The sequence below is a fragment of the Symphalangus syndactylus genome, chromosome 18 (assembly GCF_028878055.3).
Source record: "Symphalangus syndactylus isolate Jambi chromosome 18, NHGRI_mSymSyn1-v2.1_pri, whole genome shotgun sequence".
Taxonomy (NCBI): domain Eukaryota; kingdom Metazoa; phylum Chordata; class Mammalia; order Primates; family Hylobatidae; genus Symphalangus; species Symphalangus syndactylus.
The window spans coordinates 3634234-3778412 of NC_072440.2; positions in this window are offsets into that span (position 1 = coordinate 3634234).

Genomic DNA, 144179 nt, shown 5'->3' on the forward strand with positions numbered 1-144179 from the left:
TTCTGTGTAGTTTATATTTGAACATATTCTTTTTTCCACTATTACCCACTTAGCGCTACGAATGTCCAGTTGCATTTTCTACAGACAGAGTGTTTCAAAACTGCTCAATCAAAAGTATGGTTTAACTCTGTTAGCTGAATGCTCAGATCAGAAAGAAGTTTCACAGAATGCTTCTGTGTAGTTTATATTTGAATATATTCCTTTTTCCACTACTACGCTCTTAGCGCTCCAAATGTCCAGTTGCATTTTCAACAGAAAGAGTGTTCAGATCTGCTCAATCAAAAGTATGGTTTAACTCTGTTAGCTGAATGCACAGATCAGAAAGAAGTTTCACCGAATGATTCTGTGTAGTTTATATTTGAAGACATTCCTTTTTCCATTATTACCCTCTTAGCGCTCCGAATCTCCACTTGCATTTTCTACAAAAAGAGTGTTTCATAACTGCTCAATCAAAAATAAGTTTTATCTCTGTTAACTGAATTTACATATCAGAAATAAGTTTCACAGAATGCATCTGTGTAGTTTTTATTTGAAGATATTCTTTTTCCCAATGTAGGCCTCTTAGCGCTTAGCATGTCCAATTGCAGTTTCTACAGAAAGAGTGTTTCAGAACGGCTCAATCAAAAGTAAGGTTCAACTCTGTTAGTTGAATGCACAGAACAGAAAGAATTTTCACAGAATGCTACTGTGTAGTTTATATTTGAATATATTCCTTTTTCCACTATTACGCTCTTAGCGCTCCGAATGTCCACTTGCATTTTCTACAGAAAGAGAGTTCAGAACTGCGCATTCAAAAGTATGGTTTAATTCTGTTAGCTTAATGAACTTATCAGAAATAAGTTTCACACAATTCTTCTGTGTAGTTTTTATTTGAAGATATTATTTTTCCCAATATAGGCCTCTTAGCGCTCAGAATGTCCAATTGCAGTTTCTACAGAAAGAGTGTTTCAGAAAGGCTCAATCAAAAGTAAGGTTCAACTCTGTTAGTTGAATGCACAGAACAGAAAGAAGTTTCATACAATGCTTCTGTGCAGTTTATATTTGAACATATTCTTTTTTCCACTATTACCCACTTAGCGCTACGAATGTCCAGTTGCATTTTCTACAGACAGAGTGTTTCAAAACTGCTCAATCAAAAGTATGGTTTAACTCTGTTAGCTGAATGCTCAGATCAGAAAGAAGTTTCACAGAATGCTTCTGTGTAGTTTATATTTGAATATATTCCTTTTTCCACTATTACTGTCTTAGCGCTCAAAATGTCCAGTTGCATTTTCTACAGAAAGAGTGTTCAGATCTGCTCAATCAAAAGTATGGTTTAACTCTGTTAGCTGAATGCACAGATCAGAAAGAAGTTTCACAGAATGATTCTGTGTAGTTTATATTTGGAGACATTCCTTTTTCCACTATTACCCTCTTAGCGCTCCGAATCTCCACTTGCATTTTCTACAGAAAGTGTGGTTCAGAACGGCTCAATCAAAACTAAGGTTCAACTCTTTTAGTTGAACAAACAGAACAGAAAGAAGTTTCACACAATTCTTCTGTGTAGTTTTTATTTGTAGACATTCTTTTTCCCAATATAGGCCTCTTAGCGCTCAGAATGTCCAATTGCAGTTTCTACAGAAAGAGTGTTTCAGAACATCTCAATCAAAAGTAAGGTTCAACTCTGTTAGTTGAATGCACAGAACAGAAAGAAGTTTCATACAATGCTTCTGTGTAGTTTATATTTGAACATATTCTTTTTCCTCTATTACCCACTTAGCGCTACGAATGTCCAGTTGCATTTTCTACAGACAGAGTGTTTCAAAACTGCTCAATCAAAAGTATGGTTTAACTCTGTTAGCTGAATGCTCAGATCAGAAAGAAGTTTCACAGAATGCTTCTGTGTAGTTTATATTTGAATATATTCCTTTTTCCACTACTACGCTCTTAGCGCTCCAAATGTCCAGTTGCATTTTCTACAGAAAGAGTGTTCAGATCTGCTCAATCAAAAGTATGGTTTAACTCAGTTAGCTGAATGCACAGATCAGAAAGAAGTTTCACCGAATGTTTCTGTGTAGTTTATATTTGAAGACATTCCTTTTTCCATTATTACCCTCTTAGCGCTCCGAATCTCCACTTGCATTTTCTACAAAAAGAGTGTTTCATAACTGCTCAATCAAAAATAAGTTTTATCTCTGTTAACTGAATTTACAGATCAGAAATAAGTTTCACAGAATGCATCTGTGTAGTTTTTATTTGAAGATATTCTTTTTCCCAATGTAGGCCTCTTAGCGCTTAGCATGTCCAATTGCAGTTTCTACAGAAAGAGTGTTTCAGAACGGCTCAATCAAAAGTAAGGTTCAACTCTGTTAGTTGAATGCACAGAACAGAAAGAATTTTCACAGAATGCTACTGTGTAGTTTATATTTGAATATATTACTTTTTCCACTATTACGCTCTTAGCGCTCCGAATGTCCACTTGCATTTTCTACAGAAAGAGAGTTCAGAACTGCGCATTCAAAAGTATGGTTTAACTCTGTTAGCTTAATGAACATATCAGAAATAAGTTTCACACAATGCTTCTGTGTAGTTTTTATTTGAAGATATTATTTTTCCCAATATAGGCCTCTTAGCGCTCAGAATGTCCAATTGCAGTTTCTACAGAAAGAGTGTTTCAGAAAGGCTCAATCAAAAGTAAGGTTCAACTCTGTTAGTTGAATGCACAGAACAGAAAGAAGTTTCATACAATGCTTCTGTGCAGTTTATATTTGAACATATTATTTTTTCCACTATTACCCACTTAGCGCTACGAATGTCCAGTTGCATTTTCTACAGACAGAGTGTTTCAAAACTGCTCAATCAAAAGTATGGTTTAACTCTGTTAGCTGAATGCTCAGATCAGAAAGAAGTTTCACAGAATGCTTCTGTGTAGTTTATATTTGAATATATTCCTTTTTCCACTATTACTGTCTTAGCGCTCCAAATGTCCAGTTGCATTTTCTACAGAAAGAGTGTTCAGATCTGCTCAATCAAAAGTATGGTTTAACTCTGTTAGCTGAATGCACAGATCAGAAAGAAGTTTCACAGAATGATTCTGTGTAGTTTATATTTGGAGACATTCCTTTTTCCACTATTACCCTCTTAGCGCTCCGAATCTCCACTTGCATTTTCTACAGAAAGTGTGTTTCAGAACGGCTCAATCAAAACTAAGGTTCAACTCTTTTAGTTGAACAAACAGAACAGAAAGAAGTTTCACACAATTCTTCTGTGTAGTTTTTATTTGTAGACATTCTTTTTCCCAATATAGGCCTCTTAGCGCTCAGAATGTCCAATTGCAGTTTCTACAGAAAGAGTGTTTCAGAACGGCTCAATCAAAAGTAAGGTTCAACTCTGTTAGTTGAATGCACAGAACAGAAAGAAGTTTCATACAATGCTTCTGTGTAGTTTATATTTGAACATATTCTTTTTTCCACTATTACCCACTTAGCGCTACGAATGTCCAGTTGCATTTTCTACAGACAGAGTGTTTCAAAACTGCTCAATCAAAAGTATGGTTTAACTCTGTTAGCTGAATGCTCAGATCAGAAAGAAGTTTCACAGAATGCTTCTGTGTAGTTTATATTTGAATATATTCCTTTTTCCACTACTACGCTCTTAGCGCTCCAAATGTCCAGTTGCATTTTCTACAGAAAGAGTGTTCAGATCTGCTCAATCAAAAGTATGGTTTAACTCTGTTAGCTGAATGCACAGATCAGAAAGAAGTTTCACCGAATGATTCTGTGCAGTTTATATTTGAAGACATTCCTTTTTCCACTATTACCCTCTTAGCGCTCCGAATCTCCACTTGCATTTTCTACAAAAAGAGTGTTTCATAACTGCTCAATCAAAAATATGTTTTATCTCTGTTAACTGAATTTACAGATCAGAAATAAGTTTCACAGAATGCATCTGTGTAGTTTTTATTTGAAGATATTCTTTTTCCCAATGTAGGCCTCTTAGCGCTTAGCATGTCCAATTGCAGTTTCTACAGAAAGAGTGTTTCAGAACGGCTCAATCAAAAGTAAGGTTCAACTCTGTTAGTTGAATGCACAGAACAGAAAGAATTTTCACAGAATGCTACTGTGTAGTTTATATTTGAATATATTCCTTTTTCCACTATTACCCTCTTAGCGATCCGAATCTCCATTGCATTTTCTACAGAAAGAGTGTTTCAGAACGGCTCAATCAAAACTAAGGTTCAACTCTTTTAGTTGAACAAACAGAACAGAAAGAAGTTTCACACAATTCTTCTGTGTAGTTTTTATTTGTAGACATTCTTTTTCCCAATATAGGCCTCTTAGCGCTCAGAATGTCCAATTGCAGTTTCTACAGAAAGAGTGTTTCAGAATGGCTCAATCAAAAGTAAGGTTCAACTCTGTTAGTTGAATGCACAGAACACTAAGAAGTTTCATACAATGCTTCTGTGTAGTTTATATTTGAACATATTCTTTTTTCCACTATTACCCACTTAGCGCTACGAATGTCCAGTTGCATTTACTACAGACAGAGTGTTTCAAAACTGCTCAATCAAAAGTATGGTTTAACTCTGTTAGCTGAATGCTCAGATCAGAAAGAAGTTTCACAGAATGCTTCTGTGTAGTTTATATTTGAATATATTCCTTTTTCCACTACTACGCTCTTAGCGCTCCAAATGTCCAGTTGCATTTTCTACAGAAAGAGTGTTCAGATCTGCTCAATCAAAAGTATGGTTTAACTCTGTTAGCTGAATGCACAGATCAGAAAGAAGTTTCACCGAATGTTTCTGTGTAGTTTATATTTGAAGACATTCCTTTTTCCATTATTACCCTCTTAGCGCTCCGAATCTCCACTTGCATTTTCTACAAAAAGAGTGTTTCATAACTGCTCAATCAAAAATAAGTTTTATCTCTGTTAACTGAATTTACAGATCAGAAATAAGTTTCACAGAATGCATCTGTGTAGTTTTTATTTGAAGATATTCTTTTTCCCAATGTAGGCCTCTTAGCGCTTAGCATGTCCAATTGCAGTTTCTACAGAAAGAGTGTTTCAGAACGGCTCAATCAAAAGTAAGGTTCAACTCTGTTAGTTGAATGCACAGAACAGAAAGAATTTTCACAGAATGCTACTGTGTAGTTTATATTTGAATATATTCCTTTTTCCACTATTACGCTCTTAGCGCTCCGAATGTCCACTTGCATTTTCTACAGAAAGAGAGTTCAGAACTGCGCATTCAAAAGTATGGTTTAACTCTGTTAGCTTAATGAACATATCAGAAATAAGTTTCACACAATGCTTCTGTGTAGTTTTTATTTGAAGATATTATTTTTCCCAATATAGGCCTCTTAGCGCTCAGAATGTCCAATTGCAGTTTCTACAGAAAGAGTGTTTCAGAAAGGCTCAATCAAAAGTAAGGTTCAACTCTGTTAGTTGAATGCACAGAACAGAAAGAAGTTTCATACAATGCTTCTGTGCAGTTTATATTTGAACATATTATTTTTTCCACTATTACCCACTTAGCGCTACGAATGTCCAGTTGCATTTTCTACAGACAGAGTGTTTCAAAACTGCTCAATCAAAAGTATGGTTTAACTCTGTTAGCTGAATGCTCAGATCAGAAAGAAGTTTCACAGAATGCTTCTGTGTAGTTTATATTTGAATATATTCCTTTTTCCACTATTACTGTCTTAGCGCTCCAAATGTCCAGTTGCATTTTCTACAGAAAGAGTGTTCAGATCTGCTCAATCAAAAGTATGGTTTAACTCTGTTAGCTGAATGCACAGATCAGAAAGAAGTTTCACAGAATGATTCTGTGTAGTTTATATTTGGAGACATTCCTTTTTCCACTATTACCCTCTTAGCGCTCCGAATCTCCACTTGCATTTTCTACAGAAAGTGTGTTTCAGAACGGCTCAATCAAAACTAAGGTTCAACTCTTTTAGTTGAACAAACAGAACAGAAAGAAGTTTCACACAATTCTTCTGTGTAGTTTTTATTTGTAGACATTCTTTTTCCCAATATAGGCCTCTTAGCGCTCAGAATGTCCAATTGCAGTTTCTACAGAAAGAGTGTTTCAGAACGGCTCAATCAAAAGTAAGGTTCAACTCTGTTAGTTGAATGCACAGAACAGAAAGAAGTTTCATACAATGCTTCTGTGTAGTTTATATTTGAACATATTCTTTTTTCCACTATTACCCACTTAGCGCTACGAATGTCCAGTTGCATTTTCTACAGACAGAGTGTTTCAAAACTGCTCAATCAAAAGTATGGTTTAACTCTGTTAGCTGAATGCTCAGATCAGAAAGAAGTTTCACAGAATGCTTCTGTGTAGTTTATATTTGAATATATTCCTTTTTCCACTACTACGCTCTTAGCGCTCCAAATGTCCAGTTGCATTTTCTACAGAAAGAGTGTTCAGATCTGCTCAATCAAAAGTATGGTTTAACTCTGTTAGCTGAATGCACAGATCAGAAAGAAGTTTCACCGAATGATTCTGTGCAGTTTATATTTGAAGACATTCCTTTTTCCACTATTACCCTCTTAGCGCTCCGAATCTCCACTTGCATTTTCTACAAAAAGAGTGTTTCATAACTGCTCAATCAAAAATATGTTTTATCTCTGTTAACTGAATTTACAGATCAGAAATAAGTTTCACAGAATGCATCTGTGTAGTTTTTATTTGAAGATATTCTTTTTCCCAATGTAGGCCTCTTAGCGCTTAGCATGTCCAATTGCAGTTTCTACAGAAAGAGTGTTTCAGAACGGCTCAATCAAAAGTAAGGTTCAGCTCTGTTAGTTGAATGCACAGAACAGAAAGAATTTTCACAGAATGCTACTGTGTAGTTTATATTTGAATATATTCCTTTTTCCACTATTACCCTCTTAGCGCTCCGAATCTCCATTGCATATTCTACAGAAAGAGTGTTTCAGAACGGCTCAATCAAAACTAAGGTTCAACTCTTTTAGTTGAACAAACAGAACAGAAAGAAGTTTCACACAATTCTTCTGTGTAGTTTTTATTTGTAGACATTCTTTTTCCCAATATAGGCCTCTTAGCGCTCAGAATGTCCAATTGCAGTTTCTACAGAAAGAGTGTTTCAGAACGGCTCAATCAAAAGTAAGGTTCAACTCTGTTAGTTGAATGCACAGAACACTAAGAAGTTTCATACAATGCTTCTGTGTAGTTTATATTTGAACATATTCTTTTTTCCACTATTACCCACTTAGCGCTACGAATGTCCAGTTGCATTTACTACAGACAGAGTGTTTCAAAACTGCTCAATCAAAAGTATGGTTTAACTCTGTTAGCTGAATGCTCAGATCAGAAAGAAGTTTCACAGAATGCTTCTGTGTAGTTTATATTTGAATATATTCCTTTTTCCACTACTACGCTCTTAGCGCTCCAAATGTCCAGTTGCATTTTCTACAGAAAGAGTGTTCAGATCTGCTCAATCAAAAGTATGGTTTAACTCTTTTAGCTGAATGCACAGATCAGAAAGAAGTTTCACCGAATGTTTCTGTGTAGTTTATATTTGAAGACATTCCTTTTTCCATTATTACCCTCTTAGCGCTCCGAATCTCCACTTGCATTTTCTACAAAAAGAGTGTTTCATAACTGCTCAATCAAAAATAAGTTTTATCTCTGTTAACTGAATTTACAGATCAGAAATATGTTTCACAGAATGCATCTGTGTAGTTTTTATTTGAAGATATTCTTTTTCCCAATGTAGGCCTCTTAGCGCTTAGCATGTCCAATTGCAGTTTCTACAGAAAGAGTGTTTCAGAATGGCTCAATCAAAAGTAAGGTTCAACTCTGTTAGCTGAATGCACAGAACAGAAAGAATTTTCACAGAATGCTACTGTGTAGTTTATATTTGAATATATTCCTTTTTCCACTATTACCCTCTTAGCGCTCCGAATGTCCACTTGCATTTTCTACAGAAAGAGTGTTCAGAACTGCGCAATCAAAAGTATGGTTTAACTCTGTTAGCTTAATGAACATATCAGAAATAAGTTTCACACAATGCTTCTGTGTAGTTTTTATTTGAAGATATTATTTTTCCCAATATAGGCCTCTTAGCGCTCAGAATGTCCAATTGCAGTTTCTACAGAAAGAGTGTTTCAGAAAGGCTCAATCAAAAGTAAGGTTCAACTCTGTTAGTTGAATGCACAGAACAGAAAGAAGTTTCATACAATGCTTCTGTGCAGTTTATATTTGAACATATTATTTTTTCCACTATTACCCACTTAGCGCTACGAATGTCCAGTTGCATTTTCTACAGACAGAGTGTTTCAAAACTGCTCAATCAAAAGTATGGTTTAACTCTGTTAGCTGAATGCTCAGATCAGAAAGAAGTTTCACAGAATGCTTCTGTGTAGTTTATATTTGAATATATTCCTTTTTCCACTATTACTGTCTTAGCGCTCCAAATGTCCAGTTGCATTTTCTACAGAAAGAGTGTTCAGATCTGCTCAATCAAAAGTATGGTTTAACTCTGTTAGCTGAATGCACAGATCAGAAAGAAGTTTCACAGAATGATTCTGTGTAGTTTATATTTGGAGACATTCCTTTTTCCACTATTACCCTCTTAGCGCTCCGAATCTCCACTTGCATTTTCTACAGAAAGTGTGTTTCAGAACGGCTCAATCAAAACTAAGGTTCAACTCTTTTAGTTGAACAAACAGAACAGAAAGAAGTTTCACACAATTCTTCTGTGTAGTTTTTATTTGTAGACATTCTTTTTCCCAATATAGGCCTCTTAGCGCTCAGAATGTCCAATTGCAGTTTCTACAGAAAGAGTGTTTCAGAACGGCTCAATCAAAAGTAAGGTTCAACTCTGTTAGTTGAATGCACAGAACAGAAAGAAGTTTCATACAATGCTTCTGTGTAGTTTATATTTGAACATATTCTTTTTTCCACTATTACCCACTTAGCGCTACGAATGTCCAGTTGCATTTTCTACAGACAGAGTGTTTCAAAACTGCTCAATCAAAAGTATGGTTTAACTCTGTTAGCTGAATGCTCAGATCAGAAAGAAGTTTCACAGAATGCTTCTGTGTAGTTTATATTTGAATATATTCCTTTTTCCACTACTACGCTCTTAGCGCTCCAAATGTCCAGTTGCATTTTCTACAGAAAGAGTGTTCAGATCTGCTCAATCAAAAGTATGGTTTAACTCTGTTAGCTGAATGCACAGATCAGAAAGAAGTTTCACCGAATGATTCTGTGCAGTTTATATTTGAAGACATTCCTTTTTCCACTATTACCCTCTTAGCGCTCCGAATCTCCACTTGCATTTTCTACAAAAAGAGTGTTTCATAACTGCTCAATCAAAAATATGTTTTATCTCTGTTAACTGAATTTACAGATCAGAAATAAGTTTCACAGAATGCATCTGTGTAGTTTTTATTTGAAGATATTCTTTTTCCCAATGTAGGCCTCTTAGCGCTTAGCATGTCCAATTGCAGTTTCTACAGAAAGAGTGTTTCAGAACGGCTCAATCAAAAGTAAGGTTCAACTCTGTTAGTTGAATGCACAGAACAGAAAGAATTTTCACAGAATGCTACTGTGTAGTTTATATTTGAATATATTCCTTTTTCCACTATTACCCTCTTAGCGATCCGAATCTCCATTGCATTTTCTACAGAAAGAGTGTTTCAGAACGGCTCAATCAAAACTAAGGTTCAACTCTTTTAGTTGAACAAACAGAACAGAAAGAAGTTTCACACAATTCTTCTGTGTAGTTTTTATTTGTAGACATTCTTTTTCCCAATATAGGCCTCTTAGCGCTCAGAATGTCCAATTGCAGTTTCTACAGAAAGAGTGTTTCAGAATGGCTCAATCAAAAGTAAGGTTCAACTCTGTTAGTTGAATGCACAGAACACTAAGAAGTTTCATACAATGCTTCTGTGTAGTTTATATTTGAACATATTCTTTTTTCCACTATTACCCACTTAGCGCTACGAATGTCCAGTTGCATTTACTACAGACAGAGTGTTTCAAAACTGCTCAATCAAAAGTATGGTTTAACTCTGTTAGCTGAATGCTCAGATCAGAAAGAAGTTTCACAGAATGCTTCTGTGTAGTTTATATTTGAATATATTCCTTTTTCCACTACTACGCTCTTAGCGCTCCAAATGTCCAGTTGCATTTTCTACAGAAAGAGTGTTCAGATCTGCTCAATCAAAAGTATGGTTTAACTCTGTTAGCTGAATGCACAGATCAGAAAGAAGTTTCACCGAATGTTTCTGTGTAGTTTATATTTGAAGACATTCCTTTTTCCATTATTACCCTCTTAGCGCTCCGAATCTCCACTTGCATTTTCTACAAAAAGAGTGTTTCATAACTGCTCAATCAAAAATAAGTTTTATCTCGGTTAACTGAATTTACAGATCAGAAATAAGTTTCACAGAATGCATCTGTGTAGTTTTTATTTGAAGATATTCTTTTTCCCAATGTAGGCCTCTTAGTGCTTAGCATGTCCAATTGCAGTTTCTACAGAAAGAGTGTTTCAGAACGGCTCAATCAAAAGTAAGGTTCAACTCTGTTAGTTGAATGCACAGAACAGAAAGAATTTTCACAGAATGCTACTGTGTAGTTTATATTTGAATATATTCCTTTTTCCACTATTACGCTCTTAGCGCTCCGAATGTCCACTTGCATTTTCTACAGAAAGAGAGTTCAGAACTGCGCATTCAAAAGTATGGTTTAACTCTGTTAGCTTAATGAACATATCAGAAATAAGTTTCACACAATGCTTCTGTGTAGTTTTTATTTGAGGATATTATTTTTCCCAATATAGGCCTCTTAGCGCTCAGAATGTCCAATTGCAGTTTCTACAGAAAGAGTGTTTCAGAAAGGCTCAATCAATAGTAAGGTTCAACTCTGTTAGTTGAATGCACAGAACAGAAAGAAGTTTCATACAATGCTTCTGTGCAGTTTATATTTGAACATATTATTTTTTCCACTATTACCCACTTAGCGCTACGAATGTCCAGTTGCATTTTCTACAGACAGAGTGTTTCAAAACTGCTCAATCAAAAGTATGGTTTAACTCTGTTAGCTGAATGCTCAGATCAGAAAGAAGTTTCACAGAATGCTTCTGTGTAGTTTATATTTGAATATATTCCTTTTTCCACTATTACTGTCTTAGCGCTCCAAATGTCCAGTTGCATTTTCTACAGAAAGAGTGTTCAGATCTGCTCAATCAAAAGTATGGTTTAACTCTGTTAGCTGAATGCACAGATCAGAAAGAAGTTTCACAGAATGATTCTGTGTAGTTTATATTTGGAGACATTCCTTTTTCCACTATTACCCTCTTAGCGCTCCGAATCTCCACTTGCATTTTCTACAGAAAGTGTGTTTCAGAACGGCTCAATCAAAACTAAGGTTCAACTCTTTTAGTTGAACAAACAGAACAGAAAGAAGTTTCACACAATTCTTCTGTGTAGTTTTTATTTGTAGACATTCTTTTTCCCAATATAGGCCTCTTAGCGCTCAGAATGTCCAATTGCAGTTTCTACAGAAAGAGTGTTTCAGAACGGCTCAATCAAAAGTAAGGTTCAACTCTGTTAGTTGAATGCACAGAACAGAAAGAAGTTTCATACAATGCTTCTGTGTAGTTTATATTTGAACATATTCTTTTTTCCACTATTACCCACTTAGCGCTACGAATGTCCAGTTGCATTTTCTACAGACAGAGTGTTTCAAAACTGCTCAATCAAAAGTATGGTTTAACTCTGTTAGCTGAATGCTCAGATCAGAAAGAAGTTTCACAGAATGCTTCTGTGTAGTTTATATTTGAATATATTCCTTTTTCCACTACTACGCTCTTAGCGCTCCAAATGTCCAGTTGCATTTTCTACAGAAAGAGTGTTCAGATCTGCTCAATCAAAAGTATGGTTTAACTCTGTTAGCTGAATGCACAGATCAGAAAGAAGTTTCACCGAATGATTCTGTGCAGTTTATATTTGAAGACATTCCTTTTTCCACTATTACCCTCTTAGCGCTCCGAATCTCCACTTGCATTTTCTACAAAAAGAGTGTTTCATAACTGCTCAATCAAAAATATGTTTTATCTCTGTTAACTGAATTTACAGATCAGAAATAAGTTTCACAGAATGCATCTGTGTAGTTTTTATTTGAAGATATTCTTTTTCCCAATGTAGGCCTCTTAGCGCTTAGCATGTCCAATTGCAGTTTCTACAGAAAGAGTGTTTCAGAACGGCTCAATCAAAAGTAAGGTTCAGCTCTGTTAGTTGAATGCACAGAACAGAAAGAATTTTCACAGAATGCTACTGTGTAGTTTATATTTGAATATATTCCTTTTTCCACTATTACCCTCTTAGCGCTCCGAATCTCCATTGCATATTCTACAGAAAGAGTGTTTCAGAACGGCTCAATCAAAACTAAGGTTCAACTCTTTTAGTTGAACAAACAGAACAGAAAGAAGTTTCACACAATTCTTCTGTGTAGTTTTTATTTGTAGACATTCTTTTTCCCAATATAGGCCTCTTAGCGCTCAGAATGTCCAATTGCAGTTTCTACAGAAAGAGTGTTTCAGAACGGCTCAATCAAAAGTAAGGTTCAACTCTGTTAGTTGAATGCACAGAACACTAAGAAGTTTCATACAATGCTTCTGTGTAGTTTATATTTGAACATATTCTTTTTTCCACTATAACCCACTTAGCGCTACGAATGTCCAGTTGCATTTACTACAGACAGAGTGTTTCAAAACTGCTCAATCAAAAGTATGGTTTAACTCTGTTAGCTGAATGCTCAGATCAGAAAGAAGTTTCACAGAATGCTTCTGTGTAGTTTATATTTGAATATATTCCTTTTTCCACTACTACGCTCTTAGCGCTCCAAATGTCCAGTTGCATTTTCTACAGAAAGAGTGTTCAGATCTGCTCAATCAAAAGTATGGTTTAACTCTTTTAGCTGAATGCACAGATCAGAAAGAAGTTTCACCGAATGTTTCTGTGTAGTTTATATTTGAAGACATTCCTTTTTCCATTATTACCCTCTTAGCGCTCCGAATCTCCACTTGCATTTTCTACAAAAAGAGTGTTTCATAACTGCTCAATCAAAAATAAGTTTTATCTCTGTTAACTGAATTTACAGATCAGAAATATGTTTCACAGAATGCATCTGTGTAGTTTTTATTTGAAGATATTCTTTTTCCCAATGTAGGCCTCTTAGCGCTTAGCATGTCCAATTGCAGTTTCTACAGAAAGAGTGTTTCAGAATGGCTCAATCAAAAGTAAGGTTCAACTCTGTTAGCTGAATGCACAGAACAGAAAGAATTTTCACAGAATGCTACTGTGTAGTTTATATTTGAATATATTCCTTTTTCCACTATTACCCTCTTAGCGCTCCGAATGTCCACTTGCATTTTCTACAGAAAGAGTGTTCAGAACTGCGCAATCAAAAGTATGGTTTAACTCTGTTAGCTTAATGAACATATCAGAAATAAGTTTCACACAATGCTTCTGTGTAGTTTTTATTTGAAGATATTATTTTTCCCAATAGAGGCCTCTTAGCACTCAGAATGTCCAATTGCAGTTTCTACAGAAAGAGTGTTTCAGAAAGGCTCAATCAAAAGTAAGGTTCAACTCTGTTAGTTGAATGCACAGAACAGAAAGAAGTTTCATACAATGCTTCTGTGTAGTTTATATTTGAACATATTCTTTTTTCCACTATTACCCACTTAGCGCTACGAATGTCCAGTTGCATTTACTACAGACAGAGTGTTTCAAAACTGCTCAATCAAAAGTATGGTTTAACTCTGTTAGCTGAATGCTCAGATCAGAAAGAAGTTTCACAGAATGCTTCTGTGTAGTTTATAGTTGAATATATTCCTTTTTCCACTACTACTCTCTTAGCGCTCCAAATGTCCAGTTGCATTTTCTACAGAAAGAGTGTTCAGATCTGCTCAATCAAAAGTATGGTTTAACTCTGTTAGCTGAATGCACAGATCAGAAAGAAGTTTCACAGAATGATTCTGTGTAGTTTATATTTGGAGACATTCCTTTTTCCACTATTACCCTCTTAGCGCTCCGAATCTCCACTTGCATTTTCTACAGAAAGAGTGTTTCAGAACGGCTCAATCAAAACTAAGGTTCAACTCTTTTAGTTGAACAAACAGAACAGAAAGAAGTTTCACACAATTCTTCTATGTAGTTTTTATTTGTAGACACTCTTTTTCCCAATATAGGCCTCTTAGCGCTCAGAATGTCCAATTTCAGTTTCTACAGAAAGAGTGTTTCAGAACGGCTCAATCAAAAGTAAGGTTCAACTCTGTTAGTTGAATGCACAGAACAGAAAGAAGTTTCATACAATGCTTCTGTGTAGTTTATATTTGAACATATTCTTTTTTCCACTATTACCCACTTAGCTCTACGAATGTCCAGTTGCATTTTCTACAGACAGAGTGTTTCAAAACTGCTCAATCAAAAGAATGGTTTAACTCTGTTAGCTGAATGCTCAGATCAGAAAGAAGTTTCACAGAATGCTTCTGTGTAGTTTATATTTGAATATATTCCTTTTTCCACTACTACGCTCTTAGCGCTCCAAATGTCCAGCTGCATTTTCTACAGAAAGAGTGTTCAGATCTGCTCAATCAAAAGTATGGTTTAACTCTGTTAGCTGAATGCACAGATCAGAAAGAAGTTTCACCGAATGATTCTGTGTAGTTTATAATTGAAGACATTCCTTTTTCCACTATTAACCTCTTGGCGCTCCGAATCTCCACTTGCATTTTCTACAAAAAGAGTGTTTCATAACTGATCAATCAAAAATATGTTTTATCTCTGTTAACTGAATTTACAGATCAGAAATAAGTTTCACAGAATGCATCCGTGTAGTTTTTATTTGAAGATATTCTTTTTCCCATTGTAGGCCTCTTAGCGCTTAGCATGTCCAATTGCAGTTTCTACAGAAAGAGTGTTTCAGAACGGCTCAATCAAAAGTAAGGTTCAACTCTGTTAGTTGAATGCACAGAAGAGAATGAATTTTCACAGAATGCTTCTGTGTAGTTTATATTTGAATATATTCCTTTTTCCACTATTACCCTCTTAGCGCTCCGAATGTCCACTTGCATTTTCTACAGAAAGAGTGTTCAGAACTGCGCAATCAAAAGTATGGTTTAACTCTGTTAGCTTAATGAACATATCAGAAATAAGTTTCACACAATGCTTCTGTGTAGTTTTTATTTGAAGATATTATTTTTCCCAATATAGGCCTCTTCGCGCTCAGAATGTCCAATTGCAGTTTCTACAGAAAGAGTGTTTCAGAAAGGCTCAATCAAATTAAGGTTCAACTCTGTTAGTTGAATGCACAGAACAGAAAGAAGTTTCATACAATGCTTCTGTGTAGTTTATATTTGAACATATACTTTTTTCCACTATAACCCACTTAGCGCTACGAATGTCCAGTTGCATTTTCTACAGACAGAGTGTTTCAAAACTGCTCAATCAAAAGTATGGTTTAACTCTATTAGCTGAATGCTCAGATCAGAAAGAAGTTTCACAGAATGCTTCTGTGTAGTTTATATTTGAATATATTCCTTTTTCCACTACTACTCTCTTAGCGCTCCAAATGTCCAGTTGCATTTTCTACAGAAAGAGTGTTCAGATCTGCTCAATCAAAAGTATGGTTTAACTCTGTTAGCTGAATGCACAGATCAGAAAGAAGTTTCACAGAATGATTATGTGTAGTTTATATTTGGAGACATTCCTTTTTCCACTATTACCCTCTTAGCGCTCCGAATCTCCACTTGCATTTTCTACAGAAAGACTGTTACAGAACGGCTCAATCAAAACTAAGGTTCAACTCTTTTAGTTGAACAAACAGAACAGAAAGAAGTTTCACACAATTCTTCTGTGTAGTTTTTATTTGTAGACATTCTTTTCCCAATATAGGCCTCTTAGCGCTCAGAATGTCCAATTGCAGTTTCTACAGAAAGTGTGTTTCAGAACGGCTCAATCAAAAGTAAGGTTCAACTCTGTTAGTTGAATGCACAGAACAGAAAGAAGTTTCATACAATGCTTCTGTGTAGTTTATATTTGAACATATTCTTTTTTCCACTATTACCCACTTAGCGCTACGAATGTCCAGTTGCATTTTCTACAGACAGAGTGTTTCAAAACTGCTCAATCAAAAGTATGGTTTAACTCTGTTAGCTGAATGCTCAGATCAGAAAGAAGTTTCACAGAATGCTTCTGTGTAGTTTATATTTGAATATATTCCTTTTTCCACTGCTACGCTCTTAGCGCTCCAAATGTCCAGTTGCATTTTCAACAGAAAGAGTGTTCAGATCTGCTCAATCAAAAGTATGGTTTAACTCTGTTAGCTGAATGCACAGATCAGAAAGAAGTTTCACCGAATGATTCTGTGTAGTTTATATATGAAGACATTCCTTTTTCCACTATTACCCTCTTAGCGCTCCGAATCTCCACTTGCATTTTCTACAAAAAGAGTGTTTCATAACTGCTCAATCAAAAATATGTTTTATCTCTGTTAACTGAATTTACAGATCAGAAATAAGTTTCACAGAATGCATCTGTGTAGTTTTTATTTGAAGATATTCTTTTTCCCAATGTCTGCCTCTTAGTGCTTAGCATGTCCAATTGCAGTTTCTACAGAAAGAGTGTTTCAGAACGGCTCAATCAAAAGTAAGGTTCAACTCTTTTAGTTGAATGCACAGAACAGAAAGAATTTTCACAGAATGCTACTGTGTAGTTTATATTTGAATATATTCCTTTTTCCACTATTACCCTCTTAGCGCTCCGAATGTCCACTTGCATTTTCTACAGAAAGAGTGTTCAGAACTGCGCAATAAAAAGTATGGTTTAACTCTGTTAGCTTAATGAACATATCAGAAATAAGTTTCACACAATGCTTCTGTGTAGTTTTTATTTGAAGATATTATTTTTCCCAATATAGGCCTCTTAGCGCTCAGAATGTCCAATTGCAGTTTCTACAGAAAGAGTGTTTCAGAAAGGCTCAGTCAAAAGTAAGGTTCAACTCTGTTAGTTGAATGCACAGAACAGAAATAAGTTTCATACAATGCTTCTGTGTAGTTTATATTTGAACATATTATTTTTTCCACTATTACCCACTTAGCGCTACGAATGTCCAGTTGCATTTTCTACAGACAGAGTGTTTCAAAACTGCTCTATCAAAAGTATGGTTTAACTCTGTTAGCTGAATGCTCAGATCAGAAAGAAGTTTCACAGAATGCTTCTGTGTACTTTATATTTGAATATATTCCTTTTTCCACTACTACGCTCTTAGCGCTCCAAATGTCCAGTTGCATTTTCAACAGAAAGAGTGTTCAGATCTGCTCAATCAAAAGTATGGTTTAACTCTGTTAGCTGAATGCACAGATCAGAAAGAAGTTTCACCGAATGATTCTGTGTAGTTTATATTTGAAGACATTCCTTTTTCCACTATTACCCTCTTAGCGCTCCGAATCTCCACTTGCATTTTCTACAAAAAGAGTGTTTCATAATTGCTCAATCAAAAATATGTTTTATCTCTGTTAACTGAATTTACAGATCAGAAATAACTTTCACAGAATGCATCTGTGTAGTTTTTATTTGAAGATATTCTTTTTCCCAATGTAGGCCTCTTAGCGCTTAGCATGTCCAATTGCAGTTTCTACAGAAAGAGTGTTTCAGAACGGCTCAATCAAAAGTAAGGTTCAACTCTGTTAGTTGAATGCACAGAACAGAAAGAATTTTCACAGAATGCTACTGTGTAGTTTATATTTGAATATATTCCTTTTTCCACTATTACCCTCTTAGCGCTCCGAATGTCCACTTGCATTTTCTACAGAAAGAGTGTTCAGATCTGCTCAATCAAAAGTATGTTTTAACTCTGTTAGCTGAATGCACAGATCAGAAAGAAGTTTCACCGAATGATTCTGTGTAGTTTATATTTGAAGACATTCCTTTTTCCACTATTACCCTCTTAGCGCTCCGAATCTCCACTTGCATTTTCTACAAAAAGAGTGTTTCATAACTGCTCAATCAAAAATATGTTTTATCTCTCTTAACTGAATTTACAGATCAGAAATAAGTTTCACAGAATGCATCTGTGTAGTTTTTATTTGAAGATATTCTTTTTCCTAATGTAGGCCTCTTAGCGCTTAGCATGTCCAATTGCAGTTTCTACAGAAAGAGTGTTTCAGAACGGCTCAATCAAAAGTAAGGTTCAACTCTGTTAGTTGAATGCACAAAGGAGAAAGAATTTTCACAGAATGCTACTGTGTAGTTTATATTTGAATATATTCCTTTTTCCACTATTACCCTCTTAGCGCTCCGAATGTCCACTTGCATTTTCTACAGAAAGAGTGTTCAGAACTGCGCAATCAAAAGTATGGTTGAACTCTGATAGCTTAATGAACATATCAGAAATAAGTTTCACACAATGCTTCTGTGTAGTTTTTATTTGAAGATATTATTTTTCCCAATAGAGGCCTCTTAGCGCTCAGAATGTCCAATTGCAGTTTCTACAGAAAGAGTGTTTCAGAAAGGCTCAATCAAAAGTAAGGTTCAACTCTGTTAGTTGAATGCACAGAACAGAAAGAAGTTTCATACAATGCTTCTGTGTAGTTGATATTTGAACATATTCTTTTTTCCACTATTACCCACTTAGCGCTACGAATGTCCAGTTGCATTTTCTACAGACAGAGTGTTTCAAAACTGCTCAATCAATAGTATGGTTTAATTCTGTTAGCTGAATGCTCAGATCAGAAAGAAGTTTCACAGAATGCTTCTGTGTAGTTTATATTTGAATATATTCCTTTTTCCACTACTACTCTCTTAGCGCTCCAAATATCCAGTTGCATTTTCTACAGAAAGAGTGTTCAGATCTGCTCAATCAAAAGTATGGTTTAACTCTGTTAGCTGAATGCACAGATCAGAAAGATGTTTCACAGAATGATTCTGTGTAGTTTATATTTGGAGACATTCCTTTTTCCACTATTACCCTCTTAGCGCTCCGAATCTCCACTTGCATTTTCTACAGAAAGAGTGTTTCAGAACGGCTAAATCAAAACTAAGGTTCAACTCTTTTAGTTGAACAAACAGAACAGAAAGAAGTTTCACACAATTCTTCTGTGTAGTTTTTATTTGTAGACTTTCTTTTTCCCAATATAGGCCTCTTAGCGCTCAGAATGTCCAATTGCAGTTTCTACAGAAAGAGTGTTTCAGAACGGCTCAATCAAAAGTAAGGTTCAACTCTGTTAGTTGAATGCACAGAACAGAAAGAAGTTTCATACAATGCTTCTGTGTAGTTTATATTTGAACATATTCTTTTTTCCACTATTACCCACTTAGCGCTACGAATGTCCAGTTGCATTTTCTACAGACAGAGTGTTTCAAAACTGCTCAATCAAAAGTATGGTTTAACACAGTTAGCTGAATGCTCAGATCAGAAAAAAGTTTCACAGAATGCTTCTGTGTAGTTTATATTTGAATATATTACTTTTTCCACTACTACTCTCTTAGCGCTCCAAATGTCCAGTTGCATTTTCTACAGAAAGAGTGTTCAGATCTGCTCTATCAAAAGTATGGTTTAACTCTGTTAGCTGAATGCACAGATCAGAAAGAAGTTTCACAGAATGATTCTGTGTAGTTTATATTTGGAGACATTCCTTTTTCCACTATTACCGTCTTAGTGCTCCGAAACTCCACTTGCATTTTCTACAGAAAGAGTGTTTCAGAACGGCTCAATCAAAACTAAGGTTCAACGCTTTTAGTTGAACAAACAGAACAGAAAGAAGTTTAACACAATTCTTCTGTGTAGTTTTTATTTGTAGACATTCTTTTTCCCAATATAGGCCTCTTAGCGCTCAGAATGTCCAATTGCAGTTTCTACAGAAAGAGTGTTTCAGAACGGCTCAATCAAAAGTAAGGTTCAACTCTGTTAGTTGAATGCACAGAACAGAAAGAAGTTTCATACAATGCTTCTGTGTAGTTTATATTTGAACATATTCTTTTTTCCACTATTACCCACATAGCGCTACGAATGTCCAGTAGCATTTTCTACATTCAGAGTGTTTCAAAACTGCTCAATCAAAAGTATGGTTTAACTCTGTTAGCTGTATGCTCAGATCAGAAAGAAGTTTCACAGAATGCTTCTGTGTAGTTTATATTTGAATATATTTCTTTTTCCACTACTACGCTCTTAGCGCTCCAAATGTCCAGTTGCATTTTCAACAGAAAGAGTGTTCAGATCTGCTCAATCAAAAGTATGGTTTAACTCTGTTAGCTGAATGCACAGATCAGAAAGAAGTTTCACCGAATGATTCTGTGTAGTTTATATTTGAAGACATTAATTTTTCCACTATTACCCTCTTAGCGCTCCGAATCTCCACTTGCATTTTCTACAAAAAGAGTGTTTCATAACTGCTCAATCAAAAATATGTTTTATCTCTGTTAACTGAATTTACAGATCAGAAATAAGTTTCACAGAATGCATCTGTGTAGTTTTTATTTGAAGATATTCTTTTTCCCAATGTAGGCCTCTTAGCGCTTAGCATGTCCAATTGCAGTTTCTACAGAAAGAGTGTTTCAGAACGGCTCAATCAAAAGTAAGGTTCAACTCTGTTAGTTGAATGCACAGAACAGAAAGAATTTTCACAGAATGCTACTGTGTAGTTTATATTTGAATATATTCCTTTTTCCACTATTACCCTCTTAGCGCTCCGAATGTCCACTTGCATTTTCTACAGAAAGAGTGTTCAGAACTGCGCAATCAAAAGTATGGTTTAACTCTGTTAGCTTAATGAACATATCAGAAATAAGTTTCACACAATGCTTCTGTGTAGTTTTTATTTGAAGATATTATTTTTCCCAATATAGGCCTCTTAGCGCTCAGAATGTCCAATTGAAGTTTCTACAGAAAGAGTGTTTCAGAAAGGCTCAATCAAAATTAAGGTTCACCTCTGTTAGTTGAATGCACAGAACAGAAAGAAGTTTCATACAATGCTTCTGTGTAGTTTATATTTGAAAATATTCTTTTTTCCACTATTACCCACTTAGCGCTACGAATGTCCAGTTGCATTTTCTACAGACAGAGTGTTTCAAAACTGCTCAATCATAAGTATGGTTTAACTCTGTTAGCTGAATGCTCAGATCAGAAAGAATTTTCACAGAATGCTTCTGTGTAGTTTATATTTGAATATATTCCTTTTTACACTACTACTCTCTTAGCGCTCCAAATGTCCAGTTGCATTTTCTACAGAAAGAGTGTTCAGATCTGCTCAATCAAAAGTATGGTTTAACTCTGTTAGCTGAATGCACAGATCAGAAAGAAGTTTCACAGAATGATTCTGTGTAGTTTATATTTGGAGACATTCCTTTTTCCACTATTACCCTCTTAGCGCTTCGAATCTCCACTTGCATTTTCTACAGAAAGAGTGTTTCAGAACGGCTCAATCAAAACTAAGGTTCAACTCTTTTAGTTGAACAAACAGAACAGAAAGTAGTTTCACACAATTCTTCTGTGTAGTTTTTATTTGTAGACATTCTTTTTCCCAATATAGGCCTCTTAGCGCTCAGAATGTCCAATTGCAGTTTCTACAGAAAGAGTGTTTCCGAACGGCTCAATCAAAAGTAAGGTTCAACTCTGTTAGTTGAATGCACAGAAGAGAAAGAAGTTTCATACAATGCTTCTGTGTAGTTTATATTTGAACATATTCTTTTTTCCACTATTACCCACTTAGCGCTACGAATGTCCAGTTGCATTTTCTACAGACAGAGTGTTTCAAAACTGCTCAATCAAAAGTATGGTTTAACTCAGTTAGCTGAATGCTCAGATCAGAAAGAATTTTCACAGAATGCTTCTGTGTAGTTTATATTTGAATATATTACTTTTTCCACTACTACTCTCTTAGCGCTCCAAATGTCCAGTTGCATTTTCTACAGAAAGAGTGTTCAGATCTGCTCTATCAAAAGTATGGTTTAACTCTGTTAGCTGAATGCACAGATCAGAAAGAAGTTTCACAGAATGATTCTGTGTAGTTTATATTTGGAGACATTTCTTTTTCCACTATTACCCACTTAGCGCTCCGAATCTCCACTTGCATTTTCTACAGAAAGAGTGTTTCAGAACGGCTCAATCAAAACTAAGGTTCAACTCTTTTAGTTGAACAAACAGAAAAGAAAGAAGTTTCACACAATTCTTCTGTGTAGCTTTTATTTGTAGACATTCTTTTTCCCAATATAGGCCTCTTAGCGCTCAGAATGTCCAATTGCAGTTTCTACAGAAAGAGTGTTTCAGAACGGCTCAATCAAAAGTAAGGTTCAACTCCGTTAGTAGAATGCACAGAACAGAAAGAAGTTTCATACAATGCTTCTGTGTAGTTCATATTTGAACATATTCTTTTTTCCACTATTACCCACTTAGCGCTACGAATATCCAGTTGCATTTTCTACAGACAGAGTGTTTCAAAACTGCTCAATCAAAAGCATGGTTTAACTCTGTTAGCTGAATGCTCAGATCAGAAAGAAGTTTCACAGAATGCTTCTGTGTAGTTTATATTTGAATATATTCCTTTTTCCACTACTACGCTCTTAGCGCTCGAAATGTCCAGTTGCATTTTCTACAGAAAGAGTGTTCAGATCTGCTCAATCAAAAGTATGGTTTAACTCTGTTAGCTGAATGCACAGATCAGAAAGAAGTTTCACCGAATGATTCTGTGTAGTTTATATTTGAAGACATTCCTTTTTCCACTGTTACTCTCTTAGCGCTCTGAATCTCCACTTGCATTTTCTACAAAAAGAGTGTTTCATAACTGCTCAATCAAAAATATGTTTTATATCTGTTAACTGAATTTACAGATCAGAAATATGTTTCACAGAATGCATCTGTGTAGTTTTTATTTGAAGATATTCTTTTTCCCAATGTAGGCCTCTTAGCGCTTAGCATGTCCAATTGCAGTTACTACAGAAAGAGTGTTTCAGAACGGCTCAATCAAAAGTAAGGTTCAACTCTGTTAGTTGAATGCACAGAACAGAAAGAATTTTCACAGAATGCTACTGTGTAGTTTATATTTGAATATATTCCTTTTTCCACTATTACCCTCTTAGCGCTCCGAATGTCCACTTGCATTTTCTACAGAAAGAGTGTTCAGAACTGCGCAATCAAAAGTATGGTTTAACTCTGTTAGTTTAATGAACATATCAGAAATAAGTTTCACACAATGCTTCTGTGTAGTTTTTATTTGAAGATATTATTTTTCCCAATAGAGGCCTCTTAGCGCTCAGAATGTCCAATTGCAGTTTCTACAGAAAGAGTGTTTCAGAAAGGCTCAATCAAAAGTAAGGTTCAACTCTGTTAGTTGAATGCACAGAAAAGAAAGAAGTTTCATACAATGCTTCTGTGTAGTTTATATTTGAACATATTCTTTTTTCCACTATTACCCACTTAGCGCTACGAATGTCCAGTTGCATTTTCTACAGACAGAGTATTTCAAAACTGCTCAATCAAAAGTATGGTTTAACTCTGTTAGCTGAATGCTCAGATCAGAAAGAAGTTTCACAGAATGCTTCTGTGTAGTTTATATTTGAATATATTCCTTTTTCCACTACTACTCTCTTAGCGCTCCAAATGTCCAGTTGCATTTTCTACAGAAAGAGTGTTCAGATCTGCTCAATCAAAAGTATGGTTTAACTCTGTTAGCTGAATGCACAGATCAGAAAGAAGTTTCACAGAATGATTCTGTGTAGTTTATATTTGGAGACATTCCTTTTTCCACTATTACCCTCTTAGCGCTCCGAATCTCCACTTGCATTTTATACAGAAAGAGTGTTTCAGAACGGCTCAATCAAAACTAAGGTTCAACTCTTTTAGTTGAACAAACAGAACAGAAAGAAGTTTCACACAATTCTTCTGTGTAGCTTTTATTTGTAGACATTCTTTTTCCCAATAGAGGCCTCTTAGCGCTCAGAATGTCCAATTGCAGTTTCTACAGAAAGAGTGTTTCAGAACGGCTCAATCAAAAGTAAGGTTCAACTCTGTTAGTAGAATGCACAGAACAGAAAGAAGTTTCATACAATGCTTCTGTGTAGTTCATATTTGAACATATTCTTTTTTCCACTATTACCCACTTAGCGCTACGAATGTCCAGTTGCATTTTCTACAGACAGAGTGTTTCAAAACTGCTCAATCAAAAGCATGGTTTAACTCTGTTAGCTGAATGCTCAGATCAGAAAGAAGTTTCACAGAATGCTTCTGTGTAGTTTATATTTGAATATATTCCTTTTTCCACTACTACGCTCTTAGAGCTCCAAATGTCCAGTTGCATTTTCTACAGAAAGAGTGTTCAGATCTGCTCAATCAAAAGTATGGTTTAACTCTGTTAGCTGAATGCACAGATCAGAAAGAAGTTTCACCGAATGATTCTGTGTAGTTTATATTTGAAGACATTCCTTTTTCCACTGTTACCCTCTTAGCGCTCCGAATCTCCACTTGCATTTTCTACAAAAAGAGTGTTTCATAACTGCTCAATCAAAAATATGTTTTATATCTGTTAACTGAATTTACAGATCAGAAATAAGTTTCACAGAATGCATCTGTGTAGTTTTTATTTGAAGATATTCTTTTTCCCAATGTAGGCCTCTTAGCGCTTAGCATGTCCAATTGCAGTTACTACAGAAAGAGTGTTTCAGAACGGCTCAATCAAAAGTAAGGTTCAACTCTGTTAGTTGAATGCACAGAACAGAAAGAATTTTCACAGAATGCTACTGTGTAGTTTATATTTGAATATATTCCTTTTTCCACTATTACCCTCTTAGCGCTCCGAATGTCCACTTGCATTTTCTACAGAAAGAGTGTTCAGAACTGCGCAATCAAAAGTATGGTTTAACTCTGTTAGCTTAATGAACATATCAGAAATAAGTTTCACACAATGCTTCTGTGTAGTTTTTATTTGAAGATATTATTTTTCCCAATAGAGGCCTCTTAGCGCTCAGAATGTCCAATTGCAGTTTCTACAGAAAGATTGTTTCAGAAAGGCTCAATCAAAAGTAAGGTTCAACTCTGTTAGTTGAATGCACAGAACAGAAAGAAGTTTCATACAATGCTTCTGTGTAGTTTATATTTGAACATATTCTTTTTTCCACTATTACCCACTTAGCGCTACGAATGTCCAGTTGCATTTTCTACAGACAGAGTGTTTCAAAACTGCTCAATCAAAAGTATGGTTTAACTCTGTTAGCTGAATGCTCACATCAGAAAGAAGTTTCACAGAATGCTTCAGTGTAGTTTATATTTGAATATATTCCTTTTTCCACTACTACTCTCTTAGCGCTCCAAATGTCCAGTTGCATTTTCTACAGAAAGAGTGTTCAGATCTTCTCAATCAAAAGCATGGTTTAACTCTGTTAGCTGAATGCACAGATCAGAAAGAAGTTTCACAGAATGATTCTGTGTAGTTTATATTTGGAGACATTCCTTTTTCCACTATTACCCTCTTAGCGCTCCGAATCTCCACTTGCATTTTCTACAAAAAGAGTGTTTCATAACTGCTCAATCAAAAATATGTTTTATCTCTGTTAACTGAATTTACAGATCAGAAATAAGTTTCACAGAATGCATCTGTGTAGTTTTTATTTGAAGATATTCTTTTTCCCAATGTAGGCCTCTTAGCGCTTAGCATGTCCAATTGCAGTTTCTACAGAAAGAGTGTTTCAGAACGGCTCAATCAAAAGTAAGGTTCAACTCTGTTAGTTGAATGCACAGAACAGAAAGAATTTTCACAGAATGCTACTGTGTAGTTTATATTTGAATATATTCCTTTTTCCACTATTACCCTCTTAGCGCTCCGAATGTCCACTTGCATTTTCTAGAGAAAGAGTGTTCAGAACTGCGCAATCAAAAGTATGGTTTAACTCTGTTAGCTTAATGAACATATCAGAAATAAGTTTCACACAATGCTTCTGTGTAGTTTTTATTTGAAGATATTATTTTTCCCAATAGAGGCCTCTTAGCGCTCAGAATGTCCAATTGCAGTTTCTACAGAAAGAGTGTTTCAGAAAGGCTCAATCAAAGGTAAGGTTCAACTCTGTTAGTTGAATGCACAGAACAGAAAGAAGTTTCATACAATGCTTCTGTGTAGTTTATATTTGAACATATTCTTTTTTCCACTATTACCCACTTAGCGCTACGAATGTCCAGTTGCGTTTTCTACAGACAGAGTGTTTCAAAACTGCTCAATCAAAAGTATGGTTTAACTCTGTTAGCTGAATGCTCAGATCAGAAAGAAGTTTCACAGAATGCTTCTGTGTAGTTTATATTTGAATATATTCCTTTTTCCACTACTACTCTCTTAGCGCTCCAAATGTCCAGTTGCATTTTCTACAGAAAGAGTGTTCAGATCTGCTCAATCAAAAGTATGGTTTAACTCTGTTAGCTGAATGCACAGATCAGAAAAAAGTTTCACAGAATGATTCTGTGTAGTTTATATTTGGAGACATTCCTTTTTCCACTATTACCCTCTTAGCGCTCCGAATCTCCACTTGCATTTTCTACAGAAAGAGTGTTTCAGAACGGCTCAATCAAAACTAAGGTTCAACTCTTTTAGTTGAACAAACAGAACAGAAAGAAGTTTCACACAATTCTTCTGTGTAGCTTTTATTTGTAGACATTCTTTTTCCCAATAGAGGCCTCTTAGCGCTCAGAATGTCCAATTGCAGTTTCTACAGAAAGAGTGTTTCAGAACGGCTCAATCAAAAGTAAGGTTCAACTCTGTTAGTAGAATGCACAGAACAGAAAGAAGTTTCATACAATGCTTCTGTGTAGTTCATATTTGAACATATTCTTTTTTCCACTATTACCCACTTAGCGCTACGAATGTCCAGTTGCATTTTCTACAGACAGAGTGTTTCAAAACTGCTCAATCAAAAGCATGGTTTAACTCTGTTAGCTGAATGCTCAGATCAGAAAGAAGTTTCACAGAATGCTTCTGTGTAGTTTATATTTGAATATATTCCTTTTTCCACTACTACGCTCTTAGCGCTCCAAATGTCCAGTTGCATTTTCTACAGAAAGAGTGTTCAGATCTGCTCAATCAAAAGTATGGTTTAACTCTGTTAGCTGAATGCACAGATCAGAAAGAAGTTTCACCGAATGATTCTGTGTAGTTTATATTTGAAGACATTCCTTTTTCTACTGTTACCCTCTTAGCGCTCCGAATCTCCACTTGCATTTTCTACAAAAAGAGTGCTTCATAACTGCTCAATCAAAAATATGTTTTATATCTGTTAACTGAATTTACAGATCAGAAATAAGTTTCACAGAATGCATCTGTGTAGTTTTTATTTGAAGATATTCTTTTTCCCAATGTAGGCCTCTTAGCGCTTATCATGTCCAATTGCAGTTACTACAGAAAGAGTGTTTCAGAACGGCTCAATCAAAAGTAAGGTTCAACTCTGTTAGTTGAATGCACACAACAGAAAGAATTTTCACAGAATGCTACTGTGTAGTTTATATTTGAATATATTCCTTTTTCCACTACTACCCTCTTAGCGCTCCGAATGTCCACTTGCATTTTCTAGAGAAAGAGTGTTCAGAACTGCGCAATCAAAAGTATGGTTTAACTCTGTTAGCTTAATGAACATATCAGAAATAATTTTCACACAATGCTTCTGTGTAGTTTTTATTTGAAGATATTATTTTTCCCAATAGAGGCCTCTTAGCGCTCAGAATGTCCAATTGCAGTTTCTACAGAAAGAGTGTTTCAGAAAGGCTCAATCAAAGTAAGGTTCAACTCTGTTAGTTGAATGCACAGAACAGAAAGAAGTTTCATAAAATGCTTCTGTGTAGTTTATATTTGAACATATTCTTTTTTCCACTATTACCCACTTAGCGCTACGAATGTCCAGTTGCATTTTGTACAGACAGAGTGTTTCAAAACTGCTCAATCAAAAGTATGGTTTAACTCTGTTAGCTGAATGCTCAGATCAGAAAGAAGTTTCACAGAATGCTTCTGTGTAGTTTATAGTTGAATATATTCCTTTTTCCACTACTACTCTCTTAGCGCTCCAAATGTCCAGTTGCATTTTCTACAGAAAGAGTGTTCAGATCTGCTCAATCAAAAGTATGGTTTAACTCTGTTAGCTGAACGCACAGATCAGAAAGAAGTTTCACAGAATGATTCTGTGTAGTTTATATTTGGAGACATTCCTTTTTCCACTATTACCCTCTTAGCGCTCCGAATCTCCACTTGCATTTTCTACAGAAAGAGTGTTTCAGAACGGCTCAATCAAAACTAAGGTTCAACTCTTTTAGTTGAACAAACAGAACAGAAAGAAGTTTCACACAATTCTTCTATGTAGTTTTTATTTGTAGACATTCTTTTTCCCAATATAGGCCTCTTAGCGCTCAGAATGTCCAATTTCAGTTTCTACAGAAAGAGTGTTTCAGAACGGCTCAATCCAAATTAAGGTTCAACTCTGTTAGTTGAATGCACAGAACAGAAAGAAGTTTCATACAATGCTTCTGTGTAGTTTATATTTGAACATATTCTTTTTTCCACTATTACCCACTTAGCGCTACGAATGTCCAGTTGCATTTTCTACAGACAGAGTGTTTCAAAACTGCTCAATCAAAAGTATGGTTTAACTCTGTTAGCTGAATGCTCAGATCAGAAAGAAGTTTCACAGAATGCTTCTGTGTAGTTTATATTTGAATATATTCCTTTTTCCACTACTACGCTCTTAGCGCTCCAAATGTCCAGTTGCATTTTCTACAGAAAGAGTGTTCAGATCTGCTCAATCAAAAGTATGGTTTAACTCTGTTAGCTGAATGCACAGATCAGAAAGAAGTTTCACCGAATGATTCTGTGTAGTTTATAATTGAAGACATTCCTTTTTCCACTATTACCCTCTTAGCGCTCCGAATCTCCACTTGCATTTTCTACAAAAAGAGTGTTTCATAACTGATCAATCAAAAATATGTTTTATCTCTGTTAACTGAATTTACAGATCAGAAATAAGTTTCACAGAATGCATCCGTGTAGTTTTTATTTGAAGATATTCTTTTTCCCAATGTAGGCCTCTTAGCGCTTAGCATGTCCAATTGCAGTTTCTACAGAAAGAGTGTTTCAGAACGGCTCAATCAAAAGTAAGGTTCAACTCTGTTAGTTGAATGCACAGAAGAGAATGAATTTTCACAGAATGCTTCTGTGTAGTTTATATTTGAATATATTCCTTTTTCCACTATTACCCTCTTAGCGCTCCGAATGTCCACTTGCATTTTCTACAGAAAGAGTGTTCAGAACTGCGCAATCAAAAGTATGGTTTAACTCTGTTAGCTTAATGAACATATCAGAAATAAGTTTCACACAATGCTTCTGTGTAGTTTTTATTTGAAGATATTATTTTTCCCAATATAGGCCTCTTCGCGCTCAGAATGTCCAATTGCAGTTTCTACAGAAAGAGTGTTTCAGAAAGGCTCAATCAAATTAAGGTTCAACTCTGTTAGTTGAATGCACAGAACAGAAAGAAGTTTCATACAATGCTTCTGTGTAGTTTATATTTCAACATATACTTTTTTCCACTATAACCCACTTAGCGCTACGAATGTCCAGTTGCATTTTCTACAGACAGAGTGTTTCAAAACTGCTCAATCAAAAGTATGGTTTAACTCTATTAGCTGAATGCTCAGATCAGAAAGAAGTTTCACAGAATGCTTCTGTGTAGTTTATATTTGAATATATTCCTTTTTATACTACTACTCTCTTAGCGCTCCAAATGTCCAGTTGCATTTTCTACAGAAAGAGTGTTCAGATCTGCTCAATCAAAAGTATGGTTTAACTCTGTTAGCTGAATGCACAGATCAGAAAGAAGTTTCACAGAATGATTATGTGTAATTTATATTTGGAGACATTCCTTTTTCCACTATTACCCTCTTAGCGCTCCGAATCTCCACTTGCATTTTCTACAGAAAGACTGTTACAGAACGGCTCAATCAAAACTAAGGTTCAACTCTTTTAGTTGAACAAACAGAACAGAAAGAAGTTTCACACAATTCTTCTGTGTAGTTTTTATTTGTAGACATTCTTTTTCCCAATATAGGCCTCTTAGCGCTCAGAATGTCCAATTGCAGTTTCTACAGAAAGTGTGTTTCAGAACGGCTCAATCAAAAGTAAGGTTCAACTCTGTTAGTTGAATGCACAGAACAGAAAGAAGTTTCATACAATGCTTCTGTGTAGTTTATATTTGAACATATTCTTTTTTCCACTATTACCCACTTAGCGCTACGAATGTCCAGTTGCATTTTCTACAGACAGAGTGTTTCAAAACTGCTCAATCAAAAGTATGGTTTAACTCTGTTAGCTGAATGCTCAGATCAGAAAGAAGTTTCACAGAATGCTTCTGTGTAGTTTATATTTGAATATATTCCTTTTTCCACTGCTACGCTCTTAGCGCTCCAAATGTCCAGTTGCATTTTCAACAGAAAGAGTGTTCAGATCTGCTCAATCAAAAGTATGGTTTAACTCTGTTAGCTGAATGCACAGATCAGAAAGAAGTTTCACCGAATGATTCTGTGTAGTTTATATATGAAGACATTCCTTTTTCCACTATTACCCTCTTAGCGCTCCGAATCTCCACTTGCATTTTCTACAAAAAGAGTGTTTCATAACTGCTCAATCAAAAATATGTTTTATCTCTGTTAACTGAATTTACAGATCAGAAATAAGTTTCACAGAATGCATCTGTGTAGTTTTTATTTGAAGATATTCTTTTTCCCAATGTCTGCCTCTTAGTGCTTAGCATGTCCAATTGCAGTTTCTACAGAAAGAGTGTTTCAGAACAGCTAAATCAAAAGTAAGGTTCAACTCTGTTAGTTGAATGCACAGAACAGAAAGAATTTTCACAGAATGCTACTGTGTAGTTTATATTTGAATATATTCCTTTTTCCACTATTACCCTCTTAGCGCTCCGAATGTCCACTTCCATTTTCTACAGAAGGAGTGTTCAGAACTGCGCAATCAAAAGTATGGTTTAACTCTGTTAGCTTAATGAACATATCAGAAATAAGTTTCACACAATGCTTCTGTGTAGTTTTTATTTGAAGATATTATTTTTCCCAATATAGGCATCTTCGCGCTCAGAATGTCCAATTGCAGTTTCTACAGAAAGAGTGTTTCAGAAAGGCTCAATCAAAAGGAAGGTTCAACTCTGTTAGTTGAATGCACAGAACAGAAAGAAGTTTCATACAATGCTTCTGTGTAGTTTATATTTGAACATATTCTTTTTTCCACTATTACCCACTTAGCGCTACGAATGTCCAGTTGCATTTTCTACAGACAGAGTGTTTCAAAACTGCTCAATCAAAAGTATGGTTTAACTCTGTTAGCTGAATGCTCAGATCAGAAAGAAGTTTCACAGAATGCTTCTGTGTAGTTTATATTTGAATATATTCCTTTTTCCACTACTACTCTCTTAGCGCTCCAAATGTCCAGTTGCATTTTCTACAGAAAGAGTGTTCAGATCTGCTCAATCAAAAGTATGGTTTAACTCTGTTAGCTGAATGCACAGATCAGAAAGAAGTTTCACAGAATGATTCTGTGTAGTTTATATTTGGAGACATTCCTTTTTCCACTATTACCCTCTTAGCGCTCCGAATCTCCACTTGCATTTTCTACAGAAAGAGTGTTTCAGAACGGCTCAATCAAAACTAAGGTTCAACTGTTTTAGTTGGACAAACAGAATAGAAAGAAGTTTCACACAATTCTTCTGTGTAGTTTTTATTTGTAGACATTCTTTTTCCCAATATAGGCCTCTTAGCGCTCAGAATGTCCAATTGCAGTTTCTACAGAAAGAGTGTTTCAGAACGGCTCAATCAAAAGTAAGGTTCAACTCTGTTAGTTGAATGCACAGAACAGAAAGAAGTTTCATACAATGCTTCTGTGTAGTTTATATTTGAACATATTCTTTTTTCCACTATTACCCACTTAGCGCTACGAATGTCCAGTTGCATTTTCTACAGACAGAGTGTTTCAAAACTGCTCAATCAAAAGTATGGTTTAACTCTGTTAGCTGAATGCTCAGATCAGAAAGAAGTTTAACAGAATGCTTCTGTGTAGTTTATATTTGAATATATTCCTTTTTCCACTACTACGCTCTTAGCGCTCCAAATGTCCAGTTGCATTTTCAACAGAAAGAGTGTTCAGATCTGCTCAATCAAAAGTATGGTTAACTCTGTTAGCTGAATGCACAGATCAGAAAGAAGTTTCACCGAATGATTCTGTGTAGTTTATATTTGAAGACATTCCTTTTTCCACTATTACCCACTTTGCGCTCCGAATCTCCACTTGCATTTTCTACAAAAAGAGTGTTTCATAACTGCTCAATCAAAAATATGTTTTATCTCTGTTAACTGAATTTACAGATCAGAAATAAGTTTCACAGAATGCATCTGTGTAGTTTTTATTTGAAAATATTCTTTTTCCCAATGTAGGCCTCTTAGCGCTTAGCATGTCCAATTGCAGTTTCTACAGAAAGAGTGTTTCAGAACGGCTCAATCAAAAGTAAGGTTCAACTCTTTTAGTTGAATGCACAGAACAGAAAGAATTTTCACAGAATGCTACTGTGTAGTTTATATTTGAATATATTCCTTTTTCCACTATTACCCTCTTAGCGCTCCGAATGTCCACTTGCATTTTCTACAGAAAGAGTGTTCAGAACTGCGCAATAAAAAGTATGGTTTAACTCTGTTAGCTTAATGAACATATCAGAAATAAGTTTCACACAATGCTTCTGTGTAGTTTTTATTTGAAGATATTATTTTTCCCAATATAGGCCTCTTAGCGCTCAGAATGTCCAATTGCAGTTTCTACAGAAAGAGTGTTTCAGAAAGGCTCAGTCAAAAGTAAGGTTCAACTCTGTTAGTTGAATGCACAGAACAGAAATAAGTTTCATACAATGCTTCTGTGTAGTTTATATTTGAACATATTCTTTTTTCCACTATTACCCACTTAGCGCTACGAATGTCCAGTTGCATTTTCTACAGACAGAGTGTTTCAAAACTGCTCTATCAAAAGTATGGTTTAACTCTGTTAGCTGAATGCTCAGATCAGAAAGAAGTTTCACAGAATGCTTCTGTGTAGTTTATATTTGAATATATTACTTTTTCCACTACTACGCTCTTAGCGCTCCAAATGTCCAGTTGCATTTTCAACAGAAAGAGTGTTCAGATCTGCTCAATCAAAAGTATGGTTTAACTCTGTTAGCTGAATGCACAGATCAGAAAGAAGTTTCACCGAATGATTCTGTGTAGTTTATATTTGAAGACATTCCTTTTTCCACTATTACCCTCTTAGCGCTCCGAATCTCCACTTGCATTTTCTACAAAAAGAGTGTTTCATAATTGCTCAATCAAAAATATGTTTTATCTCTGTTAACTGAATTTACAGATCAGAAATAAGTTTCACAGAATGCATCTGTGTAGTTTTTATTTGAAGATATTCTTTTTCCCAATGTAGGCCTCTTAGCGCTTAGCATGTCCAATTGCAGTTTCTACAGAAAGGGTGTTTCAGAACGGCTCAATCAAAAGTAAGGTTCAACTCTGTTAGTTGAATGCACAGAACAGAAAGAATTTTCACAGAATGCTACTGTGTAGTTTATATTTGAATATATTCCTTTTTCCACTATTACCCTCTTAGCGCTCCGAATGTCCACTTGCATTTTCTACAGAAAGAGTGTTCAGATCTGCTCAATCAAAAGTATGTTTTAACTCTGTTAGCTGAATGCACAGATCAGAAAGAAGTTTCACCGAATGATTCTGTGTAGTTTATATTTGAAGACATTCCTTTTTCCACTATTACCCTCTTAGCGCTCCGAATCTCCACTTGCATTTTCTACAAAAAGAGTGTTTCATAACTGCTCAATCAAAAATATGTTTTATCTCTCTTAACTGAATTTACAGATCAGAAATAAGTTTCACAGAATGCATCTGTGTAGTTTTTATTTGAAGATATTCTTTTTCCTAATGTAGGCCTCTTAGCGCTTAGCATGTCCAATTGCAGTTTCTACAGAAAGAGTGTTTCAGAACGGCTCAATCAAAAGTAAGGTTCAACTCTGTTAGTTGAATGCTCAAAGGAGAAAGAATTTTCACAGAATGCTACTGTGTAGTTTATATTTGAATATATTCCTTTTTCCACTATTACCCTCTTAGCGCTCCGAATGTCCACTTGCATTTTCTACAGAAAGAGTGTTCAGAACTGCGCAATCAAAAGTATGGTTGAACTCTGATAGCTTAATGAACATATCAGAAATAAGTTTCACACAATGCTTCTGTGTAGTTTTTATTTGAAGATATTATTTTTCCCAATAGAGGCCTCTTAGCGCTCAGAATGTCCAATTGCAGTTTCTACAGAAAGAGTGTTTCAGAAAGGCTCAATCAAAAGTAAGGTTCAACTCTGTTAGTTGAATGCACAGAACAGAAAGAAGTTTCATACAATGCTTCTGTGTAGTTTATATTTGAACATATTCTTTTTTCCACTATTACCCACTTAGCGCTAGGAATGTCCAGTTGCATTTTCTACAGACAGAGTGTTTCAAAACTGCTCAATCAATAGTATGGTTTAATTCTGTTAGCTGAATGCTCAGATCAGAAAGAAGTTTCACAGAATGCTTCTGTGTAGTTTATATTTGAATATATTCCTTTTTCCACTACTACTCTCTTAGCGCTCCAAATGTCCAGTTGCATTTTCTACAGAAAGAGTGTTCAGATCTGCTCAATCAAAAGTATGGTTTAACTCTGTTAGCTGAATGCACAGATCAGAAAGATGTTTCACAGAATGATTCTGTGTAGTTTATATTTGGAGACATTCCTTTTTCCACTATTACCCTCTTAGCGCTCCGAATCTCCACTTGCATTTTCTACAGAAAGAGTGTTTCAGAACGGCTAAATCAAAACTAAGGTTCAACTCTTTTAGTTGAACAAACAGAACAGAAAGAAGTTTCACACAATTCTTCTGTGTAGTTTTTATTTGTAGACTTTCTTTTTCCCAATATAGGCCTCTTAGCGCTCAGAATGTCCAATTGCAGTTTCTACAGAAAGAGTGTTTCAGAACGGCTCAATCAAAAGTAAGGTTCAACTCTGTTAGTTGAATGCACAGAACAGAAAGAAGTTTCATACAATGCTTCTGTGTAGTTTATATTTGAACATATTCTTTTTTCCACTATTACCCACTTAGCGCTACGAATGTCCAGTTGCATTTTCTACAGACAGAGTGTTTCAAAACTGCTCAATCAAAAGTATGGTTTAACACAGTTAGCTGAATGCTCAGATCAGAAAAAAGTTTCACAGAATGCTTCTGTGTAGTTTATATTTGAATATATTACTTTTTCCACTACTACTCTCTTAGCGCTCCAAATGTCCAGTTGCATTTTCTACAGAAAGAGTGTTCAGATCTGCTCTATCAAAAGTATGGTTTAACTCTGTTAGCTGAATGCACAGATCAGAAAGAAGTTTCACAGAATGATTCTGTGTAGTTTATATTTGGAGACATTCCTTTTTCCACTATTACCGTCTTAGTGCTCCGAAACTCCACTTGTATTTTCTACAGAAAGAGTGTTTCAGAACGGCTCAATCAAAACTAAGGTTCAACGCTTTTAGTTGAACAAACAGAACAGAAAGAAGTTTAACACAATTCTTCTGTGTAGTTTTTATTTGTAGACATTCTTTTTCCCAATATAGGCCTCTTAGCGCTCAGAATGTCCAATTGCAGTTTCTACAGAAAGAGTGTTTCAGAACGGCTCAATCAAAAGTAAGGTTCAACTCTGTTAGTTGAATGCACAGAACAGAAAGAAGTTTCATACAATGCTTCTGTGTAGTTTATATTTGAACATATTCTTTTTTCCACTATTACCCACATAGCGCTACGAATGTCCAGTTGCATTTTCTACATTCAGAGTGTTTCAAAACTGCTCAATCAAAAGTATGGTTTAACTCTGTTAGCTGTATGCTCAGATCAGAAAGAAGTTTCACAGAATGCTTCTGTGTAGTTTATATTTGAATATATTTCTTTTTCCACTACTACGCTCTTAGCGCTCCAAATGTCCAGTTGCATTTTCAACAGAAAGAGTGTTCAGATCTGCTCAATCAAAAGTATGGTTTAACTCTGTTAGCTGAATGCACAGATCAGAAAGAAGTTTCACCGAATGATTCTGTGTAGTTTATATTTGAAGACATTAATTTTTCCACTATTACCCTCTTAGCGCTCCGAATCTCCACTTGCATTTTCTACAAAAAGAGTGTTTCATAACTGCTCAATCAAAAATATGTTTTATCTCTGTTAACTGAATTTACAGATCAGAAATAAGTTTCACAGAATGCATCTGTGTAGTTTGTATTTGAAGATATTCTTTTTCCCAATGTAGGCCTCTTAGCGCTTAGCATGTCCAATTGCAGTTTCTACAGAAAGAGTGTTTCAGAACGGCTCAATCAAAAGTAAGGTTCAACTCTGTTAGTTGAATGCACAGAACAGAAAGAATTTTCACAGAATGCTACTGTGTAGTTTATATTTGAATATATTCCTTTTTCCACTATTACCCTCTTAGCGCTCCGAATGTCCACTTGCATTTTCTACAGAAAGAGTGTTCAGAACTGCGCAATCAAAAGTATGGTTTAACTCTGTTAGCTTAATGAACATATCAGAAATAAGTTTCACACAATGCTTCTGTGTAGTTTTTATTTGAAGATATTATTTTTCCCAATACAGGCCTCTTAGCGCTCAGAATGTCCAATTGCAGTTTCTACAGAAAGAGTGTTTCAGAAAGGCTCAATCAAAAGTAAGGTTCAACTCTGTTAGTTGAATGCACAGAACAGAAAGAAGTTTCATACAATGCTTCTGTGTAGTTTATATTTGAACATATTCTTTTTTCCACTATTACCCACTTAGCGCTACGAATGTCCAGTTGCATTTTCCACAGACAGAGTGTTTCAAAACTGCTCAATCAAAAGTATGGTTTAACTCTGTTAGCTGAATGCTCAGATCAGAAAGAAGTTTCACAGAATGCTTCTGTGTAGTTTATATTTGAATATATTCCTTTTTCCACTACTACTCTCTTAGCGCTCCAAATGTCCAGTTGCATTTTCTACAGAAAGAGTGTTCAGATCTGCTCAATCAAAAGTATGGTTTAACTCTGTTAGCTGAATGCACAGATCAGAAAGAAGTTTCACAGAATGATTCTGCGTAGTTTATATTTGGAGACATTCCTTTTTCCACTATTATCCTCTTAGCGCTCCGAATCTCCACTTGCATTTTCTACAGAAAGAGTGTTTCAGAACGGCTCAATCAAAACTAAGGTTCCACTCTTTTAGTTGAACAAACAGAACAGAAGGAAGTTTCACACAATTCTTCTGTGTAGTTTTTATTTGTAGACATTCTTTTTCCCAATATAGGCCTCTTAACGCTCAGAATGTCCAATTGCAGTTTCTAAAGAAAGAGTGTTTCAGAACGGCTCAATCAAAAGTAAGGTTCAACGCTGTTATTTGAATGCACAGAACAGAAAGAAGTTTCATACAATGCTTCTGTGTAGTTTATATTTGAACATATTCTTTTTTCCACTATTACCCACTTAGCGCTCCGAATGTCCACTTGCATTTTCTACAGACAGAGTGTTTCAAAACTGCTCAATCAAAAGTATGGTTTAACTCTCTTAGCTGTATGCTCAGATCAGAAAGAAGTTTCACAGAATGCTTCTGTGTAGTTTATATTTGAATATATTCCTTTTTCCACTACTACGCTCTTAGCGCTCCAAATGTCCAGTTGCATTTTCTACAGAAAGAGTGTTCAGATCTGCTCAATCAAAAGTATGGTTTAACTCTGTTAGCTGAATGCACAGATCAGAAAGAAGTTTCACCGAATGATTCTGTGTAGTTTATATTTGAAGACATTCCTTTTTCCACTGTTACCCTCTTAGCGCTCCGAATCTCCACTTGCATTTTCTACAAAAAGAGTGTTTCATAACTGCTCAATCAAAAATATGTTTTATATCTGTTAACTGAATTTACAGATCAGAAATAAGTTTCACAGAATGCATCTGTGTAGTTTTTATTTGAAGATATTCTTTTTCCCAATGTAGGCCTCTTAGCGCTTAGCATGTCCAATTGCAGTTACTACAGAAAGAGTGTTTCAGAACGGCTCAATCAAAAGTAAGGTTCAACTCTGTTAGTTGAATGCACAGAACAGAAAGAATTTTCACAGAATGCTACTGTGTAGTTTATATTTGAATATATTCCTTTTTCCACTATTACCCTCTTAGCGCTCCGAATGTCCACTTGCATTTTCTACAGAAAGAGTGTTCAGAACTGCGCAATCAAAAGTATGGTTTAACTCTGTTAGCTTAATGAACATATCAGAAATAAGTTTCACACAATGCTTCTGTGTAGTTTTTATTTGAAGATATTATTTTTCCCAATAGAGGCCTCTTAGCGCTCAGAATGTCCAATTGCAGTTTCTACAGAAAGATTGTTTCAGAAAGGCTCAATCAAAAGTAAGGTTCAACTCTGTTAGTTGAATGCACAGAACAGAAAGAAGTTTCATACAATGCTTCTGTGTAGTTTATATTTGAACATATTCTTTTTTCCACTATTACCCACTTAGCGCTACGAATGTCCAGTTGCATTTTCTACAGACAGAGTGTTTCAAAACTGCTCAATCAAAAGTATGGTTTAACTCTGTTAGCTGAATGCTCAGATCAGAAAGAAGTTTCACAGAATGCTTCTGTGTAGTTTATATTTGAATATATTCCTTTTTCCACTACTACTCTCTTAGCGCTCCAAATGTCCAGTTGCATTTTCTACAGAAAGAGTGTTCAGATCTTCTCAATCAAAAGTATGGTTTAACTCTGTTAGCTGAATGCACAGATCAGAAAGAAATTTCACAGAATGATTCTGTGTAGTTTATATTTGGAGACATTCCTTTTTCCACTATTACCCTCTTAGCGCTCCGAATCTCCACTTGCATTTTCTACAAAAAGAGTGTTTCATAACTGCTCAATCAAAAATATGTTTTATCTCTGTTAACTGAATTTACAGATCAGAAATAAGTTTCACAGAATGCATCTGTGTAGTTTTTATTTGAAGATATTTTTTTCCCAATGTAGGCCTCTTAGCGCTTAGCATGTCCAATTGCAGTTTCTACAGAAAGAGTGTTTCAGAACGGCTCAATCAAAAGTAAGGTTCAACTCTGTTAGTTGAATGCACAGAACAGAAAGAATTTTCACAGAATGCTACTGTGTAGTTTATATTTGAATATATTCCTTTTTCCACTATTACCCTCTTAGCGCTCCGAATGTCCACTTGCATTTTCTAGAGAAAGAGTGTTCAGAACTGCGCAATCAAAAGTATGGTTTAACTCTGTTAGCTTAATGAACATATCAGAAATAAGTTTCACACAATGCTTCTGTGTAGTTTTTATTTGAAGATATTATTTTTCCCAATAGAGGCCTCTTAGCGCTCAGAATGTCCAATTGCAGTTTCTACAGAAAGAGTGTTTCAGAAAGGCTCAATCAAAGGTAAGGTTCAACTCTGTTAGTTGAATGCACAGAACAGAAAGAAGTTTCATACAATGCTTCTGTGTAGTTTATATTTGAACATATTCTTTTTTCCACTATTACCCACTTAGCGCTACGAATGTCCAGTTGCGTTTTCTACAGACAGAGTGTTTCAAAACTGCTCAATCAAAAGTATGGTTTAACTCTGTTAGCTGAATGCTCAGATCAGAAAGAAGTTTCACAGAATGCTTCTGTGTAGTTTATATTTGAATATATTCCTTTTTCCACTACTACTCTCTTAGCGCTCCAAATGTCCAGTTGCATTTTCTACAGAAAGAGTGTTCAGATCTGCTCAATCAAAAGTATGGTTTAACTCTGTTAGCTGAATGCACAGATCAGAAAAAAGTTTCACAGAATGATTCTGTGTAGTTTATATTTGGAGACATTCCTTTTTCCACTATTACCCTCTTAGCGCTCCGAATCTCCACTTGCATTTTCTACAGAAAGAGTGTTTCAGAACGGCTCAATCAAAACTAAGGTTCAACTCTTTTAGTTGAACAAACAGAACAGAAAGAAGTTTCACACAATTCTTCTGTGTAGCTTTTATTTGTAGACATTCTTTTTCCCAATAGAGGCCTCTTAGCGCTCAGAATGTCCAATTGCAGTTTCTACAGAAAGAGTGTTTCAGAACGGCTCAATCAAAAGTAAGGTTCAACTCTGTTAGTAGAATGCACAGAACAGAAAGAAGTTTCATACAATGCTTCTGTGTAGTTCATATTTGAACATATTCTTTTTTCCACTATTACCCACTTAGCGCTACGAATGTCCAGTTGCATTTTCTACAGACAGAGTGTTTCAAAACTGCTCAATCAAAAGCATGGTTTAACTCTGTTAGCTGAATGCTCAGATCAGAAAGAAGTTTCACAGAATGCTTCTGTGTAGTTTATATTTGAATAGTTTCCTTTTTCCACTACTACGCTCTTAGCGCTCCAAATGTCCAGTTGCATTTTCTACAGAAAGAGTGTTCAGATCTGCTCAATCAAAAGTATGGTTTAACTCTGTTAGCTGAATGCACAGATCAGAAAGAAGTTTCACCGAATGATTCTGTGTAGTTTATATTTGAAGACATTCCTTTTTCCACTGTTACCCTCTTAGCGCTCCGAATCTCCACTTGCATTTTCTACAAAAAGTGTGTTTCATAACTGCTCAATCAAAAATATGTTTTATATTTGTTAACTGAATTTACAGATCAGAAATAAGTTTCACAGAATGCATCTGTGTAGTTTTTATTTGAAGATATTCTTTTTCCCAATGTAGGCCTCTTAGCGCTTAGCATGTCCAATTGCAGTTACTACAGAAAGAGTGTTTCAGAACGGCTCAATCAAAATTAAGGTTCAACTCTGTTAGTTGAATGCACAGAACAGAAAGAATTTTCACAGAATGCTACTGTGTAGTTTATATTTGAATATATTCCTTTTTCCACTATTACCCTCTTAGCGCTCCGAATGTCCACTTGCATTTTCTACAGAAAGAGTGTTCAGAACTGCGCAATCAAAAGTATGGTTTAACTCTGTTAGCTTAATGAACATATCAGAAATAAGTTTCACACAATGCTTCTGTGTAGTTTTTATTTGAAGATATTATTTTTCCCAATAGAGGCCTCTTAGCGCTCAGAATGTCCAATTGCAGTTTCTACAGAAAGAGTGTTTCAGAAAGGCTCAATCAAAAGTAAGGTTCAACTCTGTTAGTTGAATGCACAGAACAGAAAGAAGTTTCATACAATGCTTCTGTGTAGTTTATATTTGAACATATTCTTTTTTCCACTATTACCCACTTAGCGCTACGAATGTCCAGTTGCATTTTCTACAGACAGAGTGTTTCAAAACTGCTCAATCAAAAGTATGGTTTAACTCTGTTAGCTGAATGCTCAGATCAGAAAGAAGTTTCACAGAATGCTTCAGTGTAGTTTATATTTGAATATATTCCTTTTTTTACTACTAATCTCTTAGCGCTCCAAATGTCCAGTTGCATTTTCTACAGAAAGAGTGTTCAGATCTGCTTAATCAAAAGTATGGTTTAACTCTGTTAGCTGAATGCACAGATCAGAAAGAAGTTTCACAGAATGATTCTGTGTAGTTTATATTTGGAGACATTCCTTTTTCCACTATTACCCTCTTAGCGCTCCGAATCTCCACTTGCATTTTCTACAGAAAGAGTGTTTCAGAACGGCTCAATCAAAACTAAGGTTCAACTCTTTTAGTTGAACAAACAGAACAGAAAGAAGTTTCACACAATTCTTCTGTGTAGCTTTTATTTGTAGACATTCTTTTTCCCAATAGAGGCCTCTTAGCGCTCAGAATGTCCAATTGCAGTTTCTACAGAAAGAGTGTTTCAGAACGGCTCAATCAAAAGTAAGGTTCAACTCTGTTAGTAGAATGCACAGAACAGAAAGAAGTTTCATACAATGCTTCTGTGTAGTTCATATTTGAACATATTCTTTTTTCCACTATTACCCACTTAGCGCTACGAATTTCCAGTTGCATTTTCTACAGACAGAGTGTTTCAAAACTGCTCAATCAAAAGCATGGTTTAACTCTGTTAGCTGAATGCTCAGATCAGAAAGAAGTTTCACAGAATGCTTCTGTGTAGTTTATATTTGAATATATTCCTTTTTCCACTACTACGCTCTTAGCGCTCCAAATGTCCAGTTGCATTTTCTACAGAAAGAGTGTTCAGATCTGCTCAATCAAAAGTATGGTTTAACTCTGTTAGCTGAATGCACAGATCAGAAAGAAGTTTCACCGAATGATTCTGTGTAGTTTATATTTGAAGACATTCCTTTTTCTACTGATACCCTCTTAGCGCTCCGAATCTCCACTTGCATTTTCTACAAAAAGAGTGTTTCATAACTGCTCAATCAAAAATATGTTTTATATCTGTTAACTGAATTTACAGATCAGAAATAAGTTTCACAGAATGCATCTGTGTAGTTTTTATTTGAAGATATTCTTTTTCCCAATGTAGGCCTCTTAGCGCTTATCATGTCCAATTGCAGTTACTACAGAAAGAGTGTTTCAGAACGGCTCAATCAAAAGTAAGGTTCAACTCTGTTAGTTGAATGCACAGAACAGAAAGAATTTTCACAGAATGCTACTGTGTAGTTTATATTTGAATATATTCCTTTTTCCACTATTACCCTCTTAGCGCTCCGAATGTCCACTTGCATTTTCTACAGAAAGAGTGTTCAGAACTGCGCAATCAAAAGTATGGTTTAACTCTGTTAGCTTAATGAACATATCAGAAATAAGTTTCACACAATGCTTCTGTGTAGTTTTTATTTGAAGATATTATTTTTCCCAATAGAGGCCTCTTAGCGCTCAGAATGTCCAATTGCAGTTTCTACAGAAAGAGTGTTTCAGAAAGGCTCAATCAAAAGTAAGGTTCAACTCTGTTAGTTGAATGCACAGAACAGAAAGAAGTTTCATACAATGCCTCTGTGTAGTTTATATTTGAACATATTCTTTTTTCCACTATTACCCACTTAGCGCTACGAATGTCCAGTTGCATTTTCTACAGACAGAGTGTTTCAAAACTGCTCAATCAAAAGTATGGTTTAACTCTGTTAGCTGAATGCTCAGATCAGAAAGAAGTTTCACAGAATGCTTCTGTGTAGTTTATATTTGAATATATTCCTTTTTCCACTACTACTCTCTTAGCGCTCCAAATGTCCAGTTGCATTTTCTACAGAAAGAGTGTTCAGATCTGCTCAATCAAAAGTATGGTTTAACTCTGTTAGCTGAATGCACAGATCAGAAAGAAGTTTCACAGAATGATTCTGTGTAGTTTATATTTGGAGACATTCCTTTTTCCACTATTACCCTCTTAGCGCTCCGAATCTCCACTTGCATTTTCTACAAAAAGAGTGTTTCATAACTGCTCAATCAAAAATATGTTTTATCTCTGTTAACTGAATTTACAGATCAGAAATAAGTTTCACAGAATGCATCTGTGTAGTTTTTATTTGAAGATATTCTTTTTCCCAATGTAGGCCTCTTAGCGCTTAGCATGTCCAATTGCAGTTACTACAGAAAGAGTGTTTCAGAACGTCTCAATCAAAAGTAAGGTTCAACTCTGTTAGTTGAATGCACAGAACAGAAAGAATTTTCACAGAATGCTACTGTGTAGTTTATATTTGAATATATTCCTTTTTCCACTATTACCCTCTTAGCGCTCCGAATGTCCACTTGCATTTTCTACAGAAAGAGTGTTCAGAACTGCGCAATCAAAAGTATGGTTTAACTCTGTTAGCTTAATGAACATATCAGAAATAAGTTTCACACAATGCTTCTGTGTAGTTTTTATTTGAAGATATTATTTTTCCCAATAGAGGCCTCTTAGCGCTCAGAATGTCCAATTGCAGTTTCTACAGAAAGAGTGTTTCAGAAAGGCTCAATCAAAAGTAAGGTTCAACTCTGTTAGTTGAATGCACAGAACAGAAAGAAGTTTCATACAATGCTTCTGTGTAGTTTATATTTGAACATATTCTTTTTTCCACTATTACCCACTTAGCGCTACGAATGTCCAGTTGCATTTTCTACAGACAGAGTGTTTCAAAACTGCTCAATCAAAAGTATGGTTTAACTCTGTTAGCTGAATGCTCAGATCAGAAAGAAGTTTCACAGAATGCTTCTGTGTAGTTTATATTTGAATATATTCCTTTTTCCACTACTACTCTCTTAGCGCTCCAAATGTCCAGTTGCATTTTCTACAGAAAGAGTGTTCAGATCTGCTCAATCAAAAGTATGGTTTAACTCTGTTAGCTGAATGCACAGATCAGAAAGAAGTTTCACAGAATGATTCTGTGTAGTTTATATTTGGAGACATTCCTTTTTCCACTATTACCCTCTTAGCGCTCCGAATCTCCACTTGCATTTTCTACAAAAAGAGTGTTTCATAACTGCTCAATCAAAAATATGTTTTATCTCTGTTAACTGAATTTACAGATCAGAAATAAGTTTCACAGAATGCATCTGTGTAGTTTTTATTTGAAGATATTTTTTTCCCAATGTAGGCCTCTTAGCGCTTAGCATGTCCAATTGCAGTTTCTACAGAAAGAGTGTTTCAGAACGGCTCAATCAAAAGTAAGGTTCAACTCTGTTAGTTGAATGCACAGAACAGAAAGAATTTTCACAGAATGCTACTGTGTAGTTTATATTTGAATATATTCCTTTTTCCACTATTACCCTCTTAGCGCTCCGAATGTCCACTTGCATTTTCTACAGAAAGAGTGTTCAGAACTGCGCAATCCAAAGTATGGTTTAACTCTGTTAGCTTAATGAACATATCAGAAATAAGTTTCATACAATGCTTCTGTGTAGTTTTTATTTGAAGATATTATTTTTCCCAATAGAGTCCTCTTAGCGCTCAGAATGTCCAAATGCAGTTTCTACAGAAAGAGTGTTTCAGAAAGGCTCAATCAAAAGTAAGGTTCAACTCTGTTAGTTGAATGCACAGAACAGAAAGAAGTTTCATACAATGCTTCTGTGTAGTTCATATTTGAACATATTCTTTTTCCACTATTACCCAATTAGCGCTACGAATGTACAGTTGCATTTTCTACAGACAGAGTGTTTCAAAACTGCTCAATCAAAAGTATGGTTTAACTCTGTTAGCTGAATGCTCAGATCAGAAAGAAGTTTCACAGAATGCTTCTGTGTAGTTTATATTTGAATATATTCCTTTTTCCACTACTACTCTCTTAGCGCTCCAAATGTCCAGTTGCATTTTCTACAGAAAGAGTGTTCAGATCTGCTCAATCAAAAGTATGGTTTAACTCTGTTAGCTGAATGCACAGATCAGAAAGAAGTTTCACAGAATGATTCTGTGTAGTTTATATTTGGAGACATTCCTTTTTCCACTATTACCCTCTTAGCGCTCCGAATCTCCACTTGCATTTTCTACAAAAAGAGTGTTTCATAACTGCTCAATCAAAAATATGTTTTATCTCTGTTAACTGAATTTACAGATCAGAAATAAGTTTCACAGAATGCATCTGTGTAGTTTTTATTTGAAGATATTTTTTTCCCAATGTAGGCCTCTTAGCGCTTAGCATGTCCAATTGCAGTTTCTACAGAAAGAGTGTTTCAGAACGTCTCAATCAAAAGTAAGGTTCAACTCTGTTAGTTGAATGCACAGAACAGAAAGAATTTTCACAGAATGCTACTGTGTAGTTTATATTTGAATATATTCCTTTTTCCACTATTACCCTCTTAGCGCTCCGAATGTCCACTTGCATTTTCTACAGAAAGAGTGTTCAGAACTGCGCAATCCAAAGTATGGTTTAACTCTGTTAGCTTAATGAACATATCAGAAATAAGTTTCATACAATGCTTCTGTGTAGTTTTTATTTGAAGATATTATTTTTCCCAATAGAGTCCTCTTAGCGCTCAGAATGTCCAAATGCAGTTTCTACAGAAAGAGTGTTTCAGAAAGGCTCAATCAAAAGTAAGGTTCAACTCTGTTAGTTGAATGCACAGAACAGAAAGAAGTTTCATACAATGCTTCTGTGTAGTTCATATTTGAACATATTCTTTTTCCACTATTACCCAATTAGCGCTACGAATGTACAGTTGCATTTTCTACAGACAGAGTGTTTCAAAACTGCTAAATCAAAAGTATGGTTTAACTCTGTTAGCTGAATGCTCAGATCAGAAAGAAGTTTCACAGAATGCTTCTGTGTAGTTTATATTTGAATATATTCCTTTTTCCACTACTACTCTCTTAGCGCTCCAAATGTCCAGTTGCATTTTCTACAGAAAGAGTGTTCAGATCTGCTCAATCAAAAGTATGGTTTAACTCTGTTAGCTGAATGCACAGATCAGAAAGAAGTTTCACAGAATGATTCTGTGTAGTTTATATTTGGAGACATTCCTTTTTCCACTATTACCCTCTTAGCGCTCCGAATCTCCACTTGCATTTTCTACAAAAAGAGTGTTTCATAACTGCTCAATCAAAAATATGTTTTATCTCTGTTAACTGAATTTACAGATCAGAAATAAGTTTCACAGAATGCATCTGTGTAGTTTTTATTTGAAGATATTTTTTTCCCAATGTAGGCCTCTTAGCGCTTAGCATGTCCAATTGCAGTTTCTACAGAAAGAGTGTTTCAGAACGTCTCAATCAAAAGTAAGGTTCAACTCTGTTAGTTGAATGCACAGAACAGAAAGAATTTTCACAGAATGCTACTGTGTAGTTTATATTTGAATATATTCCTTTTTCCACTACTACCCTCTTAGCGCTCCGAATGTCCACTTGCATTTTCTAGAGAAAGAGTGTTCAGAACTGCGCAATCAAAAGTATGGTTTAACTCTGTTAGCTTAATGAACATATCAGAAATAATTTTCACACAATGCTTCTGTGTAGTTTTTATTTGAAGATATTATTTTTCCCAATAGAGGCCTCTTAGCGCTCAGAATGTCCAATTGCAGTTTCTACAGAAAGAGTGTTTCAGAAAGGCTCAATCAAAATTAAGGTTCAACTCTGTTAGTTGAATGCACAGAACAGAAAGAAGTTTCATACAATGCTTCTGTGTAGTTTATATTTGAACATATTCTTTTTTCCACTATTACCCACTTAGCGCTACGAATGTCCAGTTGCATTTTGTACAGACAGAGTGTTTCAAAACTGCTCAATCAAAAGTATGGTTTAACTCTGTTAGCTGAATGCTCAGATCAGAAAGAAGTTTCACAGAATGCTTCTGTGTAGTTTATATTTGAATATATTCCTTTTTCCACTACTACTCTCTTAGCGCTCCAAATGTCCAGTTGCATTTTCTACAGAAAGAGTGTTCAGATCTGCTCAATCAAAAGTATGGTTTAACTCTGTTAGCTGAATGCACAGATCAGAAAGAAGTTTCACAGAATGATTCTGTGTAGTTTATATTTGGAGACATTCCTTTTTCCACTATTACCCTCTTAGCGCTCCGAACCTCCACTTGCATTTTCTACAGAAAGAGTGTTTCAGAACGGCTCAATCAAAACTAAGGTTCAACTCTTTTAGTTGAACAAACAGAACAGAAAGAAGTTTCACACAATTCTTCTGTGTAGCTTTTATTTGTAGACATTCTTTTTCCCAATAGAGGCCTCTTAGCGCTCAGAATGTCCAATTGCAGTTTCTACAGAAAGAGTGTTTCAGAACGGCTCAATCAAAAGTAAGGTTCAACTCTGTTAGTAGAATGCACAGAACAGAAAGAAGTTTCATACAATGCTTCTGTGTAGTTCATATTTGAACATATTCTTTTTTCCACTATTACCCACTTAGCGCTACGAATGTCCAGTTGCATTTTCTACAGACAGAGTGTTTCAAAACTGCTCAATCAAAAGCATGGTTTAACTCTGTTAGCTGAATGCTCAGATCAGAAAGAAGTTTCACAGAATGCTTCTGTGTAGTTTATAGTTGAATATATTCCTTTTTCCACTACTACGCTCTTAGCGCTCCAAATGTCCAGTTGCATTTTCTACAGAAAGAGTATTCAGATCTGCTCAATCAAAAGTATGGTTTAACTCTGTTAGCTGAATGCACAGATCAGAAAGAAGTTTCACCGAATGATTCTGTGTAGTTTATATTTGAAGACATTCCTTTTTCCACTGTTACCCTCTTAGCGCTCCGAATCTCCACTTGCATTTTCTACAAAAAGAGTGTTTCATAACTGCTCAATCAAAAATATGTTTTATATCTGTTAACTGAATTTACAGATCAGAAATAAGTTTCACAGAATGCATCTGTGTAGTTTTTATTTGAAGATATTCTTTTTCCCAATGTAGGCCTCTTAGCGCTTAGCATGTCCAATTGCAGTTACTACAGAAAGAGTGTTTCAGAACGGCTCAATCAAAAGTAAGGTTCAACTCTGTTAGTTGAATGCACAGAACAGAAAGAATTTTCACAGAATGCTACTGTGTAGTTTATATTTGAATATATTCCTTTTTACACTATTACCCTCTTAGCGCTCCGAATGTCCACTTGCATTTTCTACAGAAAGAGTGTTCAGAACTGCGCAATCAAAAGTATGGTTTAACTCTGTTAGCTTAATGAACATATCAGAAATAAGTTTCACACAATGCTTCTGTGTAGTTTTTATTTGAAGATATTATTTTTCCCAATAGAGGCCTCTTAGCGCTCAGAATGTCCAATTGCAGTTTCTACAGAAAGAGTGTTTCAGAAAGGCTCAATCAAAAGTAAGGTTCAACTCTGTTAGTTGAATGCACAGAACAGAAAGAAGTTTCATACAATGCTTCTGTGTAGTTTATATTTGAACATATTCTTTTTTCCACTATTACCCACTTAGCGCTACGAATGTCCAGTTGCATTTTCTACAGACAGAGTGTTTCAAAACTGCTCAATCAAAAGTATGGTTTAACTCTGTTAGCTGAATGCTCAGATCAGAAAGAAGTTTCACAGAATGCTTCTGTGTAGTTTATATTTGAATATATTCCTTTTTCCACTACTACTCTCTTAGCGCTCCAAATGTCCAGTTGCATTTTCTACAGAAAGAGTGTTCAGATCTGCTCAATCAAAAGTATGGTTTAACTCTGTTAGCTGAATGCACAGATCAGAAAGAAGTTTCACAGAATGATTCTGTGTAGTTTATATTTGGAGACATTCCTTTTTCCACTATTACCCTCTTAGCGCTCCGAATCTCCACTTGCATTTTCTACAAAAAGAGTGTTTCATAACTGCTCAATCAAAAATATGTTTTATCTCTGTTAACTGAATTTACAGATCAGAAATAAGTTTCACAGAATGCATCTGTGTAGTTTTTATTTGAAGATATTTTTTTCCCAATGTAGGCCTCTTAGCGCTTAGCATGTCCAATTGCAGTTTCTACAGAAAGAGTGTTTCAGAACGGCTCAATCAAAAGTAAGGTTCAACTCTGTTAGTTGAATGCACAGAACAGAAAGAATTTTCACAGAATGCTACTGTGTAGTTTATATTTGTATATATTCCTTTTTCCACTATTACCCTCTTAGCGCTCCGAATGTCCACTTGCATTTTCTACAGAAAGAGTGTTCAGAACTGCGCAATCCAAAGTATGGTTTAACTCTGTTAGCTTAATGAACATATCAGAAATAAGTTTCATACAATGCTTCTGTGTAGTTTTTATTTGAAGATATTATTTTTCCCAATAGAGTCCTCTTAGCGCTCAGAATGTCCAAATGCAGTTTCTACAGAAAGAGTGTTTCAGAAAGGCTCAATCAAAAGTAAGGTTCAACTCTGTTAGTTGAATGCACAGAACAGAAAGAAGTTTCATACAATGCTTCTGTGTAGTTCATATTTGAACATATTCTTTTTCCACTATTACCCAATTAGCGCTACGAATGTACAGTTGCATTTTCTACAGACAGAGTGTTTCAAAACTGCTCAATCAAAAGTATGGTTTAACTCTGTTAGCTGAATGCTCAGATCAGAAAGAAGTTTCACAGAATGCTTCTGTGTAGTTTATATTTGAATATATTCCTTTTTCCACTACTACTCTCTTAGCGCTCCAAATGTCCAGTTGCATTTTCTACAGAAAGAGTGTTCAGATCTGCTCAATCAAAAGTATGGTTTAACTCTGTTAGCTGAATGCACAGATCAGAAAGAAGTTTCACAGAATGATTCTGTGTAGTTTATATTTGGAGACATTCCTTTTTCCACTATTACCCTCTTAGCGCTCCGAATCTCCACTTGCATTTTCTACAGAAAGAGTGTTTCAGAACGGCTCAATCAAAACTAAGGTTCAACTCTTTTAGTTGAACAAACAGAACAGAAAGAAGTTTCACACAATTCTTCTGTGTAGCTTTTATTTGTAGACATTCTTTTTCCCAATAGAGGCCTCTTAGCGCTCAGAATGTCCAATTGCAGTTTCTACAGAAAGAGTGTTTCAGAACGGCTCAATCAAAAGTAAGGTTCAACTCTGTTAGTAGAATGCACAGAACAGAAAGAAGTTTCATACAATGCTTCTGTGTAGTTCATATTTGAACATATTCTTTTTTCCACTATTACCCACTTAGCGCTACGAATGTCCAGTTGCATTTTCTACAGACAGAGTGTTTCAAAACTGCTCAATCAAAAGCATGGTTTAACTCTGTTAGCTGAATGCTCAGATGAGAAAGAAGTTTCACAGAATGCTTCTGTGTAGTTTATAGTTGAATATATTCCTTTTTCCACTACTACGCTCTTAGCGCTCCAAATGTCCAGTTGCATTTTCTACAGAAAGAGTGTTCAGATCTGCTCAATCAAAAGTATGGTTTAACTCTGTTAGCTGAATGCACAGATCAGAAAGAAGTTTCACCGAATGATTCTGTGTTGTTTATATTTGAAGACATTCCTTTTTCCACTGTTACCCTCTTAGCGCTCCGAATCTCCACTTGCATTTTCTACAAAAAGAGTGTTTCATAACTGCTGAATCAAAAATATGTTTTATATCTGTTAACTGAATTTACAGATCAGAAATAAGTTTCACAGAATGCATCTGTGTAGTTTTTATTTGAAGATATTCTTTTTCCCAATGTAGGCCTCTTAGCGCTTAGCATGTCCAATTGCAGTTACTACAGAAAGAGTGTTTCAGAACGGCTCAATCAAAAGTAAGGTTCAACTCTGTTAGTTGAATGCACAGAACAGAAAGAATTTTCACAGAATGCTACTGTGTAGTTTATATTTGAATATATTCCTTTTTCCACTATTACCCTCTTAGCGCTCCGAATGTCCACTTGCATTTTCTACAGAAAGAGTGTTCAGAACTGCGCAATCAAAAGTATGGTTTAACTGTGTTAGCTTAATGAACATATCAGAAATAAGTTTCACACAATGCTTCTGTGTAGTTTTTATTTGAAGATATTATTTTTCCCAATAGAGGCCTCTTAGCGCTCAGAATGTCCAATTGCAGTTTCTACAGAAAGAGTGTTTCAGAAAGGCTCAATCAAAAGTAAGGTTCAACTCTGTTAGTTGAATGCACAGAACAGAAAGAAGTTTCATACAATGCTTCTGTGTAGTTTATATTTGAACATATTCTTTTTTCCACTATTACCCACTTAGCGCTACGAATGTCCAGTTGCATTTTCTACAGACAGAGTGTTTCAAAACTGCTCAATCAAAAGTATGGTTTAACTCTGTTAGCTGAATGCTCAGATCAGAAAGAAGTTTCACAGAATGCTTCTGTGTAGTTTATATTTGAATATATTCCTTTTTCCACTACTACTCTCTTAGCGCTCCAATTGTCCAGTTGCATTTTCTACAGAAAGAGTGTTCAGATCTGCTCAATCAAAAGTATGGTTTAACTCTGTTAGCTGAATGCACAGATCAGAAAGAAGTTTCACAGAATGATTCTGTGTAGTTTATATTTGGAGACATTCCTTTTTCCACTATTACCCTCTTAGCGCTCCGAATCTCCACTTGCATTTTCTACAAAAAGAGTGTTTCATAACTGCTCAATCAAAAATATGTTTTATCTCTGTTAACTGAATTTACAGATCAGAAATAAGTTTCACAGAATGCATCTGTGTAGTTTTTATTTGAAGATATTTTTTTCCCAATGTAGGCCTCTTAGCGCTTAGCATGTCCAATTGCAGTTTCTACAGAAAGAGTGTTTCAGAACGGCTCAATCAAAAGTAAGGTTCAACTCTGTTAGTTGAATGCACAGAACAGGAAGAATTTTCACAGAATGCTACTGTGTAGTTTATATTTGAATATATTCCTTTTTCCACTATTACCCTCTTAGCGCTCCGAATGTCCACTTGCATTTTCTAGAGAAAGAGTGTTCAGAACTGCGCAATCAAAAGTATGGTTTAACTCTGTTAGCTTAATGAACATATCAGAAATAAGTTTCACACAATGCTTCTGTGTAGTTTTTATTTGAAGATATTATATTTCCCAATAGAGGCCTCTTAGCGCTCAGAATGTCCAATTGCAGTTTCTACAGAAAGAGTGATTCAAAAAGGCTCAATCAAAAGTAAGGTTCAACTCTGTTAGTTGAATGCACAGAACAGAAAGTAGTTTCATACAGTGCTTCTGTGTAGTTTATATTTGAAAATATTCTTTTTTCCACTATTACCCACTTAGCGCTACGAATGTCCCGTTGCATTTTCTACAGACAGAGTGTTTCAAAACTGCTCAATCAAAAGTATGGTTTAACTCTGTTAGCTGAATGCTCAGATCAGAAAGAAGTTTCACAGAATGCTTCTGTGTAGTTTATATTTGAATATATTCCTTTTTCCACTACTACTCTCTTAGCGCTCCAAATGTCCAGTTGCATTTTCTACAGAAAGAGTGTTCAGATCTGCTCAATCAAAAGTATGGTTTAACTCTGTTAGCTGAATGCACAGATCAGAAAGAAGTTTCACAGAATGATTCTGTGTAGTTTATATTTGGAGACATTCCATTTTCCACTATTACCCTCTTAGCGCTCCGAATCTCCACTTGCATTTTCTACAGAAAGAGTGTTTCAGAACGGCTCAATCAAAACTAAGGTTCAACTCTTTTAGTTGAACAAACAGAACAGAAAGAAGTTTCACACAATTCTTCTGTGTAGTTTTTATTTGTAGACATTATTTTTCCCAATATAGGCCTCTTAGCGCTCAGAATGTCCAATTGCAGTTTCTACAGAAAGAGTGTTTCAGAACGGCTCAATGAAAAGTAAGGTTCAACTCTATTAGTTGAATGCACAGAACAGAAAGAAGTTTCATACAATGCTTCTGTGTAGTTTATATTTGAACATATTCTTTTTTCCACTATTACCCACTTAGCGCTACGAATGTCCAGTTGCATTTTCTACAGACAGAGTGTTTCAAAACTGCTCAATCAAAAGTATGCTTTAACTCTGTTAGCTGTATACTCAGATCAGAAAGAAGTTTCACAGAATGCTTCTGTGTAGTTTATATTTGAATATATTCCTTTTTCCACTACTACGCTCTTAGCGCTCCAAATGTCCAGTTGCATTTTCTACAGAAAGAGTGTTCAGATCTGCTCAATCAAAAGTATGGTTTAACTCTGTTAGCTGAATGCACAGATCAGAAAGAAGTTTCACCGAATGATTCTGTGTAGTTTATATTTGAAGACATTCCTTTTTCCACTATTACCCTCTTAGCGCTCCGAATCTCCACTTGCATTTTCTACAAAAAGAGTGTTTCATAACTGCTCAATCAAAAATATGTTTTATCTCTGTTAACTGAATTTACAGATCAGAAATAAGTTTCACAGAATGCATCTGTGTAGTTTTTATTTGAAGATATTTTTTTCCCAATGTAGGCCTCTTAGCGCTTAGCATGTCCAATTGCAGTTTCTACAGAAAGAGTGTTTCAGAACGGCTCAATCAAAAGTAAGGTTCAACTCTGTTAGTTGAATGCACAGAACAGAAAGAATTTTCACAAAATGCTACTGTGTAGTTTATATTTGAATATATTCCTTTTTCCACTATTACCCTCTTAGCGCTCCGAATGTCCACTTGCATTTTCTACAGAAAGAGTGTTCAGAACTGCACAATCAAAAGTATGGTTTAACTCTGTTAGCTTAATGAACATATCAGAAATAAGTTTCACACAATGCTTCTGTGTAGTTTTTATTTGAAGTTATTATTTTTCCCAATAGATGCCTCTTAGCGCTCAGAATGTCCAATTGCAGTTTCTACAGAAAGAGTGTTTCAGAAAGGCTCAATCAAAAGTAAGGTTCAACTCTGTTAGTTGAATGCACAGAACAGAAAGAAGTTTCATACAATGCTTCTGTGTAGTTTATATTTGAACATATTCTTTTTTCCACTATTACCCACTTAGCGCTACGAATGTCCAGTTGCATTTTCTACAGACAGAGTGTTTCAAAACTGCTCAATCAAAAGTATGGTTTAACTCTGTTAGCTGAATGCTCAGATCAGAAAGAAGTTTCACAGAATGCTTCTGTGTAGTTTATATTTGAATATATTCCTTTTTCCACTACTACTCTCTTAGCGCTCCAAATGTCCAGTTGCATTTTCTACAGAAAGAGTGTTCAGATCTGCTCAATCAAAAGTATGGTTTAACTCTGTTAGCTGAATGCACAGATCAGAAAGAAGTTTCACAGAATGATTCTGTGTAGTTTATATTTGGAGACATTCCTTTTTCCACTATTACCCTCTTAGCGCTCCGAATCTCCACTTGCATTTTCTACAGAAAGAGTGTTTCAGAACGGCTCAATCAAAACTAAGGTTCAACTCTTTTAGTTGAACAAACAGAACAGAAAGAAGTTTCACACAATTCTTCTGTGTAGCTTTTATTTGTAGACATTCTTTTTCCCAATAGAGGCCTCTTAGCGCTCAGAATGTCCAATTGCAGTTTCTACAGAAAGAGTGTTTCAGAACGGCTCAATCAAAAGTAAGGTTCAACTCTGTTAGTAGAATGCACAGAACAGAAAGAAGTTTCATACAATGCTTCTGTGTAGTTCATATTTGAACATATTCTTTTTTCCACTATTACCCACTTAGCGCTACGAATGTCCAGTTGCATTTTCTACAGACAGAGTGTTTCAAAACTGCTCAATCAAAAGAATGGTTTAACTCTGTTAGCTGAATGCTCAGATCAGAAAGAAGTTTCACAGAATGCTTCTGTGTAGTTTATATTTGAATATATTCCTTTTTCCACTACTACGCTCTTAGCGCTCCAAATGTCCAGTTGCATTTTCTACAGAAAGAGTGTTCAGATCTGCTCAATCAAAAGTATGGTTTAACTCTGTTAGCTGAATGCACAGATCAGAAAGAAGTTTCACCGAATGATTCTGTGTAGTTTATATTTGAAGACATTCCTTTTTCCACTGTTACCCTCTTAGCGCTCCGAATCTCCACTTGCATTTTCTACAAAAAGTGTGTTTCATAACTGCTCAATCAAAAATATGTTTTATATTTGTTAACTGAATTTACAGATCAGAAATAAGTTTCACAGAATGCATCTGTGTAGTTTTTATTTGAAGATATTCTTTTTCCCAATGTAGGCCTCTTAGCGCTTAGCATGTCCAATTGCAGTTACTACAGAAAGAGTGTTTCAGAACGGCTCAATCAAAATTAAGGTTCAACTCTGTTAGTTGAATGCACAGAACAGAAAGAATTTTCACAGAATGCTACTGTGTAGTTTATATTTGAATATATTCCTTTTTCCACTATTACCCTCTTAGCGCTCCGAATGTCCACTTGCATTTTCTACAGAAAGAGTGTTCAGAACTGCGCAATCAAAAGTATGGTTTAACTCTGTTAGCTTAATGAACATATCAGAAATAAGTTTCACACAATGCTTCTGTGTAGTTTTTATTTGAAGATATTATTTTTCCCAATAGAGGCCTCTTAGCGCTCAGAATGTCCAATTGCAGTTTCTACAGAAAGAGTGTTTCAGAAAGGCTCAATCAAAAGTAAGGTTCAACTCTGTTAGTTGAATGCACAGAACAGAAAGAAGTTTCATACAATGCTTCTGTGTAGTTTATATTTGAACATATTCTTTTTTCCACTATTACCCACTTAGCGCTACGAATGTCCAGTTGCATTTTCTACAGACAGAGTGTTTCAAAACTGCTCAATCAAAAGTATGGTTTAACTCTGTTAGCTGAATGCTCAGATCAGAAAGAAGTTTCACAGAATGCTTCAGTGTAGTTTATATTTGAATATATTCCTTTTTTTACTACTAATCTCTTAGCGCTCCAAATGTCCAGTTGCATTTTCTACAGAAAGAGTGTTCAGATCTGCTTAATCAAAAGTATGGTTTAACTCTGTTAGCTGAATGCACAGATCAGAAAGAAGTTTCACAGAATGATTCTGTGTAGTTTATATTTGGAGACATTCCTTTTTCCACTATTACCCTCTTAGCGCTCCGAATCTCCACTTGCATTTTCTACAGAAAGAGTGTTTCAGAACGGCTCAATCAAAACTAAGGTTCAACTCTTTTAGTTGAACAAACAGAACAGAAAGAAGTTTCACACAATTCTTCTGTGTAGCTTTTATTTGTAGACATTCTTTTTCCCAATAGAGGCCTCTTAGCGCTCAGAATGTCCAATTGCAGTTTCTACAGAAAGAGTGTTTCAGAACGGCTCAATCAAAAGTAAGGTTCAACTCTGTTAGTAGAATGCACAGAACAGAAAGAAGTTTCATACAATGCTTCTGTGTAGTTCATATTTGAACATATTCTTTTTTCCACTATTACCCACTTAGCGCTACGAATGTCCAGTTGCATTTTCTACAGACAGAGTGTTTCAAAACTGCTCAATCAAAAGCATGGTTTAACTCTGTTAGCTGAATGCTCAGATCAGAAAGAAGTTTCACAGAATGCTTCTGTGTAGTTTATATTTGAATATATTCCTTTTTCCACTACTACGCTCTTAGCGCTCCAAATGTCCAGTTGCATTTTCTACAGAAAGAGTGTTCAGATCTGCTCAATCAAAAGTATGGTTTAACTCTGTTAGCTGAATGCACAGATCAGAAAGAAGTTTCACCGAATGATTCTGTGTAGTTTATATTTGAAGACATTCCTTTTTCTACTGATACCCTCTTAGCGCTCCGAATCTCCACTTGCATTTTCTACAAAAAGAGTGTTTCATAACTGCTCAATCAAAAATATGTTTTATATCTGTTAACTGAATTTACAGATCAGAAATAAGTTTCACAGAATGCATCTGTGTAGTTTTTATTTGAAGATATTCTTTTTCCCAATGTAGGCCTCTTAGCGCTTATCATGTCCAATTGCAGTTACTACAGAAAGAGTGTTTCAGAACGGCTCAATCAAAAGTAAGGTTCAACTCTGTTAGTTGAATGCACAGAACAGAAAGAATTTTCACAGAATGCTACTGTGTAGTTTATATTTGAATATATTCCTTTTTCCACTATTACCCTCTTAGCGCTCCGAATGTCCACTTGCATTTTCTACAGAAAGAGTGTTCAGAACTGCGCAATCAAAAGTATGGTTTAACTCTGTTAGCTTAATGAACATATCAGAAATAAGTTTCACACAATGCTTCTGTGTAGTTTTTATTTGAAGATATTATTTTTCCCAATAGAGGCCTCTTAGCGCTCAGAATGTCCAATTGCAGTTTCTACAGAAAGAGTGTTTCAGAAAGGCTCAATCAAAAGTAAGGTTCAACTCTGTTAGTTGAATGCACAGAACAGAAAGAAGTTTCATACAATGCCTCTGTGTAGTTTATATTTGAACATATTCTTTTTTCCACTATTACCCACTTAGCGCTACGAATGTCCAGTTGCATTTTCTACAGACAGAGTGTTTCAAAACTGCTCAATCAAAAGTATGGTTTAACTCTGTTAGCTGAATGCTCAGATCAGAAAGAAGTTTCACAGAATGCTTCTGTGTAGTTTATATTTGAATATATTCCTTTTTCCACTACTACTCTCTTAGCGCTCCAAATGTCCAGTTGCATTTTCTACAGAAAGAGTGTTCAGATCTGCTCAATCAAAAGTATGGTTTAACTCTGTTAGCTGAATGCACAGATCAGAAAGAAGTTTCACAGAATGATTCTGTGTAGTTTATATTTGGAGACATTCCTTTTTCCACTATTACCCTCTTAGCGCTCCGAATCTCCACTTGCATTTTCTACAAAAAGAGTGTTTCATAACTGCTCAATCAAAAATATGTTTTATCTCTGTTAACTGAATTTACAGATCAGAAATAAGTTTCACAGAATGCATCTGTGTAGTTTTTATTTGAAGATATTCTTTTTCCCAATGTAGGCCTCTTAGCGCTTAGCATGTCCAATTGCAGTTACTACAGAAAGAGTGTTTCAGAACGTCTCAATCAAAAGTAAGGTTCAACTCTGTTAGTTGAATGCACAGAACAGAAAGAATTTTCACAGAATGCTACTGTGTAGTTTATATTTGAATATATTCCTTTTTCCACTATTACCCTCTTAGCGCTCCGAATGTCCACTTGCATTTTCTACAGAAAGAGTGTTCAGAACTGCGCAATCAAAAGTATGGTTTAACTCTGTTAGCTTAATGAACATATCAGAAATAAGTTTCACACAATGCTTCTGTGTAGTTTTTATTTGAAGATATTATTTTTCCCAATAGAGGCCTCTTAGCGCTCAGAATGTCCAATTGCAGTTTCTACAGAAAGAGTGTTTCAGAAAGGCTCAATCAAAAGTAAGGTTCAACTCTGTTAGTTGAATGCACAGAACAGAAAGAAGTTTCATACAATGCTTCTGTGTAGTTTATATTTGAACATATTCTTTTTTCCACTATTACCCACTTAGCGCTACGAATGTCCAGTTGCATTTTCTACAGACAGAGTGTTTCAAAACTGCTCAATCAAAAGTATGGTTTAACTCTGTTAGCTGAATGCTCAGATCAGAAAGAAGTTTCACAGAATGCTTCTGTGTAGTTTATATTTGAATATATTCCTTTTTCCACTACTACTCTCTTAGCGCTCCAAATGTCCAGTTGCATTTTCTACAGAAAGAGTGTTCAGATCTGCTCAATCAAAAGTATGGTTTAACTCTGTTAGCTGAATGCACAGATCAGAAAGAAGTTTCACAGAATGATTCTGTGTAGTTTATATTTGGAGACATTCCTTTTTCCACTATTACCCTCTTAGCGCTCCGAATCTCCACTTGCATTTTCTACAAAAAGAGTGTTTCATAACTGCTCAATCAAAAATATGTTTTATCTCTGTTAACTGAATTTACAGATCAGAAATAAGTTTCACAGAATGCATCTGTGTAGTTTTTATTTGAAGATATTCTTTTTCCCAATGTAGGCCTCTTAGCGCTTAGCATGTCCAATTGCAGTTTCTACAGAAAGAGTGTTTCAGAACGGCTCAATCAAAAGTAAGGTTCAACTCTGTTAGTTGAATGCACAGAACAGAAAGAATTTTCACAGAATGCTACTGTGTAGTTTATATTTGAATATATTCCTTTTTCCACTATTACCCTCTTAGCGCTCCGAATGTCCACTTGCATTTTCTAGAGAAAGAGTGTTCAGAACTGCGCAATCAAAAGTATGGTTTAACTCTGTTAGCTTAATGAACATATCAGAAATAAGTTTCACAAAATGCTTCTGTGTAGTTTTTATTTGAAGATATTATTTTTCCCAATAGAGGCCTCTTAGCGCTCAGAATGTCCAATTGCAGTTTCTACAGAAAGAGTGTTTCAGAAAGGCTCAATCAAAGGTAAGGTTCAACTCTGTTAGTTGAATGCACAGAACAGAAAGAAGTTTCATACAATGCTTCTGTGTAGTTTATATTTGAACATATTCTTTTTTCCACTATTACCCACTTAGCGCTACGAATGTCCAGTTGCGTTTTCTACAGACAGAGTGTTTCAAAACTGCTCAATCAAAAGTATGGTTTAACTCTGTTAGCTGAATGCTCAGATCAGAAAGAAGTTTCACAGAATGCTTCTGTGTAGTTTATATTTGAATATATTCCTTTTTCCACTACTACTCTCTTAGCGCTCCAAATGTCCAGTTGCATTTTCTACAGAAAGAGTGTTCAGATCTGCTCAATCAAAAGTATGGTTTAACTCTGTTAGCTGAATGCACAGATCAGAAAAAAGTTTCACAGAATGATTCTGTGTAGTTTATATTTGGAGACATTCCTTTTTCCACTATTACCCTCTTAGCGCTCCGAATCTCCACTTGCATTTTCTACAGAAAGAGTGTTTCAGAACGGCTCAATCAAAACTAAGGTTCAACTCTTTTAGTTGAACAAACAGAACAGAAAGAAGTTTCACACAATTCTTCTGTGTAGCTTTTATTTGTAGACATTCTTTTTCCCAATAGAGGCCTCTTAGCGCTCAGAATGTCCAATTGCAGTTTCTACAGAAAGAGTGTTTCAGAACGGCTCAATCAAAAGTAAGGTTCAACTCTGTTAGTAGAATGCACAGAACAGAAAGAAGTTTCATACAATGCTTCTGTGTAGTTCATATTTGAACATATTCTTTTTTCCACTATTACCCACTTAGCGCTACGAATGTCCAGTTGCATTTTCTACAGACAGAGTGTTTCAAAACTGCTCAATCAAAAGCATGGTTTAACTCTGTTAGCTGAATGCTCAGATCAGAAAGAAGTTTCACAGAATGCTTCTGTGTAGTTTATATTTGAATATATTCCTTTTTCCACTACTACGCTCTTAGCGCTCCAAATGTCCAGTTGCATTTTCTACAGAAAGAGTGTTCAGATCTGCTCAATCAAAAGTATGGTTTAACTCTGTTAGCTGAATGCACAGATCAGAAAGAAGTTTCACCGAATGATTCTGTGTAGTTTATATTTGAAGACATTCCTTTTTCTACTGTTACCCTCTTAGCGCTCCGAATCTCCACTTGCATTTTCTACAAAAAGAGTGCTTCATAACTGCTCAATCAAAAATATGTTTTATATCTGTTAACTGAATTTACAGATCAGAAATAAGTTTCACAGAATGCATCTGTGTAGTTTTTATTTGAAGATATTCTTTTTCCCAATGTAGGCCTCTTAGCGCTTATCATGTCCAATTGCAGTTACTACAGAAAGAGTGTTTCAGAACGGCTCAATCAAAAGTAAGGTTCAACTCTGTTAGTTGAATGCACACAACAGAAAGAATTTTCACAGAATGCTACTGTGTAGTTTATATTTGAATATATTCCTTTTTCCACTACTACCCTCTTAGCGCTCCGAATGTCCACTTGCATTTTCTAGAGAAAGAGTGTTCAGAACTGCGCAATCAAAAGTATGGTTTAACTCTGTTAGCTTAATGAACATATCAGAAATAATTTTCACACAATGCTTCTGTGTAGTTTTTATTTGAAGATATTATTTTTCCCAATAGAGGCCTCTTAGCGCTCAGAATGTCCAATTGCAGTTTCTACAGAAAGAGTGTTTCAGAAAGGCTCAATCAAAGTAAGGTTCAACTCTGTTAGTTGAATGCACAGAACAGAAAGAAGTTTCATAAAATGCTTCTGTGTAGTTTATATTTGAACATATTCTTTTTTCCACTATTACCCACTTAGCGCTACGAATGTCCAGTTGCATTTTGTACAGACAGAGTGTTTCAAAACTGCTCAATCAAAAGTATGGTTTAACTCTGTTAGCTGAATGCTCAGATCAGAAAGAAGTTTCACAGAATGCTTCTGTGTAGTTTATAGTTGAATATATTCCTTTTTCCACTACTACTCTCTTAGCGCTCCAAATGTCCAGTTGCATTTTCTACAGAAAGAGTGTTCAGATCTGCTCAATCAAAAGTATGGTTTAACTCTGTTAGCTGAACGCACAGATCAGAAAGAAGTTTCACAGAATGATTCTGTGTAGTTTATATTTGGAGACATTCCTTTTTCCACTATTACCCTCTTAGCGCTCCGAATCTCCACTTGCATTTTCTACAGAAAGAGTGTTTCAGAACGGCTCAATCAAAACTAAGGTTCAACTCTTTTAGTTGAACAAACAGAACAGAAAGAAGTTTCACACAATTCTTCTATGTAGTTTTTATTTGTAGACATTCTTTTTCCCAATATAGGCCTCTTAGCGCTCAGAATGTCCAATTTCAGTTTCTACAGAAAGAGTGTTTCAGAACGGCTCAATCCAAATTAAGGTTCAACTCTGTTAGTTGAATGCACAGAACAGAAAGAAGTTTCATACAATGCTTCTGTGTAGTTTATATTTGAACATATTCTTTTTTCCACTATTACCCACTTAGCGCTACGAATGTCCAGTTGCATTTTCTACAGACAGAGTGTTTCAAAACTGCTCAATCAAAAGTATGGTTTAACTCTGTTAGCTGAATGCTCAGATCAGAAAGAAGTTTCACAGAATGCTTCTGTGTAGTTTATATTTGAATATATTCCTTTTTCCACTACTACGCTCTTAGCGCTCCAAATGTCCAGTTGCATTTTCTACAGAAAGAGTGTTCAGATCTGCTCAATCAAAAGTATGGTTTAACTCTGTTAGCTGAATGCACAGATCAGAAAGAAGTTTCACCGAATGATTCTGTGTAGTTTATAATTGAAGACATTCCTTTTTCCACTATTACCCTCTTAGCGCTCCGAATCTCCACTTGCATTTTCTACAAAAAGAGTGTTTCATAACTGATCAATCAAAAATATGTTTTATCTCTGTTAACTGAATTTACAGATCAGAAATAAGTTTCACAGAATGCATCCGTGTAGTTTTTATTTGAAGATATTCTTTTTCCCAATGTAGGCCTCTTAGCGCTTAGCATGTCCAATTGCAGTTTCTACAGAAAGAGTGTTTCAGAACGGCTCAATCAAAAGTAAGGTTCAACTCTGTTAGTTGAATGCACAGAAGAGAATGAATTTTCACAGAATGCTTCTGTGTAGTTTATATTTGAATATATTCCTTTTTCCACTATTACCCTCTTAGCGCTCCGAATGTCCACTTGCATTTTCTACAGAAAGAGTGTTCAGAACTGCGCAATCAAAAGTATGGTTTAACTCTGTTAGCTTAATGAACATATCAGAAATAAGTTTCACACAATGCTTCTGTGTAGTTTTTATTTGAAGATATTATTTTTCCCAATATAGGCCTCTTCGCGCTCAGAATGTCCAATTGCAGTTTCTACAGAAAGAGTGTTTCAGAAAGGCTCAATCAAATTAAGGTTCAACTCTGTTAGTTGAATGCACAGAACAGAAAGAAGTTTCATACAATGCTTCTGTGTAGTTTATATTTCAACATATACTTTTTTCCACTATAACCCACTTAGCGCTACGAATGTCCAGTTGCATTTTCTACAGACAGAGTGTTTCAAAACTGCTCAATCAAAAGTATGGTTTAACTCTATTAGCTGAATGCTCAGATCAGAAAGAAGTTTCACAGAATGCTTCTGTGTAGTTTATATTTGAATATATTCCTTTTTATACTACTACTCTCTTAGCGCTCCAAATGTCCAGTTGCATTTTCTACAGAAAGAGTGTTCAGATCTGCTCAATCAAAAGTATGGTTTAACTCTGTTAGCTGAATGCACAGATCAGAAAGAAGTTTCACAGAATGATTATGTGTAATTTATATTTGGAGACATTCCTTTTTCCACTATTACCCTCTTAGCGCTCCGAATCTCCACTTGCATTTTCTACAGAAAGACTGTTACAGAACGGCTCAATCAAAACTAAGGTTCAACTCTTTTAGTTGAACAAACAGAACAGAAAGAAGTTTCACACAATTCTTCTGTGTAGTTTTTATTTGTAGACATTCTTTTTCCCAATATAGGCCTCTTAGCGCTCAGAATGTCCAATTGCAGTTTCTACAGAAAGTGTGTTTCAGAACGGCTCAATCAAAAGTAAGGTTCAACTCTGTTAGTTGAATGCACAGAACAGAAAGAAGTTTCATACAATGCTTCTGTGTAGTTTATATTTGAACATATTCTTTTTTCCACTATTACCCACTTAGCGCTACGAATGTCCAGTTGCATTTTCTACAGACAGAGTGTTTCAAAACTGCTCAATCAAAAGTATGGTTTAACTCTGTTAGCTGAATGCTCAGATCAGAAAGAAGTTTCACAGAATGCTTCTGTGTAGTTTATATTTGAATATATTCCTTTTTCCACTGCTACGCTCTTAGCGCTCCAAATGTCCAGTTGCATTTTCAACAGAAAGAGTGTTCAGATCTGCTCAATCAAAAGTATGGTTTAACTCTGTTAGCTGAATGCACAGATCAGAAAGAAGTTTCACCGAATGATTCTGTGTAGTTTATATATGAAGACATTCCTTTTTCCACTATTACCCTCTTAGCGCTCCGAATCTCCACTTGCATTTTCTACAAAAAGAGTGTTTCATAACTGCTCAATCAAAAATATGTTTTATCTCTGTTAACTGAATTTACAGATCAGAAATAAGTTTCACAGAATGCATCTGTGTAGTTTTTATTTGAAGATATTCTTTTTCCCAATGTCTGCCTCTTAGTGCTTAGCATGTCCAATTGCAGTTTCTACAGAAAGAGTGTTTCAGAACAGCTAAATCAAAAGTAAGGTTCAACTCTGTTAGTTGAATGCACAGAACAGAAAGAATTTTCACAGAATGCTACTGTGTAGTTTATATTTGAATATATTCCTTTTTCCACTATTACCCTCTTAGCGCTCCGAATGTCCACTTCCATTTTCTACAGAAGGAGTGTTCAGAACTGCGCAATCAAAAGTATGGTTTAACTCTGTTAGCTTAATGAACATATCAGAAATAAGTTTCACACAATGCTTCTGTGTAGTTTTTATTTGAAGATATTATTTTTCCCAATATAGGCATCTTCGCGCTCAGAATGTCCAATTGCAGTTTCTACAGAAAGAGTGTTTCAGAAAGGCTCAATCAAAAGGAAGGTTCAACTCTGTTAGTTGAATGCACAGAACAGAAAGAAGTTTCATACAATGCTTCTGTGTAGTTTATATTTGAACATATTCTTTTTTCCACTATTACCCACTTAGCGCTACGAATGTCCAGTTGCATTTTCTACAGACAGAGTGTTTCAAAACTGCTCAATCAAAAGTATGGTTTAACTCTGTTAGCTGAATGCTCAGATCAGAAAGAAGTTTCACAGAATGCTTCTGTGTAGTTTATATTTGAATATATTCCTTTTTCCACTACTACTCTCTTAGCGCTCCAAATGTCCAGTTGCATTTTCTACAGAAAGAGTGTTCAGATCTGCTCAATCAAAAGTATGGTTTAACTCTGTTAGCTGAATGCACAGATCAGAAAGAAGTTTCACAGAATGATTCTGTGTAGTTTATATTTGGAGACATTCCTTTTTCCACTATTACCCTCTTAGCGCTCCGAATCTCCACTTGCATTTTCTACAGAAAGAGTGTTTCAGAACGGCTCAATCAAAACTAAGGTTCAACTGTTTTAGTTGGACAAACAGAATAGAAAGAAGTTTCACACAATTCTTCTGTGTAGTTTTTATTTGTAGACATTCTTTTTCCCAATATAGGCCTCTTAGCGCTCAGAATGTCCAATTGCAGTTTCTACAGAAAGAGTGTTTCAGAACGGCTCAATCAAAAGTAAGGTTCAACTCTGTTAGTTGAATGCACAGAACAGAAAGAAGTTTCATACAATGCTTCTGTGTAGTTTATATTTGAACATATTCTTTTTTCCACTATTACCCACTTAGCGCTACGAATGTCCAGTTGCATTTTCTACAGACAGAGTGTTTCAAAACTGCTCAATCAAAAGTATGGTTTAACTCTGTTAGCTGAATGCTCAGATCAGAAAGAAGTTTAACAGAATGCTTCTGTGTAGTTTATATTTGAATATATTCCTTTTTCCACTACTACGCTCTTAGCGCTCCAAATGTCCAGTTGCATTTTCAACAGAAAGAGTGTTCAGATCTGCTCAATCAAAAGTATGGTTAACTCTGTTAGCTGAATGCACAGATCAGAAAGAAGTTTCACCGAATGATTCTGTGTAGTTTATATTTGAAGACATTCCTTTTTCCACTATTACCCACTTTGCGCTCCGAATCTCCACTTGCATTTTCTACAAAAAGAGTGTTTCATAACTGCTCAATCAAAAATATGTTTTATCTCTGTTAACTGAATTTACAGATCAGAAATAAGTTTCACAGAATGCATCTGTGTAGTTTTTATTTGAAAATATTCTTTTTCCCAATGTAGGCCTCTTAGCGCTTAGCATGTCCAATTGCAGTTTCTACAGAAAGAGTGTTTCAGAACGGCTCAATCAAAAGTAAGGTTCAACTCTTTTAGTTGAATGCACAGAACAGAAAGAATTTTCACAGAATGCTACTGTGTAGTTTATATTTGAATATATTCCTTTTTCCACTATTACCCTCTTAGCGCTCCGAATGTCCACTTGCATTTTCTACAGAAAGAGTGTTCAGAACTGCGCAATAAAAAGTATGGTTTAACTCTGTTAGCTTAATGAACATATCAGAAATAAGTTTCACACAATGCTTCTGTGTAGTTTTTATTTGAAGATATTATTTTTCCCAATATAGGCCTCTTAGCGCTCAGAATGTCCAATTGCAGTTTCTACAGAAAGAGTGTTTCAGAAAGGCTCAGTCAAAAGTAAGGTTCAACTCTGTTAGTTGAATGCACAGAACAGAAATAAGTTTCATACAATGCTTCTGTGTAGTTTATATTTGAACATATTCTTTTTTCCACTATTACCCACTTAGCGCTACGAATGTCCAGTTGCATTTTCTACAGACAGAGTGTTTCAAAACTGCTCTATCAAAAGTATGGTTTAACTCTGTTAGCTGAATGCTCAGATCAGAAAGAAGTTTCACAGAATGCTTCTGTGTAGTTTATATTTGAATATATTACTTTTTCCACTACTACGCTCTTAGCGCTCCAAATGTCCAGTTGCATTTTCAACAGAAAGAGTGTTCAGATCTGCTCAATCAAAAGTATGGTTTAACTCTGTTAGCTGAATGCACAGATCAGAAAGAAGTTTCACCGAATGATTCTGTGTAGTTTATATTTGAAGACATTCCTTTTTCCACTATTACCCTCTTAGCGCTCCGAATCTCCACTTGCATTTTCTACAAAAAGAGTGTTTCATAATTGCTCAATCAAAAATATGTTTTATCTCTGTTAACTGAATTTACAGATCAGAAATAAGTTTCACAGAATGCATCTGTGTAGTTTTTATTTGAAGATATTCTTTTTCCCAATGTAGGCCTCTTAGCGCTTAGCATGTCCAATTGCAGTTTCTACAGAAAGGGTGTTTCAGAACGGCTCAATCAAAAGTAAGGTTCAACTCTGTTAGTTGAATGCACAGAACAGAAAGAATTTTCACAGAATGCTACTGTGTAGTTTATATTTGAATATATTCCTTTTTCCACTATTACCCTCTTAGCGCTCCGAATGTCCACTTGCATTTTCTACAGAAAGAGTGTTCAGATCTGCTCAATCAAAAGTATGTTTTAACTCTGTTAGCTGAATGCACAGATCAGAAAGAAGTTTCACCGAATGATTCTGTGTAGTTTATATTTGAAGACATTCCTTTTTCCACTATTACCCTCTTAGCGCTCCGAATCTCCACTTGCATTTTCTACAAAAAGAGTGTTTCATAACTGCTCAATCAAAAATATGTTTTATCTCTCTTAACTGAATTTACAGATCAGAAATAAGTTTCACAGAATGCATCTGTGTAGTTTTTATTTGAAGATATTCTTTTTCCTAATGTAGGCCTCTTAGCGCTTAGCATGTCCAATTGCAGTTTCTACAGAAAGAGTGTTTCAGAACGGCTCAATCAAAAGTAAGGTTCAACTCTGTTAGTTGAATGCTCAAAGGAGAAAGAATTTTCACAGAATGCTACTGTGTAGTTTATATTTGAATATATTCCTTTTTCCACTATTACCCTCTTAGCGCTCCGAATGTCCACTTGCATTTTCTACAGAAAGAGTGTTCAGAACTGCGCAATCAAAAGTATGGTTGAACTCTGATAGCTTAATGAACATATCAGAAATAAGTTTCACACAATGCTTCTGTGTAGTTTTTATTTGAAGATATTATTTTTCCCAATAGAGGCCTCTTAGCGCTCAGAATGTCCAATTGCAGTTTCTACAGAAAGAGTGTTTCAGAAAGGCTCAATCAAAAGTAAGGTTCAACTCTGTTAGTTGAATGCACAGAACAGAAAGAAGTTTCATACAATGCTTCTGTGTAGTTTATATTTGAACATATTCTTTTTTCCACTATTACCCACTTAGCGCTAGGAATGTCCAGTTGCATTTTCTACAGACAGAGTGTTTCAAAACTGCTCAATCAATAGTATGGTTTAATTCTGTTAGCTGAATGCTCAGATCAGAAAGAAGTTTCACAGAATGCTTCTGTGTAGTTTATATTTGAATATATTCCTTTTTCCACTACTACTCTCTTAGCGCTCCAAATGTCCAGTTGCATTTTCTACAGAAAGAGTGTTCAGATCTGCTCAATCAAAAGTATGGTTTAACTCTGTTAGCTGAATGCACAGATCAGAAAGATGTTTCACAGAATGATTCTGTGTAGTTTATATTTGGAGACATTCCTTTTTCCACTATTACCCTCTTAGCGCTCCGAATCTCCACTTGCATTTTCTACAGAAAGAGTGTTTCAGAACGGCTAAATCAAAACTAAGGTTCAACTCTTTTAGTTGAACAAACAGAACAGAAAGAAGTTTCACACAATTCTTCTGTGTAGTTTTTATTTGTAGACTTTCTTTTTCCCAATATAGGCCTCTTAGCGCTCAGAATGTCCAATTGCAGTTTCTACAGAAAGAGTGTTTCAGAACGGCTCAATCAAAAGTAAGGTTCAACTCTGTTAGTTGAATGCACAGAACAGAAAGAAGTTTCATACAATGCTTCTGTGTAGTTTATATTTGAACATATTCTTTTTTCCACTATTACCCACTTAGCGCTACGAATGTCCAGTTGCATTTTCTACAGACAGAGTGTTTCAAAACTGCTCAATCAAAAGTATGGTTTAACACAGTTAGCTGAATGCTCAGATCAGAAAAAAGTTTCACAGAATGCTTCTGTGTAGTTTATATTTGAATATATTACTTTTTCCACTACTACTCTCTTAGCGCTCCAAATGTCCAGTTGCATTTTCTACAGAAAGAGTGTTCAGATCTGCTCTATCAAAAGTATGGTTTAACTCTGTTAGCTGAATGCACAGATCAGAAAGAAGTTTCACAGAATGATTCTGTGTAGTTTATATTTGGAGACATTCCTTTTTCCACTATTACCGTCTTAGTGCTCCGAAACTCCACTTGCATTTTCTACAGAAAGAGTGTTTCAGAACGGCTCAATCAAAACTAAGGTTCAACGCTTTTAGTTGAACAAACAGAACAGAAAGAAGTTTAACACAATTCTTCTGTGTAGTTTTTATTTGTAGACATTCTTTTTCCCAATATAGGCCTCTTAGCGCTCAGAATGTCCAATTGCAGTTTCTACAGAAAGAGTGTTTCAGAACGGCTCAATCAAAAGTAAGGTTCAACTCTGTTAGTTGAATGCACAGAACAGAAAGAAGTTTCATACAATGCTTCTGTGTAGTTTATATTTGAACATATTCTTTTTTCCACTATTACCCACATAGCGCTACGAATGTCCAGTTGCATTTTCTACATTCAGAGTGTTTCAAAACTGCTCAATCAAAAGTATGGTTTAACTCTGTTAGCTGTATGCTCAGATCAGAAAGAAGTTTCACAGAATGCTTCTGTGTAGTTTATATTTGAATATATTTCTTTTTCCACTACTACGCTCTTAGCGCTCCAAATGTCCAGTTGCATTTTCAACAGAAAGAGTGTTCAGATCTGCTCAATCAAAAGTATGGTTTAACTCTGTTAGCTGAATGCACAGATCAGAAAGAAGTTTCACCGAATGATTCTGTGTAGTTTATATTTGAAGACATTAATTTTTCCACTATTACCCTCTTAGCGCTCCGAATCTCCACTTGCATTTTCTACAAAAAGAGTGTTTCATAACTGCTCAATCAAAAATATGTTTTATCTCTGTTAACTGAATTTACAGATCAGAAATAAGTTTCACAGAATGCATCTGTGTAGTTTTTATTTGAAGATATTCTTTTTCCCAATGTAGGCCTCTTAGCGCTTAGCATGTCCAATTGCAGTTTCTACAGAAAGAGTGTTTCAGAACGGCTCAATCAAAAGTAAGGTTCAACTCTGTTAGTTGAATGCACAGAACAGAAAGAATTTTCACAGAATGCTACTGTGTAGTTTATATTTGAATATATTCCTTTTTCCACTATTACCCTCTTAGCGCTCCGAATGTCCACTTGCATTTTCTACAGAAAGAGTGTTCAGAACTGCGCAATCAAAAGTATGGTTTAACTCTGTTAGCTTAATGAACATATCAGAAATAAGTTTCACACAATGCTTCTGTGTAGTTTTTATTTGAAGATATTATTTTTCCCAATACAGGCCTCTTAGCGCTCAGAATGTCCAATTGCAGTTTCTACAGAAAGAGTGTTTCAGAAAGGCTCAATCAAAAGTAAGGTTCAACTCTGTTAGTTGAATGCACAGAACAGAAAGAAGTTTCATACAATGCTTCTGTGTAGTTTATATTTGAACATATTCTTTTTTCCACTATTACCCACTTAGCGCTACGAATGTCCAGTTGCATTTTCCACAGACAGAGTGTTTCAAAACTGCTCAATCAAAAGTATGGTTTAACTCTGTTAGCTGAATGCTCAGATCAGAAAGAAGTTTCACAGAATGCTTCTGTGTAGTTTATATTTGAATATATTCCTTTTTCCACTACTACTCTCTTAGCGCTCCAAATGTCCAGTTGCATTTTCTACAGAAAGAGTGTTCAGATCTGCTCAATCAAAAGTATGGTTTAACTCTGTTAGCTGAATGCACAGATCAGAAAGAAGTTTCACAGAATGATTCTGCGTAGTTTATATTTGGAGACATTCCTTTTTCCACTATTATCCTCTTAGCGCTCCGAATCTCCACTTGCATTTTCTACAGAAAGAGTGTTTCAGAACGGCTCAATCAAAACTAAGGTTCCACTCTTTTAGTTGAACAAACAGAACAGAAGGAAGTTTCACACAATTCTTCTGTGTAGTTTTTATTTGTAGACATTCTTTTTCCCAATATAGGCCTCTTAACGCTCAGAATGTCCAATTGCAGTTTCTAAAGAAAGAGTGTTTCAGAACGGCTCAATCAAAAGTAAGGTTCAACGCTGTTATTTGAATGCACAGAACAGAAAGAAGTTTCATACAATGCTTCTGTGTAGTTTATATTTGAACATATTCTTTTTTCCACTATTACCCACTTAGCGCTCCGAATGTCCACTTGCATTTTCTACAGACAGAGTGTTTCAAAACTGCTCAATCAAAAGTATGGTTTAACTCTGTTAGCTTAATGAACATATCAGAAATAAGTTTCACACAATGCTTCTGTGTAGTTTTTATTTGAAGATATTATTTTTCCCAATATAGGCCTCTTCGCGCTCAGAATGTCCAATTGCAGTTTCTACAGAAAGAGTGTTTCAGAAAGGCTCAATCAAATTAAGGTTCAACTCTGTTAGTTGAATGCACAGAACAGAAAGAAGTTTCATACAATGCTTCTGTGTAGTTTATATTTCAACATATACTTTTTTCCACTATAACCCACTTAGCGCTACGAATGTCCAGTTGCATTTTCTACAGACAGAGTGTTTCAAAACTGCTCAATCAAAAGTATGGTTTAACTCTATTAGCTGAATGCTCAGATCAGAAAGAAGTTTCACAGAATGCTTCTGTGTAGTTTATATTTGAATATATTCCTTTTTATACTACTACTCTCTTAGCGCTCCAAATGTCCAGTTGCATTTTCTACAGAAAGAGTGTTCAGATCTGCTCAATCAAAAGTATGGTTTAACTCTGTTAGCTGAATGCACAGATCAGAAAGAAGTTTCACAGAATGATTATGTGTAATTTATATTTGGAGACATTCCTTTTTCCACTATTACCCTCTTAGCGCTCCGAATCTCCACTTGCATTTTCTACAGAAAGACTGTTACAGAACGGCTCAATCAAAACTAAGGTTCAACTCTTTTAGTTGAACAAACAGAACAGAAAGAAGTTTCACACAATTCTTCTGTGTAGTTTTTATTTGTAGACATTCTTTTTCCCAATATAGGCCTCTTAGCGCTCAGAATGTCCAATTGCAGTTTCTACAGAAAGTGTGTTTCAGAACGGCTCAATCAAAAGTAAGGTTCAACTCTGTTAGTTGAATGCACAGAACAGAAAGAAGTTTCATACAATGCTTCTGTGTAGTTTATATTTGAACATATTCTTTTTTCCACTATTACCCACTTAGCGCTACGAATGTCCAGTTGCATTTTCTACAGACAGAGTGTTTCAAAACTGCTCAATCAAAAGTATGGTTTAACTCTGTTAGCTGAATGCTCAGATCAGAAAGAAGTTTCACAGAATGCTTCTGTGTAGTTTATATTTGAATATATTCCTTTTTCCACTGCTACGCTCTTAGCGCTCCAAATGTCCAGTTGCATTTTCAACAGAAAGAGTGTTCAGATCTGCTCAATCAAAAGTATGGTTTAACTCTGTTAGCTGAATGCACAGATCAGAAAGAAGTTTCACCGAATGATTCTGTGTAGTTTATATATGAAGACATTCCTTTTTCCACTATTACCCTCTTAGCGCTCCGAATCTCCACTTGCATTTTCTACAAAAAGAGTGTTTCATAACTGCTCAATCAAAAATATGTTTTATCTCTGTTAACTGAATTTACAGATCAGAAATAAGTTTCACAGAATGCATCTGTGTAGTTTTTATTTGAAGATATTCTTTTTCCCAATGTCTGCCTCTTAGTGCTTAGCATGTCCAATTGCAGTTTCTACAGAAAGAGTGTTTCAGAACAGCTAAATCAAAAGTAAGGTTCAACTCTGTTAGTTGAATGCACAGAACAGAAAGAATTTTCACAGAATGCTACTGTGTAGTTTATATTTGAATATATTCCTTTTTCCACTATTACCCTCTTAGCGCTCCGAATGTCCACTTCCATTTTCTACAGAAGGAGTGTTCAGAACTGCGCAATCAAAAGTATGGTTTAACTCTGTTAGCTTAATGAACATATCAGAAATAAGTTTCACACAATGCTTCTGTGTAGTTTTTATTTGAAGATATTATTTTTCCCAATATAGGCATCTTCGCGCTCAGAATGTCCAATTGCAGTTTCTACAGAAAGAGTGTTTCAGAAAGGCTCAATCAAAAGGAAGGTTCAACTCTGTTAGTTGAATGCACAGAACAGAAAGAAGTTTCATACAATGCTTCTGTGTAGTTTATATTTGAACATATTCTTTTTTCCACTATTACCCACTTAGCGCTACGAATGTCCAGTTGCATTTTCTACAGACAGAGTGTTTCAAAACTGCTCAATCAAAAGTATGGTTTAACTCTGTTAGCTGAATGCTCAGATCAGAAAGAAGTTTCACAGAATGCTTCTGTGTAGTTTATATTTGAATATATTCCTTTTTCCACTACTACTCTCTTAGCGCTCCAAATGTCCAGTTGCATTTTCTACAGAAAGAGTGTTCAGATCTGCTCAATCAAAAGTATGGTTTAACTCTGTTAGCTGAATGCACAGATCAGAAAGAAGTTTCACAGAATGATTCTGTGTAGTTTATATTTGGAGACATTCCTTTTTCCACTATTACCCTCTTAGCGCTCCGAATCTCCACTTGCATTTTCTACAGAAAGAGTGTTTCAGAACGGCTCAATCAAAACTAAGGTTCAACTGTTTTAGTTGGACAAACAGAATAGAAAGAAGTTTCACACAATTCTTCTGTGTAGTTTTTATTTGTAGACATTCTTTTTCCCAATATAGGCCTCTTAGCGCTCAGAATGTCCAATTGCAGTTTCTACAGAAAGAGTGTTTCAGAACGGCTCAATCAAAAGTAAGGTTCAACTCTGTTAGTTGAATGCACAGAACAGAAAGAAGTTTCATACAATGCTTCTGTGTAGTTTATATTTGAACATATTCTTTTTTCCACTATTACCCACTTAGCGCTACGAATGTCCAGTTGCATTTTCTACAGACAGAGTGTTTCAAAACTGCTCAATCAAAAGTATGGTTTAACTCTGTTAGCTGAATGCTCAGATCAGAAAGAAGTTTAACAGAATGCTTCTGTGTAGTTTATATTTGAATATATTCCTTTTTCCACTACTACGCTCTTAGCGCTCCAAATGTCCAGTTGCATTTTCAACAGAAAGAGTGTTCAGATCTGCTCAATCAAAAGTATGGTTAACTCTGTTAGCTGAATGCACAGATCAGAAAGAAGTTTCACCGAATGATTCTGTGTAGTTTATATTTGAAGACATTCCTTTTTCCACTATTACCCACTTTGCGCTCCGAATCTCCACTTGCATTTTCTACAAAAAGAGTGTTTCATAACTGCTCAATCAAAAATATGTTTTATCTCTGTTAACTGAATTTACAGATCAGAAATAAGTTTCACAGAATGCATCTGTGTAGTTTTTATTTGAAAATATTCTTTTTCCCAATGTAGGCCTCTTAGCGCTTAGCATGTCCAATTGCAGTTTCTACAGAAAGAGTGTTTCAGAACGGCTCAATCAAAAGTAAGGTTCAACTCTTTTAGTTGAATGCACAGAACAGAAAGAATTTTCACAGAATGCTACTGTGTAGTTTATATTTGAATATATTCCTTTTTCCACTATTACCCTCTTAGCGCTCCGAATGTCCACTTGCATTTTCTACAGAAAGAGTGTTCAGAACTGCGCAATAAAAAGTATGGTTTAACTCTGTTAGCTTAATGAACATATCAGAAATAAGTTTCACACAATGCTTCTGTGTAGTTTTTATTTGAAGATATTATTTTTCCCAATATAGGCCTCTTAGCGCTCAGAATGTCCAATTGCAGTTTCTACAGAAAGAGTGTTTCAGAAAGGCTCAGTCAAAAGTAAGGTTCAACTCTGTTAGTTGAATGCACAGAACAGAAATAAGTTTCATACAATGCTTCTGTGTAGTTTATATTTGAACATATTCTTTTTTCCACTATTACCCACTTAGCGCTACGAATGTCCAGTTGCATTTTCTACAGACAGAGTGTTTCAAAACTGCTCTATCAAAAGTATGGTTTAACTCTGTTAGCTGAATGCTCAGATCAGAAAGAAGTTTCACAGAATGCTTCTGTGTAGTTTATATTTGAATATATTACTTTTTCCACTACTACGCTCTTAGCGCTCCAAATGTCCAGTTGCATTTTCAACAGAAAGAGTGTTCAGATCTGCTCAATCAAAAGTATGGTTTAACTCTGTTAGCTGAATGCACAGATCAGAAAGAAGTTTCACCGAATGATTCTGTGTAGTTTATATTTGAAGACATTCCTTTTTCCACTATTACCCTCTTAGCGCTCCGAATCTCCACTTGCATTTTCTACAAAAAGAGTGTTTCATAATTGCTCAATCAAAAATATGTTTTATCTCTGTTAACTGAATTTACAGATCAGAAATAAGTTTCACAGAATGCATCTGTGTAGTTTTTATTTGAAGATATTCTTTTTCCCAATGTAGGCCTCTTAGCGCTTAGCATGTCCAATTGCAGTTTCTACAGAAAGGGTGTTTCAGAACGGCTCAATCAAAAGTAAGGTTCAACTCTGTTAGTTGAATGCACAGAACAGAAAGAATTTTCACAGAATGCTACTGTGTAGTTTATATTTGAATATATTCCTTTTTCCACTATTACCCTCTTAGCGCTCCGAATGTCCACTTGCATTTTCTACAGAAAGAGTGTTCAGATCTGCTCAATCAAAAGTATGTTTTAACTCTGTTAGCTGAATGCACAGATCAGAAAGAAGTTTCACCGAATGATTCTGTGTAGTTTATATTTGAAGACATTCCTTTTTCCACTATTACCCTCTTAGCGCTCCGAATCTCCACTTGCATTTTCTACAAAAAGAGTGTTTCATAACTGCTCAATCAAAAATATGTTTTATCTCTCTTAACTGAATTTACAGATCAGAAATAAGTTTCACAGAATGCATCTGTGTAGTTTTTATTTGAAGATATTCTTTTTCCTAATGTAGGCCTCTTAGCGCTTAGCATGTCCAATTGCAGTTTCTACAGAAAGAGTGTTTCAGAACGGCTCAATCAAAAGTAAGGTTCAACTCTGTTAGTTGAATGCTCAAAGGAGAAAGAATTTTCACAGAATGCTACTGTGTAGTTTATATTTGAATATATTCCTTTTTCCACTATTACCCTCTTAGCGCTCCGAATGTCCACTTGCATTTTCTACAGAAAGAGTGTTCAGAACTGCGCAATCAAAAGTATGGTTGAACTCTGATAGCTTAATGAACATATCAGAAATAAGTTTCACACAATGCTTCTGTGTAGTTTTTATTTGAAGATATTATTTTTCCCAATAGAGGCCTCTTAGCGCTCAGAATGTCCAATTGCAGTTTCTACAGAAAGAGTGTTTCAGAAAGGCTCAATCAAAAGTAAGGTTCAACTCTGTTAGTTGAATGCACAGAACAGAAAGAAGTTTCATACAATGCTTCTGTGTAGTTTATATTTGAACATATTCTTTTTTCCACTATTACCCACTTAGCGCTAGGAATGTCCAGTTGCATTTTCTACAGACAGAGTGTTTCAAAACTGCTCAATCAATAGTATGGTTTAATTCTGTTAGCTGAATGCTCAGATCAGAAAGAAGTTTCACAGAATGCTTCTGTGTAGTTTATATTTGAATATATTCCTTTTTCCACTACTACTCTCTTAGCGCTCCAAATGTCCAGTTGCATTTTCTACAGAAAGAGTGTTCAGATCTGCTCAATCAAAAGTATGGTTTAACTCTGTTAGCTGAATGCACAGATCAGAAAGATGTTTCACAGAATGATTCTGTGTAGTTTATATTTGGAGACATTCCTTTTTCCACTATTACCCTCTTAGCGCTCCGAATCTCCACTTGCATTTTCTACAGAAAGAGTGTTTCAGAACGGCTAAATCAAAACTAAGGTTCAACTCTTTTAGTTGAACAAACAGAACAGAAAGAAGTTTCACACAATTCTTCTGTGTAGTTTTTATTTGTAGACTTTCTTTTTCCCAATATAGGCCTCTTAGCGCTCAGAATGTCCAATTGCAGTTTCTACAGAAAGAGTGTTTCAGAACGGCTCAATCAAAAGTAAGGTTCAACTCTGTTAGTTGAATGCACAGAACAGAAAGAAGTTTCATACAATGCTTCTGTGTAGTTTATATTTGAACATATTCTTTTTTCCACTATTACCCACTTAGCGCTACGAATGTCCAGTTGCATTTTCTACAGACAGAGTGTTTCAAAACTGCTCAATCAAAAGTATGGTTTAACACAGTTAGCTGAATGCTCAGATCAGAAAAAAGTTTCACAGAATGCTTCTGTGTAGTTTATATTTGAATATATTACTTTTTCCACTACTACTCTCTTAGCGCTCCAAATGTCCAGTTGCATTTTCTACAGAAAGAGTGTTCAGATCTGCTCTATCAAAAGTATGGTTTAACTCTGTTAGCTGAATGCACAGATCAGAAAGAAGTTTCACAGAATGATTCTGTGTAGTTTATATTTGGAGACATTCCTTTTTCCACTATTACCGTCTTAGTGCTCCGAAACTCCACTTGCATTTTCTACAGAAAGAGTGTTTCAGAACGGCTCAATCAAAACTAAGGTTCAACGCTTTTAGTTGAACAAACAGAACAGAAAGAAGTTTAACACAATTCTTCTGTGTAGTTTTTATTTGTAGACATTCTTTTTCCCAATATAGGCCTCTTAGCGCTCAGAATGTCCAATTGCAGTTTCTACAGAAAGAGTGTTTCAGAACGGCTCAATCAAAAGTAAGGTTCAACTCTGTTAGTTGAATGCACAGAACAGAAAGAAGTTTCATACAATGCTTCTGTGTAGTTTATATTTGAACATATTCTTTTTTCCACTATTACCCACATAGCGCTACGAATGTCCAGTTGCATTTTCTACATTCAGAGTGTTTCAAAACTGCTCAATCAAAAGTATGGTTTAACTCTGTTAGCTGTATGCTCAGATCAGAAAGAAGTTTCACAGAATGCTTCTGTGTAGTTTATATTTGAATATATTTCTTTTTCCACTACTACGCTCTTAGCGCTCCAAATGTCCAGTTGCATTTTCAACAGAAAGAGTGTTCAGATCTGCTCAATCAAAAGTATGGTTTAACTCTGTTAGCTGAATGCACAGATCAGAAAGAAGTTTCACCGAATGATTCTGTGTAGTTTATATTTGAAGACATTAATTTTTCCACTATTACCCTCTTAGCGCTCCGAATCTCCACTTGCATTTTCTACAAAAAGAGTGTTTCATAACTGCTCAATCAAAAATATGTTTTATCTCTGTTAACTGAATTTACAGATCAGAAATAAGTTTCACAGAATGCATCTGTGTAGTTTTTATTTGAAGATATTCTTTTTCCCAATGTAGGCCTCTTAGCGCTTAGCATGTCCAATTGCAGTTTCTACAGAAAGAGTGTTTCAGAACGGCTCAATCAAAAGTAAGGTTCAACTCTGTTAGTTGAATGCACAGAACAGAAAGAATTTTCACAGAATGCTACTGTGTAGTTTATATTTGAATATATTCCTTTTTCCACTATTACCCTCTTAGCGCTCCGAATGTCCACTTGCATTTTCTACAGAAAGAGTGTTCAGAACTGCGCAATCAAAAGTATGGTTTAACTCTGTTAGCTTAATGAACATATCAGAAATAAGTTTCACACAATGCTTCTGTGTAGTTTTTATTTGAAGATATTATTTTTCCCAATACAGGCCTCTTAGCGCTCAGAATGTCCAATTGCAGTTTCTACAGAAAGAGTGTTTCAGAAAGGCTCAATCAAAAGTAAGGTTCAACTCTGTTAGTTGAATGCACAGAACAGAAAGAAGTTTCATACAATGCTTCTGTGTAGTTTATATTTGAACATATTCTTTTTTCCACTATTACCCACTTAGCGCTACGAATGTCCAGTTGCATTTTCCACAGACAGAGTGTTTCAAAACTGCTCAATCAAAAGTATGGTTTAACTCTGTTAGCTGAATGCTCAGATCAGAAAGAAGTTTCACAGAATGCTTCTGTGTAGTTTATATTTGAATATATTCCTTTTTCCACTACTACTCTCTTAGCGCTCCAAATGTCCAGTTGCATTTTCTACAGAAAGAGTGTTCAGATCTGCTCAATCAAAAGTATGGTTTAACTCTGTTAGCTGAATGCACAGATCAGAAAGAAGTTTCACAGAATGATTCTGCGTAGTTTATATTTGGAGACATTCCTTTTTCCACTATTATCCTCTTAGCGCTCCGAATCTCCACTTGCATTTTCTACAGAAAGAGTGTTTCAGAACGGCTCAATCAAAACTAAGGTTCCACTCTTTTAGTTGAACAAACAGAACAGAAGGAAGTTTCACACAATTCTTCTGTGTAGTTTTTATTTGTAGACATTCTTTTTCCCAATATAGGCCTCTTAACGCTCAGAATGTCCAATTGCAGTTTCTAAAGAAAGAGTGTTTCAGAACGGCTCAATCAAAAGTAAGGTTCAACGCTGTTATTTGAATGCACAGAACAGAAAGAAGTTTCATACAATGCTTCTGTGTAGTTTATATTTGAACATATTCTTTTTTCCACTATTACCCACTTAGCGCTCCGAATGTCCACTTGCATTTTCTACAGACAGAGTGTTTCAAAACTGCTCAATCAAAAGTATGGTTTAACTCTCTTAGCTGTATGCTCAGATCAGAAAGAAGTTTCACAGAATGCTTCTGTGTAGTTTATATTTGAATATATTCCTTTTTCCACTACTACGCTCTTAGCGCTCCAAATGTCCAGTTGCATTTTCTACAGAAAGAGTGTTCAGATCTGCTCAATCAAAAGTATGGTTTAACTCTGTTAGCTGAATGCACAGATCAGAAAGAAGTTTCACCGAATGATTCTGTGTAGTTTATATTTGAAGACATTCCTTTTTCCACTGTTACCCTCTTAGCGCTCCGAATCTCCACTTGCATTTTCTACAAAAAGAGTGTTTCATAACTGCTCAATCAAAAATATGTTTTATATCTGTTAACTGAATTTACAGATCAGAAATAAGTTTCACAGAATGCATCTGTGTAGTTTTTATTTGAAGATATTCTTTTTCCCAATGTAGGCCTCTTAGCGCTTAGCATGTCCAATTGCAGTTACTACAGAAAGAGTGTTTCAGAACGGCTCAATCAAAAGTAAGGTTCAACTCTGTTAGTTGAATGCACAGAACAGAAAGAATTTTCACAGAATGCTACTGTGTAGTTTATATTTGAATATATTCCTTTTTCCACTATTACCCTCTTAGCGCTCCGAATGTCCACTTGCATTTTCTACAGAAAGAGTGTTCAGAACTGCGCAATCAAAAGTATGGTTTAACTCTGTTAGCTTAATGAACATATCAGAAATAAGTTTCACACAATGCTTCTGTGTAGTTTTTATTTGAAGATATTATTTTTCCCAATAGAGGCCTCTTAGCGCTCAGAATGTCCAATTGCAGTTTCTACAGAAAGATTGTTTCAGAAAGGCTCAATCAAAAGTAAGGTTCAACTCTGTTAGTTGAATGCACAGAACAGAAAGAAGTTTCATACAATGCTTCTGTGTAGTTTATATTTGAACATATTCTTTTTTCCACTATTACCCACTTAGCGCTACGAATGTCCAGTTGCATTTTCTACAGACAGAGTGTTTCAAAACTGCTCAATCAAAAGTATGGTTTAACTCTGTTAGCTGAATGCTCAGATCAGAAAGAAGTTTCACAGAATGCTTCTGTGTAGTTTATATTTGAATATATTCCTTTTTCCACTACTACTCTCTTAGCGCTCCAAATGTCCAGTTGCATTTTCTACAGAAAGAGTGTTCAGATCTTCTCAATCAAAAGTATGGTTTAACTCTGTTAGCTGAATGCACAGATCAGAAAGAAGTTTCACAGAATGATTCTGTGTAGTTTATATTTGGAGACATTCCTTTTTCCACTATTACCCTCTTAGCGCTCCGAATCTCCACTTGCATTTTCTACAAAAAGAGTGTTTCATAACTGCTCAATCAAAAATATGTTTTATCTCTGTTAACTGAATTTACAGATCAGAAATAAGTTTCACAGAATGCATCTGTGTAGTTTTTATTTGAAGATATTTTTTTCCCAATGTAGGCCTCTTAGCGCTTAGCATGTCCAATTGCAGTTTCTACAGAAAGAGTGTTTCAGAACGGCTCAATCAAAAGTAAGGTTCAACTCTGTTAGTTGAATGCACAGAACAGAAAGAATTTTCACAGAATGCTACTGTGTAGTTTATATTTGAATATATTCCTTTTTCCACTATTACCCTCTTAGCGCTCCGAATGTCCACTTGCATTTTCTAGAGAAAGAGTGTTCAGAACTGCGCAATCAAAAGTATGGTTTAACTCTGTTAGCTTAATGAACATATCAGAAATAAGTTTCACACAATGCTTCTGTGTAGTTTTTATTTGAAGATATTATTTTTCCCAATAGAGGCCTCTTAGCGCTCAGAATGTCCAATTGCAGTTTCTACAGAAAGAGTGTTTCAGAAAGGCTCAATCAAAGGTAAGGTTCAACTCTGTTAGTTGAATGCACAGAACAGAAAGAAGTTTCATACAATGCTTCTGTGTAGTTTATATTTGAACATATTCTTTTTTCCACTATTACCCACTTAGCGCTACGAATGTCCAGTTGCGTTTTCTACAGACAGAGTGTTTCAAAACTGCTCAATCAAAAGTATGGTTTAACTCTCTTAGCTGAATGCTCAGATCAGAAAGAAGTTTCACAGAATGCTTCTGTGTAGTTTATATTTGAATATATTCCTTTTTCCACTACTACTCTCTTAGCGCTCCAAATGTCCAGTTGCATTTTCTACAGAAAGAGTGTTCAGATCTGCTCAATCAAAAGTATGGTTTAACTCTGTTAGCTGAATGCACAGATCAGAAAAAAGTTTCACAGAATGATTCTGTGTAGTTTATATTTGGAGACATTCCTTTTTCCACTATTACCCTCTTAGCGCTCCGAATCTCCACTTGCATTTTCTACAGAAAGAGTGTTTCAGAACGGCTCAATCAAAACTAAGGTTCAACTCTTTTAGTTGAACAAACAGAACAGAAAGAAGTTTCACACAATTCTTCTGTGTAGCTTTTATTTGTAGACATTCTTTTTCCCAATAGAGGCCTCTTAGCGCTCAGAATGTCCAATTGCAGTTTCTACAGAAAGAGTGTTTCAGAACGGCTCAATCAAAAGTAAGGTTCAACTCTGTTAGTAGAATGCACAGAACAGAAAGAAGTTTCATACAATGCTTCTGTGTAGTTCATATTTGAACATATTCTTTTTTCCACTATTACCCACTTAGCGCTACGAATGTCCAGTTGCATTTTCTACAGACAGAGTGTTTCAAAACTGCTCAATCAAAAGCATGGTTTAACTCTGTTAGCTGAATGCTCAGATCAGAAAGAAGTTTCACAGAATGCTTCTGTGTAGTTTATATTTGAATAGATTCCTTTTTCCACTACTACGCTCTTAGCGCTCCAAATGTCCAGTTGCATTTTCTACAGAAAGAGTGTTCAGATCTGCTCAATCAAAAGTATGGTTTAACTCTGTTAGCTGAATGCACAGATCAGAAAGAAGTTTCACCGAATGATTCTGTGTAGTTTATATTTGAAGACATTCCTTTTTCCACTGTTACCCTCTTAGCGCTCCGAATCTCCACTTGCATTTTCTACAAAAAGTGTGTTTCATAACTGCTCAATCAAAAATATGTTTTATATTTGTTAACTGAATTTACAGATCAGAAATAAGTTTCACAGAATGCATCTGTGTAGTTTTTATTTGAAGATATTCTTTTTCCCAATGTAGGCCTCTTAGCGCTTAGCATGTCCAATTGCAGTTACTACAGAAAGAGTGTTTCAGAACGGCTCAATCAAAATTAAGGTTCAACTCTGTTAGTTGAATGCACAGAACAGAAAGAATTTTCACAGAATGCTACTGTGTAGTTTATATTTGAATATATTCCTTTTTCCACTATTACCCTCTTAGCGCTCCGAATGTCCACTTGCATTTTCTACAGAAAGAGTGTTCAGAACTGCGCAATCAAAAGTATGGTTTAACTCTGTTAGCTTAATGAACATATCAGAAATAAGTTTCACACAATGCTTCTGTGTAGTTTTTATTTGAAGATATTATTTTTCCCAATAGAGGCCTCTTAGCGCTCAGAATGTCCAATTGCAGTTTCTACAGAAAGAGTGTTTCAGAAAGGCTCAATCAAAAGTAAGGTTCAACTCTGTTAGTTGAATGCACAGAACAGAAAGAAGTTTCATACAATGCTTCTGTGTAGTTTATATTTGAACATATTCTTTTTTCCACTATTACCCACTTAGCGCTACGAATGTCCAGTTGCATTTTCTACAGACAGAGTGTTTCAAAACTGCTCAATCAAAAGTATGGTTTAACTCTGTTAGCTGAATGCTCAGATCAGAAAGAAGTTTCACAGAATGCTTCAGTGTAGTTTATATTTGAATATATTCCTTTTTTTACTACTAATCTCTTAGCGCTCCAAATGTCCAGTTGCATTTTCTACAGAAAGAGTGTTCAGATCTGCTTAATCAAAAGTATGGTTTAACTCTGTTAGCTGAATGCACAGATCAGAAAGAAGTTTCACAGAATGATTCTGTGTAGTTTATATTTGGAGACATTCCTTTTTCCACTATTACCCTCTTAGCGCTCCGAATCTCCACTTGCATTTTCTACAGAAAGAGTGTTTCAGAACGGCTCAATCAAAACTAAGGTTCAACTCTTTTAGTTGAACAAACAGAACAGAAAGAAGTTTCACACAATTCTTCTGTGTAGCTTTTATTTGTAGACATTCTTTTTCCCAATAGAGGCCTCTTAGCGCTCAGAATGTCCAATTGCAGTTTCTACAGAAAGAGTGTTTCAGAACGGCTCAATCAAAAGTAAGGTTCAACTCTGTTAGTAGAATGCACAGAACAGAAAGAAGTTTCATACAATGCTTCTGTGTAGTTCATATTTGAACATATTCTTTTTTCCACTATTACCCACTTAGCGCTACGAATTTCCAGTTGCATTTTCTACAGACAGAGTGTTTCAAAACTGCTCAATCAAAAGCATGGTTTAACTCTGTTAGCTGAATGCTCAGATCAGAAAGAAGTTTCACAGAATGCTTCTGTGTAGTTTATATTTGAATATATTCCTTTTTCCACTACTACGCTCTTAGCGCTCCAAATGTCCAGTTGCATTTTCTACAGAAAGAGTGTTCAGATCTGCTCAATCAAAAGTATGGTTTAACTCTGTTAGCTGAATGCACAGATCAGAAAGAAGTTTCACCGAATGATTCTGTGTAGTTTATATTTGAAGACATTCCTTTTTCTACTGATACCCTCTTAGCGCTCCGAATCTCCACTTGCATTTTCTACAAAAAGAGTGTTTCATAACTGCTCAATCAAAAATATGTTTTATATCTGTTAACTGAATTTACAGATCAGAAATAAGTTTCACAGAATGCATCTGTGTAGTTTTTATTTGAAGATATTCTTTTTCCCAATGTAGGCCTCTTAGCGCTTATCATGTCCAATTGCAGTTACTACAGAAAGAGTGTTTCAGAACGGCTCAATCAAAAGTAAGGTTCAACTCTGTTAGTTGAATGCACAGAACAGAAAGAATTTTCACAGAATGCTACTGTGTAGTTTATATTTGAATATATTCCTTTTTCCACTATTACCCTCTTAGCGCTCCGAATGTCCACTTGCATTTTCTACAGAAAGAGTGTTCAGAACTGCGCAATCAAAAGTATGGTTTAACTCTGTTAGCTTAATGAACATATCAGAAATAAGTTTCACACAATGCTTCTGTGTAGTTTTTATTTGAAGATATTATTTTTCCCAATAGAGGCCTCTTAGCGCTCAGAATGTCCAATTGCAGTTTCTACAGAAAGAGTGTTTCAGAAAGGCTCAATCAAAAGTAAGGTTCAACTCTGTTAGTTGAATGCACAGAACAGAAAGAAGTTTCATACAATGCCTCTGTGTAGTTTATATTTGAACATATTCTTTTTTCCACTATTACCCACTTAGCGCTACGAATGTCCAGTTGCATTTTCTACAGACAGAGTGTTTCAAAACTGCTCAATCAAAAGTATGGTTTAACTCTGTTAGCTGAATGCTCAGATCAGAAAGAAGTTTCACAGAATGCTTCTGTGTAGTTTATATTTGAATATATTCCTTTTTCCACTACTACTCTCTTAGCGCTCCAAATGTCCAGTTGCATTTTCTACAGAAAGAGTGTTCAGATCTGCTCAATCAAAAGTATGGTTTAACTCTGTTAGCTGAATGCACAGATCAGAAAGAAGTTTCACAGAATGATTCTGTGTAGTTTATATTTGGAGACATTCCTTTTTCCACTATTACCCTCTTAGCGCTCCGAATCTCCACTTGCATTTTCTACAAAAAGAGTGTTTCATAACTGCTCAATCAAAAATATGTTTTATCTCTGTTAACTGAATTTACAGATCAGAAATAAGTTTCACAGAATGCATCTGTGTAGTTTTTATTTGAAGATATTCTTTTTCCCAATGTAGGCCTCTTAGCGCTTAGCATGTCCAATTGCAGTTACTACAGAAAGAGTGTTTCAGAACGTCTCAATCAAAAGTAAGGTTCAACTCTGTTAGTTGAATGCACAGAACAGAAAGAATTTTCACAGAATGCTACTGTGTAGTTTATATTTGAATATATTCCTTTTTCCACTATTACCCTCTTAGCGCTCCGAATGTCCACTTGCATTTTCTACAGAAAGAGTGTTCAGAACTGCGCAATCAAAAGTATGGTTTAACTCTGTTAGCTTAATGAACATATCAGAAATAAGTTTCACACAATGCTTCTGTGTAGTTTTTATTTGAAGATATTATTTTTCCCAATAGAGGCCTCTTAGCGCTCAGAATGTCCAATTGCAGTTTCTACAGAAAGAGTGTTTCAGAAAGGCTCAATCAAAAGTAAGGTTCAACTCTGTTAGTTGAATGCACAGAACAGAAAGAAGTTTCATACAATGCTTCTGTGTAGTTTATATTTGAACATATTCTTTTTTCCACTATTACCCACTTAGCGCTACGAATGTCCAGTTGCATTTTCTACAGACAGAGTGTTTCAAAACTGCTCAATCAAAAGTATGGTTTAACTCTGTTAGCTGAATGCTCAGATCAGAAAGAAGTTTCACAGAATGCTTCTGTGTAGTTTATATTTGAATATATTCCTTTTTCCACTACTACTCTCTTAGCGCTCCAAATGTCCAGTTGCATTTTCTACAGAAAGAGTGTTCAGATCTGCTCAATCAAAAGTATGGTTTAACTCTGTTAGCTGAATGCACAGATCAGAAAGAAGTTTCACAGAATGATTCTGTGTAGTTTATATTTGGAGACATTCCTTTTTCCACTATTACCCTCTTAGCGCTCCGAATCTCCACTTGCATTTTCTACAAAAAGAGTGTTTCATAACTGCTCAATCAAAAATATGTTTTATCTCTGTTAACTGAATTTACAGATCAGAAATAAGTTTCACAGAATGCATCTGTGTAGTTTTTATTTGAAGATATTTTTTTCCCAATGTAGGCCTCTTAGCGCTTAGCATGTCCAATTGCAGTTTCTACAGAAAGAGTGTTTCAGAACGGCTCAATCAAAAGTAAGGTTCAACTCTGTTAGTTGAATGCACAGAACAGAAAGAATTTTCACAGAATGCTACTGTGTAGTTTATATTTGAATATATTCCTTTTTCCACTATTACCCTCTTAGCGCTCCGAATGTCCACTTGCATTTTCTACAGAAAGAGTGTTCAGAACTGCGCAATCCAAAGTATGGTTTAACTCTGTTAGCTTAATGAACATATCAGAAATAAGTTTCATACAATGCTTCTGTGTAGTTTTTATTTGAAGATATTATTTTTCCCAATAGAGTCCTCTTAGCGCTCAGAATGTCCAAATGCAGTTTCTACAGAAAGAGTGTTTCAGAAAGGCTCAATCAAAAGTAAGGTTCAACTCTGTTAGTTGAATGCACAGAACAGAAAGAAGTTTCATACAATGCTTCTGTGTAGTTCATATTTGAACATATTCTTTTTCCACTATTACCCAATTAGCGCTACGAATGTACAGTTGCATTTTCTACAGACAGAGTGTTTCAAAACTGCTCAATCAAAAGTATGGTTTAACTCTGTTAGCTGAATGCTCAGATCAGAAAGAAGTTTCACAGAATGCTTCTGTGTAGTTTATATTTGAATATATTCCTTTTTCCACTACTACTCTCTTAGCGCTCCAAATGTCCAGTTGCATTTTCTACAGAAAGAGTGTTCAGATCTGCTCAATCAAAAGTATGGTTTAACTCTGTTAGCTGAATGCACAGATCAGAAAGAAGTTTCACAGAATGATTCTGTGTAGTTTATATTTGGAGACATTCCTTTTTCCACTATTACCCTCTTAGCGCTCCGAATCTCCACTTGCATTTTCTACAAAAAGAGTGTTTCATAACTGCTCAATCAAAAATATGTTTTATCTCTGTTAACTGAATTTACAGATCAGAAATAAGTTTCACAGAATGCATCTGTGTAGTTTTTATTTGAAGATATTTTTTTCCCAATGTAGGCCTCTTAGCGCTTAGCATGTCCAATTGCAGTTTCTACAGAAAGAGTGTTTCAGAACGTCTCAATCAAAAGTAAGGTTCAACTCTGTTAGTTGAATGCACAGAACAGAAAGAATTTTCACAGAATGCTACTGTGTAGTTTATATTTGAATATATTCCTTTTTCCACTATTACCCTCTTAGCGCTCCGAATGTCCACTTGCATTTTCTACAGAAAGAGTGTTCAGAACTGCGCAATCCAAAGTATGGTTTAACTCTGTTAGCTTAATGAACATATCAGAAATAAGTTTCATACAATGCTTCTGTGTAGTTTTTATTTGAAGATATTATTTTTCCCAATAGAGTCCTCTTAGCGCTCAGAATGTCCAAATGCAGTTTCTACAGAAAGAGTGTTTCAGAAAGGCTCAATCAAAAGTAAGGTTCAACTCTGTTAGTTGAATGCACAGAACAGAAAGAAGTTTCATACAATGCTTCTGTGTAGTTCATATTTGAACATATTCTTTTTCCACTATTACCCAATTAGCGCTACGAATGTACAGTTGCATTTTCTACAGACAGAGTGTTTCAAAACTGCTAAATCAAAAGTATGGTTTAACTCTGTTAGCTGAATGCTCAGATCAGAAAGAAGTTTCACAGAATGCTTCTGTGTAGTTTATATTTGAATATATTCCTTTTTCCACTACTACTCTCTTAGCGCTCCAAATGTCCAGTTGCATTTTCTACAGAAAGAGTGTTCAGATCTGCTCAATCAAAAGTATGGTTTAACTCTGTTAGCTGAATGCACAGATCAGAAAGAAGTTTCACAGAATGATTCTGTGTAGTTTATATTTGGAGACATTCCTTTTTCCACTATTACCCTCTTAGCGCTCCGAATCTCCACTTGCATTTTCTACAAAAAGAGTGTTTCATAACTGCTCAATCAAAAATATGTTTTATCTCTGTTAACTGAATTTACAGATCAGAAATAAGTTTCACAGAATGCATCTGTGTAGTTTTTATTTGAAGATATTTTTTTCCCAATGTAGGCCTCTTAGCGCTTAGCATGTCCAATTGCAGTTTCTACAGAAAGAGTGTTTCAGAACGTCTCAATCAAAAGTAAGGTTCAACTCTGTTAGTTGAATGCACAGAACAGAAAGAATTTTCACAGAATGCTACTGTGTAGTTTATATTTGAATATATTCCTTTTTCCACTACTACCCTCTTAGCGCTCCGAATGTCCACTTGCATTTTCTAGAGAAAGAGTGTTCAGAACTGCGCAATCAAAAGTATGGTTTAACTCTGTTAGCTTAATGAACATATCAGAAATAATTTTCACACAATGCTTCTGTGTAGTTTTTATTTGAAGATATTATTTTTCCCAATAGAGGCCTCTTAGCGCTCAGAATGTCCAATTGCAGTTTCTACAGAAAGAGTGTTTCAGAAAGGCTCAATCAAAATTAAGGTTCAACTCTGTTAGTTGAATGCACAGAACAGAAAGAAGTTTCATACAATGCTTCTGTGTAGTTTATATTTGAACATATTCTTTTTTCCACTATTACCCACTTAGCGCTACGAATGTCCAGTTGCATTTTGTACAGACAGAGTGTTTCAAAACTGCTCAATCAAAAGTATGGTTTAACTCTGTTAGCTGAATGCTCAGATCAGAAAGAAGTTTCACAGAATGCTTCTGTGTAGTTTATATTTGAATATATTCCTTTTTCCACTACTACTCTCTTAGCGCTCCAAATGTCCAGTTGCATTTTCTACAGAAAGAGTGTTCAGATCTGCTCAATCAAAAGTATGGTTTAACTCTGTTAGCTGAATGCACAGATCAGAAAGAAGTTTCACAGAATGATTCTGTGTAGTTTATATTTGGAGACATTCCTTTTTCCACTATTACCCTCTTAGCGCTCCGAACCTCCACTTGCATTTTCTACAGAAAGAGTGTTTCAGAACGGCTCAATCAAAACTAAGGTTCAACTCTTTTAGTTGAACAAACAGAACAGAAAGAAGTTTCACACAATTCTTCTGTGTAGCTTTTATTTGTAGACATTCTTTTTCCCAATAGAGGCCTCTTAGCGCTCAGAATGTCCAATTGCAGTTTCTACAGAAAGAGTGTTTCAGAACGGCTCAATCAAAAGTAAGGTTCAACTCTGTTAGTAGAATGCACAGAACAGAAAGAAGTTTCATACAATGCTTCTGTGTAGTTCATATTTGAACATATTCTTTTTTCCACTATTACCCACTTAGCGCTACGAATGTCCAGTTGCATTTTCTACAGACAGAGTGTTTCAAAACTGCTCAATCAAAAGCATGGTTTAACTCTGCTAGCTGAATGCTCAGATCAGAAAGAAGTTTCACAGAATGCTTCTGTGTAGTTTATAGTTGAATATATTCCTTTTTCCACTACTACGCTCTTAGCGCTCCAAATGTCCAGTTGCATTTTCTACAGAAAGAGTATTCAGATCTGCTCAATCAAAAGTATGGTTTAACTCTGTTAGCTGAATGCACAGATCAGAAAGAAGTTTCACCGAATGATTCTGTGTAGTTTATATTTGAAGACATTCCTTTTTCCACTGTTACCCTCTTAGCGCTCCGAATCTCCACTTGCATTTTCTACAAAAAGAGTGTTTCATAACTGCTCAATCAAAAATATGTTTTATATCTGTTAACTGAATTTACAGATCAGAAATAAGTTTCACAGAATGCATCTGTGTAGTTTTTATTTGAAGATATTCTTTTTCCCAATGTAGGCCTCTTAGCGCTTAGCATGTCCAATTGCAGTTACTACAGAAAGAGTGTTTCAGAACGGCTCAATCAAAAGTAAGGTTCAACTCTGTTAGTTGAATGCACAGAACAGAAAGAATTTTCACAGAATGCTACTGTGTAGTTTATATTTGAATATATTCCTTTTTACACTATTACCCTCTTAGCGCTCCGAATGTCCACTTGCATTTTCTACAGAAAGAGTGTTCAGAACTGCGCAATCAAAAGTATGGTTTAACTCTGTTAGCTTAATGAACATATCAGAAATAAGTTTCACACAATGCTTCTGTGTAGTTTTTATTTGAAGATATTATTTTTCCCAATAGAGGCCTCTTAGCGCTCAGAATGTCCAATTGCAGTTTCTACAGAAAGAGTGTTTCAGAAAGGCTCAATCAAAAGTAAGGTTCAACTCTGTTAGTTGAATGCACAGAACAGAAAGAAGTTTCATACAATGCTTCTGTGTAGTTTATATTTGAACATATTCTTTTTTCCACTATTACCCACTTAGCGCTACGAATGTCCAGTTGCATTTTCTACAGACAGAGTGTTTCAAAACTGCTCAATCAAAAGTATGGTTTAACTCTGTTAGCTGAATGCTCAGATCAGAAAGAAGTTTCACAGAATGCTTCTGTGTAGTTTATATTTGAATATATTCCTTTTTCCACTACTACTCTCTTAGCGCTCCAAATGTCCAGTTGCATTTTCTACAGAAAGAGTGTTCAGATCTGCTCAATCAAAAGTATGGTTTAACTCTGTTAGCTGAATGCACAGATCAGAAAGAAGTTTCACAGAATGATTCTGTGTAGTTTATATTTGGAGACATTCCTTTTTCCACTATTACCCTCTTAGCGCTCCGAATCTCCACTTGCATTTTCTACAAAAAGAGTGTTTCATAACTGCTCAATCAAAAATATGTTTTATCTCTGTTAACTGAATTTACAGATCAGAAATAAGTTTCACAGAATGCATCTGTGTAGTTTTTATTTGAAGATATTTTTTTCCCAATGTAGGCCTCTTAGCGCTTAGCATGTCCAATTGCAGTTTCTACAGAAAGAGTGTTTCAGAACGGCTCAATCAAAAGTAAGGTTCAACTCTGTTAGTTGAATGCACAGAACAGAAAGAATTTTCACAGAATGCTACTGTGTAGTTTATATTTGTATATATTCCTTTTTCCACTATTACCCTCTTAGCGCTCCGAATGTCCACTTGCATTTTCTACAGAAAGAGTGTTCAGAACTGCGCAATCCAAAGTATGGTTTAACTCTGTTAGCTTAATGAACATATCAGAAATAAGTTTCATACAATGCTTCTGTGTAGTTTTTATTTGAAGATATTATTTTTCCCAATAGAGTCCTCTTAGCGCTCAGAATGTCCAAATGCAGTTTCTACAGAAAGAGTGTTTCAGAAAGGCTCAATCAAAAGTAAGGTTCAACTCTGTTAGTTGAATGCACAGAACAGAAAGAAGTTTCATACAATGCTTCTGTGTAGTTCATATTTGAACATATTCTTTTTCCACTATTACCCAATTAGCGCTACGAATGTACAGTTGCATTTTCTACAGACAGAGTGTTTCAAAACTGCTCAATCAAAAGTATGGTTTAACTCTGTTAGCTGAATGCTCAGATCAGAAAGAAGTTTCACAGAATGCTTCTGTGTAGTTTATATTTGAATATATTCCTTTTTCCACTACTACTCTCTTAGCGCTCCAAATGTCCAGTTGCATTTTCTACAGAAAGAGTGTTCAGATCTGCTCAATCAAAAGTATGGTTTAACTCTGTTAGCTGAATGCACAGATCAGAAAGAAGTTTCACAGAATGATTCTGTGTAGTTTATATTTGGAGACATTCCTTTTTCCACTATTACCCTCTTAGCGCTCCGAATCTCCACTTGCATTTTCTACAGAAAGAGTGTTTCAGAACGGCTCAATCAAAACTAAGGTTCAACTCTTTTAGTTGAACAAACAGAACAGAAAGAAGTTTCACACAATTCTTCTGTGTAGCTTTTATTTGTAGACATTCTTTTTCCCAATAGAGGCCTCTTAGCGCTCAGAATGTCCAATTGCAGTTTCTACAGAAAGAGTGTTTCAGAACGGCTCAATCAAAAGTAAGGTTCAACTCTGTTAGTAGAATGCACAGAACAGAAAGAAGTTTCATACAATGCTTCTGTGTAGTTCATATTTGAACATATTCTTTTTTCCACTATTACCCACTTAGCGCTACGAATGTCCAGTTGCATTTTCTACAGACAGAGTGTTTCAAAACTGCTCAATCAAAAGCATGGTTTAACTCTGTTAGCTGAATGCTCAGATGAGAAAGAAGTTTCACAGAACGCTTCTGTGTAGTTTATAGTTGAATATATTCCTTTTTCCACTACTACGCTCTTAGCGCTCCAAATGTCCAGTTGCATTTTCTACAGAAAGAGTGTTCAGATCTGCTCAATCAAAAGTATGGTTTAACTCTGTTAGCTGAATGCACAGATCAGAAAGAAGTTTCACCGAATGATTCTGTGTTGTTTATATTTGAAGACATTCCTTTTTCCACTGTTACCCTCTTAGCGCTCCGAATCTCCACTTGCATTTTCTACAAAAAGAGTGTTTCATAACTGCTCAATCAAAAATATGTTTTATATCTGTTAACTGAATTTACAGATCAGAAATAAGTTTCACAGAATGCATCTGTGTAGTTTTTATTTGAAGATATTCTTTTTCCCAATGTAGGCCTCTTAGCGCTTAGCATGTCCAATTGCAGTTACTACAGAAAGAGTGTTTCAGAACGGCTCAATCAAAAGTAAGGTTCAACTCTGTTAGTTGAATGCACAGAACAGAAAGAATTTTCACAGAATGCTACTGTGTAGTTTATATTTGAATATATTCCTTTTTCCACTATTACCCTCTTAGCGCTCCGAATGTCCACTTGCATTTTCTACAGAAAGAGTGTTCAGAACTGCGCAATCAAAAGTATGGTTTAACTGTGTTAGCTTAATGAACATATCAGAAATAAGTTTCACACAATGCTTCTGTGTAGTTTTTATTTGAAGATATTATTTTTCCCAATAGAGGCCTCTTAGCGCTCAGAATGTCCAATTGCAGTTTCTACAGAAAGAGTGTTTCAGAAAGGCTCAATCAAAAGTAAGGTTCAACTCTGTTAGTTGAATGCACAGAACAGAAAGAAGTTTCATACAATGCTTCTGTGTAGTTTATATTTGAACATATTCTTTTTTCCACTATTACCCACTTAGCGCTACGAATGTCCAGTTGCATTTTCTACAGACAGAGTGTTTCAAAACTGCTCAATCAAAAGTATGGTTTAACTCTGTTAGCTGAATGCTCAGATCAGAAAGAAGTTTCACAGAATGCTTCTGTGTAGTTTATATTTGAATATATTCCTTTTTCCACTACTACTCTCTTAGCGCTCCAATTGTCCAGTTGCATTTTCTACAGAAAGAGTGTTCAGATCTGCTCAATCAAAAGTATGGTTTAACTCTGTTAGCTGAATGCACAGATCAGAAAGAAGTTTCACAGAATGATTCTGTGTAGTTTATATTTGGAGACATTCCTTTTTCCACTATTACCCTCTTAGCGCTCCGAATCTCCACTTGCATTTTCTACAAAAAGAGTGTTTCATAACTGCTCAATCAAAAATATGTTTTATCTCTGTTAACTGAATTTACAGATCAGAAATAAGTTTCACAGAATGCATCTGTGTAGTTTTTATTTGAAGATATTTTTTTCCCAATGTAGGCCTCTTAGCGCTTAGCATGTCCAATTGCAGTTTCTACAGAAAGAGTGTTTCAGAACGGCTCAATCAAAAGTAAGGTTCAACTCTGTTAGTTGAATGCACAGAACAGGAAGAATTTTCACAGAATGCTACTGTGTAGTTTATATTTGAATATATTCCTTTTTCCACTATTACCCTCTTAGCGCTCCGAATGTCCACTTGCATTTTCTAGAGAAAGAGTGTTCAGAACTGCGCAATCAAAAGTATGGTTTAACTCTGTTAGCTTAATGAACATATCAGAAATAAGTTTCACACAATGCTTCTGTGTAGTTTTTATTTGAAGATATTATATTTCCCAATAGAGGCCTCTTAGCGCTCAGAATGTCCAATTGCAGTTTCTACAGAAAGAGTGATTCAAAAAGGCTCAATCAAAAGTAAGGTTCAACTCTGTTAGTTGAATGCACAGAACAGAAAGTAGTTTCATACAGTGCTTCTGTGTAGTTTATATTTGAAAATATTCTTTTTTCCACTATTACCCACTTAGCGCTACGAATGTCCAGTTGCATTTTCTACAGACAGAGTGTTTCAAAACTGCTCAATCAAAAGTATGGTTTAACTCTGTTAGCTGAATGCTCAGATCAGAAAGAAGTTTCACAGAATGCTTCTGTGTAGTTTATATTTGAATATATTCCTTTTTCCACTACTACTCTCTTAGCGCTCCAAATGTCCAGTTGCATTTTCTACAGAAAGAGTGTTCAGATCTGCTCAATCAAAAGTATGGTTTAACTCTGTTAGCTGAATGCACAGATCAGAAAGAAGTTTCACAGAATGATTCTGTGTAGTTTATATTTGGAGACATTCCATTTTCCACTATTACCCTCTTAGCGCTCCGAATCTCCACTTGCATTTTCTACAGAAAGAGTGTTTCAGAACGGCTCAATCAAAACTAAGGTTCAACTCTTTTAGTTGAACAAACAGAACAGAAAGAAGTTTCACACAATTCTTCTGTGTAGTTTTTATTTGTAGACATTATTTTTCCCAATATAGGCCTCTTAGCGCTCAGAATGTCCAATTGCAGTTTCTACAGAAAGAGTGTTTCAGAACGGCTCAATGAAAAGTAAGGTTCAACTCTATTAGTTGAATGCACAGAACAGAAAGAAGTTTCATACAATGCTTCTGTGTAGTTTATATTTGAACATATTCTTTTTTCCACTATTACCCACTTAGCGCTACGAATGTCCAGTTGCATTTTCTACAGACAGAGTGTTTCAAAACTGCTCAATCAAAAGTATGCTTTAACTCTGTTAGCTGTATACTCAGATCAGAAAGAAGTTTCACAGAATGCTTCTGTGTAGTTTATATTTGAATATATTCCTTTTTCCACTACTACGCTCTTAGCGCTCCAAATGTCCAGTTGCATTTTCTACAGAAAGAGTGTTCAGATCTGCTCAATCAAAAGTATGGTTTAACTCTGTTAGCTGAATGCACAGATCAGAAAGAAGTTTCACCGAATGATTCTGTGTAGTTTATATTTGAAGACATTCCTTTTTCCACTATTACCCTCTTAGCGCTCCGAATCTCCACTTGCATTTTCTACAAAAAGAGTGTTTCATAACTGCTCAATCAAAAATATGTTTTATCTCTGTTAACTGAATTTACAGATCAGAAATAAGTTTCACAGAATGCATCTGTGTAGTTTTTATTTGAAGATATTTTTTTCCCAATGTAGGCCTCTTAGCGCTTAGCATGTCCAATTGCAGTTTCTACAGAAAGAGTGTTTCAGAACGGCTCAATCAAAAGTAAGGTTCAACTCTGTTAGTTGAATGCACAGAACAGAAAGAATTTTCACAAAATGCTACTGTGTAGTTTATATTTGAATATATTCCTTTTTCCACTATTACCCTCTTAGCGCTCCGAATGTCCACTTGCATTTTCTACAGAAAGAGTGTTCAGAACTGCACAATCAAAAGTATGGTTTAACTCTGTTAGCTTAATGAACATATCAGAAATAAGTTTCACACAATGCTTCTGTGTAGTTTTTATTTGAAGTTATTATTTTTCCCAATAGATGCCTCTTAGCGCTCAGAATGTCCAATTGCAGTTTCTACAGAAAGAGTGTTTCAGAAAGGCTCAATCAAAAGTAAGGTTCAACTCTGTTAGTTGAATGCACAGAACAGAAAGAAGTTTCATACAATGCTTCTGTGTAGTTTATATTTGAACATATTCTTTTTTCCACTATTACCCACTTAGCGCTACGAATGTCCAGTTGCATTTTCTACAGACAGAGTGTTTCAAAACTGCTCAATCAAAAGTATGGTTTAACTCTGTTAGCTGAATGCTCAGATCAGAAAGAAGTTTCACAGAATGCTTCTGTGTAGTTTATATTTGAATATATTCCTTTTTCCACTACTACTCTCTTAGCGCTCCAAATGTCCAGTTGCATTTTCTACAGAAAGAGTGTTCAGATCTGCTCAATCAAAAGTATGGTTTAACTCTGTTAGCTGAATGCACAGATCAGAAAGAAGTTTCACAGAATGATTCTGTGTAGTTTATATTTGGAGACATTCCTTTTTCCACTATTACCCTCTTAGCGCTCCGAATCTCCACTTGCATTTTCTACAGAAAGAGTGTTTCAGAACGGCTCAATCAAAACTAAGGTTCAACTCTTTTAGTTGAACAAACAGAACAGAAAGAAGTTTCACACAATTCTTCTGTGTAGCTTTTATTTGTAGACATTCTTTTTCCCAATAGAGGCCTCTTAGCGCTCAGAATGTCCAATTGCAGTTTCTACAGAAAGAGTGTTTCAGAACGGCTCAATCAAAAGTAAGGTTCAACTCTGTTAGTAGAATGCACAGAACAGAAAGAAGTTTCATACAATGCTTCTGTGTAGTTCATATTTGAACATATTCTTTTTTCCACTATTACCCACTTAGCGCTACGAATGTCCAGTTGCATTTTCTACAGACAGAGTGTTTCAAAACTGCTCAATCAAAAGAATGGTTTAACTCTGTTAGCTGAATGCTCAGATCAGAAAGAAGTTTCACAGAATGCTTCTGTGTAGTTTATATTTGAATATATTCCTTTTTCCACTACTACGCTCTTAGCGCTCCAAATGTCCAGTTGCATTTTCTACAGAAAGAGTGTTCAGATCTGCTCAATCAAAAGTATGGTTTAACTCTGTTAGCTGAATGCACAGATCAGAAAGAAGTTTCACCGAATGATTCTGTGTAGTTTATATTTGAAGACATTCCTTTTTCCACTGTTACCCTCTTAGCGCTCCGAATCTCCACTTGCATTTTCTACAAAAAGTGTGTTTCATAACTGCTCAATCAAAAATATGTTTTATATTTGTTAACTGAATTTACAGATCAGAAATAAGTTTCACAGAATGCATCTGTGTAGTTTTTATTTGAAGATATTCTTTTTCCCAATGTAGGCCTCTTAGCGCTTAGCATGTCCAATTGCAGTTACTACAGAAAGAGTGTTTCAGAACGGCTCAATCAAAATTAAGGTTCAACTCTGTTAGTTGAATGCACAGAACAGAAAGAATTTTCACAGAATGCTACTGTGTAGTTTATATTTGAATATATTCCTTTTTCCACTATTACCCTCTTAGCGCTCCGAATGTCCACTTGCATTTTCTACAGAAAGAGTGTTCAGAACTGCGCAATCAAAAGTATGGTTTAACTCTGTTAGCTTAATGAACATATCAGAAATAAGTTTCACACAATGCTTCTGTGTAGTTTTTATTTGAAGATATTATTTTTCCCAATAGAGGCCTCTTAGCGCTCAGAATGTCCAATTGCAGTTTCTACAGAAAGAGTGTTTCAGAAAGGCTCAATCAAAAGTAAGGTTCAACTCTGTTAGTTGAATGCACAGAACAGAAAGAAGTTTCATACAATGCTTCTGTGTAGTTTATATTTGAACATATTCTTTTTTCCACTATTACCCACTTAGCGCTACGAATGTCCAGTTGCATTTTCTACAGACAGAGTGTTTCAAAACTGCTCAATCAAAAGTATGGTTTAACTCTGTTAGCTGAATGCTCAGATCAGAAAGAAGTTTCACAGAATGCTTCAGTGTAGTTTATATTTGAATATATTCCTTTTTTTACTACTAATCTCTTAGCGCTCCAAATGTCCAGTTGCATTTTCTACAGAAAGAGTGTTCAGATCTGCTTAATCAAAAGTATGGTTTAACTCTGTTAGCTGAATGCACAGATCAGAAAGAAGTTTCACAGAATGATTCTGTGTAGTTTATATTTGGAGACATTCCTTTTTCCACTATTACCCTCTTAGCGCTCCGAATCTCCACTTGCATTTTCTACAGAAAGAGTGTTTCAGAACGGCTCAATCAAAACTAAGGTTCAACTCTTTTAGTTGAACAAACAGAACAGAAAGAAGTTTCACACAATTCTTCTGTGTAGCTTTTATTTGTAGACATTCTTTTTCCCAATAGAGGCCTCTTAGCGCTCAGAATGTCCAATTGCAGTTTCTACAGAAAGAGTGTTTCAGAACGGCTCAATCAAAAGTAAGGTTCAACTCTGTTAGTAGAATGCACAGAACAGAAAGAAGTTTCATACAATGCTTCTGTGTAGTTCATATTTGAACATATTCTTTTTTCCACTATTACCCACTTAGCGCTACGAATGCCCAGTTGCATTTTCTACAGACAGAGTGTTTCAAAACTGCTCAATCAAAAGCATGGTTTAACTCTGTTAGCTGAATGCTCAGATCAGAAAGAAGTTTCACAGAATGCTTCTGTGTAGTTTATATTTGAATATATTCCTTTTTCCACTACTACGCTCTTAGCGCTCCAAATGTCCAGTTGCATTTTCTACAGAAAGAGTGTTCAGATCTGCTCAATCAAAAGTATGGTTTAACTCTGTTAGCTGAATGCACAGATCAGAAAGAAGTTTCACCGAATGATTCTGTGTAGTTTATATTTGAAGACATTCCTTTTTCTACTGATACCCTCTTAGCGCTCCGAATCTCCACTTGCATTTTCTACAAAAAGAGTGTTTCATAACTGCTCAATCAAAAATATGATTTATATCTGTTAACTGAATTTACAGATCAGAAATAAGTTTCACAGAATGCATCTGTGTAGTTTTTATTTGAAGATATTCTTTTTCCCAATGTAGGCCTCTTAGCGCTTATCATGTCCAATTGCAGTTACTACAGAAAGAGTGTTTCAGAACGGCTCAATCAAAAGTAAGGTTCAACTCTGTTAGTTGAATGCACAGAACAGAAAGAATTTTCACAGAATGCTACTGTGTAGTTTATATTTGAATATATTCCTTTTTCCACTATTACCCTCTTAGCGCTCCGAATGTCCACTTGCATTTTCTACAGAAAGAGTGTTCAGAACTGCGCAATCAAAAGTATGGTTTAACTCTGTTAGCTTAATGAACATATCAGAAATAAGTTTCACACAATGCTTCTGTGTAGTTTTTATTTGAAGATATTATTTTTCCCAATAGAGGCCTCTTAGCGCTCAGAATGTCCAATTGCAGTTTCTACAGAAAGAGTGTTTCAGAAAGGCTCAATCAAAAGTAAGGTTCAACTCTGTTAGTTGAATGCACAGAACAGAAAGAAGTTTCATACAATGCCTCTGTGTAGTTTATATTTGAACATATTCTTTTTTCCACTATTACCCACTTAGCGCTACGAATGTCCAGTTGCATTTTCTACAGACAGAGTGTTTCAAAACTGCTCAATCAAAAGTATGGTTTAACTCTGTTAGCTGAATGCTCAGATCAGAAAGAAGTTTCACAGAATGCTTCTGTGTAGTTTATATTTGAATATATTCCTTTTTCCACTACTACTCTCTTAGCGCTCCAAATGTCCAGTTGCATTTTCTACAGAAAGAGTGTTCAGATCTGCTCAATCAAAAGTATGGTTTAACTCTGTTAGCTGAATGCACAGATCAGAAAGAAGTTTCACAGAATGATTCTGTGTAGTTTATATTTGGAGACATTCCTTTTTCCACTATTACCCTCTTAGCGCTCCGAATCTCCACTTGCATTTTCTACAAAAAGAGTGTTTCATAACTGCTCAATCAAAAATATGTTTTATCTCTGTTAACTGAATTTACAGATCAGAAATAAGTTTCACAGAATGCATCTGTGTAGTTTTTATTTGAAGATATTCTTTTTCCCAATGTAGGCCTCTTAGCGCTTAGCATGTCCAATTGCAGTTACTACAGAAAGAGTGTTTCAGAACGTCTCAATCAAAAGTAAGGTTCAACTCTGTTAGTTGAATGCACAGAACAGAAAGAATTTTCACAGAATGCTACTGTGTAGTTTATATTTGAATATATTCCTTTTTCCACTATTACCCTCTTAGCGCTCCGAATGTCCACTTGCATTTTCTACAGAAAGAGAGTTCAGAACTGCGCAATCAAAAGTATGGTTTAACTCTGTTAGCTTAATGAACATATCAGAAATAAGTTTCACACAATGCTTCTGTGTAGTTTTTATTTGAAGATATTATTTTTCCCAATAGAGGCCTCTTAGCGCTCAGAATGTCCAATTGCAGTTTCTACAGAAAGAGTGTTTCAGAAAGGCTCAATCAAAAGTAAGGTTCAACTCTGTTAGTTGAATGCACAGAACAGAAAGAAGTTTCATACAATGCTTCTGTGTAGTTTATATTTGAACATATTCTTTTTTCCACTATTACCCACTTAGCGCTACGAATGTCCAGTTGCATTTTCTACAGACAGAGTGTTTCAAAACTGCTCAATCAAAAGTATGGTTTAACTCTGTTAGCTGAATGCTCAGATCAGAAAGAAGTTTCACAGAATGCTTCTGTGTAGTTTATATTTGAATATATTCCTTTTTCCACTACTACTCTCTTAGCGCTCCAAATGTCCAGTTGCATTTTCTACAGAAAGAGTGTTCAGATCTGCTCAATCAAAAGTATGGTTTAACTCTGTTAGCTGAATGCACAGATCAGAAAGAAGTTTCACAGAATGATTCTGTGTAGTTTATATTTGGAGACATTCCTTTTTCCACTATTACCCTCTTAGCGCTCCGAATCTCCACTTGCATTTTCTACAAAAAGAGTGTTTCATAACTGCTCAATCAAAAATATGTTTTATCTCTGTTAACTGAATTTACAGATCAGAAATAAGTTTCACAGAATGCATCTGTGTAGTTTTTATTTGAAGATATTTTTTTCCCAATGTAGGCCTCATAGCGCTTAGCATGTCCAATTGCAGTTTCTACAGAAAGAGTGTTTCAGAACGGCTCAATCAAAAGTAAGGTTCAACTCTGTTAGTTGAATGCACAGAACAGAAAGAATTTTCACAGAATGCTACTGTGTAGTTTATATTTGAATATATTCCTTTTTCCACTATTACCCTCTTAGCGCTCCGAATGTCCACTTGCATTTTCTACAGAAAGAGTGTTCAGAACTGCGCAATCCAAAGTATGGTTTAACTCTGTTAGCTTAATGAACATATCAGAAATAAGTTTCATACAATGCTTCTGTGTAGTTTTTATTTGAAGATATTATTTTTCCCAATAGAGTCCTCTTAGCGCTCAGAATGTCCAAATGCAGTTTCTACAGAAAGAGTGTTTCAGAAAGGCTCAATCAAAAGTAAGGTTCAACTCTGTTAGTTGAATGCACAGAACAGAAAGAAGTTTCATACAATGCTTCTGTGTAGTTCATATTTGAACATATTCTTTTTCCACTATTACCCAATTAGCGCTACGAATGTACAGTTGCATTTTCTACAGACAGAGTGTTTCAAAACTGCTCAATCAAAAGTATGGTTTAACTCTGTTAGCTGAATGCTCAGATCAGAAAGAAGTTTCACAGAATGCTTCTGTGTAGTTTATATTTGAATATATTCCTTTTTCCACTACTACTCTCTTAGCGCTCCAAATGTCCAGTTGCATTTTCTACAGAAAGAGTGTTCAGATCTGCTCAATCAAAAGTATGGTTTAACTCTGTTAGCTGAATGCACAGATCAGAAAGAAGTTTCACAGAATGATTCTGTGTAGTTTATATTTGGAGACATTCCTTTTTCCACTATTACCCTCTTAGCGCTCCGAATCTCCACTTGCATTTTCTACAAAAAGAGTGTTTCATAACTGCTCAATCAAAAATATGTTTTATCTCTGTTAACTGAATTTACAGATCAGAAATAAGTTTCACAGAATGCATCTGTGTAGTTTTTATTTGAAGATATTTTTTTCCCAATGTAGGCCTCTTAGCGCTTAGCATGTCCAATTGCAGTTTCTACAGAAAGAGTGTTTCAGAACGTCTCAATCAAAAGTAAGGTTCAACTCTGTTAGTTGAATGCACAGAACAGAAAGAATTTTCACAGAATGCTACTGTGTAGTTTATATTTGAATATATTCCTTTTTCCACTATTACCCTCTTAGCGCTCCGAATGTCCACTTGCATTTTCTACAGAAAGAGTGTTCAGAACTGCGCAATCCAAAGTATGGTTTAACTCTGTTAGCTTAATGAACATATCAGAAATAAGTTTCATACAATGCTTCTGTGTAGTTTTTATTTGAAGATATTATTTTTCCCAATAGAGTCCTCTTAGCGCTCAGAATGTCCAAATGCAGTTTCTACAGAAAGAGTGTTTCAGAAAGGCTCAATCAAAAGTAAGGTTCAACTCTGTTAGTTGAATGCACAGAACAGAAAGAAGTTTCATACAATGCTTCTGTGTAGTTCATATTTGAACATATTCTTTTTCCACTATTACCCAATTAGCGCTACGAATGTACAGTTGCATTTTCTACAGACAGAGTGTTTCAAAACTGCTAAATCAAAAGTATGGTTTAACTCTGTTAGCTGAATGCTCAGATCAGAAAGAAGTTTCACAGAATGCTTCTGTGTAGTTTATATTTGAATATATTCCTTTTTCCACTACTACTCTCTTAGCGCTCCAAATGTCCAGTTGCATTTTCTACAGAAAGAGTGTTCAGATCTGCTCAATCAAAAGTATGGTTTAACTCTGTTAGCTGAATGCACAGATCAGAAAGAAGTTTCACAGAATGATTCTGTGTAGTTTATATTTGGAGACATTCCTTTTTCCACTATTACCCTCTTAGCGCTCCGAATCTCCACTTGCATTTTCTACAAAAAGAGTGTTTCATAACTGCTCAATCAAAAATATGTTTTATCTCTGTTAACTGAATTTACAGATCAGAAATAAGTTTCACAGAATGCATCTGTGTAGTTTTTATTTGAAGATATTTTTTTCCCAATGTAGGCCTCTTAGCGCTTAGCATGTCCAATTGCAGTTTCTACAGAAAGAGTGTTTCAGAACGTCTCAATCAAAAGTAAGGTTCAACTCTGTTAGTTGAATGCACAGAACAGAAAGAATTTTCACAGAATGCTACTGTGTAGTTTATATTTGAATATATTCCTTTTTCCACTACTACCCTCTTAGCGCTCCGAATGTCCACTTGCATTTTCTAGAGAAAGAGTGTTCAGAACTGCGCAATCAAAAGTATGGTTTAACTCTGTTAGCTTAATGAACATATCAGAAATAATTTTCACACAATGCTTCTGTGTAGTTTTTATTTGAAGATATTATTTTTCCCAATAGAGGCCTCTTAGCGCTCAGAATGTCCAATTGCAGTTTCTACAGAAAGAGTGTTTCAGAAAGGCTCAATCAAAATTAAGGTTCAACTCTGTTAGTTGAATGCACAGAACAGAAAGAAGTTTCATACAATGCTTCTGTGTAGTTTATATTTGAACATATTCTTTTTTCCACTATTACCCACTTAGCGCTACGAATGTCCAGTTGCATTTTGTACAGACAGAGTGTTTCAAAACTGCTCAATCAAAAGTATGGTTTAACTCTGTTAGCTGAATGCTCAGATCAGAAAGAAGTTTCACAGAATGCTTCTGTGTAGTTTATATTTGAATATATTCCTTTTTCCACTACTACTCTCTTAGCGCTCCAAATGTCCAGTTGCATTTTCTACAGAAAGAGTGTTCAGATCTGCTCAATCAAAAGTATGGTTTAACTCTGTTAGCTGAATGCACAGATCAGAAAGAAGTTTCACAGAATGATTCTGTGTAGTTTATATTTGGAGACATTCCTTTTTCCACTATTACCCTCTTAGCGCTCCGAACCTCCACTTGCATTTTCTACAGAAAGAGTGTTTCAGAACGGCTCAATCAAAACTAAGGTTCAACTCTTTTAGTTGAACAAACAGAACAGAAAGAAGTTTCACACAATTCTTCTGTGTAGCTTTTATTTGTAGACATTCTTTTTCCCAATAGAGGCCTCTTAGCGCTCAGAATGTCCAATTGCAGTTTCTACAGAAAGAGTGTTTCAGAACGGCTCAATCAAAAGTAAGGTTCAACTCTGTTAGTAGAATGCACAGAACAGAAAGAAGTTTCATACAATGCTTCTGTGTAGTTCATATTTGAACATATTCTTTTTTCCACTATTACCCACTTAGCGCTACGAATGTCCAGTTGCATTTTCTACAGACAGAGTGTTTCAAAACTGCTCAATCAAAAGCATGGTTTAACTCTGTTAGCTGAATGCTCAGATCAGAAAGAAGTTTCACAGAATGCTTCTGTGTAGTTTATAGTTGAATATATTCCTTTTTCCACTACTACGCTCTTAGCGCTCCAAATGTCCAGTTGCATTTTCTACAGAAAGAGTATTCAGATCTGCTCAATCAAAAGTATGGTTTAACTCTGTTAGCTGAATGCACAGATCAGAAAGAAGTTTCACCGAATGATTCTGTGTAGTTTATATTTGAAGACATTCCTTTTTCCACTGTTACCCTCTTAGCGCTCCGAATCTCCACTTGCATTTTCTACAAAAAGAGTGTTTCATAACTGCTCAATCAAAAATATGTTTTATATCTGTTAACTGAATTTACAGATCAGAAATAAGTTTCACAGAATGCATCTGTGTAGTTTTTATTTGAAGATATTCTTTTTCCCAATGTAGGCCTCTTAGCGCTTAGCATGTCCAATTGCAGTTACTACAGAAAGAGTGTTTCAGAACGGCTCAATCAAAAGTAAGGTTCAACTCTGTTAGTTGAATGCACAGAACAGAAAGAATTTTCACAGAATGCTACTGTGTAGTTTATATTTGAATATATTCCTTTTTACACTATTACCCTCTTAGCGCTCCGAATGTCCACTTGCATTTTCTACAGAAAGAGTGTTCAGAACTGCGCAATCAAAAGTATGGTTTAACTCTGTTAGCTTAATGAACATATCAGAAATAAGTTTCACACAATGCTTCTGTGTAGTTTTTATTTGAAGATATTATTTTTCCCAATAGAGGCCTCTTAGCGCTCAGAATGTCCAATTGCAGTTTCTACAGAAAGAGTGTTTCAGAAAGGCTCAATCAAAAGTAAGGTTCAACTCTGTTAGTTGAATGCACAGAACAGAAAGAAGTTTCATACAATGCTTCTGTGTAGTTTATATTTGAACATATTCTTTTTTCCACTATTACCCACTTAGCGCTACGAATGTCCAGTTGCATTTTCTACAGACAGAGTGTTTCAAAACTGCTCAATCAAAAGTATGGTTTAACTCTGTTAGCTGAATGCTCAGATCAGAAAGAAGTTTCACAGAATGCTTCTGTGTAGTTTATATTTGAATATATTCCTTTTTCCACTACTACTCTCTTAGCGCTCCCAATGTCCAGTTGCATTTTCTACAGAAAGAGTGTTCAGATCTGCTCAATCAAAAGTATGGTTTAACTCTGTTAGCTGAATGCACAGATCAGAAAGAAGTTTCACAGAATGATTCTGTGTAGTTTATATTTGGAGACATTCCTTTTTCCACTATTACCCTCTTAGCGCTCCGAATCTCCACTTGCATTTTCTACAAAAAGAGTGTTTCATAACTGCTCAATCAAAAATATGTTTTATCTCTGTTAACTGAATTTACAGATCAGAAATAAGTTTCACAGAATGCATCTGTGTAGTTTTTATTTGAAGATATTTTTTTCCCAATGTAGGCCTCTTAGCGCTTAGCATGTCCAGTTGCAGTTTCTACAGAAAGAGTGTTTCAGAACGGCTCAATCAAAAGTAAGGTTCAACTCTGTTAGTTGAATGCACAGAACAGAAAGAATTTTCACAGAATGCTACTGTGTAGTTTATATTTGTATATATTCCTTTTTCCACTATTACCCTCTTAGCGCTCCGAATGTCCACTTGCATTTTCTACAGAAAGAGTGTTCAGAACTGCGCAATCCAAAGTATGGTTTAACTCTGTTAGCTTAATGAACATATCAGAAATAAGTTTCATACAATGCTTCTGTGTAGTTTTTATTTGAAGATATTATTTTTCCCAATAGAGTCCTCTTAGCGCTCAGAATGTCCAAATGCAGTTTCTACAGAAAGAGTGTTTCAGAAAGGCTCAATCAAAAGTAAGGTTCAACTCTGTTAGTTGAATGCACAGAACAGAAAGAAGTTTCATACAATGCTTCTGTGTAGTTCATATTTGAACATATTCTTTTTCCACTATTACCCAATTAGCGCTACGAATGTACAGTTGCATTTTCTACAGACAGAGTGTTTCAAAACTGCTCAATCAAAAGTATGGTTTAACTCTGTTAGCTGAATGCTCAGATCAGAAAGAAGTTTCACAGAATGCTTCTGTGTAGTTTATATTTGAATATATTCCTTTTTCCACTACTACTCTCTTAGCGCTCCAAATGTCCAGTTGCATTTTCTACAGAAAGAGTGTTCAGATCTGCTCAATCAAAAGTATGGTTTAACTCTGTTAGCTGAATGCACAGATCAGAAAGAAGTTTCACAGAATGATTCTGTGTAGTTTATATTTGGAGACATTCCTTTTTCCACTATTACCCTCTTAGCGCTCCGAATCTCCACTTGCATTTTCTACAGAAAGAGTGTTTCAGAACGGCTCAATCAAAACTAAGGTTCAACTCTTTTAGTTGAACAAACAGAACAGAAAGAAGTTTCACACAATTCTTCTGTGTAGCTTTTATTTGTAGACATTCTTTTTCCCAATAGAGGCCTCTTAGCGCTCAGAATGTCCAATTGCAGTTTCTACAGAAAGAGTGTTTCAGAACGGCTCAATCAAAAGTAAGGTTCAACTCTGTTAGTAGAATGCACAGAACAGAAAGAAGTTTCATACAATGCTTCTGTGTAGTTCATATTTGAACATATTCTTTTTTCCACTATTACCCACTTAGCGCTACGAATGTCCAGTTGCATTTTCTACAGACAGAGTGTTTCAAAACTGCTCAATCAAAAGCATGGTTTAACTCTGTTAGCTGAATGCTCAGATGAGAAAGAAGTTTCACAGAATGCTTCTGTGTAGTTTATAGTTGAATATATTCCTTTTTCCACTACTACGCTCTTAGCGCTCCAAATGTCCAGTTGCATTTTCTACAGAAAGAGTGTTCAGATCTGCTCAATCAAAAGTATGGTTTAACTCTGTTAGCTGAATGCACAGATCAGAAAGAAGTTTCACCGAATGATTCTGTGTTGTTTATATTTGAAGACATTCCTTTTTCCACTGTTACCCTCTTAGCGCTCCGAATCTCCACTTGCATTTTCTACAAAAAGAGTGTTTCATAACTGCTCAATCAAAAATATGTTTTATATCTGTTAACTGAATTTACAGATCAGAAATAAGTTTCACAGAATGCATCTGTGTAGTTTTTATTTGAAGATATTCTTTTTCCCAATGTAGGCCTCTTAGCGCTTAGCATGTCCAATTGCAGTTACTACAGAAAGAGTGTTTCAGAACGGCTCAATCAAAAGTAAGGTTCAACTCTGTTAGTTGAATGCACAGAACAGAAAGAATTTTCACAGAATGCTACTGTGTAGTTTATATTTGAATATATTCCTTTTTCCACTATTACCCTCTTAGCGCTCCGAATGTCCACTTGCATTTTCTACAGAAAGAGTGTTCAGAACTGCGCAATCAAAAGTATGGTTTAACTCTGTTAGCTTAATGAACATATCAGAAATAAGTTTCACACAATGCTTCTGTGTAGTTTTTATTTGAAGATATTATTTTTCCCAATAGAGGCCTCTTAGCGCTCAGAATGTCCAATTGCAGTTTCTACAGAAAGAGTGTTTCAGAAAGGCTCAATCAAAAGTAAGGTTCAACTCTGTTAGTTGAATGCACAGAACAGAAAGAAGTTTCATACAATGCTTCTGTGTAGTTTATATTTGAACATATTCTTTTTTCCACTATTACCCACTTAGCGCTACGAATGTCCAGTTGCATTTTCTACAGACAGAGTGTTTCAAAACTGCTCAATCAAAAGTATGGTTTAACTCTGTTAGCTGAATGCTCAGATCAGAAAGAAGTTTCACAGAATGCTTCTGTGTAGTTTATATTTGAATATATTCCTTTTTCCACTACTACTCTCTTAGCGCTCCAATTGTCCAGTTGCATTTTCTACAGAAAGAGTGTTCAGATCTGCTCAATCAAAAGTATGGTTTAACTCTGTTAGCTGAATGCACAGATCAGAAAGAAGTTTCACAGAATGATTCTGTGTAGTTTATATTTGGAGACATTCCTTTTTCCACTATTACCCTCTTAGCGCTCCGAATCTCCACTTGCATTTTCTACAAAAAGAGTGTTTCATAACTGCTCAATCAAAAATATGTTTTATCTCTGTTAACTGAATTTACAGATCAGAAATAAGTTTCACAGAATGCATCTGTGTAGTTTTTATTTGAAGATATTTTTTTCCCAATGTAGGCCTCTTAGCGCTTAGCATGTCCAATTGCAGTTTCTACAGAAAGAGTGTTTCAGAACGGCTCAATCAAAAGTAAGGTTCAACTCTGTTAGTTGAATGCACAGAACAGAAGGAATTTTCACAGAATGCTACTGTGTAGTTTATATTTGAATATATTCCTTTTTCCACTATTACCCTCTTAGCGCTCCGAATGTCCACTTGCATTTTCTAGAGAAAGAGTGTTCAGAACTGCGCAATCAAAAGTATGGTTTAACTCTGTTAGCTTAATGAACATATCAGAAATAAGTTTCACACAATGCTTCTGTGTAGTTTTTATTTGAAGATATTATTTTTCCCAATAGAGGCCTCTTAGCGCTCAGAATGTCCAATTGCAGTTTCTACAGAAAGAGTGTTTCAGAAAGGCTCAATCAAAAGTAAGGTTCAAATCTGTTAGTTGAATGCTCAGAACAGAAAGAAGTTTCATACAATGCTTCTGTGTAGTTTATATTTGAACATATTCTTTTTTCCACTATTACCCACTTAGCGCTACGAATGTCCAGTTGCATTTTCTACAGACAGAGTGTTTCAAAACTGCTCAATCAAAAGTATGGTTTAACTCTGTTAGCTGAATGCTCAGATCAGAAAGAAGTTTCACAGAATGCTTCTGTGTAGTTTATATTTGAATATATTCCTTTTTCCACTACTACTCTCTTAGCGCTCCAAATGTACAGTTGCATTTTCTACAGAAAGAGTGTTCAGATCTGCTCAATCAAAAGTATGGTTTAACTCTGTTAGCTGAATGCACAGATCAGAAAGAAGTTTCACAGAATGATTCTGTGTAGTTTATATTTGGAGACATTCCTTTTTCCACTATTACCCTCTTAGCGCTCCGAATCTCCACTTGCATTTTCTACAAAAAGAGTGTTTCATAACTGCTCAATCAAAAATATGTTTTATCTCTGTTAACTGAATTTACAGATCAGAAATAAGTTTCACAGAATGCATCTGTGTAGTTTTTATTTGAAGATATTTTTTTCCCAATGTAGGCCTCTTAGCGCTTAGCATGTCCAATTGCAGTTTCTACAGAAAGAGTGTTTCAGAACGGCTCAATCAAAAGTAAGGTTCAACTCTGTTAGTTGAATGCACAGAACAGGAAGAATTTTCACAGAATGCTACTGTGTAGTTTATATTTGAATATATTCCTTTTTCCACTATTACCCTCTTAGCGCTCCGAATGTCCACTTGCATTTTCTAGAGAAAGAGTGTTCAGAACTGCGCAATCAAAAGTATGGTTTAACTCTGTTAGCTTAATGAACATATCAGAAATAAGTTTCACACAATGCTTCTGTGTAGTTTTTATTTGAAGATATTATATTTCCCAATAGAGGCCTCTTAGCGCTCAGAATGTCCAATTGCAGTTTCTACAGAAAGAGTGATTCAAAAAGGCTCAATCAAAAGTAAGGTTCAACTCTGTTAGTTGAATGCACAGAACAGAAAGTAGTTTCATACAGTGCTTCTGTGTAGTTTATATTTGAAAATATTCTTTTTTCCACTATTACCCACTTAGCGCTACGAATGTCCAGTTGCATTTTCTACAGACAGAGTGTTTCAAAACTGCTCAATCAAAAGTATGGTTTAACTCTGTTAGCTGAATGCTCAGATCAGAAAGAAGTTTCACAGAATGCTTCTGTGTAGTTTATATTTGAATATATTCCTTTTTCCACTACTACTCTCTTAGCGCTCCAAATGTCCAGTTGCATTTTCTACAGAAAGAGTGTTCAGATCTGCTCAATCAAAAGTATGGTTTAACTCTGTTAGCTGAATGCACAGATCAGAAAGAAGTTTCACAGAATGATTCTGTGTAGTTTATATTTGGAGACATTCCATTTTCCACTATTACCCTCTTAGCGCTCCGAATCTCCACTTGCATTTTCTACAGAAAGAGTGTTTCAGAACGGCTCAATCAAAACTAAGGTTCAACTCTTTTAGTTGAACAAACAGAACAGAAAGAAGTTTCACACAATTCTTCTGTGTAGTTTTTATTTGTAGACATTATTTTTCCCAATATAGGCCTCTTAGCGCTCAGAATGTCCAATTGCAGTTTCTACAGAAAGAGTGTTTCAGAACGGCTCAATGAAAAGTAAGGTTCAACTCTATTAGTTGAATGCACAGAACAGAAAGAAGTTTCATACAATGCTTCTGTGTAGTTTATATTTGAACATATTCTTTTTTCCACTATTACCCACTTAGCGCTACGAATGTCCAGTTGCATTTTCTACAGACAGAGTGTTTCAAAACTGCTCAATCAAAAGTATGCTTTAACTCTGTTAGCTGTATACTCAGATCAGAAAGAAGTTTCACAGAATGCTTCTGTGTAGTTTATATTTGAATATATTCCTTTTTCCACTACTACGCTCTTAGCGCTCCAAATGTCCAGTTGCATTTTCTACAGAAAGAGTGTTCAGATCTGCTCAATCAAAAGTATGGTTTAACTCTGTTAGCTGAATGCACAGATCAGAAAGAAGTTTCACCGAATGATTCTGTGTAGTTTATATTTGAAGACATTCCTTTTTCCACTATTACCCTCTTAGCGCTCCGAATCTCCACTTGCATTTTCTACAAAAAGAGTGTTTCATAACTGCTCAATCAAAAATATGTTTTATCTCTGTTAACTGAATTTACAGATCAGAAATAAGTTTCACAGAATGCATCTGTGTAGTTTTTATTTGAAGATATTTTTTTCCCAATGTAGGCCTCTTAGCGCTTAGCATGTCCAATTGCAGTTTCTACAGAAAGAGTGTTTCAGAACGGCTCAATCAAAAGTAAGGTTCAACTCTGTTAGTTGAATGCACAGAACAGAAAGAATTTTCACAGAATGCTACTGTGTAGTTTATATTTGAATATATTCCTTTTTCCACTATTACCCTCTTAGCGCTCCGAATGTCCACTTGCATTTTCTACAGAAAGAGTGTTCAGAACTGCACAATCAAAAGTATGGTTTAACTCTGTTAGCTTAATGAACATATCAGAAATAAGTTTCACACAATGCTTCTGTGTAGTTTTTATTTGAAGTTATTATTTTTCCCAATAGATGCCTCTTAGCGCTCAGAATGTCCAATTGCAGTTTCTACAGAAAGAGTGTTTCAGAAAGGCTCAATCAAAAGTAAGGTTCAACTCTGTTAGTTGAATGCACAGAACAGAAAGAAGTTTCATACAATGCTTCTGTGTAGTTTATATTTGAACATATTCTTTTTCCCACTATTACCCACTTAGCGCTACGAATGTCCAGTTGCATTTTCTACAGACAGAGTGTTTCAAAACTGCTCAATCAAAAGTATGGTTTAACTCTGTTAGCTGAATGCTCAGATCAGAAAGAAGTTTCACAGAATGCTTCTGTGTAGTTTATATTTGAATATATTCCTTTTTCCACTACTACTCTCTTAGCGCTCCAAATGTCCAGTTGCATTTTCTACAGAAAGAGTGTTCAGATCTGCTCAATCAAAAGTATGGTTTAACTCTGTTAGCTGAATGCACAGATCAGAAAGAAGTTTCACAGAATGATTCTGTGTAGTTTATATTTGGAGACATTCCTTTTTCCACTATTACCCTCTTAGCGCTCCGAATCTCCACTTGCATTTTCTACAGAAAGAGTGTTTCAGAACGGCTCAATCAAAACTAAGGTTCAACTCTTTTAGTTGAACAAACAGAACAGAAAGAAGTTTCACACAATTCTTCTGTGTAGCTTTTATTTGTAGACATTCTTTTTCCCAATAGAGGCCTCTTAGCGCTCAGAATGTCCAATTGCAGTTTCTACAGAAAGAGTGTTTCAGAACGGCTCAATCAAAAGTAAGGTTCAACTCTGTTAGTAGAATGCACAGAACAGAAAGAAGTTTCATACAATGCTTCTGTGTAGTTCATATTTGAACATATTCTTTTTTCCACTATTACCCACTTAGCGCTACGAATGTCCAGTTGCATTTTCTACAGACAGAGTGTTTCAAAACTGCTCAATCAAAAGAATGGTTTAACTCTGTTAGCTGAATGCTCAGATCAGAAAGAAGTTTCACAGAATGCTTCTGTGTAGTTTATATTTGAATATATTCCTTTTTCCACTACTACGCTCTTAGCGCTCCAAATGTCCAGTTGCATTTTCTACAGAAAGAGTGTTCAGATCTGCTCAATCAAAAGTATGGTTTAACTCTGTTAGCTGAATGCACAGATCAGAAAGAAGTTTCACCGAATGATTCTGTGTAGTTTATATTTGAAGACATTCCTTTTTCCACTGTTACCCTCTTAGCGCTCCGAATCTCCACTTGCATTTTCTACAAAAAGAGTGTTTCATAACTGCTCAATCAAAAATATGTTTTATATCTCTTAACTGAATTTACAGATCAGAAATAAGTTTCACAGAATGCATCTGTGTAGTTTTTATTTGAAGATATTCTTTTTCCCAATGTAGGCCTCTTAGCGCTTAGCATGTCCAATTGCAGTTACTACAGAAAGAGTGTTTCAGAACGGCTCAATCAAAAGTAAGGTTCAACTCTGTTAGTTGAATGCACAGAACAGAAAGAATTTTCACAGAATGCTACTGTGTAGTTTATATTTGAATATATTCCTTTTTCCACTATTACCCTCTTAGCGCTCCGAATGTCCACTTGCATTTTCTACAGAAAGAGTGTTCAGAACTGCGCAATCAAAAGTATGGTTTAACTCTGTTAGCTTAATGAACATATCAGAAATAAGTTTCACACAATGCTTCTGTGTAGTTTTTATTTGAAGATATTATTTTTCCCAATAGAGGCCTCTTAGCGCTCAGAATGTCCAATTGCAGTTTCTACAGAAAGAGTGTTTCAGAAAGGCTCAATCAAAAGTAAGGTTCAACTCTGTTAGTTGAATGCACAGAACAGAAAGAAGTTTCATACAATGCTTCTGTGTAGTTTATATTTGAACATATTCTTTTTTCCACTATTACCCACTTAGCGCTACGAATGTCCAGTTGCATTTTCTACAGACAGAGTGTTTCAAAACTGCTCAATCAAAAGTATGGTTTAACTCTGTTAGCTGAATGCTCAGATCAGAAAGAAGTTTCACAGAATGCTTCTGTGTAGTTTATATTTGAATATATTCCTTTTTCCACTACTACTCTCTTAGCGCTCCAAATGTCCAGTTGCATTTTCTACAGAAAGAGTGTTCAGATCTGCTCAATCAAAAGTATGGTTTAACTCTGTTAGCTGAATGCACAGATCAGAAAGAAGTTTCACAGAATGATTCTGTGTAGTTTATATTTGGAGACATTCCTTTTTCCACTATTACCCTCTTAGCGCTCCGAATCTCCACTTGCATTTTCTACAAAAAGAGTGTTTCATAACTGCTCAATCAAAAATATGTTTTATCTCTGTTAACTGAATTTACAGATCAGAAATAAGTTTCACAGAATGCATCTGTGTAGTTTTTATTTGAAGATATTTTTTTCCCAATGTAGGCCTCTTAGCGCTTAGCATGTCCAATTGCAGTTTCTGCAGAAAGAGTGTTTCAGAACGGCTCAATCAAAAGTAAGGTTCAACTCTGTTAGTTGAATGCACAGAACAGAAAGAATTTTCACAGAATGCTACTGTGTAGTTTATATTTGAATATATTCCTTTTTCCACTATTACCCTCTTAGCGCTCCGAATGTTCACTTGCATTTTCTATAGAAAGAGTGTTCAGAACTGCGCAATCAAAACTATGGTTTAACTCTGTTAGCTTAATGAACATATCAGAAATAAGTTTCACACAATGCTTCTGTGTAGATTTTATTTGAAGATATTATTTTTCCCAATAGAGGCCTCTTAGCGCTCAGAATGTCCAATTGCAGTTTCTACAGAAAGAGTGTTTCAGAAAGGCTCAATCAAAAGTAAGGTTCAACTCTGTTAGTTGAATGCACAGAACAGAAAGAAGTTTCATACAATGCTTCTGTGTAGTTTATATTTGAACATATTCTTTTTTCCACTATTACCCACTTAGCGCTACGAATGTCCAGTTGCATTTTCTACAGACAGAGTGTTTCAAAACTGCTCAATCAAAAGTATGGTTTAACTCTGTTAGCTGAATGCTCAGATCAGAAAGAAGTTTCACAGAATGCTTCTGTGTAGTTTATATTTGAATATATTCCTTTTTCCACTACTACTCTCTTAGCGCTCCAAATGTACAGTTGCATTTTCTACAGAAAGAGTGTTCAGATCTGCTCAATCAAAAGTATGTTTTAACTCTGTTAGCTGAATGCACAGATCAGAAAGAAGTTTCACAGAATGATTCTGTGTAGTTTATATTTGGAGACATTCCTTTTTCCACTATTACCCTCTTAGCGCTCCGAATCTCCACTTGCATTTTCTACAAAAAGAGTGTTTCATAACTGCTCAATCAAAAATATGTTTTATCTCTGTTAACTGAATTTACAGATCAGAAATAAGTTTCACAGAATGCATCTGTGTAGTTTTTATTTGAAGATATTTTTTTCCCAATGTAGGCCTCTTAGCGCTTAGCATGTCCAATTGCAGTTTCTACAGAAAGAGTGTTTCAGAACGGCTCAATCAAAAGTAAGGTTCAACTCTGTTAGTTGAATGCACAGAACAGGAAGAATTTTCACAGAATGCTACTGTGTAGTTTATATTTGAATATATTCCTTTTTCCACTATTACCCTCTTAGCGCTCCGAATGTCCACTTGCATTTTCTAGAGAAAGAGTGTTCAGAACTGCGCAATCAAAAGTATGGTTTAACTCTGTTAGCTTAATGAACATATCAGAAATAAGTTTCACACAATGCTTCTGTGTAGTTTTTATTTGAAGATATTATTTTTCCCAATAGAGGCCTCTTAGCGCTCAGAATGTCCAATTGCAGTTTCTACAGAAAGAGTGTTTCAGAAAGGCTCAATCAAAAGTAAGGTTCAACTCTGTTAGTTGAATGCACAGAACAGAAAGAAGTTTCATACAATGCTTCTGTGTAGTTTATATTTGAAAATATTCTTTTTTCCACTATTACCCACTTAGCGCTACGAATGTCCAGTTGCATTTTCTACAGACAGAGTGTTTCAAAACTGCTCAATCAAAAGTATGGTTTAACTCTGTTAGCTGAATGCTCAGATCAGAAAGAAGCTTCACAGAATGCTTCTGTGTAGTTTATATTTGAATATATTCCTTTTTCCACTACTACTCTCTTAGCGCTCCAAATGTCCAGTTGCATTTTCTACAGAAAGAGTGTTCAGATCTGCTCAATCAAAAGTATGGTTTAACTCTGTTAGCTGAATGCACAGATCAGAAAGAAGTTTCACAGAATGATTCTGTGTAGTTTATATTTGGAGACATTCCATTTTCCACTATTACCCTCTTAGCGCTCCGAATCTCCACTTGCATTTTCTACAGAAAGAGTGTTTCAGAACGGCTCAATCAAAACTAAGGTTCAACTCTTTTAGTTGAACAAACAGAACAGAAAGAAGTTTCACACAATTCTTCTGTGTAGCTTTTATTTGTAGACATTCTTTTTCCCAATAGAGGCCTCTTAGCGCTCAGAATGTCCAATTGCAGTTTCTACAGAAAGAGTGTTTCAGAACGGCTCAATCAAAAGTAAGGTTCAACTCTGTTAGTAGAATGCACAGAACAGAAAGAAGTTTCATACAATGCTTCTGTGTAGTTCATATTTGAACATATTCTTTTTTCCACTATTACCCACTTAGCGCTACGAATGTCCAGTTGCATTTTCTACAGACAGAGTGTTTCAAAACTGCTCAATCAAAAGTATGGTTTAACTCTGTTAGCTGTATACTCAGATCAGAAAGAAGTTTCACAGAATGCTTCTGTGTAGTTTATATTTGAATATATTCCTTTTTCCACTACTACGCTCTTAGCGCTCCAAATGTCCAGTTGCATTTTCTACAAAAAGAGTGTTCAGATCTGCTCAATCAAAAGTATGGTTTAACTCTGTTAGCTGAATGCACAGATCAGAAAGATGTTTCACCGAATGATTCTGTGTAGTTTATATTTGAAGACATTCCTTTTTCCACTATTACCCTCTTAGCGCTCCGAATCTCCACTTGCATTTTCTACAAAAAGAGTGTTTCATAACTGCTCAATCAAAAATATGTTTTACCTCTGTTAACTGAATTTACATATCAGAAATAAGTTTCACAGAATGCATCTGTGTAGTTTTTATTTGAAGATATTTTTTTCCCAATGTAGGCCTCTTAGCGCTTAGCATGTCCAATTGCAGTTTCTACAGAAAGAGTGTTTCAGAACGGCTCAATCAAAAGTAAGGTTCAACTCTGTTAGTTGAATGCACAGAACAGAAAGAATTTTCACAGAATGCTACTGTGTAGTTTATATTTGAGTATATTCCTTTTTCCACTATTACCCTCTTAGCGCTCCGAATGTCCACTTGCATTTTCTACAGAAAGAGTGTTCAGAACTGCACAATCAAAAGTATGGTTTAACTCTGTTAGCTTAATGAACATATCAGAAATAAGTTTCACACAATGCTTCTGTGTAGTTTTTATTTGAAGATATTATTTTTCCCAATAGAGGCCTCTTAGCGCTCAGAATGTCCAATTGCAGTTTCTACAGAAAGAGTGTTTCAGAAAGGCTCAATCAAAAGTAAGGTTCAACTCTGTTAGTTGAATGCACAGAACAGAAAGAAGTTTCATACAATGCTTCTGTGTAGTTTATATTTGAAAATATTCTTTTTTCCACTATTACCCACTTAGCGCTACGAATGTCCAGTTGCATTTTCTACAGACAGAGTGTTTCAAAACTGCTCAATCAAAAGTATGGTTTAACTCTGTTAGCTGAATGCTCAGATCAGAGAGAAGTTTCACAGAATGCTTCTGTGTAGTTTATATTTGAATATATTCCTTTTTCCACTACTACTCTCTTAGCGCTCCAAATGTCCAGTTGCATTTTCTACAGAAAGAGTGTTCAGATCTGCTCAATCAAAAGTATGGTTTAACTCTGTTAGCTGAATGCACAGATCAGAAAGAAGTTTCACAGAATGATTCTGTGTAGTTTATATTTGGAGACATTTCTTTTTCCACTATTACCCTCTTAGCGCTCCGAATCTCCACTTGCATTTTCTACAGAAAGAGTGTTTCAGAACGGCTCAATCAAAACTAAGGTTCAACTCTTTTAGTTGAACAAACAGAAAAGAAAGAAGTTTCACACAATTCTTCTGTGTAGCTTTTATTTGTAGACATTCTTTTTCCCAATATAGGCCTCTTAGGGCTCAGAATGTCCAATTGCAGTTTCTACAGAAAGAGTGTTTCAGAACGGCTCAATCAAAAGTAAGGTTCAATTCCGTTAGTAGAATGCACAGAACAGAAAGAAGTTTCATACAATGCTTCTGTGTAGTTCATATTTGAACATATTCTTTTTTCCACTATTACCCACTTAGCGCTACGAATGTCCAGTTGCATTTTCTACAGACAGAGTGTTTCAAAACTGCTCAATCAAAAGCATGGTTTAACTCTGTTAGCTGAATGCTCAGATCAGAAAGAAGTTTCACAGAATGCTTCTGTGTAGTTTATATTTGAATATATTACTTTTTCCACTACTACGCTCTTAGCGCTCCAAATGTCCAGTTGCATTTTCTACAGAAAGAGTGTTCAGATCTGCTCAATCAAAAGTATGGTTTAACTCTGTTAGCTGAATGCACAGATCAGAAAGAAGTTTCACGGAATGATTCTGTGTAGTTTATATTTGAAGACATTCCTTTTTCCACTGTTACCCTCTTAGCGCTCCGAATCTCCACTTGCATTTTCTACAAAAAGAGTGTTTCATAACTGCTCAATCAAAAATATGTTTTATATCTGTTAACTGAATTTACAGATCAGAAATAAGTTTCACAGAATGCATCTGTGTAGTTTTTATTTGAAGATATTCTTTTTCCCAATGTAGGCCTCTTAGCGCTTAGCATGTCCAATTGCAGTTACTACAGAAAGAGTGTTTCAGAACGGCTCAATCAAAAGTAAGGTTCAACTCTGTTAGTTGAATGCACAGAACAGAAAGAATTTTCACAGAATGCTACTGTGTAGTTTATATTTGAATATATTCCTTTTTCCACTATTACCCTCTTAGCGCTCCGAATGTCCACTTGCATTTTCTACAGAAAGAGTGTTCAGAACTGCGCAATCAAAAGTATGGTTTAACTCTGTTAGTTTAATGAACATATCAGAAATAAGTTTCACACAATGCTTCTGTGTAGTTTTAATTTGAAGATATTATTTTTCCCAATAGAGGCCTCTTAGCGCTCAGAATGTCCAATTGCAGTTTCTACAGAAAGAGTGTTTCAGAAAGGCTCAATCAAAAGTAAGGTTCAACTCTGTTAGTTGAATGCACAGAACAGAAAGAAGTTTCATACAATGCTTCTGTGTAGTTTATATTTGAACATATTCTTTTTTCCACTATTACCCACTTAGCGCTACGAATGTCCAGTTGCATTTTCTACAGACAGAGTGTTTCAAAACTGCTCAATCAAAAGTATTATTTAACTCTGTTAGCTGAATGCTCAGATCAGAAATAAGTTTCACAGAATGCTTCTGTGTAGTTTATATTTGAATATATTCCTTTTTCCACTACTACTCTCTTAGCGCTCCAAATGTCCAGTTGCATTTTCTACAGAAAGAGTGTTCAGATCTGCTCAATCAAAAGTATGGTTTAACTCTGTTAGCTGAATGCACAGATCAGAAAGAAGTTTCACCGAATGATTCTGTGTAGTTTATATTTGAAGACATTCCTTTTTCCACTATTACCCTCTTAGCGCTCCGAATCTCCACTTGCATTTTCTACAAAAACAGTGTTTCATAACTGCTCAATCAAAAATATGTTTTATCTCTGTTAACTGAATTTACAGATCAGAAATAAGTTTCACAGAATGCATCTGTGTAGTTTTTATTAGAAGATATTTTTTTCCCAATGTAGGCCTCTTAGCGCTTAGCATGTCCAATTGCAGTTTCTAGAGAAAGAGTGTTTCAGAACGGCTCAATCAAAAGTAAGGTTCAACTCTGTTAGTTGAATGCACAGAACAGAAAGAATTTTCACAGAATGCTACTGTGTAGTTTATATTTGAATATATTCCTTTTTCCACTATTACCCTCTTAGCGCTCCGAATGTCCACTTGCATTTTCTACAGAAAGAGTGTTCAGAACTGCACAATCAAAAGTATGGTTTAACTCTGTTAGCTTAATGAACATATCAGAAATAAGTTTCACACAATGCTTCTGTGTAGTTTTTATTTGAAGATATTATTTTTCCCAATAGAGGCCTCTTAGCGCTCAGAATGTCCAATTGCAGTTTCTACAGAAAGAGTGTTTCAGAAAGGCTCAATCAAAAGTAAGGTTCAACTCTGTTAGTTGAATGCACAGAACAGAAAGAAGTTTCATACAATGCTTCTGTGTAGTTTATATTTGAAAATATTCTTTTTTCCACTATTACCCGCTTAGCGCTACGAATGTCCAGTTGCATTTTCTACAGACAGAGTGTTTCAAAACTGCTCAATCAAAAGTATGGTTTAAATCTGTTAGCTGAATGCTCAGATCAGAAAGAAGTTTCACAGAATGCTTCTGTGTAGTTTATATTTGAATATATTCCTTTTTGCACTACTACTCTCTTAGCGCTCCAAATGTCCAGTTGCATTTTCTACAGAAAGAGTGTTCAGATCTGCTCAATCAAAAGTATGGTTTAACTCTGTTAGCTGAATGCACAGATCAGAAAAAAGTTTCACAGAATGATTCTGTGTAGTTTATATTTGGAGACATTCATTTTTCCACTATTACCCTCTTAGCGCTCCGAATCTCCACTTGTATTTTCTACAGAAAGAGTGTTTCAGAACGGCTCAATCAAAACTAAGGTTCAACTCTTTTAGTTGAACAAACAGAACAGAAAGAAGTTTCACACAATTCTTCTGTGTAGCTTTTATTTGTAGACATTCTTTTTCCCAATATAGGCCTCTTAGCGCTCAGAATGTCCAATTGCAGTTTCTACAGAAAGAGTGTTTCAGAACGGCTCAATCAAAAGTAAGGTTCAACTCTGTTAGTTGAATGCACAGAACAGAAAGAAGTTTCATACAATGCTTCTGTGTAGTTCATATTTGAACATATTCTTTTTTCCACTATTACCCACTTAGCGCTACGAATGTCCAGTTGCATTTTCTACAGACAGAGTGTTTCAAAACTGCTCAATCAAAAGCATGGTTTAACTCTGTTAGCTGAATGCTCAGATCAGAAAGAAGTTTCACAGAATGCTTCTGTGTAGTTTATATTTGAATATATTCCTTTTTCCACTACTACGCTCTTAGCGCTCCAAATGTCCAGTTGCATTTTCTACAGAAAGAGTGTTCAGATCTGCTCAATCAAAAGTATGGTTTAACTCTGTTAGCTGAATGCACAGATCAGAAAGAAGTTTCACCGAATGATTCTGTGTAGTTTATATTTGAAGACATTCATTTTTCCACTGTTACCCTCTTAGCGCTCCGAATCTCCACTTGCATTTTCTACAAAAAGAGTGTTTCATAACTGCTCAATCAAAAATATGTTTTATATCTGTTAACTGAATTTACAGATCAGAAATAAGTTTCACAGAATGCATCTGTGTAGTTTTTATTTGAAGATATTCTTTTTCCCAATGTAGGCCTCTTAGCGCTTAGCATGTCCAATTGCAGTTACTACAGAAAGAGTGTTTCAGAACGGCTCAATCAAAAGTAAGGTTCAACTCTGTTAGTTGAATGCACAGAACAGAAAGTATTTTCACAGAATGCTACTGTGTAGTTTATATTTGAATATATTCCTTTTTCCACTATTACCCTCTTAGCGCTCCGAATGTCCACTTGCATTTTCTACAGAAAGAGTGTTCAGAACTGCGCAATCAAAAGTATGGTTTAACTCTGTTAGCTTAATGAACATATCAGAAATAAGTTTCACACAATGATTCTGTGTAGTTTTTATTTGAAGATATTATTTTTCCCAATAGAGGCCTCTTAGCGCTCAGAATGTCCAATTGCAGTTTCTACAGAAAGAGTGTTTCAGAAAGGCTCAATCAAAAGTAAGGTTCAACTCTGTTAGTTGAATGCACAGAACAGAAAGAAGTTTCATACAATGCTTCTGTGTAGTTTATATTTGAACATATTCTTTTTTCCACTATTACCCACTTAGCGCTACGAATGTCCAGTTGCATTTTCTACAGACAGAGTGTTTCAAAACTGCTCAATCAAAAGTATGGTTTAACTCTGTTAGCTGAATGCTCAGATCAGAAAGAAGTTTCACAGAATGCTTCTGTGTAGTTTATATTTGAATATATTCCTTTTTCCACTACTACACTCTTAGCGCTCCAAATGTCCAGTTGCATTTTCTACAGAAAGAGTGTTCAGATCTGCTCAATCAAAAATATGTTTTAACTCTGTTAGCTGAATGCACAGATCAGAAAGAAGTTTCACAGAATGATTCTGTGTAGTTTATATTTGGAGACATTCCTTTTTCCACTATTACCCTCTTAGCGCTCCGAATCTCCACTTGCATTTTCTACAGAAAGAGAGTTTCAGAACGGCTCAATCAAAACTAAGGTTCAACTCTTTTAGTTGAACAAACAGAACAGAAAGAAGTTTCACACAATTCTTCTGTGTAGTTTTTATTTGTAGACATTCTTTTTCCCAATAGAGGCCTCTTAGCGCTCAGAATGTCCAATTGCAGTTTCTACAGAAAGAGTGTTTCAGAACGGCTCAATCAAAAGTAAGGTTCAACTCTGTTAGTAGAATGCACAGAACAGAAAGAAGTTTCATACAATGCTTCTGTGTAGTTCATATTTGAACATATTCTTTTTTCCACTATTACCCACTTAGCGCTACGAATGTCCAGTTGCATTTTCTACAGACAGAGTGTTTCAAAACTGCTCAATCAAAAGTATGGTTTAACTCTGTTAGCTGTATACTCAGATCACAAAGAAGTTTCACAGAATGCTTCTGTGTAGTTTATATTTGAATATATTCCTTTTTCCACTACTACGCTCTTAGCGCTCCAAATGTCCAGTTGCATTTTCTACAAAAAGAGTGTTCAGATCTGCTCAATCAAAAGTATGGTTTAACTCTGTTAGCTGAATGCACAGATCAGAAAGAAGTTTCACCGAATGATTCTGTGTAGTTTATATTTGAAGACATTCCTTTTTCCACTATTACCCTCTTAGCGCTCCGAATCTCCACTTGCATTTTCTACAAAAAGAGTGTTTCATAACTGCTCAATCAAAAATATGTTTTACCTCTGTTAACTGAATTTACAGATCAGAAATAAGTTTCACAGAATGCATCTGTGTAGTTTTTATTTGAAGATATTTTTTTCCCAATGTAGGCCTCTTAGCGCTTAGCATGTCCAATTGCAGTTTCTACAGAAAGAGTGTTTCAGAACGGCTCAATCAAAAGTAAGGTTCAACTCTGTTAGTTGAATGCACAGAACAGAAAGAATTTTCACAGAATGCTACTGTGTAGTTTATATTTGAGTATATTCCTTTTTCCACTATTACCCTCTTAGCGCTCCGAATGTCCACTTGCATTTTCTACAGAAAGAGTGTTCAGAACTGCACAATCAAAAGTATGGTTTAACTCTGTTAGCTTAATGAACATATCAGAAATAAGTTTCACACAATGCTTCTGTGTAGTTTTTATTTGTAGATATTATTTTTCCCAATAGAGGCCTCTTAGCGCTCAGAATGTCCAATTGCAGTTTCTACAGAAAGAGTGTTTCAGAAAGGCTCAATCAAAAGTAAGGTTCAACTCTGTTAGTTGAATGCACAGAACAGAAAGAAGTTTCATACAATGCTTCTGTGTAGTTTATATTTGAAAATATTCTTTTTTCCACTATTACCCACTTAGCGCTACGAATGTCCAGTTGCATTTTCTACAGACAGAGTGTTTCAAAACTGCTCAATCAAAAGTATGGTTTAACTCTGTTAGCTGAATGCTCAGATCAGAGAGAAGTTTCACAGAATGCTTCTGTGTAGTTTATATTTGAATATATTCCTTTTTCCACTACTACTCTCTTAGCGCTCCAAATGTCCAGTTGCATTTTCTACAGAAAGAGTGTTCAGATCTGCTCAATCAAAAGTATGGTTTAACTCTGTTAGCTGAATGCACAGATCAGAAAGAAGTTTCACAGAATGATTCTGTGTAGTTTATATTTGGAGACATTTCTTTTTCCACTATTACCCTCTTAGCGCTCCGAATCTCCACTTGCATTTTCTACAGAAAGAGTGTTTCAGAACGGCTCAATCAAAACTAAGGTTCAACTCTTTTAGTTGAACAAACAGAAAAGAAAGAAGTTTCACACAATTCTTCTGTGTAGCTTTTATTTGTAGACATTCTTTTTCCCAATATAGGCCTCTTAGCGCTCAGAATGTCCAATTGCAGTTTCTACAGAAAGAGTGTTTCAGAACGGCTCAATCAAAAGTAAGGTTCAATTCCGTTAGTAGAATGCACAGAACAGAAAGAAGTTTCATACAATGCTTCTGTGTAGTTCATATTTGAACATATTCTTTTTTCCACTATTACCCACTTAGCGCTACGAATGTCCAGTTGCATTTTCTACAGACAGAGTGTTTCAAAACTGCTCAACCAAAAGCATGGTTTAACTCTGTTAGCTGAATGCTCAGATCAGAAAGAAGTTTCACAGAATGCTTCTGTGTAGTTTATATTTGAATATATTCCTTTTTCCACTACTACGCTCTTAGCGCTCCAAATGTCCAGTTGCATTTTCTACAGAAAGAGTGTTCAGATCTGCTCAATCAAAAGTATGGTTTAACTCTGTTAGCTGAATGCACAGATCAGAAAGAAGTTTCACGGAATGATTCTGTGTAGTTTATATTTGAAGACATTCCTTTTTCCACTGTTACCCTCTTAGCGCTCCGAATCTCCACTTGCATTTTCTACAAAAAGAGTGTTTCATAACTGCTCAATCAAAAATATGTTTTATATCTGTTAACTGAATTTACAGATCAGAAATAAGTTTCACAGAATGCATCTGTGTAGTTTTTATTTGAAGATATTCTTTTTCCCAATGTAGGCCTCTTAGCGCTTAGCATGTCCAATTGCAGTTACTACAGAAAGAGTGTTTCAGAACGGCTCAATCAAAAGTAAGGTTCAACTCTGTTAGTTGAATGCACAGAACAGAAAGAATTTTCACAGAATGCTACTGTGTAGTTTATATTTGAATATATTCCTTTTTCCACTATTACCCTCTTAGCGCTCCGAATGTCCACTTGCATTTTCTACAGAAAGAGTGTTCAGAACTGCGCAATCAAAAGTATGGTTTAACTCTGTTAGTTTAATGAACATATCAGAAATAAGTTTCACACAATGCTTCTGTGTAGTTTTAATTTGAAGATATTATTTTTCCCAATAGAGGCCTCTTAGCGCTCAGAATGTCCAATTGCAGTTTCTACAGAAAGAGTGTTTCAGAAAGGCTCAATCAAAAGTAAGGTTCAACTCTGTTAGTTGAATGCACAGAACAGAAAGAAGTTTCATACAATGCTTCTGTGTAGTTTATATTTGAACATATTCTTTTTTCCACTATTACCCACTTAGCGCTACGAATGTCCAGTTGCATTTTCTACAGACAGAGTGTTTCAAAACTGCTCAATCAAAAGTATTATTTAACTCTGTTAGCTGAATGCTCAGATCAGAAATAAGTTTCACAGAATGCTTCTGTGTAGTTTATATTTGAATATATTCCTTTTTCCACTACTACTCTCTTAGCGCTCCAAATGTCCAGTTGCATTTTCTACAGAAAGAGTGTTCAGATCTGCTCAATCAAAAGTATGGTTTAACTCTGTTAGCTGAATGCACAGATCAGAAAGAAGTTTCACCGAATGATTCTGTGTAGTTTATATTTGAAGACATTCCTTTTTCCACTATTACCCTCTTAGCGCTCCGAATCTCCACTTGCATTTTCTACAAAAACAGTGTTTCATAACTGCTCAATCAAAAATATGTTTTATCTCTGTTAACTGAATTTACAGATCAGAAATAAGTTTCACAGAATGCATCTGTGTAGTTTTTATTAGAAGATATTTTTTTCCCAATGTAGGCCTCTTAGCGCTTAGCATGTCCAATTGCAGTTTCTAGAGAAAGAGTGTTTCAGAACGGCTCAATCAAAAGTAAGGTTCAACTCTGTTAGTTGAATGCACAGAACAGAAAGAATTTTCACAGAATGCTACTGTGTAGTTTATATTTGAATATATTCCTTTTTCCACTATTACCCTCTTAGCGCTCCGAATGTCCACTTGCATTTTCTACAGAAAGAGTGTTCAGAACTGCACAATCAAAAGTATGGTTTAACTCTGTTAGCTTAATGAACATATCAGAAATAAGTTTCACACAATGCTTCTGTGTAGTTTTTATTTGAAGATATTATTTTTCCCAATAGAGGCCTCTTAGCGCTCAGAATGTCCAATTGCAGTTTCTACAGAAAGAGTGTTTCAGAAAGGCTCAATCAAAAGTAAGGTTCAACTCTGTTAGTTGAATGCACAGAACAGAAAGAAGTTTCATACAATGCTTCTGTGTAGTTTATATTTGAAAATATTCTTTTTTCCACTATTACCCGCTTAGCGCTACGAATGTCCAGTTGCATTTTCTACAGACAGAGTGTTTCAAAACTGCTCAATCAAAAGTATGGTTTAAATCTGTTAGCTGAATGCTCAGATCAGAAAGAAGTTTCACAGAATGCTTCTGTGTAGTTTATATTTGAATATATTCCTTTTTCCACTACTACTCTCTTAGCGCTCCAAATGTCCAGTTGCATTTTCTACAGAAAGAGTGTTCAGATCTGCTCAATCAAAAGTATGGTTTAACTCTGTTAGCTGAATGCACAGATCAGAAAAAAGTTTCACAGAATGATTCTGTGTAGTTTATATTTGGAGACATTCATTTTTCCACTATTACCCTCTTAGCGCTCCGAATCTCCACTTGTATTTTCTACAGAAAGAGTGTTTCAGAACGGCTCAATCAAAACTAAGGTTCAACTCTTTTAGTTGAACAAACAGAACAGAAAGAAGTTTCACACAATTCTTCTGTGTAGCTTTCATTTGTAGACATTCTTTTTCCCAATATAGGCCTCTTAGCGCTCAGAATGTCCAATTGCAGTTTCTACAGAAAGAGTGTTTCAGAACGGCTCAATCAAAAGTAAGGTTCAACTCTGTTAGTTGAATGCACAGAACAGAAAGAAGTTTCATACAATGCTTCTGTGTAGTTCATATTTGAACATATTCTTTTTTCCACTATTACCCACTTAGCGCTACGAATGTCCAGTTGCATTTTCTACAGACAGAGTGTTTCAAAACTGCTCAATCAAAAGCATGGTTTAACTCTGTTAGCTGAATGCTCAGATCAGAAAGAAGTTTCACAGAATGCTTCTGTGTAGTTTATATTTGAATATATTCCTTTTTCCACTACTACGCTCTTAGCGCTCCAAATGTCCAGTTGCATTTTCTACAGAAAGAGTGTTCAGATCTGCTCAATCAAAAGTATGGTTTAACTCTGTTAGCTGAATGCACAGATCAGAAAGAAGTTTCACCGAATGATTCTGTGTAGTTTATGTTTGAAGACATTCATTTTTCCACTGTTACCCTCTTAGCGCTCCGAATCTCCACTTGCATTTTCTACAAAAAGAGTGTTTCATAACTGCTCAATCAAAAATATGTTTTATATCTGTTAACTGAATTTACCGATCAGAAATAAGTTTCACAGAATGCATCTGTGTAGTTTTTATTTGAAGATATTCTTTTTCCCAATGTAGGCCTCTTAGCGCTTAGCATGTCCAATTGCAGTTACTACAGAAAGAGTGTTTCAGAACGGCTCAATCAAAAGTAAGGTTCAACTCTGTTAGTTGAATGCACAGAACAGAAAGTATTTTCACAGAATGCTACTGTGTAGTTTATATTTGAATATATTCCTTTTTCCACTATTACCCTCTTAGCGCTCCGAATGTCCACTTGCATTTTCTACAGAAAGAGTGTTCAGAACTGCGCAATCAAAAGTATGGTTTAACTCTGTTAGCTTAATGAACATATCAGAAATAAGTTTCACACAATGATTCTGTGTAGTTTTTATTTGAAGATATTATTTTTCCCAATAGAGGCCTCTTAGCGCTCAGAATGTCCAATTGCAGTTTCTACAGAAAGAGTGTTTCAGAAAGGCTCAATCAAAAGTAAGGTTCAACTCTGTTAGTTGAATGCACAGAACAGAAAGAAGTTTCATACAATGCTTCTGTGTAGTTTATATTTGAACATATTCTTTTTTCCACTATTACCCACTTAGCGCTACGAATGTCCAGTTGCATTTTCTACAGACAGAGTGTTTCAAAACTGCTCAATCAAAAGTATGGTTTAACTCTGTTAGCTGAATGCTCAGATCAGAAAGAAGTTTCACAGAATGCTTCTGTGTAGTTTATATTTGAATATATTCCTTTTTCCACTACTACTCTCTTAGCGCTCCAAATGTCCAGTTGCATTTTCTACAGAAAGAGTGTTCAGATCTGCTCAATCAAAAATATGTTTTAAATCTGTTAGCTGAATGCACAGATCAGAAAGAAGTTTCACAGAATGATTCTGTGTAGTTTATATTTGGAGACATTCCTTTTTCCACTATTACCCTCTTAGCGCTCCGAATCTCCACTTGCATTTTCTACAGAAAGAGTGTTTCAGAACGGCTCAATCAAAACTAAGGTTCAACTCTTTTAGTTGAACAAACAGAACAGAAAGAAGTTTCACACAATTCTTCTGTGTAGTTTTTATTTGTAGACATTCTTTTTCCCAGTATAGGCCTCTTAGCGCTCAGAATGTCCAATTGCAGTTTCTACAGAAAGAGTGTTTCAGAACGGCTCAATCAAAAGTAAGGTTCAACTCTGTTAGTTGAATGCACAGAACAGAAAGAAGTTTCATACAATCCTTCTGTGTAGTTTATATTTGAACATATTATTTTTTCCACTATTACCCACTTAGCGCTACGAATGTCCAGTTGCATTTTCTACAGACAGAGTGTTTCAAAACTGCTCAATCAAAAGTATGGTTTAACTCTGTTAGCTGAATGCTCAGATCAGAAAGAAGTTTCACAGAATGCTTCTGTGTAGTTTATATTTGAATATATTCCTTTTTCCACTACTACGCTCTTACCGCTCCAAATGTCCAGTTGCATTTTCAACAGAAAGAGTGTTCAGATCTGCTCAATCAAAAGTATGGTTTAACTCTGTTAGCTGAATGCACAGATCAGAAAGAAGTTTCACCGAATGATTCTGTGTAGTTTATATTTGAAGACATTCCTTTTTCCACTATTACCCTCTTAGCGCTCCGAATCTCCACTTGCATTTTCTACAAAAAGAGTGTTTCATAACTGCTCAATCAAAAATATGTTTTATCTCTGTTAACTGAATTTACAGATCAGAAATAAGTTTCACAGAGTGCATCTGTGTAGTTTTTATTTGAAGATATTCTTTTTCCCAATGTAGGCCTCTTAGCGCTTAGCATGTCCAATTGCAGTTTCTACAGAAAGAGTGTTTCAGAACGGCTCAATCAAAAGTAAGGTTCAACTCTGTTAGTTGAATGCACAGAACAGAAAGAATTTTCACAGAATGCTACTGTGTAGTTTATATTAGAATATATTCCTTTTTCCACTATTACCCTCTTAGCGCTCCGAATGTCCACTTGCATTTTCTACAGAAAGAGTGTTCAGAACTGCGCAATCAAAAGTATGGTTTAACTCTGTTAGCTTAATGAACATATCAGAAATAAGTTTCAAAGAATGCTTCTGTGTAGTTTTTATTTGAAGATATTATTTTTCCCAATAGAGGCCTCTTAGCGCTCAGAATGTCCAATTGCAGTTTCTACAGAAAGAGTGTTTCAGAAAGGCTCAATCAAAAGTAAGGTTCAACTCTGTTAGTTGAATGCACAGAACAGAAAGAAGTTTCATACAATGCTTCTGTGTAGTTTATATTTGAACATATTCTTTTTTCCACTATTACCCACTTAGCGCTACGAATGTCCAGTTGCATTTTCTACAGACAGAGTGTTTCAAAACTGCTCAATCAAAAGTATGGTTTAACTCTGTTAGCTGAATGCTCAGATCAGAAAGAAGTTTCACAGAATGCTTCTGTGTAGTTTATATTTGAATATATTCCTTTTTCCACTACTACTCTCTTAGCGCTCCAAATGTCCAGTTGCATTTTCTACAGAAAGAGTGTTCAGATCTGCTCAATCAAAAGTATGGTTTAACACTGTTAGCTGAATGCACAGATCAGAAAGAAGTTTCACAGAATGATTCTGTGTAGTTTATATTTGGAGACATTCCTTTTTCCACTATTACCCTCTTAGCGCTCCGAATCTCCACTTGCATTTTCTACAAAAAGAGTGTTTCATAACTGCTCAATCAAAAATATGTTTTATCTCTGTTAACTGAATTTACAGATCAGAAATAAGTTTCACAGAATGCATCTGTGTAGTTTTTATTTGAAGATATTTTTTTCCCAATGTAGGCCTCTTAGCGCTTAGCATGTCCAATTGCAGTTTCTGCAGAAAGAGTGTTTCAGAACGGCTCAATCAAAATTAAGGTTCAACTCTGTTAGTTGAATGCACAGAACAGAAAGAATTTTCACAGAATGCTACTGTGTAGTTTATATTTGAATATATTCCTTTTTCCACTATTACCCTCTTAGCGCTCCGAATGTCCACTTGCATTTTCTAGAGAAAGAGTGTTCAGAACTGCGCAATCAAAAGTATGGTTTAACTCTGTTAGCTTAATGAACATATCAGAAATAAGTTTCACACAATGCTTCTGTGTAGTTTTTATTTGAAGATATTATTTTTCCCAATAGAGGCCTCTTAGCGCTCAGAATGTCCAATTGCAGTTTCTACAGAAAGAGTGTTTCAGAAAGGCTCAATCAAAAGTAAGGTTCAACTCTGTTAGTTGAATGCACAGAACAGAAAGAAGTTTCATACAATGCTTCTGTGTAGTTTATATTTGAACATATTCTTTTTTCCACTATTACCCACTTAGCGCTACGAATGTCCAGTTGCATTTTCTACAGACAGAGTGTTTCAAAACTGCTCAATCAAAAGTATGGTTTAACTCTGTTAGCTGAATGCTCAGATCAGAAAGAAGTTTCACAGAATGCTTCTGTGTAGTTTATATTTGAATATATTCCTTTTTCCACTACTACTCTCTTAGCGCTCCAAAAGTACAGTTGCATTTTCTACAGAAAGAGTGTTCAGATCTGCTCAATCAAAAGTATGTTTTAACTCTGTTAGCTGAATGCACAGATCAGAAAGAAGTTTCACAGAATGATTCTGTGTAGTTTATATTTGGAGACATTCCTTTTTCCACTATTACCCTCTTAGCGCTCCGAATCTCCACTTGCATTTTCTACAAAAAGAGTGTTTCATAACTGCTCAATCAAAAATATGTTTTATCTCTGTTAACTGAATTTACAGATCAGAAATAAGTTTCACAGAATGCATCTGTGTAGTTTTTATTTGAAGATATTTTTTTCCCAATGTAGGCCTCTTAGCGCTTAGCATGTCCAATTGCAGTTTCTACAGAAAGAGTGTTTCAGAACGGCTCAATCAAAAGTAAGGTTCAACTCTGTTAGTTGAATGCACAGAACAGGAAGAATTTTCACAGAATGCTACTGTGTAGTTTATATTTGAATATATTCCTTTTTCCACTATTACCCTCTTAGCGCTCCGAATGTCCACTTGCATTTTCTACAGAAAGAGTGTTCAGAACTGCGCAATCAAAAGTATGGTTTAACTCTGTTAGCTTAATGAACATATCAGAAATAAGTTTCACACAATGCTTCTGTGTAGTTTTTATTTGAAGATATTATTTTCCCAATAGAGGCCTCTTAGCGCTCAGAATGTCCAATTGCAGTTTCTACAGAAAGAGTGTTTCAGAAAGGCTCAATCAAAAGTAAGGTTCAACTCTGTTAGTTGAATGCACAGAACAGAAAGAAGTTTCATACAATGCTTCTGTGTAGTTTATATTTGAACATATTCTTTTTTCCACTATTACCCACTTAGCGCTACGAATGTCCAGTTGCATTTTCTACAGACAGAGTGTTTCCAAACTGCTCAATCAAAAGTATGGTTTAACTCTGTTAGCTGAATGCTCAGATCAGAAAGAAGTTTCACAGAATGCTTCTGTGTAGTTTATATTTGAATATATTCCTTTTTCCACTACTACGCTCTTACCGCTCCAAATGTCCAGTTGCATTTTCAACAGAAAGAGTGTTCAGATCTGCTCAATCAAAAGTATGGTTTAACTCTGTTAGCTGAATGCACAGATCAGAAAGAAGTTTCACCGAATGATTCTGTGTAGTTTATATTTGAAGACATTCCTTTTTCCACTATTACCCTCTTAGCGCTCCGAATCTCCACTTGCATTTTCTACAAAAAGAGTGTTTCATAACTGCTCAATCAAAAATATGTTTTATCTCTGTTAACTGAATTTACAGATCAGAAATAAGTTTCACAGAGTGCATCAGTGTAGTTTTTATTTGAAGATATTGTTTTTCCCAATGTAGGCCTCTTAGCGCTTAGCATGTCCAATTGCAGTTTCTACAGAAAGAGTGTTTCAGAACGGCTCAATCAAAAGTAAGGTTCAACTCTGTTAGTTGAATGCACAGAACAGAAAGTATTTTCACAGAATGCTACTGTGTAGTTTATATTAGAATATATTCCTTTTTCCACTATTACCCTCTTAGCGCTCCGAATGTCCACTTGCATTTTCTACAGAAAGAGTGTTCAGAACTGCGCAATCAAAAGTATGGTTTAACTCTGTTAGCTTAGTGAACATATCAGAAATAAGTTTCAAAGAATGCTTCTGTGTAGTTTTTATTTGAAGATATTATTTTTCCCAATAGAGGCCTCTTAGCGCTCAGAATGTCCAATTGCACTTTCTACAGAAAGAGTGTTTCAGAAAGGCTCAATCAAAAGTAAGGTTCAACTCTGTTAGTTGAATGCACAGAACAGAAAGAAGTTTCATACAATGCTTCTGTGTAGTTTATATTTGAACATATTCTTTTTTCCACTATTACCCACTTAGCGCTACGAATGTCCAGTTGCATTTTCTACAGACAGAGTGTTTCAAAACTGCTCAATCAAAAGTATGGTTTAACTCTGTTAGCTGAATGCTCAGATCAGAGAGAAGTTTCACAGAATGCTTCTGTGTAGTTTATATTTGAATATATTCCTTTTTCCACTACTACTCTCTTAGCGCTCCAAATGTCCAGTTGCATTTTCTACAGAAAGAGTGTTCAGATCTGCTCAATCAAAAGTATGGTTTAACTCTGTTAGCTGAATGCACAGATCAGAAAGAAGTTTCACAGAATGATTCCGTGTAGTTTATATTTGGAGACATTCCTTTTTCCACTATTACCCTCTTAGCGCTCGGAATCTCCACTTGCATTTTCTACAGAAAGAGTGTTTCAGAACGGCTCAATCAAAACTAAGGTTCAACTCTTTTAGTTGAACAAACAGAACAGAAAGAAATTTCACACAATTCTTCTGTGTAGTTTTTATTTGTAGACATTCTTTTTCCCAATATAGGCCTCTTAGCGCTCAGAATGTCCAATTGCAGTTTCTACAGAAAGAGTGTTTCAGAACGGCTCAATCAAAAGTAAGGTTCAACTCTGTTAGTTGAATGCACAGAACAGAAAGAAGTTTCATACAATGCTTCTGTGTAGTTTATATTTGAATATATTCTTTTTTCCTCTATTACCCACTTAGCGGTACGAATGTCCAGTTGCATTTTCTACAGACAGAGTGTTTCAAAACTGCTCAATCAAAAGTATGGTTTAACTCTGTTAGCTGAATGCTCAGATCAGAAAGAAGTTTCACAGAATGCTTCTGTGTAGTTTATATTTGAATATATTCCTTTTTCCACTAATACGCTCTTAGCGCTCCAAATGTCCAGTTGCATTTTCTACAGAAAGAGTGTTCAGATCTGCTCAATCAAAAGTATGGTTTAACTCTGTTAGCTGAATGCACAGATCAGAAAGAAGTTTCACCGAATGATTCTGTGTAGTTTATATTTGAAGACATTAATTTTTCCAATATTACCCTCTTAGCGCTCCGAATCTCCACTTGCATTTTCTACAAAAAGAGTGTTTCATAACTGCTCAATCAAAAATATGTTTTATCTCTGTTAACTGAATTTACAGATCAGAAATAAGTTTCACAGAATGCATCTGTGTAGTTTTTATTTGAAGATATTCTTTTTCCCAATGTAGGCCTCTTAGCGCTTAGCATGTCCAATTGCAGTTTCTACAGAAAGAGTGTTTCAGAACGGCTCAATCAAAAGTAAGGTTCAACTCTGTTAGTTGAATGCACAGAACAGAAAGAATTTTCACAGAATGCTACTGTGTAGTTTATATTTGAATATATTCCTTTTTCCACTATTACCCTCTTAGCGCTCCGAATGTCCACTTGCATTTTCTACAGAAAGAGTGTTCAGAACTGCGCAATCAAAAGTATGGTTTAACTCTGTTAGCTTAATGAACATATCAGAAATAAGTTTCAAACAATGCTTCTGTGTAGTTTTTATTTGAAGATATTATTTTTCCCAATAGAGGCCTCTTAGCGCTCAGAATGTCCAATTGCAGTTTCTACAGAAAGAGTGTTTCAGAAAGGCTCAATCAAAGTAAGGTTCAACTCTGTTAGTTGAATGCACAGAACAGAAAGAAGTTTCATACAATGCTTCTGTGAAGTTTATATTTGAACATATTCTTTTTTCCACTATTACCCACTTAGCGCTACGAATGTCCAGTTGCAAATTCTACAGACAGAGTGTTACAAAACTGCTCAATCAAAAGTATGGTTTAACTCTGTTAGCTGAATGCTCAGATCACAAATAAGTTTCACAGAATGCTTCTGTGTAGTTTATATTTGAATATATTCCTTTTTCCACTACTACTCTCTTAGCGCTCCAAATGTCCAGTTGCATTTTCTACAGAAAGAGTGTTCAGATCTGCTCATTCAAAAGTATGGTTTAACTCTGTTAGCTGAATGCACAGATCAGAAATAAGTTTCACCGAATGATTCTGTGTAGTTTATATTTGAAGACATTCCTTTTTCCACTATTACCCTCTTAGCGCTCCGAATCTCCACTTGCATTTTCTACAAAAAGAGTGTTTCATAACTGCTCAATCAAAAATATGTTTTATCTCTGTTAACTGAATTTACAGATCAGAAATAAGTTTCACAGAATGCATCTGTGTAGTTTTTATTTGAAGATATTCTTTTTCCCAATGTAAGCCTCTTAGCGCTTAGCATGTCCAATTGCAGTTTCTACAGAAAGAGTGTTTCAGAACGGCTCAATCAAAAGTAAGGTTCAACACTGTTAGTTGAATGCACAGAACAGAAAGAATTTTCACAGAATGCTACTGTGTAGTTTATATTTGAATATATTCCTTTTTCCACTATTACCCTCTTAGCGCTCCGAATGTCCACTTGCATTTTCTACAGAAAGAGTGTTCAGAACTGCGCAATCAAAAGTATGGTTTAACTCTGTTAGCTTAATGAACATATCAGAAATAAGTTTCACACAATGCTTCTGTGTAGTTTTTATTTGAAGATATTATATTTCCCAATAGAGCCCTCTTAGCGCTCAGAATGTCCAATTGCAGTTTCTACAGAAAGAGTGTTTCAGAAAGGCTCAATCAAAAGTAAGGTTCAACTCTGTTAGTTGAATGCACAGAACAGAAAGTAGTTTCATACAATGCTTCTGTGTAGTTTATATTTGAACATATTTTTTTTCCACTATTACCCACTTAGCGCTACGAATGTCCAGTTGCATTTTCTACAGACAGAGTGTTTCAAAACTGCTCAATCAAAAGTATGGTTTAACTCTGTTAGCTGAATGCTCAGATCAGAAAGAAGTTTCACAGAATGCTTCTGTGTAGTTTATATTTGAATATATTCCTTTTTCCACTACTACTCTCTTAGCGCTCCAAATGTCCAGTTGCATTTTCTACAGAAAGAGTGTTCAGATCTGCTCAATCAAAAGTATGGTTTAACTCTGTTAGCTGAATGCACAGATCAGAAAGAAGTTTCACAGAATGATTCTGTGTAGTTTATATTTGGAGACATTCCTTTTTCCACTATTACCCTCTTAGCGCTCCGAATCTCCACTTGCATTTTCTACAGAAAGAGTGTTTCAGAACGGCTCAAACAAAACTAAGGTTCAACTCTTTTAGTTGAACAAACAGAACAGAAAGAAGTTTCACACAATTCTTCTGTGTAGTTTTTATTTGTAGACATTCTTTTTCCCAATATAGGCCTCTTAGCGCTCAGAATGTCCAATTGCAGTTTCTACAGAAAGAGTGTTTCAGAACGGCTCAATCAAAAGTAAGGTTCAACTCTGTTAGTTGAATGCACAGAACAGAAAGGAGTTTCATACAATGCTTCTGTGTAGTTTATATTTGAACATATTCTTTTTTCCACTATTACCCACTTAGCGCTCCGAATGTCCACTTGCATTTTCTACAGAAAGAGTGTTCAGAACTGCGCAATCAAAAGTATGGTTTAACTCTGTTAGCTTAATGAACATATCAGAAATAAGTTTCACACAATGCTTCTGTGTAGTTTTTATTTGAAGATATTATTTTTCCCAATAGAGGCCTCTTAGCGCTCAGAATGTCCAATTGCAGTTTCTACAGAAAGAGTGTTTCAGAAAGGCTCAATCAAAAGTAAGGTTCAACTCTGTTAGTTGAATGCACAGAACAGAAAGAAGTTTCATACAATGATTCTGTGTAGTTTATATTTGAAAATATTCTTTTTTCCACTATTACCCACTTAGTGCTACGAATGTCCAGTTGCATTTTCTACAGACAGAGTGTTTCAAAACTGCTCAATCAAAAGTATGGTTAAACTCTGTTAGCTGAATGCTCAGATCAGAAAGAAGTTTCACAGAATGCTTCTGTGTAGTTTATATTTGAATATATTCCTTTTTCCACTACTACTCTCTTAGCGCTCCAAATGTCCAGTTGCATTTTCTACAGAAAGAGTGTTCAGATCTGCTCAATCAAAAGTATGGTTTAACTCTGTTAGCTGAATGCACAGATCAGAAAGAAGTTTCACAGAATGATTCTGTGTAGTTTATATTTGGAGACATTCCTTTTTCCACTATTACCCTCTTAGTGCTCCGAATCTCCACTTGCATTTCCTACAGAAAGAGTGTTTCAGAACGGCTCAATCAAAACTAAGGTTCAACTCTTTTAGTTGAACAAACAGAACAGAAAGAAGTTTCACACAATTCTTCTGTGTAGTTTTTATTTGTAGACATTCTTTTTCCCAATATAGGCCTCTTAGCGCTCAGAATGTCCAATTGCAGTTTCTACAGAAAGAGTGTTTCAGAACGGCTCAATCAAAAGTAAGGTTCAACTCTGTTAGTTGAATGCACAGAACAGAAAGAAGTTTCATACAATGCTTCTGTGTAGTTTATATTTGAACATATTCTTTTTTCCACTATTACCCACTTAGCGCTACGAATGTCCAGTTGCATTTTCTACAGACAGAGTGTTTCAAAACTGCTCAATCAAAAGTATGGTTTAACTCTGTTTGCTGAATGCTCAGATCAGAAAGAAGTTTCACAGAATGCTTCTGTGTAGTTTATATTTGAATATATTCCTTTTTCCACTACTACGCTCTTAGCGCTCCAAATGTCCAGTTGCATTTTCTACAGAAAGAGTGTTCAGATCTGCTCAATCAAAAGTATGGTTTAACTCTGTTAGCTGAATGCACAGATCAGAAAGAAGTTTCACCGAATGATTCTGTGTAGTTTATATTTGAAGACATTCCTTTTTCCACTATTACCCTCTTAGCGCTCCGAATCTCCATTTGCATTTTCTACAAAAAGAGTGTTTCATAACTGCTGAATCAAAAATATGTTTTATCTCTGTTAACTGAATTTACAGATCAGAAATAAGTTTCACAGAATGCATCTGTGTAGTTTTTATTTGAAGATATTCTTTTTCCCAATGTAGGCCTCTTAGCGCTTAGCATGTCCAATTGCAGTTTCTACAGAAAGAGTGTTTCAGAACGGCTCAATCAAAAGTAAGGTTCAACTCTGTTAGTTGAATGCACAGAACAGAAAGAATTTTCACAGAATGCTACTGTGTAGTTTATATTTGAATATATTCCTTTTTCCACTATTACCCTCTAAGCGCTCCGAATGTCCACTTGCATTTTCTACAGAAAGAGTGTTCACAACTGCGCAATCAAAAGTATGGTTTAACTCTGTTAGCTTAATGAACATATCAGAAAAAAGTTTCACACAATGCTTCTGTGTAGTTTTTATTTGAAGATATTATATTTCCCAATAGAGGCCTCTTAGCGCTCAGAATGTCCAATTGCAGTTTCTACAGAAAGAGTGTTTCAGAAAGGCTCAATCAAAAGTAAGGTTCAACTCTGTTAGTTGAATGCACAGAACAGAAAGAAATTTCATACAATGCTTCTGTGTAGTTTATATTTGAACATACTCTTTTTTCCACTATTACCCACTTAGCGCTACGAATGTCCAGTTGCATTTTCTACAGACAGAGTGTTTCAAAACTGCTCAATCAAAAGTATGGTTTAACTCTGTTAGCTGAATGCTCAGATCAGAAAGAAGTTTCACAGAATGCTTCTGTGTAGTTTATATTTGAATATATTCCTTTTTCCACTAGTACTCTCTTAGCGCTCCAAATGTCCAGTTGCATTTTCTACAGAAAGAGTGTTCAGATCTGCTCAATCAAAAGTATGGTTTAACTCTGTTAGCTGAATGCACAGATCAGAAAGAAGTTTCACAGAATGATTCTGTGTAGTTTATATTTGGAGACATTCCTTTTTCCACTATTACCCTATTAGCGCTCCGAATCTCCACTTGCATTTTCTACAGAAAGAGTGTTTCAGAACGGCTCAATCAAAACTAAGGTTCAACTCTTTTAGTTGAACAAACAGAACAGAAAGAAGTTTCACACAATTCTTCTGTGTAGTTTTTATTTGTAGACATTCTTTTTCCCAATATACGCCTCTTAGCGCTCAGAATGTCCAATTGCAGTTTCTACAGAAAGAGTGTTTCAGAACGGCTCAATCAAAAGTAAGGTTCAACTCTGTTAGTTGAATGCACAGAACAGAAAGGAGTTTCATACAATGCTTCTGTGTAGTTTATATTTGAACATATTCTTTTTTCCACTATTACCCACTTAGCGCTCCGAATGTCCACTTGCATTTTCTACAGAAAGAGTGTTCAGAACTGCGCAATCAAAAGTATGGTTTAACTCTGTTAGCTTAATGAACATATCAGAAATAAGTTTCACACAATGCTTCTGTGTAGTTTTTATTTGAAGATATTATTTTTCACAATAGAGGCCTCTTAGCGCTCAGAATGTCCAATTGCAGTTTCTACAGAAAGAGTGTTTCAGAAAGGCTCAATCAAAAGTAAGGTTCAACTCTGTTAGTTGAATGCACAGAACAGAAAGAAGTTTCATACAATGATTCTGTGTAGTTTATATTTGAAAATATTCTTTTTTCCACTATTACCCACTTAGTGCTACGAATGTCCAGTTGCATTTTCTACAGACAGAGTGTTTCAAAACTGCTCAATCAAAAGTATGGTTAAACTCTGTTAGCTGAATGCTCAGATCAGAAAGAAGTTTCACAGAATGCTTCTGTGTAGTTTATATTTGAATATATTCCTTTTTCCACTACTACTCTCTTAGCGCTCCAAATGTCCAGTTGCATTTTCTACAGAAAGAGTGTTCAGATCTGCTCAATCAAAAGTATGTTTTAACTCTGTTAGCTGAATGCACAGATCAGAAAGAAGTTTCACAGAATGATTCTGTGTAGTTTATATTTGGAGACATTCCTTTTTCCACTATTACCCTCTTAGTGCTCCTAATCTCCACTTGCATTTCCTACAGAAAGAGTGTTTCAGAACGGCTCAATCAAAACTAAGGTTCAACTCTTTTAGTTGAACAAACAGAACAGAAAGAAGTTTCACACAATTCTTCTGTGTAGTTTTTATTTGTAGACATTCTTTTTCCCAATATAGGCCTCTTAGCGCTCAGAATGTCCAATTGCAGTTTCTACAGAAAGAGTGTTTCAGAACGGCTCAATCAAAAGTAAGGTTCAACTCTGTTAGTTGAATGCACAGAACAGAAAGAAGTTTCATACAATGCTTCTGTGTAGTTTATATTTGAACATATTCTTTTTTCCACTATTACCCACTTAGCGCTACGAATGTCCAGTTGCATTTTCTACAGACAGAGTGTTTCAAAACTGCTCAATCAAAAGTATGGTTTAACTCTGTTTGCTGAATGCTCAGATCAGAAAGAAGTTTCACAGAATGCTTCTGTGTAGTTTATATTTGAATATATTCCTTTTTCCACTACTACGCTCTTAGCGCTCCAAATGTCCAGTTGCATTTTCTACAGAAAGAGTGTTCAGATCTGCTCAATCAAAAGTATGGTTTAACTCTGTTAGCTGAATGCACAGATCAGAAAGAAGTTTCACCGAATGATTCTGTGTAGTTTATATTTGAAGACATTCCTTTTTCCACTATTACCCTCTTAGCGCTCCGAATCTCCATTTGCATTTTCTACAAAAAGAGTGTTTCATAACTGCTGAATCAAAAATATGTTTTATCTCTGTTAACTGAATTTACAGATCAGAAATAAGTTTCACAGAATGCATCTGTGTAGTTTTTATTTGAAGATATTCTTTTTCCCAATGTAGGCCTCTTAGCGCTTAGCATGTCCAATTGCAGTTTCTACAGAAAGAGTGTTTCAGAACGGCTCAATCAAAAGTAAGGTTCAACTCTGTTAGTTGAATGCACAGAACAGAAAGAATTTTCACAGAATGCTACTGTGTAGTTTATATTTGATTATATTCCTTTTTCCACTATTACCCTCTAAGCGCTCCGAATGTCCACTTGCATTTTCTACAGAAAGAGTGTTCACAACTGCGCAATCAAAAGTATGGTTTAACTCTGTTAGCTTAATGAACATATCAGAAAAAAGTTTCACACAATGCTTCTGTGTAGTTTTTATTTGAAGATATTATATTTCCCAATAGAGGCCTCTTAGCGCTCAGAATGTCCAATTGCAGTTTCTACAGAAAGAGTGTTTCAGAAAGGCTCAATCAAAAGTAAGGTTCAACTCTGTTAGTTGAATGCACAGAACAGAAAGAAATTTCATACAATGCTTCTGTGTAGTTTATATTTGAACATACTCTTTTTTCCACTATTACCCACTTAGCGCTACGAATGTCCAGTTGCATTTTCTACAGACAGAGTGTTTCAAAACTGCTCAATCAAAAGTATGGTTTAACTCTGTTAGCTGAATGCTCAGATCAGAAAGAAGTTTCACAGAATGCTTCTGTGTAGTTTATATTTGAATATATTCCTTTTTCCACTAGTACTCTCTTTGCGCTCCAAATGTCCAGTTGCATTTTCTACAGAAAGAGTGTTCAGATCTGCTCAATCAAAAGTATGGTTTAACTCTGTTAGCTGAATGCACAGATCAGAAAGAAGTTTCACAGAATGATTCTGTGTAGTTTATATTTGGAGACATTCCTTTTTCCACTATTACCCTATTAGCGCTCCGAATCTCCACTTGCATTTTCTACAGAAAGAGTGTTTCAGAACGGCTCAATCAAAACTAAGGTTCAACTCTTTTAGTTGAACAAACAGAACAGAAAGAAGTTTCACACAATTCTTCTGTGTAGTTTTTATTTGTAGACATTCTTTTTCCCAATATACGCCTCTTAGCGCTCAGAATGTCCAATTGCAGTTTCTACAGAAAGAGTGTTTCAGAACGGCTCAATCAAAAGTAAGGTTCAACTCTGTTAGTTGAATGCACAGAACAGAAAGAAGTTTCACAGAATGCTACTGTGTAGTTTATATTTGAATATATTCCTTTTTCCACTATTACCCTCTTAGCGCTCCGAATGTCCACTTGCATTTTCTGCAGAAAGAGTGTTCAGAACTGCGCAATCAAAAGTATGGTTTAACTCTGTTAGCTTAATGAACATATCAGAAATAAGTTTCACACAATGCTTCTGTGTAGTTTTTATTTGAAGATATTATTTTTCCCAATAGAGGCCTCTTAGCGCTCAGAATGTCCAATTGCAGTTTCTACAGAAAGAGTGTTTCAGAAAGGCTCAATCAAAAGTAAGGTTCAACTCTGTTAGTTGAATGCACAGAACAGAAAGAAGTTTCATACAATGCTTCTGTGTAGTTTATATTTGAACATATTCTTTTTTCCACTATTACCCACTTAGCGCTACGAATGTCCAGTTGCATTTTCTACAGACAGAGTGTTTCAAAACTGCTCAATCAAAAGTATGGTTTAACTCTGTTAGCTGAATTCTCAGATCAGAAAGAAGTTTCACAGAATGCTTCTGTGTAGTTTATATTTGAATATATTCCTTTTTCCACTACTACGCTCTTAGCGCTCCAAATGTCCAGTTGCATTTTCTACAGAAAGAGTGTTCAGATCTGCTCAATCAAAAGTATGGTTTAACTCTGTTAGCTGAATGCACAGATCAGAAAGAAGTTTCACCGAATGATTCTGTGTAGTTTATATTTGAAGACATTCCTTTTTCCACTATTACCCTCTTAGCGCTCCGAATCTCCATTTGCATTTTCTACAAAAAGAGTGTTTCATAACTGCTGAATCAAAAATATGTTTTATCTCTGTTAACTGAATTTACAGATCAGAAATAAGTTTCACAGAATGCATCTGTGTAGTTTGTATTTGAAGATATTCTTTTTCCCAATGTAGGCCTCTTAGCGCTTAGCATGTCCAATTGCAGTTTCTACAGAAAGAGTGTTTCAGAACGGCTCAATCAAAAGTAAGGTTCAACTCTGTTAGTTGAATGCACAGAACAGAAAGAATTTTCACAGAATGCTACTGTGTAGTTTATATTTGAATATATTCCTTTTTCCACTATTACCCTCTAAGCGCTCCGAATGTCCACTTGCATTTTCTACAGAAAGAGTGTTCACAACTGCGCAATCAAAAGTATGGTTTAACTCTGTTAGCTTAATGAACATATCAGAAAAAAGTTTCACACAATGCTTCTGTGTAGTTTTTATTTGAAGATATTATATTTCCCAATAGAGGCCTCTTAGCGCTCAGAATGTCCAATTGCAGTTTCTACAGAAAGAGTGTTTCAGAAAGGCTCAATCAAAAGTAAGGTTCAACTCTGTTAGTTGAATGCACAGAACAGAAAGAAATTTCATACAATGCTTCTGTGTAGTTTATATTTGAACATACTCTTTTTTCCACTATTACCCACTTAGCGCTACGAATGTCCAGTTGCATTTTCTACAGACAGAGTGTTTCAAAACTGCTCAATCAAAAGTATGGTTTAACTCTGTTAGCTGAATGCTCAGATCAGAAAGAAATTTCACAGAATGCTTCTGTGTAGTTTATATTTGAATATATTCCTTTTTCCACTAGTACTCTCTTTGCGCTCCAAATGTCCAGTTGCATTTTCTACAGAAAGAGTGTTCAGATCTGCTCAATCAAAAGTATGGTTTAACTCTGTTAGCTGAATGCACAGATCAGAAAGAAGTTTCACAGAATGATTCTGTGTAGTTTATATTTGGAGACATTCCTTTTTCCACTATTACCCTATTAGCGCTCCGAATCTCCACTTGCATTTTCTACAGAAAGAGTGTTTCAGAACGGCTCAATCAAAACTAAGGTTCAACTCTTTTAGTTGAACAAACAGAACAGAAAGAAGTTTCACACAATTCTTCTGTGTAGTTTTTATTTGTAGACATTCTTTTTCCCAATATACGCCTCTTAGCGCTCAGAATGTCCAATTGCAGTTTCTACAGAAAGAGTGTTTCAGAACGGCTCAATCAAAAGTAAGGTTCAACTCTGTTAGTTGAATGCACAGAACAGAAAGAAGTTTCACAGAATGCTACTGTGTAGTTTATATTTGAATATATTCCTTTTTCCACTATTACCCTCTTAGCGCTCCGAATGTCCACTTGCATTTTCTACAGAAAGAGTGTTCAGAACTGCGCAATCAAAAGTATGGTTTAACTCTGTTAGCTTAATGAACATATCAGAAATAAGTTTCACACAATGCTTCTGTGTAGTTTTTATTTGAAGATATTATTTTTCCCAATAGAGGCCTCTTAGCGCTCAGAATGTCCAATTGCAGTTTCTACAGAAAGAGTGTTTCAGAAAGGCTCAATCAAAAGTAAGGTTCAACTCTGTTAGTTGAATGCACAGAACAGAAAGAAGTTTCATACAATGCTTCTGTGTAGTTTATATTTGAACATATTCTTTTTTCCACTATTACCCACTTAGCGCTACGAATGTCCAGTTGCATTTTCTACAGACAGAGTGTTTCAAAACTGCTCAATCAAAAGTATGGTTTAACTCTGTTAGCTGAATGCTCAGATCAGAAAGAAGTTTCACAGAA